Genomic DNA, 107,464 nt, shown 5'->3' on the forward strand with positions numbered 1-107,464 from the left:
CGAGAAGAGGGAAACCGGCAGAAGTTTACTCGGATCAGGGGACAAACTTCAAAGGAGGGGAAAAGGAGCTCCAGCAGGCGTTCTCCATCAGAATCAGAATCAGAATCAGAATACTTTATTGATCCCTGGGGGAAATTATTTTTTGTTACAGTGCTCCATTTTAAACCAACATTAAGACAAGACAGACAATACACTAACTAAGAATAGTACAATATATACATATATATATACATACATACATACATAAGTCACTCATAAATAAATAGTTGGAAAAGAAACATGTGTAGTTGTAGCAGCAAACAGTGTGTTAAGTGGATGCGTTGTACAGGGAGATGGCCACAGGCAGGAATGATTTCCTGTGTCGTTCAGTGGTGCTTTTCGGTAATCTCAGTCTCTCACTGAACGTGCTCCTGTGACTGACCAGCATGTCATGGAGTGGGTGGGAGGTGTTATCCAACATTGTCTTTATCTTGGACAGCATCCGCCTCTCCGACACCACCTTGAGGGAGTCCAGCTCCATCCCCACAACATTGCTGGCCTTACGGATTAGTTTATTAAGTCTGTTGGTGTAGCGGCGGATGTGTAAAGCTGGCCCACATTCACGTAATGTAACGTTTGTGCTTTTGTTTTGGTAACTTCCTGTGGGACCGGAAGTGAATGTTTTAACGGTAAACGGCTTGATGTGCAGAAAGACGGAAGAAGGTGAAAAATTAATGCTAACGGAGAAAAGGGAGAGAGGGATATAGTTAAATTGTACGAAGACAAATGGTTCTAGCTACAGTCGACAGGGGAACAAGGTTTGTAATGTATAAGATTTAATTTGAGCAATCTGAAATGCATAATATGTATTATATAGTTTAATAGAAAACGGTTAGACCAGCGTAATGAGCGGTTAAGATGCTGTTACATGAATAATATGGTAATTGTTTTATTTGTTTGTCTAGCTCTTACGTTGGTTCGTTGTCTGATACACGGCAAGGAATAATAAAGGTAATTCAACAACCATCAGTTCTGGCCTTCTCAGTTCGACTGGATGCTACAGTAAGAGCTTGACCGCCGCCATTTTGCTACACCACGAGGGCTCAAGGTTTAACGGCAATTCCCACAACGTCCAGCAGATGGCAGAAGCAGGTCAGAGAACAAAACGGCGAAAGGCATAAGGAAAATAAAGTTAAAATGGAGGATTCAGAAGAAGACATTAATGATCAGTTTGCAAACAAAGAACAAATATTAAATGAGCCACAAGATAAAGCTCAAAGTAACTCTGCGATTCCAAGGCGTTCAGAAAGAGCCAAGGTGCCAACCGAAAAAATGCTAACTTATCAGAAAGAAGAGATAAGTAAAAAAGAAAAAAGACTATTAACTCTTTATGAACAATGGAAAATACGAGTGCGAGAAACAAGAGAAAGATTAAAGTTGGACATTTCAGAGAAAGAAATGGCAGATCTTGCAGATGATGTAGAGCAAAGAAAAGATGAACTGCTAAAGTTGTACACTGAAATGAGAAGTCACATTGCACCTTCATCAGACATACGAAGAAAAACCGATGCATGTGAAGCAGTTACTCATGACATCGTGAAAGTCATCCTGGAAAGAATAAGCGGTGTAGATGGAGATTTTGATGGAGAATATGAAAGAAAACGTCTACGCAGACTATTAGAACATGATTATGCCCAATCCATCTATGGTTCAACTGCAGCATCGAAACGTAGCCAACTGTCTTCAGCCTCACATCTTGCTTCAAAACGAGCAGAGGCAGCAGCAGAACTAGCAGCAAAGGAGGCAGAGTACAAGATTGTACAAGAGGAACAAAGACAGAAGGAAAAGATAAAGGCTCTAGAAGAGGAGCATAAGAAACAAATGGCAGTTCAAACATCAGAGTTGGAACGCCTGAAAGCCGAAAGGGAGGTGGAAGCCGCTCGCGCCAGGTTGGACGCCTACAACAGAGAGTTGTCGCAACTTGATGATGCATATTCAGTTAAGATGGAAAAGGTGAACCCAGAGCACACACCCAAACACACTGTACCATCATACTCCATACCGGCGCCAACAACCCCTCCTAGTGTCAGCCAGCTTGCACAGGCGGTACAAGACAGCATAAGAATAAATAGACTCCCCACGCCAGAACCAACGATGTTTAGTGGTGAGCCAATAAAATTTATTGAATGGAAATCCACTTTCATGTCACTTATTGAACAAACTGGCATGTCAGCAGCAGATAAACTGTACTATCTGAAAAGGTATGTAACTGGCTCAGCTCGCAAGTGCCTTGAAGGGACTTTCTTCAGAAATGATGAAGAAGCGTATAACGATGCTTGGGCAAAGTTAAACCAAAGGTATGGCCAGCCTTTCGTGCTACAAAGGGCATTTAGAGAGAAGTTATCTAGTTGGCCTAAAATACAGTCGAGAGATGCTGATGGGCTAAGGAACTTTGCTGATTTTGTGAATGCATGCACACTTGCTATGCCTCACGTGAAAGGACTGCAAATACTCAATGACTGTGAAGAAAATCAGAAACTGTTGCATAAATTGCCAGACTGGATAAACACAAGATGGAACAGGCATGTAACAAAGATACTCATGGGCGGTGGTGAATTCCCCAGCTTTAGTGAATTTGCCTCCTTTCTCTCGCTTGAAGCAGAAGTAGCATGTAACCCAGTCACTTCCATACATGCACTTCGCTCCCCGGAAACAAATGATGACAAAAGAAACACAAAAGAAGTCAAAAGAAACAAGGCAAGTGTATTTAACATTAACACAACTGAAAGAGATGCAAAGACTAAAATATACAACAGTTCTTCATGCACACTGTGCCAAGAGTTGCATCCACTTATAAAGTGCCCAAACTTTCTGCAAATGACCCTGGAAATGAAAAAGAAACATGTAAAGGACAATAAACATTGTTATGGTTGTTTAAAGCAAGGTCATAGTGCTAAGGACTGCAAACGGCGCCTCACTTGTGAAACCTGCTCTAAGAGACACCCGACCTGTCTTCACGATGAGAACTACAGCATTAGTCTGCAAAGAGAAAAGCAAGCTCAAGTGAGTATAGACAACGCAACACAAGGGAACTCACCTGAAAGTGCAACAGCCATAGCGTTAAATGTCGCTAGAGCAGAACACACAGTCAGCACCTCCATGATAGTCCCAGTATGGGTCTCAACGGCTGCTAATCCACAAAGGGAAAAACTAGTCTATGCGCTACTAGACACGCAGAGCGACACTGTTTTTATAGATCAGGATGTAACACAGAAACTGCAAGCAAATGTGTGCCCTGTGAAACTCAGACTTACCACAATGATGGGTAAAAATGCAGTAGTAAGCAGCGGAAAGGTGTGTGATCTTCTAGTGAGAGGTTACAATTCAGCAACTGTGCTAAGGCTCCCAACTGCTTACACAAAGGACTACATACCTGCAAATAGAGAACACATACCAACATGTGACACGGCAAAACTGTGGAGTCATTTGTCGTCCATTGCAGATGAGATCCCACCGCTCCTCAGTTGTGAGGTGAGTCTCCTGATAGGTTATACTTGTCCCCAAGCTCTGGCGCCTAGACAAGTACTCTTAGGTAAAGACAATGAGCCATATGCCATCCAAACTGATTTAGGATGGAGCATAGTTGGCAACTCAGTGCCATGCAGTGCATCAGAGACAACAAGGAGTCTCTGTCACAGAATAACTGTTAAAGAAATGCCTCCATGTACTCCCGCAGATGCAATACGTGCACTAGAAAGGGACTTTAAAGAAAACGAAATAAACGAAAAGACGGTGTCTCAAGACGACCTTAGGTTTCTTGAGAAACTTGAACAAGGCATAACACAAGCAGAAAAGGGACATTATGAAATGCCATTGCCATTTAAAGAAAGGCTACAAATGCCAGATAACAGACAACTTGCCGAGAGCAGACTCAATCAGCTCAAATGTAAACCAATGCGTGATGAAAAATACAAAAGAGACTATGTCACATACATGAATGACATTATACAAAGGGGTGATGCCAAAGAGATTGATGATAATGGACCTGAAGGCGAGACACAAAACAATACTACACCACAGCAATGGTTCTATGTACCGACGAGTGAAAACCCCGCTGACATAACATCAAGGAGCACATCAGTAGCAGAACTGCTATCATCAAACTGGCTCACAGGCCCTCAGTTCTTATGGGAAAAGAAGTTAAACCTTCCAACTAAAGAGTCTATTGAACTTTTGGTGGGAGATCCAGAGGTGAGAAACGTGCAAACACTCAACAGCCAAACTACAGAACACAGAAGTCTCTGTGACCGTCTCACAAGGTTCTCATCCTGGTCACACGCTGTCAGTGCCATAGCACGTCTCAAACGTTTCCTACTCAGAGACAAATCAAAGTCACTCAGCACTGTAACTGAAAGACATAACGCTGAAATAGTGATTATCAAAAACTTACAAGGGCTAACATTTTCAGATGAGATAAAGACATTAAGCAAAGGAAAGGCACTACATGAGAGCAACAAAATGTACAACTTGGATCCTTTCTTGGACGAAGACAATGTGCTCAAGGTGGGAGGAAGGCTACAACACTCATCGCTTCCTAACACATTCAAACATCTAACTGTCATTCCAAGAGACCATCATATTACTAAACTCATAATCGCTCACTGTCATGAAAGAATAAATCATCAAGGAAAGAGCTTCACAATGAACGAAATACGGTCCAGCGGTTATTGGATTCCCAAGCTAAGTCAAACAGTATCAGACTACATCCGTCAGTGTGTGACATGTCGGAGACTAAGGAGAGCTGTGGAAGGACAAAAAATGAAAGATCTCCCCACAGAAAGAGTCGAACACTCTCCGCCTTTCACATATTGTGGTATGGATGTTTTCGGCCCGTTCCTAACCAAACAAGCAAGAAAAGAAAACAAAAGGTACGCTCTCCTTTTCACTTGTTTCTATTTACGAGCAGTACACGTAGAAATGTTAGAAGACCTGACTACGGACGCTTTCATTAATGGACTAAGGTGCTTTATAGCTCTGAGAGGCTCTGTCAGACAAATAAAATGTGATCGAGGTACTAACTTTGTAGGTGCCAAAAATGAACTGTGTGCAGCACTGAATGAAATAGACACTGAAAAACTGACAATCTTTCTATCTGAGAAACAATGTGAATTCGTGTTTAACACACCCCATGCTAGCCACGCAGGTGGAGTATGGGAACGACAAATTCGGACTGTGAGAAACGTCCTCAACGCCACACTCGCTCTCGCAAAGAGACGACTCACCGATTCATCGCTCAGAACCTTTCTCTATGAAGCAGCTGCAATAGTAAACAGCCGCCCATTGACGACAGACAATCTCAATGATCCAAACAGTTTGAAACCAATAACTCCAAATCATCTCCTAACTATGAAGACCACAACAGCCTTGCCTCCTCCAGGACAGTTTGTTAAAGAGGATCTGTACGCCCGGAAGCAATGGCGTCAGGTGCAATACCTAACGGAGCAATTTTGGAGCAGATGGAAGGGAGAATATCTGCACAACATCAGGGTCCGGCAGAGATGGCATGTTGTTAAAAGGAATATGCAAGTAGGTGACATAGTGATGGACAAGGAAGAAATACTGCCACGATCCCAATGGAGACTTGGTAGGGTTGTGGACACCATAACAGACGAAGATGGACTTGTGAGAAAGGTCAAAGTAACCTTTGCAGACAGAAACCTTAGTAAAAAGGGTGAACGTTTGCATAAGATGTCTACAGTGGAACGCCCAGTTCATAAGTTGGTTCTACTGCTGGAAAGTTGTGAAAAACAAGATGCACTAAGCAGTTAAAATGCGATGAGAATTTGTTGTTGCATATACAAAGGTATTATCATTGTTAAGTTACCTGTTTAGAAATTATTTGTGTTTTATTTGTTTGTATCAGCAAATAATTTGGTGGGAGTGTAGCGGCGGATGTGTAAAGCTGGCCCACATTCACGTAATGTAACGTTTGTGCTTTTGTTTTGGTAACTTCCTGTGGGACCGGAAGTGAATGTTTTAACGGTAAACGGCTTGATGTGCAGAAAGACGGAAGAAGGTGAAAAATTAATGCTAACGGAGAAAAGGGAGAGAGGGATATAGTTAAATTGTACGAAGACAAATGGTTCTAGCTACAGTCGACAGGGGAACAAGGTTTGTAATGTATAAGATTTAATTTGAGCAATCTGAAATGCATAATATGTATTATATAGTTTAATAGAAAACGGTTAGACCAGCGTAATGAGCGGTTAAGATGCTGTTACATGAATAATATGGTAATTGTTTTATTTGTTTGTTTAGCTCTTACGTTGGTTCGTTGTCTGATACACGGCAAGGAATAATAAAGGTCATTCAACAACCATCAGTTCTGGCCTTCTCAGTTCGACTGGATGCTACAGTTGGCATCTGCGACCCTCAGCCTGCTCCCCCAGCATGCAACAGCATAGAGGATCGCACTGGCCACAACAGACTCATAGAAAATCCTCAGCATTTTCTGGCAGATGTTGAAGGACCTCAGTCGCCTCAAAAAATAGAGACGACTCTGGCCCTTCCTGTAAAGTGCTGTGGTGTTTTTAGCCCAGTCCAGTTTATTGTCAATGTGTACTCCAAGGTATTTATAGTCCTCCACAATGTCAACACTGACCCCCTGAATTGAAACAAGGGTTAAGTGTTTCCTGGTCTTCCTGAAGTCCACGATCAGTTCCTTGGTCTTTGCCACGTTGAGCTGCAGATGATTCTGCTCACACCACGTGACAAAGGAGTCGACCACAGCCCGGTACTCTGTCTCATCATCCCTGCTGATGCATCCAACCACCGCAGAGTCATCAGAAAACTTCTGAAGATGGCATGTCTCTGTGCAGTGGCTGAAGTCTGTGGTGTAGAGTCCGGACCTCCAGCAGAAACTGGCTAAGCAGCAGGTTCGTTTCCGCTTCAATCCACCTGCAGCACCCCACTTTGGAGGCACTTGGGAAAGAGAAATCCGCTCTATCAAAAACGCCTTATACACCTCTGTTGGCTCTCAAACAGTGAGTGAGGAAGTACTCAGGACCCTTCTTACAGAAATCGAGGGTATCCTGAATGCCAAACCCCTAGGTTATGTTTCTGCTGATGTGGCTGACATCGATCCAGTGACCCCTAACTACTTGCTCATCGGGCGGCCTGACAGCTCCCTACCTCAGGTAGTGTATCCCGAAGAAGAAGCGCTAGGGAGGCGAAGATGGAGACATTCGCAAATCCTGGTGGACAGATTCTGGTCATTTTTCATCAGACACTATTTGCCTAATCTCCAAACTCGCATGAAGTGGCAGAGACCCATGGAGGACATAACAGAGGGAGCGGTTGTTCTGCTGGTGGATCCACAGCTACCCAGAGCATCATGGCAGATTGGGAGAGTGACGAAGATTCTTACTGGTTCTGATGGCCACACCAGAACAGCAGAGGTGAAGATACGTGACAAAACATACACCCGGCCTATAGTACGTCTGATTGTGCTTCCGGCGATCAAGGATGAGGATGACCAGGTGGGGGAGCCCTCATCTGTATAAACAGCCTTTCCATGGGGCCAATTTGCACCGCAAATTGGGGGGCGGCTATGTTGGAAAGGCTGTCAGCTGTGTGGGGGGGGCCCTTGTGGCGAGAGAGCACAGTTGGACTATTGAGCACATGTTCCAGTGATCAGAGTTGGAGCTAACACATAGCAAGAGCCGCCTGGCAGACTGACTCTGCAGGGGATGTCTACACACGGTGTGAGTTGTGTGCGTCGCTAAAGAACTGTGAGTAGACGTGGAGCCATGCCTGAAAAGGACAGTTTTAGTCTTTTATGCCAATTAGACATTTAGTGGATGTAGAAGTGCAATGTGTATCGACCTGTTCGCTATGTGGCTAGTTCATGCTACTAATGCTACCTGTTATGCTACATACCTGCTGGCTGTAAGCTAAACGATTTGGTGTTTGTGATATATTGTTGTTGGGTGTATTGGCAATCAATGTCATGTACTGTAAGGGTTTGGGAGTAGTGTGTGAAACTCGTGCATGTAGATGTTCATATAGGAATTCCCATTTGTAGTTCTGGTTAGATTCGAAGAACGCTAATGCATCATAATTCATGACTTAGATGTTTATTACATTCAGTATTCTGTATATGTTCTGTTCACAGACCACACACACCCACACCCCTCACCACTCTGTAAGCCTGCGGTTGCATTACTGTGTTGCTGTACTGTGCTGTTAAGCTGAGGAATCACAGTAAAGACGGTATAACCTTTATCTGTGCGTCCTGTGTGTTCTGACCGACACCCCAAGGTGAACACCACTGCTATTCAGCCAACGCCTATACAGCCCTGGGTTCAACCCAAATTAACAAACAAAGTTCACCAAACTCACACAGTTTACATTCTGTATGTTTCCATCTTTACCAGCCACACTCTAACTGCATTTAAGAAAATAATCCTTAGAAATCGTTGTTTTTCTCTTTTGTAATTGATGATAATTCAGTGAATATACTGCGCTGCTTCCTTTTATTGCGTCACACATTGCTTTAAGTTTTTCAGTGTCCAGTTATTTTTTACTGCTGTTTGAATTCTCTGTATGTTTGACCCTGTAGACTGTTTGATGGACTGCTTGTCTTCCTGTTTGTTACCACCGCCTGTTTTTTAATAAAGATTTGGATTTCTGACTTTAACACAGCCTCTGCGTGTCCTCCCTTTGTGTCCTCTTCCTCTGTGAATGTGTTGCATGTGTCACAGAGTCATTTTGTTAACAGTTTTCCCACAGTGAGTTGCATCAGCATTCATTCACAGCACATTTCAGAAGGATTCAGATTAATACAGTGATCTTACAGTCAGAATGATCCTGACAGAGTGCCACTGTAAATGATCTTTCGTCAGGTAAATTTTAAAGTTCAGTATTTCAAAGCAGGAGTTATGAAGAATCATACTGGAAGACAATCAACTTTTAGTGTTTTCCGCATATTAATTATTCTGAAATAGAGACGGTGACCCTAACTGTACAGAAGCACTAAACAACTGACAATCTAACAGACATCATTGGCCCGAGCTGTCATGCACAGTGAGTCTGATCCTTTGCTGTGAGAGTATGAAAAGCATGTTTCTGGTCAGTTTGGAAGAAATAATATCACAATGTTGATCTTTCTTTCCAATATTCCTTGTCTTTTACAACATAAACTGTGATCAAAGGTACTTATGTTCACAGCATGTAATAATACTGACAGTCCAGGGCATTGTGGTCTGTTGAGCTAGGGTTAGGGTTAGCAATTCAGACATATGTAATCAATATTAAACGTCTCTGACGTGGGCCACTGTCCGCAGTGTTGGGAAATCCATACCAGGCTGGAACGAGTCAAGGTAGGTGAGCATCCACGAGAAGACACAGCAGATGCATCCTACTAATACTGACAGGACCAGGAGACTCCAGAAACCAAGCATCTTCTCTTCAGTGCCATCCTCTCCTGTCACCCTCTCTGCTCGCAGCTCTTTGAGTATGGGGTGGAGAAGGGCGCAGAGAAACCCTTATTACTAATTTGTATTATAATTCAATTTTCATGAAATATTCATATTCAGTATTGGTCCTTTTATATTATAACCACGTATCCACCCAGGCTCATGGTGGGGCAGGGCTCTGTCCTGGGATGCTTGAGTACAAGGTAATGTACACCCTGACCAGGTATCCAGTCTGTCAGAATTGTTTTCAATATTTGGTTCAAAAACATGAGTGACAACAAAAATCCAACTAGGATTCTTGCATATGATGAATGAAGTCTGTCTTTGACTGTATTGTCCAGCTGATCCATCAAACCCCCAGCAGGTGAATCTTATTCATGACATAACACGGCAACAATGTAAAAAATGAAACAGCAACAGTCTAAATGTAAAGTGCATTCTAAACTCCTCTTCAATAAATCATATGCAAAGAGTCATTCAGGACTGTAAAACGTGAACTACAGAACCCAGAGTCTTCATCATTAAATCTCTGGTTGCTTCATTTTTCTATCCTATATCAGACACTATAAGGTTAGGTTAGGTAAACTTGCATTCTCATGGTGAGGCAAAGTGCTTTATGTGTGTGTGTGCGTGTCATGAACGGCTATAAAAGGCCTATAATTAAAGAACAAAGCGGGGTTTGAGTTCGAGTTGCGGCAGACTGTCACTACTTGTAAATGGAACGCAGCCTTCCTATGGCGGACAGCTAATAACAGGAATCGGACGCGGTCCAGCCAAGTCCACAGCAACCACCATAGCAACCACCTAGCATGACCTTAAAAACATATTCTGTCTTCATAACTATCAAAAACATGAAACGATTTGAAAAGTGTTTAAGTGTTACAGCTGCAGAGAGCTATGGCGGTATCTTTGGAAGCTGTTTACATAGCTAATAATATACGATGTAACCATGGAGACAGTCAGTCTGAGCTAGCGGTGCATGTTTACTACAGTGAATAAGGTGATTGCGTGCACAGCGTCCACATGCTGCAGAGGGTAAAGACATTACTTCAATATTGTTTTATATTGATATATATTTGCCTTCTGTTGACCATCACCTCAGGTTCACCATTACAGTTTCAGCAGACAGATGCACACTGTCTAAATATCAACACATTCAAAACTCATGTCTCAGAAATAAGCACAGCTGTTCATGTTTGTCATTAGAGTTTTATTTGTAAGAAAATTATGAACTTCATATTGTGCATCAAATAAAAGAACATTTCACAACTCTGAGTCAACAGAAACAGGTAACAAAATGTCTCTAATGTAGACATGTACAGTGTAGTGTAAGCATTAAAAGATCATAAAGGAAACACTAACATTTATGTCAAACTAATTGTAATAAAAAAATGAACAGGTGCTTTATAGATTTAAAAGAAAGAATCTGAAAACAACAATTTTTTGGTCTAAGTGATCAAAGTAGAAAACAGAACTGATGTTCAAAAACAAACCGTAGCTGCACTAATATTACACATCTCCATTGTTGTGGTGAACAGACATGTTGCTTTTAAAACCACATGCAGTGTGTGACCGTGACTGTTCACTGAGACCATGAACGCCACTTCGCTGAAGCCTTCGCCTTCTTCTTCTAAATTGGAAGCAGAAGGAGCACGAGCTGCTTTGATCTACTGAAAGGAAAAAGCAGAACATCTGAGCTGAAACCAGTCAGCTGAAATCATTAAGACAGGAACAATCATTCAATGCAGTGTCTCAGGTGGCTTAGCCTGTTACAACTGTTGATACAAGCTAAATACGGTTAACACACAGTGTCAGGGAGCTCCAGTGTGGGAACTAGTGGCTTTACGTTTGTAGTCATTTAACTTTCATCCATTCATTCATTTAATTCAGGAGGAAGAAATGTCAGGTTGATGCAGGCTGGTTACATGCATTTGGTCCCATGCTGTCTTTAACTAAATGACTTGGTTCATTTTATGGCTGGGCTGTATGTGGGGTTATATCATGTTATTTGGGCAGGAGTACCTGTCCTCTGTTAGACTTAGAAAGTTTCTCCATAAGTAGAGTTTCTAACTCTTCTAGCACATCTGTGGCTGACAGCTTTTTGGTGGCTCTTTTTACCCCACACTGGTTGTGAGTGTGTAAATAGCCCCACTAGTTCTTTTGGGTTGCAGTTAACTTGGGAGGAAGAGGTAGGTCTGCCATGACTAGATGAATAACAATTATCTGGGATACATAAATTTCATAATGCATGCATATATCTCTATAAACCTGGCCTGAGGGCTGCCATTTTTTACATTCAGTTATTTCTTTGTTGAATCTAAATAATGAATGTGTTACAGTTAAACTGATACTGGTCAGTGTAAATGGCTCATTGGGACACAGAAACCTTTAAATTAAACCCTATCACCTGATATCGAGTGTCAAACAATATCAAAGCTGTAAAAGCTGTTTACAGTCAGAATTTATAAAAACTATGATTGTAAATTAATTCAAACAAGTGAGCTTTTCTCTTTGGGCTGAATATCAACACTGTGATTTCTTAGACTGTAAGCTTTACTTTAGCACAACCAGTTGTAGAAGCTGCCACTCCAAATGTCTTTTGATAACAAGAAAAAAATACCTTTTCAGTACACGGCCTGAAGTTCTTCTCTGACATCTTCTGCAATCGGCTTTGTCTGCTGGTTTGAAGACAATAAACCACAAAAAAGATGATTTAGTCACTTTGTCTGCATCATGCAGCTTGAATGTGTCGTGTAACGATGTTGAATAGCCGTCGTTATCCCTCTGCTGCGTCAGTAGGATTGTACTGTACAGCATCTCATTGATATGTGAGGAATGCTAATGTAACACGATAACAGACTTACATCATTAAAACATAAAGGACAGGAGATATTTAGATATTTTTATATTTATATTACATTTTATAGCTGACGGATATTACTAAATAGATAGAATTTACTAAATAGCTGGATGAACATGAAAAATATGTCTATAATAACAAATGACCATGAGAGCCAGTAGAATTAATTCAACTGGACACTCGAAAGACGTCCTTAAATGCTCTTTAAGTGGCAGAACAAACAGTTAATCGCTTACTTGAGATTAAATCTGCTCAGCTACTTTGAAAACAGTTTATAAGTGGTTCCTCCTTTAACAGGATGACGGCTCAGGGGTAAGGCCATCATGCAGTCCAGCAACCTTTATGGTTCTGCTTTGATTCACCAGGAACTATTAGGGAAACCTTCCAGCGCCTCCTGTGAAAGACACAGGCATAAACACACAAACATTTATTAACATGTTCCACAGTCTTCCAGTTTGATTTTCTCATCCTGTGGACAACAACATACATGGATGCAGGTTTATTGTTAACTTTTGTAAGGTTTATTTAGTGAACATATCCAGCTGCAGCTCCACTGTGATCCTGAACTGGATAAGCACTTAAGAAAATGTGTCAATAAATGCACATACATCAACTTACTATATTTATCCAAACAGACGGGACCAATAATGCTTCACTGAGTTAGAGACTTTAACAGTCTCTTCTATGTAAGAATGTCTCGTGCTGATAGACCTGCAAACTTGACAACAAAGGTTTTTCAGACTACATGTAGCTGTCCTCTATGTCAGCTCACACATTTACATTCATGTCACACTTATTTCTGCTTTCCCATTTTATAATTATTACTTACATTTTGATTAGATACCTTGAGTTTGTAAATGATCAGATTAGATAATTGGAATACAATGTATCCAATTCAGGGTTGCAGGAGGATGAAGCCTATCCCAGCTGATACAGGACAAAGACAGGCTGCCAGTTTATTGCAGGGCTAACACAATATGTGTAACAGAAAATCCACTTAAATGTTTGATATTTCTTATAATAATCATAATTATGACTATTATTTAAAGGTTTCTTTATAAATACATTTTGATTTTTTATAACCTCTAAAATATAAACCTGAGCTGTTTCAGATTCTGACCTCTGACCTCACTGCAGCTCCCTCTTGGAAGTACGTCTGCTTCTTGTCTACCCCCAGTGTTGACCGCCTGCCCTTGATATCACGTACTGTACCTGAGGAACAAAAAAGGACAAACACTTGCCTTCATTTAAGAAGTACATTCATACAGAGGTAATCTATGGAAACGCACTAGTTCACCCTTTGGGAGAAATCAGTTCCTGTGAAACATTTCTGTAAATGAACATCATGTGGAAAATGAATGAAATGAGTTCTTCAGGTGACTCAGCAGTCCCACACTGACAAATGAAATCTAGTTAAACTATTAAGCATATTTGCTCTTCTGAAATCTGTGTTAAACAACAACAAACATAAATTAGTAACAAAAATACAGCTGAGTAGAGGCTTTACAAACCACCAGAAGCCATAATGCTAAATTTTAATCTTCAAATGTTTCTGAGCCGTCTTCAACCTGCTTTTAACACATTAAAGTCCCACAGTCAATGCAGCCTGACTCAATCCTAGATGTTCAGCACACAGAGAGTCACTGATCCTTTGCAGTATTACAGAGTCTGGCAGTCTTTGCATGATGTCCACGTCACTGTAAGTTTCTAGCTGACTCTCAGGTGTGACAGGTGTGCCAGCAGGAAAGAGTAATAATAACCTGCATCCTGAGGTTTGTCATGCAGGATTAAATTTACAGTGGCTTTGTTCACACAGCTAGGATTGTATTTTACACTGACCCTGGGTCAGTATAAGTATCTTACAGTTTAAACGAAGCACTGAAACTTGCACATATTTATTATAGATGCACTGAAGCTAATCGAGATATTTGCTGTCAATCTGTGGCTGCGATTAATCACTTTACTGAAAACTTTATTAACTAGTAACTTCATCAGTCATGACAGAAGCTAATATTTCTGTGCTAACATCGTTTAAACAGTAACAGCTTTACTCCAATATAAGCTAACGTTTAAGCTAGCACCATAAAGACGGTAAAACACGTAATAATATCTACAAATGCATCTTAAAGCTGTTATATTAGCACTCTGTGTATTACTAAGATAACCACGTTAACATTACTGACACTCGCTGACTTTTAACAGTCATTCTATAAATGCTGTCCATTTAAATGGTCTTACCTGTACACACTGCATATCCACCGGATTCCAGCCAGAGTGGATTCTGGAGTCTTCCCACGCTCCTGTTAGTGATCCTCCATCTGGATGGATGAGAACAACCTTCTGAAAAATCCAGCAGGAGATGGCCCATATCTATGGGACTGATTTGTGCTAATAACGCCCATTGTATGGACTGATAACAGCCGAAGCGGGTGAATAAAGTCACCCAGTAGCTAGCTGTGCCATTACCCAGCATACATCACTCCCTCCATAAATGCAATAAACGATACAAAAGTATCGTTCTACCTGTTTTTCAGGTAGTTGTTTACATTATATAATTTATTGTGTTCTGTATACGTCACTACACTGTGATTTGGAAAATGTCTAAATATGCCGACAACAGGCACTTCCGCGGCAATCTCTTCAATCGGAGGACCCTTCACGTCAATTCTCGACGCGAGGGGGGTACCCTGCGCGTCCATAAGTGAAGCAGAGGGAGCCTGACCATGCGTCACACGTTTGAGGAGTTGGGAGTGAGAACGTGTTGACCTGTGCAACCTGATTGGGTTATAGGTAATATCTCTTGATATCAGCAGTGAGAAGGACAGCAGCAAAAAGCAAAACTAAAGAAAAATCAGCCCAGATCAATAACGGGCTAATTTCTTTGAAAAGTATGTATGTCTTGGTGTGAACATTTGTAATAAACACTGATCAGCAGTGAGTCTGCGGTGGCGCAGAAACCGATGGTTATAGATTGCTTCTCTTTCTTTGATCTGCCCACATAGGCTAACCATGCCAGCAATCGATGCATATTGAATCAGTTACCCAGGTGACACACAACAAACAATGCCAGCAAATGCGCGGGTCACACTTTGCTACGGACCTTATAAATCCAGCGGAGTAATACAACACAGGACCTTCCGCCTCCAGGGTCTCCAGGGTCTGTCTCATATCCAGCTTTATTGAGATTCATGCATGTCATGCTTGTCATCTGCCTTCGTCCATGTTATAAAACTTTTGTTTTGTTTTAATGACCGATCCAATATGTCTGCAGCCGCTCTGAGAGCGCGCGGGCACCTGTGCGTTTTGGAAGAAACACGCGAGTGGAATATTGTGGAGCTCGTGGTCAGCGGGGAGGTCGTTTTCACCTGTAACATAAAGGATCTGGAGTTTGGTAAGTTTGGTTGACTGGGATACATGTAAGGTTTGTGGGATTAACGTGGAGCTACAAATCAACTTAAAGTGATAGGTCGTGATGACGTCACTCAGTCTGAAAACCTTTTGGTTTTTGTTTTTCCCCAAAGGCGGAGATGGAAAACTGGACCCTGTTTGCAGAGAGGCTGTTGCTGCAGTGGAGAGTGCTTACTGAAAATAAACCCATATTTAAAAAATGCAATTAAAAACTGTACATATTATGCAATTACACCACTGTATGGATTCATTTATAAACACCAGTCAATTTATTAGGTTCACATGTTTAACTTCTTGTTATGTGAGATTTTCCTGCACAACTATCTTTACATTTACAGAGAATGCTCTGGAAAAGACATAATATTCAGTGACTAATATTTATCTGGGTGAAAATATTTTGTCAATTCTAGAGGTCTGAGGAGAACGGCCAGCCTGCTTCGATTTGATAGGAAGATTACTCTAACTCGAATAACCAGCCATTACAACTGAGGTATGCAGAAAAGGGCCTCTGAATGCACAACATTTAAAGCATTAAAGCTGTAGATGGGCTACAGCTGCATAAGAACGTACCAGGTGCCACTTTTTTCAGCTAGGAACAGGAAAATGAGGCTACAGTTCAAACGGGCTCACCAACATTGATAAACAGAAGATTGGAAAAAGTTGCCTGGTCTTATGAGTCTCAATTTCTAATGGTAAGGTCAGAATATGAAAGCATGAGTCTGTGCATTTTGGGCTTATGGCCATAATCCATTAGAATTTTGTGGCTTCGATCGAAATTCCATTGTAATTTCTTTAATTACAGATTTGCATAAGAATTTCAATCACTAAGATAGGCAGAGTTTCAGTGAGATAAAGCCTACATTTTAATTAAAACCTCCATGCCACTGCTTGATATTGCGTTCATCTATATTTGGTTCACATGACAGGACAGCCCACATATTTTTAAAGACACATTTATGGAATTAATAGAAAATTAAGGACACACAAAATCTGAAAACAATTACAAAATAGCTCCAGGATCATTAAATCATTTGTGTCAGTGAGCAAAATCCTATTTCAACCTATCATAGATTAACAGATGACCTGTAACTTTACTCATCAGTTCAAACTGTTGTATGTATGCCAGGTCATTCATTTATTAAAACATATTTATTGCATATTCAAATTATTCCCTGTAGGTGCAGTTATATCATGTTGAGCACATATTTCAGCTCCCACATGAATATGTGGCTCTTTCCCTATTTACTAAACAGTCATGTATAAACCTCTTTTAAATCACTAAATATGCAAAACTATGTTTCTGCATTACTGGTTAAATCTCCCAGCTCTACGTTGGAAAGGTAAACTACAGCGCAGCTAGACAAGAAGTATAATTTTAAGGAGCTTTTCTAATATCATTTGTGTTTGATATCTGGGGATTTTAATGTGACAACCATGCATCAATATTGCTCTCTGAGCATCCAAGGCTGTTCTTTGTTTATGTGTGTGCGTGTCCCAGCGCTTCAGAAGAAAAAGCTGAGCCTTATGTCCTAAGTAGAAAACATGGCTGCAAGTCTCTGTGCCAGCTGGCTCATGTCTCCTGGTGAAGTGATGTGTGACAATAAATACACACTCCTTCACAAACAGCTAAGGTAGCCAAACAATAACAGGCTATAAAATCTACTGATGTGTTAAGTTTCAGCACAGTTTTCATACCTGTGACATGCGATTCATAGTTATTGTTAAAGTGTACCTCTGGGGTGTTTTGGGTGTGTTTCATAGCTACAATCAAAATAAATATCAAAATAGTTATTTAGCAGTATTCAGCATAACAGCAAAAGAATATTTGAAGTAGTGAAACCACTCCAATAATGATTGTCACAGTTCTGCGTGGCTGTGTGAACAATACTGGTGTACTACACTCTACCACACAACAGAAGATGCAGGATTGACCATTCTGTGGCTTAGTGCTTATGCTTAATGTTCATAAGGAACTTTTTATTCTTAAACAATTGTGTAGAGATAGGTTTTTAATGACCCTCAACCTAAGACTAAGCCACATCAAAACAATGAAATGACCTTCTCCTTTACAAGTTTCAGTCTTGGAAGGAGCTCATGTTGAAAGCAGTGTCCATAAACTTCCTCAGCTCATTGAGGTGAGTAGATTTGTTTCCTGTCGCCGGTGCAGCCGCAGGATCTCGTCCCACATACCTGAAACAAACACGTAAGGTTTATCACCTGCAACAAGAGCTCAAATGCTTTGGCTAGTTCTCTAACTAGAAGTGAGATGATAAATAAACATTCTTACCAAATGGGTTTCTTGTTGGCAACCACTGTGAGGAAGCGTGGTCGGACATAATCATAGTAACCCATGTTCTTGTGCTCCTCCTGACACCAGATGAGCTCAGCGTTGCCGTATTTCTCCACCTCTTCACTGACCAGGTCAAACGGGAAAGGAGAGATCTGAGAGTTGGAGACCAAAAAATGACCGATGAAGAAATGACCACACAGTGTCAGTCTCATTTTAAAATCAGAGAAGAAGAACTAAAAACCTGTTCAAGCCTGATTATGGCAACATCTCTGTCCAAATTTTGCTGCTTCCTCTCCTTAGCTAGTTCATAGTAGACTTTGCCTGCACAGAAGATAACCCTCTTTACTTGGCCTGGGCTTTGACTTGCAGGGCCCTCATCAGGAATCAGTCTCTTAAATTTAGTGCCTGCAAACATAATGCACATTGAACATTAGTAATAAATGCAAATAAATACACACATAAAACATTAAAAGTTATGTCACGCTTAAAGGTAAAGCTCTACCTTTGGCAAGGTCATCAAAACCTGACCTTGCGTCCGGATGCCTGAGCAGAGATTTAGGAGTGAAAATGATCAGCTGTTTGAAGGGGAGAAGAAAAGGGAAAAAGTTTCCGTCACTGACAAACAACAGATTTATCCTGTCAGCCGTATCTTCATTGTGTGCGCTGAAAAAACTCCAGAGGAAAAAAGTTTTTATCTCTTTTTTCACGCTAATTTATTACCAACATATAGCACGCAACATCAGCACTGGGAAAACAAAACAATTCTTTAACAATCAAATAAATAAAACCCTTTGTGCTCGGTCGACCAAGTCCAGAACTTCGAAGTTTTTCCATAAAAAACCAACAATATTATCCCCTGTAGGCTTCCTCCCTAATTTGCTCTGGAACTAATTTTCTCACGCTTCGCAAAGCATCGCATTTATGTACAACAGGGGATCAGTTAAGACATTCACTGTGCCTGAAAACTGTGAGACAAAAAAGAGCATATAGAAAAAAGAAAAGACAAATGCTTTACACTTTGAAACTTTAGAGCTGAGCTAATTCTACTTTCTTTTTTTTTAAGTGCAGGAACATATAGACCGAATTATGAATATCGTCAAACTGAGCCTCTTATAATAGAAACATCACATCTCACACTTTCCCAACTACGATTTTGATTTCAGTCGTGTAACAAAAATGACCCAAAGAAAACAAAATATTCTGCAGGAAATATCAGGTGTGCTCTCGATTTATCGTCAGAGAAAAAAGTGGTTTATACGTGATGTGTGATTTGAAAGCTCTGATCTGATCTTTTTTTTTTTTATTTAAAGTACTATATGACAAGCACAAAAGCAACCTAAGTGAGACATAAAGAAACCATACTGTAGTAATGGTGATGTCACACTTTACCGGTTTTCTGAATGGCAGCAAAATCTGTCGCCTGAGCACGTGACAGTAGTTAGCAGGAGTGGAGCAGTTGACCACAATCCAGTTACATTCATACAGCTGCTGGACATCAAAGTCTCCGGTGAATTCCTTCATGGAAGTTAAATAAATGATATTAACTCTAAAGGTAATGACTTTGAAAAAAGAAATTGTAGTTCTATCTTCTGGCGACAATGCCACTTCTCATAAGTGGGCAGAAGATAGAGCACATAATTGCGTGAGTGCACTGTATCTCTCCCCTGCATACACACACACACACACACACAAGTACAGTACACAGAGGACAGTGAATGTTAATCCTCACTAATAGTTCAATCAATAACCCCATCTGAAGATGAATCTGGTAAGCTTCTGCTGATACAGCCTCCGCTATGTTCCCTCTTTTATGTTCCCTCGCAGCAACTGGTCACTGGGGACCTGAACTGCTGCTGAATACCAACACTTAGAGGCCATGATGAAGAGACTTTTCAACTCTACAGAAATGGGCAATCATCACTTAAGCAATCACCTAAGTAGCTATGATGTCAGCACAGCCAGTAAAGCAGGAAGGTAAAGAATGCTAATCGCAGTGCAATGTTCAGAGAAATAAATGATAGACTAGAAATGATCTGAAATAAATCATGGCATTAAGAAGAGGAAACCACTCCTACTGCATGTGAACATACAGGGATGTGATCTGGATCATCTTTGGTCATTTGCAGGAAGCGTTCAGGCCGAGCTGATGAATGCTCTGGACCCTAAGGACAAATCAAGACAAACAATAAATACGCACAAAATACATGATGAATTGTGACAAATAACCCAGCAGTGTCCAAATTCTAACATGATCTCACCATTCCTTCCATTCCATGTGGCAGCAGTAGGACAATGCCATTATTGCGAACCCACTTGGCCTGTCCTGAGCTAATAAACTGGTCAATGATACACTGGGCTGTATTGTGAAAGTCTCCAAACTGGGCCTCCCAGAGGATCAAAGCATTTGGGTTAGCCATGGCAAAGCCAAGTTCAAAACCTGAAGTCATAGACATGATTATTCAGAACAACCAAATATCCTCAGCATGATATTCAGCTGCTTAGTCTAGTCTTACCTACAACTCCATACTCTGATAAGGAGCTGTTGCAGACAGTGTAAGATGCCTGGTTCTCCCACAGGTGGTTCATGGGAACACAGATACGTTTGTCAACCTCTTGGTCATGTAGAACATGATGACGGTGACTACAAAACAGAAGATGTGAAACTGAGCCAGGACGGTAAGGACTCAAACAGAAAACAAGATTAGAAGACACCCTCTGAAGCAGTCCATTCACCAGCTGTGCTTTCAGTTAAAGACTGAAATCAACATGCTAACAAGCTGGGCTAGTTTTTAGAATGATAGCATTACAGTGTTCACCTTGTTTCCCTTAGTTTAGCATGCTAACATTATTAATTATAAGGAAAAGTCACCCATTTAGCAGTTATGGGGATTTTTACTCAGGACCAAAGGGAGTGAGAGACTAACAAAAAAGTAAATAAATACAGAAAACAGATCCATGCCGCCAGCTTGACTAAAAACACCACTGCTGTACCGAGTTAGGCACTTCTGTGTGAAACATAAAAACATTTACATTTAAATAATAAATTAATGAAACAATGTTTTTTCTAACTGAGTATCTCACACTGCTAAAATTAATGCATCAATTTAAGAGGCCCATATATTTTTTTTAAAAAGTAATAGTAACATACATTTTTAATTGGTGATTAATATTGCTTTTATCTGTAAAGCAAAATTATTAACTTGTTTAGTATCTACAAAAGGAAGAATGAAAATTAAATGACAATTTGCAAGAACATATAGAAATGTGATTTAAATGACCTTGAACAGGGTTTTTGGTGCCAGATAGGTTAATCTGAGTATTTCAAATCGACGCTGATCTGCTGGGATTTTCCCACAAATCACCCCTTGGTTTTACAGAAAATGATAGAAAAGAGAGAAAGTATCCAGTGAGAGGAAAAGACGTTCTAAGGGTGAAAACGTCTTGTTGATGCCAGAGGTCAGAGGAGGATGGCCAGGCTCCTTCAAGCTGATAGGGAGATAAGGGCAACTTATCAAATAACCACTTGGTACAATCTATGGTATGCAGAAGAGCATCTCTGAATTCAAAACACATACAGCAGCAGAAGAACACACCAAGTGGCACTCCCGCCAGCTAAGAACAGGAAACTGAGGTTCTCTCCTACACGGACTCACCAACACTGGACAATAGAAGACTGGAAAAATGTTGCTGGGTCTGATGAGTTATAATTTCTACTGTAACATTTGGATGGCAGGGTCAGAAACTGGCATAAAGAAGCATGGTTCCACCCTGCCTTGTATCAACAGTTCAGGCTGTTGCTGATGGTGGTGTAATGGTGTGGGGGATATTTTTGGGGGGTACACTTTAAGGGTCCTTAGAACCAACTGAGAATTACTCCACGGTGACCAGATCTGCAGTAAATGTGTGACTCCATCATGTCAATATGGCTCAAAATCTGCAAGGAATATTTCCAGCACTCTGTTGAACCTATAACATGAAGAATTAAGGCTGTTCTGAAGACCAAAAGAGGTTCAAGGGAGCCCAACTGCTAATAGCAGGTAGTGCCAGTAAGTTTATGCTGTCTTTAGTGATTGTGGTGAAAACAGCACTCTTCCAAGGAAATGTTCAAAGGTCTTTAATCCAGGAGATGCACTGCAAGCATTGAAGCCTGTGTTCCTAGCTCATAAAGGCACTTTCCTCTCTAGCGATCTTCTGTCAGTATGAAGCTCAACAAGAGTGGATGTGAGCAAAGACCCAAATCTTAACAAGTTTTGCCAGTCCGCTCAGTCCCACTAAGGAATCATCCTTCAAATCCAGCACGCTCAGACAGTCACTTAGACCCCTTTAAGATCACTTTCATGACATCTACACACACACACACACACACACACACACACAGTGATGGATGTTATGTAATATTAAGGCAGAATAACTGCAGGAAATAACCCAAATCATTGTGCCGAATGCAATATAGTTCCTCCATGAAGACTAGATTATCATGATAGTAATCTTTTACATAGTATTGTCCATAATTATGGGCTAATGAGGGCTCCAAATGTACTGCATAATTGTCTTGCTTGATCCTTAATCTACATTTGGAGAAGATACATTTTCTCTTCAAGAAATATGCTTATGAAATAACAACAGCATCTATTGTATTAATTAAGGTAGCACACATAATTTCACATTTCATTTTTCACAATTTGTTTGCACCCAATCCACAAAGGGAAAAAAAACTTTTAAGAGAGCTCTCTCTTAATTGCCTCATAAACAGCATGCCTACATTTATTCACTTTATTTTCACACACACTCACAAAAACACACACAGTTCCTCTGCCAGGGGGCCCCATTAGTCAGGGAAAGGGGCGCACGCTGAAGCGCATGCAACCTATCCAAACACAACGACTGAATCTATTAGTCCACGCTGTTACGTACATCACAGAAACGCAAGCAGGCCCACTCAACTGTAACATGCCAATATGCTCAGCTCCTAAACACTATGAAAGGAACCAGACTAGTGGGGGATAAAAAAAAAACAAAAAACAGTGTAGGTAAGAGGAAGAAAAAAGCTGTGAGGTAAATTACAGGTAGGAGAGCAAATACAAAAAACTGATCGGGGATTAACAGGTGATACATAGCTAAGAGTGGATCCAACATTTGACTGGGGTAATTTTTTCCCAACTAGGTGAATTGCATTGCTGAAGGGGACATCGGGGTGGGAGACATAGATGTCATTGGTAAATGCGAAGCAAAAAGAAAAAGCCCTGTAGCCTCTGGTTAGTTAGCGTGATGTATGTCACTGTAAACTGAGATGGGGAGTGTCAGTGAAGATGAGCTGGTAGAGAAATGATAGGGGACAGACGAGACAGGCACAGAGCAAGGGAGGCTGGTTTTGTTCATGTGTCACTCGTTCCCTCTATACCATGACAACACCATGTGGGCTTCAGCGTTCCCAGGAGACTGCACTGACGTCTTTTGTCTGGCAAACTCGCTATGCCACTCTTCCCACACCCCTGCTTACTTAATTTACTATCTGTCAGAGAGTGCCATTTACCCTTTAACACTACTTAGAAATGTTGACAATGAAATATGATGGATCTTTAAAGATATGTAGTACACTTTAACAATTCAAGAACTATATCTAAAAAATGAAGACGTTCAAAATAATGAACGGTGCTCCTTATTCTTCTTAATTAAGCATGCAAGCTAATTTAGTTAGAGGACAGTTGTGTTTATGAGGACTACCCATCTACAAAAATCTATATAGCAAAAGTTAATATACCTAAACGTCTTTTGCACAATTGCGCAGAGCTCTGTAACAGACCTTTGCAGCATGGTGAGCTCCTCCCAAGACAAATGTGACAATTTAAAAAATTCAGACAGTGACTTTTTACATCTTGATAATGCATGCTCAATCAACCAGGTAAGGAAATCCCAGAAAGTTCATTCTGTTCATCCTGATGTAGCATTTTCAGTCACTCCCTCAGCAGTGAGTTTTTCAAAGTACTTTTTCAGCACGTGTTTTTCCTCCCACTGAAAATGCTACATTCAGATAAATAGAATCAACTTTCTGGGAGTGACTCCTCACAGGCTCACCTAAAGGTTCCTCGTTCAACATCTTGCCCGCTCAGTCGTACATGTATGCCATCTTTCAGGAGGGAGCCAAAGGCTATGTACTCTCCTAGAGCCCAGTCCATCTGACGACTCTTCACTAGGTCAGCTCGACCACGCAGGATACGGGACACACCTGTAGAACCGAACACACAAACACACAGGCAAAAGACACATATGACTAAAAATATTGTGTTGTGTGGATGGAAGAGCGGTGTGATGGTTAACACTGTCACCTCGCAGCAGAAAGGTCCAGAATTTGAGGCTAACTGGGGCTTTTTTGTGTGGGGTTTACATGTTAATCGCACAATCCATTGGAGATTCTTAAGTTGGCCACAGGTGTAAATGTTTCTTTTTTGTGTTAGCCCTACAACAGACTGGCGACGTGTCTATAGCATATGTCGGCTCTCACCTTATGGCAGGTAAAAGAGGCTCCGGCCTGCCAGCCACTAACTTGGATAAAACAAATATGAATGGTATTAAATGGATGGACTGTGCTGTAAATAGAATTTTTTTAAAAATGTTACAGTCTCAATAATTCTTTAGCTTTTTTGTTACATGAGCTTTCCAGTTCTGAATTTTGGAAAGGATGTGTTATGTAGATTTGTGTAATTTAAAAACATTACACTCACAAGTGTTTATGACCACCTTTCCAAAATCTCCAATACTTTGTAAAATGTAAATAACAACAAGGTGTAAGGCTTTACAAATTATTTAAATCCCTTTATTAATTTAAATAAACAGTACAAAAACAAGCTGATTTTTTTTACCATTAAACTGTATCACTGGTTCTTTGTTTTGTCTATTAACAACAATTTGAAAAGCAATTGCTTTACTAGGTTTACCTCAACCATGCAGGACATGGCACAGTGGCTTACAGAGGTTTCAAAACTTGGCCCTGTCACTGTGCATATATATTCCACAGTATATCAATGTTACTGCTACCACCACTACTATGACTGATCCTCTGTCTCACTGCTTTGTTCTCTGGCATAAAGCAACCAGACTCACCAGGGTGGATGTTAAAACCTTCCAGAGGCACTGAGCTGGCTATCTGCCCAATGTGCTGCAGAACCTCCTCGTCCAGTCCTGTAGGGAGGCAGCTCATGCTCTTGGGCTCTCCCTGCGCTGTGAAAAAATCTGCAGAAAGCAACACAATCACTCCATCGGGGAAACAGAAATTACTCACAAAAACAGTAAATAAAACATTAACTTAAAAACTAACTATAATTTTCATGGTTAACTCACTTTTTGTTTCTAAGTGGATAATTTACCTGGCCAAGGGGAGTCGAGCCAGTGCCGAATGTGTAAGATCTTTTCATCTTTAGAGCTGGTGTATGCCTCCTCACATATTTTGTCATATTTTGCAACTTCTTCCTGCAAATACATTTTGTAATAATAAATGCTACAATTTCCCTAATGCTAACTAAAGTGTGCTTTAATCACAGACCTTCAGCTGACTAGCCTAAACAGTGTGCAGCAGTAATATAGAGAGATAAAGGGGAAAAGTCTCCAGAAGCATTCGTGCCTTTGCTATATATTATAAATGGAGTGTGAGTCCAAATAGCAGGCCTCACAACAGAAAGCAGTGTCCATCAAAAGCCAGAAGGAAGGAGCTGTAGTATTACTCTGCCATGTGATATAAAAAAAAAAAAATCAGAATGGATGTTATGGTCAAAGTTTCTGTTGTGGATGAAAAACCTCTGCAATTGCACTGAATGGCGACAGAACCGCATACTTTAACTTCACTGGGCAATATATACTCTATGTGAGGGATTGTGAGGCTAGATGACTGAAGTGAGGCAGTAAATTGAAACTCAAATACAGCTGTGCTAGCATAACATATTTAGTTGAAGGCTAGGGTAATATCTAAGTGTGATTTAATGCACATAGCCCAGCAGATGGTGATATACCAAATAAAACTGCATACAGTAGCAGCAGCAATATACAGTATATTTAACAAGAGAAAACACTACTAGATCACAAACCTCAAATTCCTGCAGTGTCACCACTCCCTCAGCAATGAGTTTTTCAGAGTACTTTTTCAGCACATGCTCCTGCCGATGGATCTGTTTGTACATCAGCGGCTGGGTGAACATGGGCTCATCCATTTCATTATGGCCAAAACGTCTGTAACAAACCTGCAAAAACAGACACTTTAAAAATAAAACTGCTACACATACGTAAGAAGCTGTTAATCTATTTAGACTCGGCTGCGGCTGACCAGGTCAATGACGACATCCTTGTTGAATGTGGCCCTCCACTCTGCAGCTACGCGGCACACATACATGACAGCCTCGGGATCGTCCGCATTCACATGGAAGATGGGCGCATTGACAACCCGAGCCACGTCAGTGGGGTAAGGAGATGAGCGGGCCACTCGAGGATCTGTAGTGAAGCCAATCTGACAACAACCACATGCCAAAATTGGTACACTAATTTTGCTTCATTTTATGTAATACAATTTAACACACAGACAACAGGAGACAGACAAATTATTTTCCAGATATTTTTTAATAAGTGGGATTGTACTTAAGTGATGCCAAAGTTCCAATACCTGGTTGTTGACCACCACATGGATTGTACCATTTGTGGTATAAGAGGGGAGTTCACTCAAATGGAACGTCTCATAAACAACTCCTTGTCCCGCAAAAGCAGCATCGCCGTGCATCAAAATAGACATCACCTTAAAAATCACATTATAGGCTTAAAGGAAGCATTTTGCTATCATTTTTTTAGACAGTAAAAGTATTGTGCAAAAGTCTTGAGCTACGCGTCATTTCTTTATACTAATAAACCTCTGTGCTATGTGGGGGTATTGAATGTTTAAATATACAAATATAATTGAGACTGTGGGATTTGTATAAAATATTTGTATATACTGTAGAGATGTCACTCACGGGCTCTATGTCTCAAATGAAGACCCACACATAGCACAGGGGTTTACTAGTATGAAGAAATAAAGGGTGGCTGAACACTGTCGCACAATGCTGTATCCGGTACAATAAGGGTTACCTTCTTTCCTTGAGTGTCTCCTCTGTAGAACTGCTCTGCTTTGGTCTTTCCCTGAACCACTGGATCCACTGCCTCGAGGTGCGAGGGGTTTGCCACGAGTGACAGCGTGATGTTCTTGTCAGTCTCACGGTTAATCCTCTCGTGGTACATCCCCAGGTGGTATTTGACATCACCCGAACCCTACATGCATAAAAAATGGAGACTGAATAAAGCATCAGCTGTAAGTCCAGACTTATTTTCTCTGAGAGTTTTCCACATATCACCTCATCAGCAGCCTCTAATTTGGGGTCAAACTGACAAAAGATCTGATCCAGGTCCTTACGGATCACATTAGCCAAGACGTTCAGTCGACCCCTGAAAGTACAGTTTATAAATATATATAAACAGAAGGAAAAGACTTTAAAAAAGACTGATGTAAGAAATAGGAAATGCACATTACCGATGTGGCATCCCCATGATTACGCTGTCGATCCCTGCTGCGCTTGACTTGTCAATGATGGTTTTAAGAGCAGGAATGAGAACTTCGCAGCCTTCCAAACCAAAACGTTTCTCCGATGACCACTTTCTCGCCAGGAAGTCCTCAAACCTAGACACAATAACAGATCTTAACAGATCCCATATATGGACCACAGATGCTTGTGCTACTAACAGGTAGCTGTGAACAGCTGGTTATACAAAATATACTGGTTCTGACTGATGATAGCATATGCTCCATTACAGTAATTTATTTTTAGAATAATACTATGATGCCTTAAACACCTTGTACTCAAGCATTTAGAAAATGCATCTCACTACGTGTGTGTGTGTGTGTGTGTGTGTGTGTGTGTGTGTGTGTGTGTGTGTGTGTGTGTGTGTGTGTTTGTCATCAGAACAGGACAGTGACAACAGAATAAAACAAGCAAGGATACAATAAGACATATATTCACCCTAGCGAGATCATTTTAAGGACCCTGCAGTGACTTATGAGCTAATTTATTAAGGATAAAAATGAGCTCACATGAAGAATAGGGTGTGTTAACTTCCTATTTTGTTTATGTTATGTGAGTCAGTGTTGCGAGCTATAACTAAAGGTGAGGTATTGCGCTGTCACCACAGTGTGAATTTGTTTATTCACTGCTGACCGTGTGGATCTGATCAGGCGCGCTAGCAGGGTTCTCTTCTCAGCACTAGTGAACTGCATGATTCCCGGAGTCTCGAACTTCTGACGAATCCACTGACACTGGTTCACATTATTAATGAACATAAATTCAACCCCTATGTGACTGCAGTAGGATGCCTGAAAGCAAAAAGTTGCAAAGTAAAAGAAATGCACAGAAAGGAAACAGCACGACAGCTTCTCCTGTTCATCGGAGACACGTATGTACAAATACCTCTAGTCTGCGTATGATTTCTCTAAGTGGAAGGGTAGTCTCTTGTCCACCGATGAAGGTGGTGTGGGGCAGCTGGAAACTTCTATCCAAGTCAGACTCATCAAGACCATATAAACCTAAAACAAAACCACATGAAACAAATATCTAATTAAGACTCTTAAGAAAGGCACAAGATATAATTTACTGACTCACTTTGAGCGCATACTCCAAGCTTAAACAAAATACTTTCCACCCAAAATTAAGATTTAAGTTGGTTTCATTTAATCAAATGAATCTATTACAATTTGTGTCCCACGTCACTGCAGACAAAGGCCTATACCCTATAATGGTTTTCAACAGGGATTAAGAAAGGAATAATCAATGACCTGGCAATTGAGTATTGATCAATTTTCAGATCAATTTTCAGTTTATTGGAAGAATTAAAGTCCTCCCAATTTTTTAATATTATGTAAGAAGAAATCGTAGTAAAGCGACCCAAAAAAACTATACAAATACATATTTAAAGTGTCTGATTCCATAAATTTATCTTGTTGCTGTGGTGAGACTAGTTGAATTAAAAAAAAAAAACAGTCTTTTTTTCTTTGTTTTTAAATGTGAAAAAAAATGACAATATTTAAGTTTTAATATTTACGAGGTACTCTTATACTAAAGTTAAAGATTGAATGTATATGTGTGTGTGAAGTTGCATGTACATATGTGAAAGCTGTAAATACATAAACAACTCAGAAGACAAAGAAAGAAACAGAAAAGATGATCTTGTGTGAGCAATGTGAGCTACTTTCAGCTATCACTTATTCACAAGGGGTTGCCACAGCAGGTAGCTCTGCATGTATTATTTGGCAGATTTTTATGCTGGATGTGCAACACCCAAAGGTTTTGTGTCTCACGGTGTGAGTAAGGTAAAGACCAAAAAACCATCCATCCATCTGTTTTCCGCCTATCCAATTCAGGGTGGGGGGCTTTGGGGGTACTGAAGCCTATTATCCCAATCGTTACATGGCAAAACTCTGGGTACACCCTGGACAGATTTATAATCTGTTGCAGGGCTAACACATAGAGACAGAAAAACATTCATGCAGGAGTGCCCAGAGAAAACCCACACATACATGGGGAGAAGATGCAAACTTCACACAGAAAGGCTTACCCTATTCCTGTGTATTTTTTTCACCTCCTTTTATAATCTCTGTCTTTTCAGGTGAATGTTTATCTTACATCTCAATGTATCACTACTCAGCTGGTGTAGTCATTAAAAGAAGCAAGACAGGCACTGGTTTCAGTTCAGGGCAGAAGTTTCAACGGGTTAAGGTGAAGGGGAACAGGATCTCCACCGTGATTGAAAAAAGTAATTGCAACAATGGTTGATACATTAAAGGAAGAAACTACTACTCCTCTAAAATATTGTAACTGTGATTGAAAAGAGGCAAACAAAGGATGTTAGATGGAACGACTGAGCAAGAAGGTATGTGGCGCATATCTCAGTTAGGTGTATATATTACAGCTTATGACGTAGTCATGGTAATGAATTATTCAACAATTAAAACAAACTGAAAAACTATACAATCATTTATTGTTAAATCCAATTATCAACCATTCAAGCACATTAATGCATTAGTAATGATTTTCTAATTGTATCTAAGTCATGCTAATGCTAATTAAATATGCTTGGGTTTAGGACTGCTAGTCAGTCAAAACAAGCAATCTAAAGACATCCTATCAGCCTATGGGGAATTGTAGTGCCCATTTTTCACATTTTATAAATGAAATGATTAATTGATCTATCAAAATATAATAAGCAAATGATTAATTACTAATGAAAATAATGATTAGCTGGTCTAAATGAGATTGCAGAGCCCCCTCCAGCATGGCTTGCTAAGAATTAACTGACAAACTTCAGAAGTTTCATCTGAGATGATTGGTTTGATGGCAAAGACTTCCAAAAAAATTGATTAGAAAATAAACAATAATACACTATTAATTTATAGATAGTAATGTAGAAGGGCCCATGGATGTAGTGCCCCCACATACAGGTACAATAAGGTTCTGTGGTAACAAAACCCACCTGAGAGGGCTGGTCAAGCTCAAGATTACTGGCAAACATAAGAGGAGACAGGTGCAAATCATATTAGGAACACAGCAAAGACAAAGGGGGCCAAGAATAGACTTGTGTACAATCAGCTGACCAAATAAGGGGCCATGGAGGCTGTCATTAGCTTTCATTAGGGAACTATAGCCCTGGTGATCATACATAATGCGATGCTATGTCATGACTCTCACTGATCACTGATAACACCAGCCAACAGAAACAACGTCTCTCTTTTCCTCCCTCTCACTCGCTCTCTCTCCTCCTTACTATCTATTCCTGTAGACTTCGATCGCTTTCTGTGGCCATCCCACATCCTCCGACCCTCAGTTCGCTAAATGAAATGGAGAATGACAAGAGCTCAGCCTGAGATTAATGACAGCATCAGGCTGACCAACCAGTATACAGACTTGATAGGTGCTTTGTACTGAAAAACCACATCCACTCATCAGTGTGATCAGTTATATAACCCTTGATCTTTAATGTAAGTGAAGCTGTACATGTATCTACTGTAAAAAATACAAAAATGTTGAAATACGGTCCAAGAAACAGACAAATACAATCTTGTCACCATAAGCAAGGCAAGATTAAGCTTTTGAGACTGAAATCCTAAAACATGGGAAGCATCTTTAGAGTTAAATACAAGGGAAGATTTCTATAGTAGGATACTCATCAGCATATATACAGCCTCAGGGTTAAATCCATATATATTCCATCAGACGGGGTCTAAAACAAGGAGTCCCATACAACTTCCTCTTCAAAGCCTAAATCAGACATGACTCAAATGACTAAAAGAAAGCATCTCACCTAATTTATCAATAGTGGTGATCAGGTCGGACGGAACGAAAGAGTCGAGGTCAGCATCCAGGATTCCTAAAGGGTCTAACTGAGCAACATGGTGACCACGGATCTAAACAGAGAGACAGATGGAAATGTGCAGTGGGGGTGAAGAAAAGATAGAGAATTAGATTTAAAAAAAACTAAATGAGAGAATCTGACAGGCAGAAAAAAATAATAAGCAATTTGGTTTCCATCATCAAACTGAGTATGAACAGCTGGAGAATAAGCTAACACTCAGTTATAGGTCAACCTTTCAGAGAAAAGATACTCCTGGGAGAGCTTTTATGTCTGTGTACACACGCAGACATAAACATTTCCACCAGGACTGCAACAAGCTGGGAATAAAAATGACGCCTTTGCCAAAAGACTGAATTTAATAAATCCCTTGGATAGTTCCTTGAATTAATTAGAGGGCGAGTGGAAATGTTACCACCTGCTTTGTTTAAGTAGTCTCTTTGATTTTTCCATTTTCAAAAAGCAGTCAGGGTAAGTAGGTTGGAGTTAATCTTGCAATTTGCATAACCTCGTGCAGTGACAAACAAGTTGTATATTCCTTTTAATACAAGGACACGCACAAACAGCTTTCTTTGCCAATTGCATCTGCTTCTCCAAGTCCAAGCGGAGTCTGTTTGATGTATTTTTCACATACTCGTCAGAGATGCAAATAGTCAGTTGCAGCTCGAGATGGATGACATCTTAATTCCATACACAGACACTGCCTTAAGATTTAAATGGATAGCTATGAGATGTGACTTAATTATATCATAAATCAGCATCACATTAAAATTAAATGTCTGTATATCTATCTGTGTGTGTGTGTGTGTGTGTGTGTGTGTGTGTGTGTGTGTGTGTGTGTGTGTGTTATCCTCACAGCTGTGCCAGGTGAGTGTGGCCTACCTGGTAAGCTCTAATGAGGGTGTGCACAGCCAGGTGGTCCTCCACCACTTTCTCTGCCACGTCTAGTGAGTGGGACAACACTCGGCCCTGCAGCAGAGCAGAGGGCCGTCTCTCATCCGCCTCGCCAGATGGACCGGAGGCCTGGATGTTACGGAAGAAACTGTCCCAAGACTACAGCAGAGAGACAGACAGATCCATCAAAGGAACGCTGGTATATGTAACATGATTATTCAGTGACTAGTGAATGCTTGGACACGGGTGACAGAATAGGGAAAAGCTGGATGAGAATCCAGGACAACGCAACTACATCAGATGCCCCAGGCAGCTGAACTAAGAATAACATAATTTAACAAGAAAAACCTTAGTAAGGTCAGGGATATTCAGCTGTATTTCAGGACCAGCACTGGCACCAGCTTGCAATTTGAGTAACTTCTGCAGAAATTCTCTAGGTGTCATAGTTTTCTCTTTAAATTTTCATTTATGGAAAGGTATATTCAACCGACCTTTTTCTGTGTAACTTAAGATGCAGTTTATGCTACACATTGTTACCTCGTGGACGTTTTTATGGTCATCCAGCCATGCCAAATACATCTCCTCCACATAGCTGGAGTTGCTGACCACTGCTGGAAGAGGATCAGTCCTAGAGGAGCAGCCTCTCTTTGGATGAGCCCAGCAGCGCCAGGTCAGCCCTCCTGCACGCCATCGAAGGAAGGGGCTCCCTCCACCTTTCAGCACACCAGCTAATACCCGAAACTGACTCATCTAAAAAAAAAAAAACCCAAAAAAAACAAACCCTAAGGTTAACACTAAAGGTTAAGACAGACATACCACGCAGGAATGTGAACAGAGATGATTTTTTTTTTACCGCAAACGGAATGGGACATTTTTGTAAAAATCCCAGCTAGAGTGATACTCATCTGTGTTTGGGAAAAGCGCAAATCACACCTAAAGGGACTGTGTTTGCAACACAGGGTGGCTTTAACAGTTTGCACTGAGTTTCACTAAGATCAGCCTGAAGGAACAGTCCGTTTCTGCGTAGAACGTGTGCAGCTGCAAAACGCTAACAGCCCGTATGACGCTCAACTAAGTGCGGCAGTATGTGACCGACTGCTACATTCTTCCTCACCTTTTTCCTGCATGATCTTTTTTGTTTCCTTCACTCAACATCGCAGGCATCAGTATCAAAACATTTTATATTTCATTCTGCGACTGTTCCACTTTCGGACCTCTAATCCCTCACCAAAATAAATCCTCATAATCTCCGCTCGTCCCTGATACTGCTCAAGCGCAACACGGAACAAAAATATACAGGGTTAAAATGTCACCTGCCTTTTATTTCTATAAAGTGCCTTTACCTTAGACTGCACTGTTCTTTGGCTTTACTGTCATCGCCGAGAGGTGCAAGTGGGACAGGTATCAATGAAGGTGACACAGATCCGAGGACAAGAGCAGCTGCTCGGCACGCCCCCTCGGTGTCAGGTGACGCTTCTCCGCAGAGGCAACTTGCTGCACCCAAAGGTACCTAGGTAGCGACCTAAAATATCTGTTCATACAGAGGATTTAAAAAAGATCATTAAAAACAAATAGATGTAATCAAATAAACATATATAGCACATATATAGCAACCCTATTAGTTCTTGTGTTTGTGCTGTGAACTCAATTTTATAATCAGAGAACTTTCCTCAATCCTGTCACTTCAGGCACACGGTTAACATCCACCCAAGTAATTTTTCTTTCTAAGATGCATCACACATATGTCAGTGTTAATTACATAAACCAATTAAACTTTTATAGAGGCTGAACACGAGTCATTTGATCAAGGGCTTTCAGATTGATGGGCTTCTACCTTGAGTGGGTTAAACAATAAAATAATTGGCCCTCCCTCCACCCTCTTTCCTTCCCCATTTCTAACCCCGCTCTCGTCCTCATCTGGATTTTCATCTTTCATACTTGCTGCCACAGAAGGAACAGTATTATCAATCATGACAAACACACCACTGAAAGGGGGATAATGGAGTGAGCACTAGTCGCAAGAGGATCAAGCAGACAGAACAGGGTAGGTCTAAATATCAGAGCATCGCTAATCACAGCATCCCCGTTTTCTTGTTTTAAGCTCCTTTTAATGACACGAAAATGTCTGTTTCTTAACACACTTCATATAACAATGTATCAATAATTCTCAGCCAGCAATAAGGCTCAGTGTCTCCTGAGAGTTTTTTCCTTTTTTCTATTATTTGCATTTGCTTAACATTTGAGTTTGCTGCTGCTCTGCAGGTGACCCGGACTTTGCAGGGTCAGGCAATTATGAACTGAAATGCCATTTTGTTGCAGTGACTTTGCCGCCTGACGGAGATGGAGTGAAGACCAGTTGCTTTTTGGCACGTTATTATTAATGTTCATTGATGAAACGACCTGTGCCGCTGGGTAACATTACAAGCTCGATGTTAAATAACTTCCCGTTTAGAATGATTACATCACTACACTGGGCAAAACCGGAGCGGCTGTCTGTGTCTGCAGTGGTGAAAATCAGAAAGGAGTGAATATTCCATAAACACCCATTTCTAGTGATATATAAAGATGAATTAAAAAAGGGAAAAGAGAAGAAAACAAAACAGTCTTACTATATCATCATTTCTGTTGACTAAGGTTATTCATTTGCAGGATCAGCCTGCCAAATTCAGTCAATGTTTAGTGTTGTTTGATTAAATCCAGCAGGCACCAGCAACCTGAATAATGTTCACATCCAGGTAACCCACGCTCACATCGACAGTTAGATCTGCTTAACCAAATTAACTTTATGCGTGAGTCCGCAGCTTGTTTGGTCAATGCAGGCCTCAGTACAAAGAGCAGAAGAAGCAGATAATGTGTAATCCACTTACCCCAGCCAAGCCTACACACCATTTATGGAAGTCCACGTCATGAGGTTATTTAGGAGCCCTAATTCATCTAATACAGCATGTTTGAAGGCGGAATTTAATTTTTCTGAAAGCCCTAGGTACACGTGCTATCACAAAAATCAATCAGATGATTAAATAATGTATGATTTCATGAAATTAAGTGACAGTGAAGTGCAGTGCCAAGACACTGTTCCAAACTGGACGAAGCCCCGAGATTGCAGCAAAATCTGTTATTTTTGATGGATAATTACATTACCCTGATGTATAGAAACTACATAATGTTACACTACAGAACGACCTCTTTAAAGAATTTTCGGTTCAATCATTGCGCCTAAATTTCACATTGTGGCGATCACTTTATTCAGTGAACCGTGTTTATTTGAGCAGGGAAACGCAACGCAGAGCACAGAAATACATGTCATACTTTTATTAAGAAATTATAATAAAACGTACAACCTAAAAGCCTAAATTACAGTTCTATGCAATACTCACAGGCTTTAATGTAACCAAACCCATTAAATAGAATCCACACTGCCAATCAGAAAACACAGTAAATAATAGAAAACGTGATCCCCAAAATAAATGTTGTGTAAAAACATAACAAAAATATTGTTCGTGCCATTTTAACTTTATTCAATCCCCCTGTATGTAGCAAATGAAGTTGTTCAGAGTAAAATGAAACGTCTAGACTGTGAGCTTAAATTTCCTGTATGTTTAATTTGAGATGATTTACATTACTAGTGATCATTTTGATTGTTGTGATCCATAGTAAAATATGCCTTAAGGACAATATGTATGTTACACTTCGGTATCAGACAGGATATAAAAGAGCAGCATATATTTGTAGAATATTTGATAAATAAATGTTACCCATGCATAGACTACAGAATGGCATCTCATTCAGGCACCTCACCATAGCCCGGGTACAGTAAGTAGAGAACACAACTCATCCAGAAAGTGTAGCAAACACAATACAAGACACGATAACCACGGAGGATTATCATGTCCTGGATTATCAATGGTGAAATTTGTTCACAACCATGCATATGATGAATATTTGGGCATATTTGTATTTAGTGTGTAAAATAAAAACAAAAAAACCAAACCCTCCACATTACATCTGGACTAAAGAAAGAACAGCAACCAGGATTTACTATTGCTATAAGTCTCTGAAAAAAGTCACCACATTTGGTGCCGCACTATGAGATTCCTATAATACCACCAGTGAGAAAGGCAGAAATGTGTTTTGATAGCTTGCATGTTGGGATCACAAACTTAAAGTGTGTGTGTGTGTGTGTGTGTGTGTGTGTGTGTGTGTGTGTGTGTGTGTGTGTGTGTGTGTGTGTGAGAGAGAGAGGGAGGGAAAACAAGTGACCGTAACCACAATACTAAGGGCACACTGCCTCTTTTACAAAGTGTGAAAGGAGAAGGGAGGTAAGATTAGGTTACAGTTGTTTTCCTGTTAATGAGAGTCTGAAGTCACAGGAGACATCCCAGAATCCTTAGCAGTGTTCAAGGTGTCGGAGGCTGCTGGGGAAGAGACTGTCTCATAGATGAATCTGTAGAGGCTGACGTCAGGTCGTGTCGTGTGACAATTCTTGCACACCTCGTTGAAGTACTGGTTTAAAAGGTCGTACAGCTGCCCTGTGAGGGTAAAAAAAGGGTGGTGGAGAGAGGGGAAGAGAGGTGGAGGAGAGACAAAAGGGACGCGGTCAAGAAACATGTAAGGAAGACGGGATTTAAGAGAATAGGACCAAAAGCACAAACGAATCGTGAACGAGAGAAACAGACACTCAAGCAGGTAAGAAAAAAAAATGAAGGTGTACTCGGGCTCATTTATAAATCAAGCGCACATACGCACTCGCATACTGCAACCCCCCCGTAGCTCCACTTTAGGAAATGGATGGCTAGAGGGGAATTTCTCTGAAAGGCTTCAATAAATGTCAACAGAAGAAAAATGAAGAGAGGGAGAGGGAAGAGGCCGGGGCCAGTTTAGGCAGTAATCCACTCTGCGGCTCAGGCTGAATGGATGGGCTGAGGAGCGGGGATATGGCCCATATGGTAGAGTACCTTAACATACCCATGGAGTGTGTGCTGTTATTTATACACACAGTACTGTAATGACACCAAGAAGGAAAACCTCCCTTGAGGTACAAAAGCAAAAAGTTCCTGTTTCTAATAATTCTACTGAGTGACCACAGCTTTGCCACAAACGTCTTTTGTGTGAATCTTACCAACGGTGACCCGACTCTCGGTGAGGAAAGCGTGCATTTCATGAACATCTTTCATCAGCTGAGCATCTCCAAATGTGAAATACGCCACATCTCGCCCAGCCTCTGCTGCTGCCATGAATTGAATCAGCGCTGAAAAAGAGAGAAGGCGAATTTCAAGACGAAAATTCAGGCGACAACATTCCAGAATATAAAACTATAAAGGTGTAATTGAGCGCTGAAAAGCATGACAGACTAAATAATTGGTCAATAAGCCAGATAACGTACAGCCTGTGGCATAAAAGAACATGAGTGGCAATTTGTATTAGTGGAGTAAATAATCCAGTGTTGGTAGAATAGCCTCGTAAACAGCATTCAGTCTCTGAGCTCCTGCAAATTAGGTTTCATGATTTTTAAATATTTAACAGAATGGTTATACAGTTCAGATTAATGACATCATTTGCAAAAGCTCTGTAATCTTTACTTCAAAATACCCGACTAGTGTTATGTAAATACCACATCTCAAGTCAGCTCCTGGACTTTCATGTAAAATACAGTTATTAGCTTCCAAAAATACCAACTATGCTAACACTGGAGCTAATGGGCGGGGCCCCCCGGAAGCTAATATCATCCTCGGGGACTATGTGAAGTCCAGGGGATCTATTCATAGTATGCTGCAGAGGAAATTAGCAGCTTCAGTTTTAAATCCAACAGTCCAGAAGCACAGCCTTAAAGCACTGATGTGCACAGCAAAAACAGGGTACATGCGCCATGAATTTAGGCATACAGAAAACTCTGCACATCCAACACACAATTGGCCAAAAAACAACAGTAAGGGTCTCCCTGCTTATGAAGACTGATGTTGTGTAAGCAAACTGAGACCAGCATCAGCTGGATTTATGGTCGTCTTTCTCTGTAATCAATCGCCCATTTAATGGAAAACATAAATGTGTCAGATGATCTATAAAAGACTGAAAAGGGACAGGAGAGTGACACCCTGGGAGAGCTTCTAATTGACTAGAGAGGCTTGAGAGAAACAGCATCTTGGAAATTGTCGTACACCATTAGCTACATAAATGCTGAAAGTCCTTCAGCAGGGGCTCTACTGACTGGGAGATGCCGTGATCAAGTTTGAGCTACTGATATTCACTGCAGTCTTGGGAATCCAGCCTTAAATTTTTAACGTAAGAAATGTGACACAGATGCTAGCCTAGTTTATAGATTTTGTTGCCATAAATCATCCAATTATACCTTTGAGCCGTGTGTCTCCGCCAAAAGCTCCGCAGCCCCAGTTGCCTGTGGCCACTGCAGAGAGGTGCTTCCTGTTGGCATTATTTCGATGGAATCCGCAGTATGCCTGGAACGAAAACAAAAGAGGGAGAAGGATGTAAGAGTGGGGAAGACAAACAAACAGTACAGTCTTTTCTATGATCTCTCAGAGTCTATTAAAATTAATTAAAATCACATTAATGTATAATGTGGGGGCAAGTGTTAACCCTCAGGCTGAACCATAAGCAAATATAAAAATATGCAATAAAGCATTTACTCGACTGAGAAGAGAAAAAAGTCCGTTAAAAAAGTGCATAATATATATTTTTCTTAGTCATGTGAAGAAAAAAACTGCAGTAAATTGGGAGTAATACTATTGAGAGATATGTAGTATTTAGCAGTTAAGCGGTTTTACATATCACTTAGATTTTAGCAGCTGTACCAGACAAAATGTCAAAGCTCATGGTAGTGAACATTTTATCAAAAACAATATAACATCGGCCGTGTTCGGCACCATCGCACTGACACCTTTAAAAAGGTACTACAAATTAGAGCAGCACTTTATAGGTTTCTTGCCACCTTTCACAAACATGTTTGGAAAAAGAACCGCTGAACTAAATCTTCCCTCACCTTGTTGAGTTCTCTGGTCATCTTCTCGGGCAGAAACTGTTCCAGGAAGTGCCTGTATTTAAGAGCATCAATGGCCACAATCTCTGTACATCTTCTCTGCCAGTCATCCCTGGGAATGAAAGAAAGATTTTACATTTAAAATATCAGCACAAGTACCAACAAACACAAAAATAATCCTATGGAGGGGAGAGAAAAAATTACCTGGGTGTCTCGTCTTTGTGGATACCCACCCATTTGTAACTCTCAGCATAGCCAGAGTATTTACTGTATTGTTCAGCTCCTGCAGTATAAGACAAGGGAAATACAATATTACTCATTGCTCAGCAGTCAAAGCACACAGCAGGTTCTAAAATCAAATTTAGCGCTTTCTATGCTCCACATGAGCATACAGAGTATCAGCTTATATTGAATTGTCACGAATAAAGCCCACTGATTTAATAAGTAATCTGCTATGGGGTTTTAAATGAAAAGCTTTGAGCTACAACTGGGAGAAAATGTAAGAACAGAACAAGCAAAAATTAATTACTGACACACCCGTGTTTTTAAGAGATTGAGTCCTTTGTAACACCTAGGGTTATGTCCTAAGGGTTAGAATAATACACCTATGCTTCTTTCTGAAAAGGCTGCCCCTTAAAGGCTCCATACATTAGGAATGATGTGGTTATATTACACTTTGTTGAAGAGTAGAAGTTAAACATGTGAACTAAAGTTGTATGAGCAGAGTATGAGAAAGTGTTTCTTAAGTTAATGGGCAGAAGCCACTAGAACAAAAACCAGCAATTATGGATAATTTTGCAAATATTTAATAAAAATTTTTTAATGTACATTTTTTTCTGCATTACATATAAAACTTTTTTGGTTTCCACAGAAATTGCGTTTTCTAGTAAGGCACTGGCTGTGCAAACAAAAGGAGCAGTTGCTTTAAAGGATACTGTGCCACTGCAGGTCCAGCACTGCAATTAAAGTGCTTTCCACAACACCAGCGACTCCTAACGTCAAAGAACAGGCTGCCCATATCACTGTGTCCACCAAAATTCTTCCTCCTCTCTATTCACCTTGAGCCACTTCAGTCTGGCAACCGCCCATAATGGCATCCCGCTATGCTGACGTCCATCAGGAGATTGCATCGCAGACCTTGTCTTCCGGTGTAAAACGCCAGTGGGCATTCAAACTTAGACTTGAGTTTTGTTTTACAAGTACTCTGACATTAAAGTTCCAGATGCACTTGAAGACTTGTGCTAGGGCATCGCTAAAGATGAAGAAATATGATCAACTCGACAAAAGAGAAAAGAGTCTAGCAAGAGAAATGGGACTTTAAGAGGAAACACAGCATTCGTGCAAGGAATACTGAAGATTTTAATGAATCTATGGCATAACTGGCCCATTCCATTAGTGCAGCAATGACCTTAGTTGGGCTATAAATTCTTTTCTGTCCAAATGTAATAAAGTTAAGTGGAGAGGAGGAGGATGGAAGAGGGAGAGAAGCACTATGAGGGGAGGGAAAGAGGGGGACAGTGACTAACCACCTGAAGGTCACTGGGGAGAGATAGGAATTTCAAGGAAGACAACATGGCGCCACATAAAAACAGACAACGATTGGCTTGCTGACAGAGTTCGTTTTTTTTTTTCCATTGTGTGTGTTTCTTTGGTAAAGTGGTCCAGCAGCATGAACGTCATCCTATTTGTTTTTTCTACTTTTCAACCGACCAAAATAACAAGCATATAAAGTATGCCGAGGGACATCCGACAATGCAAATGTATTTTAATTTTTTTCAGATTTGTGTCACGTTACAAAAAAACAGAATCAATCAATAGCAGGCATTTTTGAGCGATTTAAGTCAAAAAGATATATTCTCATGCCAAAAAGATGAATTTATCAAACAGCATAATGTCTCAAAATGATCATTTTATGAAATAAAAGCATCAAAACAGTAAAACAAAGTAAGTGTTTATATTTTTTCCACACGTCTGCATATCTTAATCTGCACAAACTTCTTTCTGTTGACACTGTCGAGATGTGAGGCATGGAAAAGAAAAAAAGAAAAGGTAGGATGACCAGAATTGCAAGAGGGAGGCAAATGAGAGGAAAGAATAACCGAAACACTGAGTTGGAGGTTGAAAAATAGAGCAATTCTGCTTGGGAGAAATGAAGGATAACCAAGCAGTCCCATCTGAATCAATGCAATGGATTTACCTTCGGACTGGAAGGAAGTATGAGGGCAAAAATAAATGGAGCCCAATAAACACAAAGAGCTCAATGAACAGGAGAAAATAACTCAGTGATGGACGAAACACCGGTTTGAACCAAAATGTAATACTAGAAAGGCATGGGAGATACATAGATGTGTCTAGTTTCTATTGGAGAAAGAGGAAAGCCAACACAATACCAAGGAATAATTGCCAAATAATAGCCTATATACCCCATGGCATGAAGATAAATTAAATGTAGAGTATTTATAGTCTGGTTACACCATATATCAGTGTCTAGTGGTTCTATATGTTTTGTAATAGTGTTTACTTTCTACTTGAAATAATCCAGTACATGTACATTACATAAGGGGACAGCTTGCATTGATACTCAAGTATTATTACACAATCAATAAATCTATCTATCCATCTATCCATCCATTTTATGACAATATTTCTATGTTGCAGGATCAGTACTCTAGATTTTCCTCTCCCTAACCACCTCCTCAAGCTCTGAAAGGCGGTATAGAAGGGGGACACCAACAGCCAACCAACAGATGTAAGTTCTCAAGCACGTCCTGACTCCGCCACATCCTCTCCTGGTAGGCGATACCTGTAGAAGGTGCCTGTAAGTATCTTAGTCAGATGTCTAAACCACCTCGACCATGTCCTTTGATATGTAAAGGTACTATAGCAGCTCAATACTGAGCCCCTCCTAAATGACTCCTCATCCTATCTTTATAGGAGAGCCCTTTCGGAAGAAGCTCACTTCCCCCACTTATGTCCACAAAATTACTCTTTCAGTCACTAGCTAAAGCTACTGACTTATTAGAGTAGGGATGTAGATCAACCAGTAAATTGATAGCTTTGCCGTCTCTTCACCACCACCACAGATCACACTGTACCGAACGCTGCACAGCTCCTCTACTCGAGACAGCAAGTGGAGTGAGCACTGAGTGAGCCCTCCACCCATTTCCAGCCAACAACTACTATCTCAAAATTGACTTGCCAATTTCATTCCCACCATATCACATTCAGTTGCAAACCAGTCCAGTATGACCAGGAGGCCATTAGTCATTGAATTTAAAAAAAACACCTCATTCACAAAAAGCAAAGAGGTGATTCTGAGGCCCTCAAGCTAGAGACAAGCCGCTATTTGGCTATGCCTCAAAATTCTACCCATGAAAGTTATGAAGACAACCAGTGACAAAGGGCAGACCTGGCAGAGCCCAAACCCCACCACAAACAAGCCCAACTAAGTGGCAGCAATGCATAGCATGCTTTCACTTAGCTATAGCCCAAAACAAGAGGCCAAATACACAATACTCCTGAAAAACATCCCACAGGACATCCCAGGGAAAACCGTTAGTCAAACTCCCTTGAGATGATCAAGACCTTTTCCAGTGTTTGACAACCAGGTTGAAACCACACTGTTCCTTCTGAATCAGAGGTTCTAACTAATAAATGGACTCTCCGGAGGATCATGCTCATCAGGCTCTCATTGTTGTTGCCCAGGTGAGCATGGAGATCCCCTGGAGGACAACAAAGTCCCCACATGGTGACTCTTACAGCGTCCTGCTCAGTGACTCCAAGAAAACTTTTCAGCACATACTGTAAGCACAAACAAAAGTCAGGACCCATTCCCCAGGCAGAAAGAGCAGGGAGACAACCTTCTTATCCATCTGAAAACAACCCCAAAACATGAAATCACTTTTTCTTTAACTAAAAAAAAAAAAAAAAAAATAGATTGCAGTGATCAAGTTCCCAGTAAAAATGTCATACAAATCAAAGCCTCAAGACTTAAAAATACATATGTTTGTGTGAGAAAAAGAAAGAAACTACACACCTGTGATGATGAGGCATTCATTGTATTCAAGAGCTTCAGTAAAGAGGCGAGAGATAATGAGTTCAGGGTTGATAAGGAACCTGATTTCTTCTTGGACCAGTCCATGTCCTGTGACTCCACCACCTACAAACCTGTTGGCAAAGTCCACCTAGTGAAATACAAAAAAAAAAAAAAAAAGAAAAAGAAAAGAAAAAAAGAAGGACATTTGTTTGGCCTCAAACTTGAAATTAACATTTATTTTAAAAAATACAGATTTCTATTTGGTTTGTTGCATGACATGACATGTACGGTATGACATACTGCCCTTTGACCTATCAGTATAAATGAGAGAATTTGTGAAATTCTGTCACTGTCACTCCTGTTATTTAAACAAATACTTCAATTAGTGTCTCATTATCTATCCTTTTGTCCACTGTGGCCATTTATATCAGATAAATCTATAAAGATCATTGCAATGATCCTTCCTGCATGGAAATAATCCAATCAGGAAATTGTAACAGAACACAACCCATGAAGTCTAAAGATGTACTTCAAATCTACAGTGCATGAATGTGTGCAGATTTCCCACATGTCTGAGTTTTGCATTTTCTAAGAGGCCTCACTATTCATTATCTATTCAGTGTTTATTCAACAAAGAGAAAAAGGAACCGGCCAATAAAAGGTCATTGCTGTTCAGCAGTCTGCCAACTTTATCTGCGTTTTATCCAGTTGCATCTTTTATAACTTACTAAAAGTAAAGGACTTGTCCATCTGAAATTTTTAAGACTGAACAACATATTTGAGTTATGTCAAAAACTACAACCAAACCAATTTGACACCAACTCCTAGTGTCACAATCTAAAGTCACAAACCCTGAGAATCAATATACAGTCAGGTAAAGAAAAGAAAAGTGCTACAGCTCTGATTCTACAGGCCTCAGCTACCATGTTAAAAATGAAAGTTCATGACAATACAATTAGAAAAAGACAATAGTATGGAAGGGTTGCCAAGGGAAACCCTCTTCTCTCTCTCTGCAAAGAACATGGCAGCACAGTGTAGGTTTGCCAAGTTGGATCTGAACAAACACCAAGACTTCTTGAACAATGTCCTTTGGAGATGTTTGATGAAACCAACACAGCTTCTCAGCAGAAACACCTCAAACCATGTCAAGCACGGTGGTGGAGTGGTGATGAGTCAGGCTTCTTTTGCAGTCACATGACCATGTTTTTCAGTCTTAAAAAACTTCAACCCAATCCAGCTAAAAAAAATACATATATAATGATATGAAATGACCAAAATAACAGTCTGGACTAGGGATGGGTACCGGTTCTGACATAAACGGTAGTAACCAGACCGAAAAGCAGCGCACATTTTGGTGCTTTATTTCGGTGCTTTTTTTTCCTGAGCTGTGATACACTTTAGATTCTAGCCAATCATTTTACGTTTCCGAGGATAGTAGGCGGGCCCAGGTACGTACGTTCTGTTAGAGCAGAGCTACAGATTAAAAATGTCCAAGGCGAAGCGGTCAAAAGTCTGGCTGTACTTCACAGCAAAATATGCAAACTCAGCAGCAACAAGTGCTTTAAGCTGATACTGTGATACTGTCAAAGGAGGTAACACCTGAAATCCGATGAAACACCTGGTGACGCATAGCGTTTTTTTTAAAAGCCCAGAAATGCGCCGTATTTGATAGCTTGCTGCGAGACCTCACACCGAGCACATCTACTGCGGGTGGGTTACCTGTTATGCAACATCCCCCAAAAACACGAAGAGGAGAGTCCTGGCCCCTAGCCCTGCCAGTGTAGCAGAAATGATGACGGATGATGGTGGCAGCAGCAGCCGTTCTTCTCTGCGTGAGTAGCTAATTTACATTGAGTAGGCTAACCACGTTATTACATTAATGCACGTAAGGTGAACTAGCAAACATCATCATAGCTACATGCGGCTGTCCTCTTGTTTGATGGCAGATACTCCCTTCACCCTGGCTAAAAAGGCTAAAATGACCAAAGAAAAAGTGGAAAACAGTTAAACATGAGAGGTTTAGGACAAAGTTTGTGTTTTTTCCATTCTTTAAGCACCGGTTTGAGCACCGTTTGAGCACCGGCACCGTTTCAAAAGTACCGATTTGGCACCGGTATCGGATAAAACCTAAACGATACCCATCCCTAGTCTGGACTGATATTAATGACATTTTCCACATTTCAAAATCCTCTCTGTTACCCACAAAGTTCAAGATCTACACTGAATAGAGTCCAAGAAATAAAATTTTAAAAAACAGCCCAGGGATTTGTTGAAATAAGATAAATCCATACCAATAACCGATATGTTTGTGCTTATTTCTAGGACTCATGCTTCTTTGGGGAAGTATTTTCAGTGTGGTGCTTGAGCTTCATGCCTTGAAAGACCAGATCTTGTTTTTGTGGCACGCATAAGAGAACATCCCATTCAAATCACAATGCGGATATTTAAACAGCTTGTCAGGGGTGAAGGTTCTGCTCAGTGGCCCACAGCTACGTCAATCTGTGTGACAGTGGGTTTGTGTATGTTTTCTAACCAGCCACTCAACTCCTCACCTTCACTGGTTTACCCCTAACCTCACCCCCCACCCTTCAATCTCACCTCCCGACAGGATGACAGCTCGCTCTGCCCTATCAAAACTCAACACACAACCAATATCCAGCCTGCTGAGGTAGCCATCAATCCGCCTACAGGACTCCAAGCTCACTGGGTCACCCCAGTGAGATGGATCCCCGACGTCATCTTTGTCTCTGTGTGCCTCCTTCTCCCTCATCCCCCACTCCAGGGTCCTCTCCTCCACCCTTGCCACTCGGAGCTACTCATGTGTATACATCAGCTGTCAACTAGAGTAAAATAAATGCGGCAGCTACACAGAAACAACAAGGGGGGTAAGAAGATGGGGTGAGTCACTGCAGACAGAGATTCAATAACTTGCATTGATATGCACAAAAATCATACAACTGGTTTAAAGCTGAAGGTCATATTTTTACTTTTTAAGCAAGAAAAATAGACTGATTTTTCAGTCTAGACTGAATCATACTCATTAGGTGTAACCACAGTAAAAAACTGCAGAATACCATTTGTATTTAAAATTAAAATTCTCACATTAAAAGAGAAAAGATGCTGTTAAGAAGTGCTTTGGATATTTTTAACAAGACATGGATGACATGAAAGTATTTAATTACTGAAGTCAGAGGTAAAACTGTGTGCTTAGTGTGTGGTAAAACATTCCTACCTGGAGCATTCCATATCCATGTTCCTCAATTGTCCCTTCACAAGTGATATGCAGGCGTGTCAGCTGAGTCTGAGAGCTGGACAAAAAAAAGGGGAGAAAAAAAACCAACGATTACAAACACTTCAACATTCATGTGGACTTCTCATCCACATTGGGGCCCTTTACTCTTTCAAATCCACCCTTTAAAAACACTGTCCTACTACTACTTTCATTGTAGGAATTTATATAATGGCAATTATCTGTGCACATGAGCACCAAAGAAGCTATGAGGAGTTGATGGTCACTATCCCACTCAGACAAAATCAACACACTTCAGAGTTATTCAGGAAAGATTTAGTGAAACTTTGATAGAATTTCAGGGTTTTACTTCCTGTTAAAATAACAATTACTCCCCTACAACAATTATATGCCTTCACAGAATGCAGAATATACTATTTGTTTTGGACAGAGTATGCCATGAATCGCAAGATAATTTATTTTAAATGCACTTCATTAGTTTATTATGTTCATAAGGAACCAGAGAAGTAATTATTACCTTTCCCAGTCTGGTGGATTGTTTAGTGTTTGTCTTGTAAATGTAACAAGACCCTTGGGTGCTTAAAAATAAAGCAGACAAAAGGTTATTCAACTGAAAGACACAGGGAAGCGCAACAACTTCTACAACATTATGTTAGTTATTTTCATTGCTTACTAGTCTGTGTAACTCTCCTGAAGTAACACAGCAGAGTTTTCAATTTCTCAATTTTTCTTGGTGAAGGACCTTCAAACAACCTGAAACCAAAAGAAAATGCATGTCTGAGTTAAAAAACACTTAATTTAAAACACTACATGAAAAGGTTTATACAACTTCTGAAAAAAAGAGTAAAATGTACAGTATCTCCCCTTCAAAGTAGTGTCTGTATGCCGTTCAGGCATATAAACAGTCAAACAAATTGAATGGTGACACTTGGCATTGTGCTATCCATCCAACTATCCAGTAGACCAACGGGAGGGGATGTAGAAGTGCAAGTCATCACAGCAACACTTCCACAGCAATGCTGAAAGCATAACCTTTCCAGAATATCTACGATGGAACATGAAGCCAAATCTAATTCAGGTCTAATTTTAGATTTTTATGGGGCAAGTTCCAAAACTTTATAATAGCACCTGTATTTTTGACATTAAATAATGTGTTACATTTTAGAAGATGAGAGGCATTAATGTTTCACTCATTTATTATCTAAAGCTCACTGCACAACAGGAACATGAGTGAAGTCACGCTTTCAAACTGGCATGATGTCTCTCCCATCTACCCTCATCCTTCATACAACGGCACTGCCTGAGGCCCCGTTTCAGTTTTTCAGTTACTATTAAACTAGGGTGGAGGGATGGAGAGAGCATTGGATGGAAAGCTTAAATCACCCCCATTCTAGTACACTCCCTCCATTAAAAGCGACCTAAGCTGATGACTAACCATAGTTCAGCATCTCTCCCTCCCACCACTTTCTGCTCAGACCGGTAAAGAAATAAAAACAGAGGGAACAAATTAAATGAAAAGGTAATTTGCTAAAAGCCTTACTGTGAGTAAAGAAAAAAAAGCTATTTATTTAAGATAATTTTTTCATGTCAGTTTTGGTTTTCTCTACACTATTTTCTTACACAGCACCTTACTCATCCTCTGTGAACCCCTTCACCCCATCAGTTCCTTTAGTCAGTGTTAATTTGGCATAATGTATCCTGGAGGACAACATTACTATGAGAAAGTGTAAGTGAAACAAGTAAATTACAGTGGGATTTACAGTATAGCCACAAATTATACCGCACTTGAGAAAGAAGGACTACTAATTATGAAGGATTTTGTTACAAAATATACTGCAGCAATTTTCATTTAAGGACAGTAATTAGTTGGTTCTTGTCGTCTATAACCGTACCTACTGCATAAAGTGCATATGGAGACAATATTTCTGACAGTTTTGCCATAACCTGTTCAGCTATTTTCTTGCAAACAAGGTAGACCATCTCACAATGACTTAAAAACAAAAACGGGTATTTATTTCTTACTAATGAGCCTTCATTGTTGACCAAACTTTTATTGGAATTCCCTATGTCATTTTCTTCTCAAACCCAGGAAAAGAAAAGCCATAAAATGACAAGTCTTCTGCTTTCTATCCTCTTCCTTGAATCTATCCATCACTTAACAGAGGACAAATCTCGACAGTTCTGCCAAAACAGCAATCAGCAGATTGCTTGCTGCTCTGTTTGCCCAAGACAGAGCGTTAGTGTAACCGATAAGCAAAGTGACGGACACTCCCTCAATTACTGCGAGAAGGGGAGGGCGTGTAACGATCCAGGACCCATTTTAGACTGCAGCGGTTGTCTCGTCTCGTTTCCTCAGAAACACAAAGACTTTTTTCCCCCTCTCTTGGCCTTTCCTGTATTTTGCTCTAGGCAGAAATACTGACAGTGAAGGCAGACCCAAGTGGTCTGAAACAGCCAACGCTGCAACTGAAATCAATACTTACATCATTACAGACACAGATATCGTGCCCTCAAACAGATGACACACAGATGACACTGAAAGTGCAATTATGGAGTTATTTGCTGTATAATACTATAACAACAAGAAATATTTAGGAATTCATGCAGATAGCAGGAGACTATGTAAAGCTACAGAGTGGGATCACCAAGTGCTGGGGCGCAAAGTGGTTCCCAACACTCTGCTGACTCAGTAACTACAGTGCAAACCTCCGCTGGCACTGACATTAGTACAAAAACTGTGCGGCAGAAGCTTCATGGCATAAGTTTCCACTGTCAAGCAGCTCCTGTAGATGTGATGTGTAGGTGACCAGTACTTTGTCTATATAGTCTAAGATGCATAAATCAAGTTATATTGATATGAATGAGATGTTATTGCCTGAATTCAAATCATATTGTGCTTTTATAAGATGATAAAGGGAATAAATATATAGACAGTATAAAAGGTGGATTCAGCCCATGGTTGCTGAAGTCCTGTTTTGAAGATCTCTGGCTCTCTTCCACATTTTCTCTTCATTCACCCTCAACTGGTCGAACCAGATGGCTGTTTTTCTCCCCCCACTGTCGCCAAGTGCTTGCTCATAGGGAATGGTCTGACTGTTTGCAGTTTTCCCTGTATTATTATGGGGGTTTACCTGGCAATATAAAGCACCTTCAGGTGACTGTTGTGGTAATTTAGCCTTATATAAAAAAAACCAAATGGAATTCGACTGAAAGATGAAATTGAGTGTTTCTGCTATTGCCTTGCGTCTGACTGTGAAAACGCACACTCATTGGATAATGACTGGTGATTAACAGTCTATTAGCCAGTAAACATGTGTTTTCATAGCACAGATAAGCCTCCAGTTTTAAAACATAATATAATGAAGATTTACAAATTCAAATGAATTTTTATTCAATATGATCAAAAAATGAGTGACTGAGGCCATAAACTCAGATCAACAGTGTTTACAAAGGTCAGATCAGAAAGCCGCTCTTTCGTAGACTTCTACAGGACCAGAAGTCTTTTTTTTTCAACTACAGCTATCGCCATCTGGTGGCTTTCAGATAGAATGGAGGCTTTAAGGCACTTCTACATTGTTTCACAGTCTACACATAAATGTTACCAATGGGTCATTTTAACCTGTTAGCAGCTAGTTGCTAGGCAATGTCATGGCATCATGGTATCAGATACAGATAAGAACCATCAGGGGTCAAAGATGTACCTGTGTGCCCATTTTGATTGTTCAACTCCTGAACATGAAAGAGTTGTTTGTGGGCAGATTTTGTGTGTTATGCTAAGATTATTCCATTTTAATAATATCCATTTTCCACCTTTGAATTTCTTTTTCTCCACAGCAAGTTCATTTATTTTCCAATTTATTTTGACAAACACCACCATGACGAGCGATGAACTAGTCACTCTGGTGAGTCAAACTGGAGCGGGAATCCATTAAACGCCTAAAATGAATACAAATGTTGATATTTGGCAGCAGTATATCAATAAAGCAAGAGGCAGCATATACAATAAACTGAAAAATTTATTTGTTCCATCTGAAAATGACCAGCAATTAGAGCCCATGTAGATAGCAGAGAATGTCAAAATTCATAGCACTAAATGTTCATGTTCTGCAAAGAATATGGGAACTCATTATAAGGTATTACCGAACCAACGCCTTCAGTGTGTCAGGCAACAACCCTAAGGTATTGCAAATGTCACTAATGAGGAGAAGGGCCTCATGGAAATAGGGGAAAATTGAGTTGAGGTATTGTCTGGACAGTGTTCAGGATATACAGAGGCACTTACTGTCCAAACATGAAGTTGCAAAGCATGTAATAAAATCTAATTATAACTCTGTTACCAGCCATTCTCACCTATAAACAATATGTCAACTTTCTAGCCACTATCAAATGGGGGAAAAATACTTGGAAAAAATGCCTATCCGATTCAATTAGCTACCTGTTCATAGTCATCATGTCATAACTTTTCACACTCAGACAAGTTTTGCTTTTTGTAATAGTTTCTTATGTTCTGTTATACACAAAACTTTGCTTTGTGTCATAATTCATATGTCATCCACAGTTCTTGTCCTGTTTCACATAAATTCTTCTTTCTTGTTACCAATACTCAAAACAAAACATTGGGCAGGAAAACACAACAGTAAAAATCATTTTCAATTCAGATAAACTTCTAAATACACTTCCGGAAAAACAACAGCCACTATAAACAGAAGACGTGACTTAGATAAATGTAACCACATCTGTAATAGGATAAACCAGATCAATGGCGTAGTAGCTCATCCAGGTAGAGATCCATCACAATTCACAGGTTACTGCTCATAAAATGAGAAACAAAATTTGGTTGAAAGCCTATTAGGCGATCATTGAGTGCAATAGGAAGGAATAGAGAATCATGTGAATTATGGATGAGGGATGCTTCACTGTGACATAAAATCATCGGTCATTAAGCCGAATTCGTTTTAAAAAATAGTTTTTATTCTTTTAAGGTGGAAAATTACGTTCTCTCCATTTAGGTAGATCTTAAAAAGAAAGTAAGTAAGAAAGTAAGATATTTAGACTGGCAGTTTACTTTAACCTGCTATATCTTTACAATGTCAGCTGTCACCTACACTTCACACCTGTTATGTTCGGAGCAAAAGCACAACAGCACATCATTGTTATACGTTTAGGCTATAAAGTTGCATGACTTCCTTTTTTTTTTTAGAACAAATAAAGTGACACTTCAAGTTATGAGAAGCCAGTGACACACAGACAAGCAGACAAGTGTTCACTTTAAAACAGTCTATTATAACAATTTGTTTCCATTAGCTAACCCATGCTTTCTTAACACACCACTGGTTTTGAGTAGGTTGTAAGAAAGAACTCCAATTTAACACTCCTACTGGGATCTCCCTCCCACGCATGGGGTATAACATGGAGAAAGATCCTCAGCCCACAGCCCCATCCTCAAATCGATAACATGATATTTGCAGTTACACCACAAACTGCAATATAACAACTAAAAACAAATGACAAACCGTGGCTCCATTCATACAGAAATCAGTTCATTGTTTTTCCAACCACTGCAGCCAAGGTAAATTTCGACACTGAATGTGCAAGAAACAATATGAACAGAAAGTAAGTAAAAACAAAACAATTCATCTATTAAGGGTTTTCAAGGCAGTAGTGCCCCCTGATGGATGTTAGTTTAATTTGAATGGTAGGATCATTAAAAACAGAGTCGCTCAAAACAATCACACTGAGGCAGATAGCTGAAATTTATAAGAAAAAACCTATTACTGATATGTATTATAGATACTGAGGGACGGATTTGATCCTCAGTTATAGGGTAGAACAGCAACAGGGTTCAATCACCTTAGACGTCCTCTGTCCTGCTCTAAATAAAGGCTTACAAAGCAACATTGTGGGCACTAAAGGGGAAAACCTTTTTTTGTATAAAATACTAATAACAGCAGGCTGCTGGTGATTTCTTTTGTTTTGTGTGCTTTCACCTGTAGAAGTTGATCTCAGGATAATTGCCATACTCGGACTTGCGGGAGTTGCGTCGAGGGAATGTGCAGAAGAAGGCGTTGGCCAAAAGACAGGCTATTTGCTCCTGAGAAAGGGTCAGAGACTGATTCATCCTTGACTTAAGTAAAGGAATTGGCTGTAAATAGAGAAAAAAACAGAAAAATCAAAAAATCCAATCAGTGATTTGATGATACAATGCCAATGCTACAGTGACAAAGCAAAAAGTAAGAGAAGGGATTACAGTAACAAAGACAGATGCAGAAAAAAACAGACAAAGTAATATGGGTTTAGTGGTGTAGGCTAAAGAGCTAATGAGGATAGACAATTAGTTTAGCAATCTAGCAAACACTGAGAGTTCCATTAGCTAAATGGGTGGTAGCAATTAAGGTCCCAGTTCTCTTGCTCTCCCCCAGGTTTGTTCAGTCAGGCACACAGGGCCCATCCATCTTCACTGATTAAGGCTAAAGAGCCTCCCAAGGCTGCCCAGTTAGCAGATCAATACCAGCTCTAATAACGCACATATAAATATTAGGCTTGACGCTTAATACTGCCAAACACAGCTGAGAGAGTCAGAAAGCTTCATTATTCAATATCTGCAAATAATGCCCTTTAAAATGGAATTTGTAACAGAAACTCCATCCTCTAGTTAAAGTGGATAATACTTAAACCTCTGCCCCTGGCTCTCAACGTAAACAGGAACTAGAGGGATTCCCCTATCCCGCAGTGGGAGCTGAATTCTCTTTATTAAATTATACTGAAGACTGAAATAGATAACGTGATTACAAAAATACCAATCCTGTAATTCTCAGATAGCTAAAATTGATGACAGAAGAGGGAAACAAGGACAAATGGACATGACATTTAAAAGAACTCTGACATGGATCTCCATGTAATGTGAACTGCAAAAAGGCCTTCTGGGGTTCAAAGCGGCCGATTTCAAACCCACACTACCAATGTGTCTTGCTTGGAACAGGAATACTTGTGGAAATCTAAAGCGATAGACTGCATTTTAAAATTCAGAAGTCCCAACTTAGTGCACCGAATTCACAAAAAGTAAGTGGAGTTTCCTAAGTGCAAAAGCATAGCACATGAAATGGATGGCAGAACATGGACCTCTCCTCTCCCAGTCCTCTTTTCTAATGAAGCAGTTCCTGATATGGACCAAAGAGTTGGATTCATTAGCTGCGAGTTGTAACTCATAAGTTGATGCACCATCTAACCCGTCCTGCTAACTTACCACACTTTTATTCGTCTTCCTGCATACCTTAAACACTGCTACTTTCATTAGTAATGCCTGACCTTTACACATTTCCAAAGCCCTTAAAATAAATAATTTGGTATAAATACAGACAACAATCAAAACCTACCATTGTGCACAGCCGAGGAGCTTTAAGTGCAAGATCAACCATAGCAGGTAGTACGGTATCAAACAGTTGCTGTACCTCACAATGTTCAAGACACTGAAAAGACAAAAAAAAATACATGTAAGCTTAAGTATTGTTAAATGAGATATGTGTCGAGCTGACTGCCTACTTAGGCAGTCAGTTACTCGGAGCCAGCAGTCAGAGTGACTGATTATATGTAAGTTGACATATTGTTTTGTCACACCACAGATTTCTCTTAACAAATGGAGAAAAAAAACCTAACTTTTTGTTATTTATTTAAGAATCAAACCAGTGCTTGTTTTTGTGCTTTACATTTTCTGCTCATTGACTTGAACATGATTTTGACTTGTTTTTGTCCAAACAAAAAACAAAATCTGTCTTTTTTATGTATAAGTACAAGCTAAGAAGCTACGTCTTCATTTGTTGCACTTTCAACAAATATACTGGAACAACTCATTCATGTAATAAATATGAGTTTTAACATCAATCCATCCATTTTCTTCCCCTTATCTAGTTCAGTGTCCAAGGGGCTGGAGCTTATCACAACTGCCCAAGTGTGAGACACAGGATACATCGTAGCCCGGTCGCCAGTCTGTCACAGAGCTAACAAGGACAGACAACCATACACATGCGAATTCATGCATAGGGCTAATTAAGGCTCAAATTAACCTAAACCCACATATGTCACACATTGTTGATGTGTGTTAAATTTTATAAATAAAATAAAATAAATTTTCCACGCATTGCTTTCCTCATTGAATATTAACAAAAGAAATGATGCACGGGTTTCATGCAATTAAAAAAGAGCCATAAATTATTCCTTGTTTTGTGCATTTGTTGTTCATTTTCCCTCAATTTTAAACGTGCCATTTTTTAAGGTTTAGTATTGTTTTCTTAAGCCCAGGACCCAGGATGTAACTGAAAATCTGAGGATGAGCCAACTGTTTGATTAACTTGACATGGTCTAAAAACAGCTTTACAGCAAGTCAGAGGTCATAAACGTACAACAGTAAGCAATATCTACGCAATTTTCTCTCATATCCAACAATAAAAACTCAAGTTTCAGTTTATTGTTGTTATAGGATGAACTCCCACTACTCAGATATCAATAATACTTAAACTTCAACAGTGAAAAAAAACCACAGAAACAGAAATGCTGCAGAGGCGTTCACTACACAGAACCCTTTTCCAAAGAAACTACCATCAATCTAGGAATGAGCTCGCCACAGCTGAGGCATCCATACTTCAGCTTGAAGCTTACCTCAGCATCCATCTGCAATTCCCCCTAAAATAAACACCCAGTTATTCCATCATACGCCCCAGATTTACAACGCAATCATTTATGAGTGTATTGGCTTCGAATGTCACTGTCATCAATCACATGCCTTATTCTATCAAGGTAAGCAGGGGAGCTTGTGCTGATTAAATGGATCTTCTGGGAGCAAATGCAAATGACCAATTGTGGAGAGAGTGGCAGGGTGGCTTGATTTTCCACAGGAAGTCTTTGGTGGTTGATTTGGCCAGGGGCATTTATATGGCTGCAGAGCAGGTCTGACTAAATGCTGTCAGGAGTAATGAGCTGGCAGACATCATAAAGCGCTCCTGTGGGACTAATAGATGGTAGCTGGTGATGCGGCAGGATGAGGGCAGAAAGACAACCCCCCCTTTTCCACAGCTAGAGCAGCTCACCACAAGGTTAGGGTGGACACACAAACTATACATTTCACATCCATAAATATGACAGACCAAGTTTCATCAGGGCAGTCAGGATTTAGTGCTTCATAGCATAGTGATCGATTAGACATTGATCTTCCATACATTCTAGTCTTTACAAGTCATTTTAATTTTCTGGCAGCTCAACCTTCACAACTCTTGATTTGACTATTTAATTTACAGTTCTTCTAAGGGTGTTTCCCCAATACATTTAGTGTCAAACCCTACATTTCAAGACATTGTTAACAGTGAGAGAGACGGAAGCAAACAAGCAAGCAACAGCGCACAAAAATGAGAGGAACAGCCTTGTTGTCTTGCTGCTATATATATGTTTGTGTACTGAAACATCAGCTGTACTGTACTCCCGGACTGGGTTTGTGCTTAGCCCTCAGACATTCGTCAGAAAATGACACAGTGACAGTTTCATTCGGCAGAGGAGAAACACTAAGACAATTTACAGACAAGCCCTAATTTGGAAACCTCTTTTTTTTTTTTTTTTACCTAATGGCTATTACATGCTGAGCGGACTGTCAGTCACAGGCCCAGGAGCCACGTATCCCTTCACTATTTTACCTCAGTGATACAAGATGTTGCACCACATTTAATTAGGTTGTATTGGCTTAGAAGTTCAGTGGTTAGCATTCGTAATGACCACAAAAAACAAATATGACACTGAAAACTGTTATATCAATCAGCTGGTTTGGCCACTGTTATAGAATGGCTGACCGTTTGTTTCTTCACGACATTAGAGTGTGCATAACAAATAAATCGCTTTGCATGAAACAGGTCTGCCGTAGAAAGACAGCTGTTAATCATTTCTGCTTAAGTGTTGTCATGAAGGTCTGAATGCTTGATACCAGTCACAGCCAGCAGGTGTGCTGTGCCTACGTCTTTCTATTCAAGAATATTTAGTGGGTGGATTCATCACTTGGCTAACTGTTGCTTATGTCAGCGGTCCCCAACAACCAGGCCACGTACCCGAGTCGTTTGGTATCGGGCTGGAACCAGTCCGTGAGTCATTTGGTACGAGAGTTGAGGCTCGGGTGTGAAATTTATGGTTTTCAGGGTTTTTATTATTCTTTAAACGTTTTTATCGTTAACTCTGTTTCCCTGGGTCTTTTCCCGTGTCTTATGAATAAATCCTCCTTGTTTTGGGTACCAGCACTGGTTTTATTTTGTTGTATTTATCCACGACACCTTAAAGGCCGGTCTGTGAAAATATTGTCAGAGATAAACCGGTCCGTGGCGCAAAAAGGGTTGGGGACCTCTGGCTTATGTAATCAAATTCTGGTTTCTACTGTGTCATTTAAACACTGGTTTGTCCTTCTCTAGTGAGCGCCGCTTGCCTTTATAAAATGTCTTTGGAACATAAAAATGACAAAAGTGGGGGAATTGCTGTGGTCACGACAGCGAGCAGGCAGTTGGAGTTGCTGATGAAATTGCTTCCGGGAAGACCAACTTACTGCCTGGCCTTACTTAGCATCCTTACAGACTTAATGGGGGCTTTTAATTAAATTGGATTAAGCTATAAAAAGGCTTAGACAGCTATTGATCTGCCAAGCTTTCTGACTTACTAAGAAAATATCTCAGAGAGAAGGAAAAAAACAATTCTGAATGGGCTAAATTTAGCTGAGTAATCCACGATGAGAGGGAACAAGCATTAGGTTTAAATAACAATTTGGCTGGACTGTGCCGGATATCACAAGCACTCACTTAATTCTGAACACTGCATTGTTATAACGATTCTGTTCCTAATTGATATACCCAGGAAGAATTTAGGAATAAAACAAATGCTTCTAAATGCTAAAAGTAGCTATAAAATTAGGCTTCAAATTGAATTTGCTTTGCCATCTATCTTTAGGCTCTTTTGGGTGCTGGTGTAGTTAAAATATAAAGTTTCAGCCTGTGCAGTAGACATAATAAGTAATAAAGATCATACTTTATCTACAATCTCTAAGGAGAGAAACTCTGTAAAAGGGCTGACACTTTAAAAAGTTATCTTGTAAAATTGAATGACAAGAAATCATTGTCCCATATCTAAAAATGTTATCCTCATAACACGAGTGCAATTATAGCCCCTAACTGTCTGGAAAGAGGATAAGAAGTGTTTAAAAGGATAAAGAGGAAGACAATAAAAAAGAAGACATTCCCCTGGTTCACCTGAAACAGCTGGTGCTGCTATGCTCTGTGCTCATCTGTCCTAAATGTGCTCCCGGGAGACTCACAGGTACCGTGAGGGGATGACACACACTAATGGGCTTACAGTCAAACAAAGACAAGCAGATTCCCTTTGCGATAACAACTTTACTTTACTATCAGCTTTAGATTCATTCTTCATTAGACTAACATTTAACCAGATAATCATGGTGACTTAAATTTTGCTGGGACTTACAAGTCAACAAGGCTCAATCAGATTCAAATAAATCTTTATGAGTTTTTTTTCATGGTAAAGATCTTATAAAAGGATTCTTATTTCTGCTATATTCAGCAAACATGTCTGTACAGGACAAGTTGTTGGAATTAAAACATTTTCAGTAGTCCATTAGGAAGTTGTGCTAATATTATGCCTTTTCTTTTGTACAAGACAGGCCCATAAACATCAGGTAACAGTCGTATACTGAACATCGTACCTCTGTACAAAGAAGGTTCAGGGCAGTGAAGTCCCATTTCTTTGCATGGGCTGTGTTATACCTAAGGATTGCATCCTGAAGAGAAGAATGAGAAGTTAGAAGTCAGACTGAAAATGTAACATTTGCGCACAAAAGTACAAATCTGGTTTTATAAATGGTGTAAAATACAACTGATGCAAACTCTGCCACCATGTGGTTGCTTATGGAATACGATTTGTATCTTTGCCATTGCTTTCACAATATAATTGGAAACAAATATGCTCAGAAATTCTTCAATATTATGTAAAACACTTAAAAGCCTACTGTGGTCATTTGTTTGGCAACTCTGGCAACACAAATTTTTTCTGCTTTTTGAAACAGTTTACAGGAGTGTAAGTGTTTCAGGGTTTCAACTGCTTGGTTTCCATATTTTAGGTTTGACTAACCAGTGTCTCTGATCTCTTACCCTCACATCCAGACAACTTTTGAACCCCCTCTGCAAAGCAGTGCGGATCAGGTCCCATCGACTTTGGACGCCATTTCCATCCTACACAACATAAAAAATAAATAAATAAATACAAACTTTTCTTACATCAATGTTCTTGCAGTAACTAACTTTATTGTACTGAAATGGCATGTCTGGATGGAGGGATGCTATACAACTATTATACCTCGGTCTCCATAGGAAACAGATTCTTCTCAGAGCAGGGCATCTTCACTGACAAATCATCCCATGCATCCTTGAACTTGGTAGGGTATGGGACAGGGACTTCTCCCTCCCTGAGGAGATCTGTCTGTAACAGGGAAATAAAAATGCAAGAGGAAAACATGTTCTTTACAGGTTACTGTTGTTTTTAGAGAAATTATGATGAAATTAACCGTTTTCCCTTTGCTCATTAAAAGAATGCCTTTTGGTTTATTTTAAAAGCCCCTGAAAGTTAGAGCACGGCTTGGTAGATAGTGTAAAAAATTAAAGAATAAACTAAAATTTCTATAAAAGCTTATCTTGTATAAGGCATTTTAATTGCCTCACACTAAAGGTAAACGCATAGAAAATAATAATACAAGCATTACATATTTTCAAGTCATACATTTCTTTGATGCGTAATGAACTAAAAGACAACCAGTTTTCAGTGTACACATTAGATCTAATTAAAAAATTAATTACAAATACATTTTCATTCTTGGAATTTAGTGATTGGCAGCATCTAGTTTTTGTGGCAGTGTTTGGTGATGGTAAGAGCAAGTTGTAGCAGTAAAGCAGCACTGACTATGTCCCTGTGGGACGAGCAGTGGAGGATAGTCTGATAGGACTGCTACTGACAAGTGCCCCTCAGGGGATCATGGAGGACGGCTTCACTCGGCCCAGCACTGTCTCTCTCATTCTCATTCACCCTGTCTGCATCTCAAGAGCCATTCTTTACATCATCTTTGCCAATCCTCCCAGTCTTCTTTTCTCTTATATAAACACATTTCATCAAGCGATGATACACACTCACCAGACACTTTATTAGGTACACCTTGCTAGTACTGAGTTGGACCTCCTTTTGCCTTCTGAGTTGCTTTAATTACTGTAGCATTGATTCAACAAGGTGCTGGAAATATTCCTCAAACATTGTGGTCCATGTTGATATAATAGCATCACACAGTTGCTGCGGATTTGTCGGCTGTACAGCCACGATCCAAATCTCCTGTTCCACCACGTCCCAAAGGTGCTCTGTTGAACTGAGATCTGGTGACTGTGGAGGTCATTTGAGTACAATGAACTCATTGTGATGTTCAAGAAATCAGTTTGAGATTATCTGAGCTTTATGACACATTGATGCATGATGCATTATCCTGCTGGAAACAGAAAGATGATAGCCTGTGCACTGGGATCATTCAGAGATAGATAAACTCAGTCAGCAACAACACTCAGGTAGGCTGTCATGTTGAAACAATCCTCAGTTGGTACCAAAGTGTGCCTAGAAAATATCCCATAGACTATTACAACCACCACCAGCCTGGACAGTTAATGCAAGGAAGGATGGAGCCAGGTTTTTATGCAGTTTAATTCAACTTCTGAATCTACCATCAGAATGTCACAGTACAAATCAACACTCGTCAGACCAGGCAAAGTCTTTCCAATCTTCTATTGGATCATTTTAGTGAGCCCATGTTAACTGTAGCCTCAGTTTCTTGTTCTTAGCTGACAGGAGTTGCACTTAGTGTGGTCTGTTGCTGCCATAACCCGTCTGCTTCATGGTTCAACATGTTGTGCATTCAGAGCTGCTCTTCTGCATACTTTGCCTGTAACAACCGGTTATGTGAGTTACTGTTGGCTTCCTATGAGACTGAAGATCTCTGGGCATTTAACTCTGACATGCCCTTATTAGCCAGAGAACCGCCATTCACTGAATATTTTCTCTTTTTCACATTATTCTCTGTAAAACCCAGAGATGCCTGTGTAGGAAAATCCCAATAGATAAGCATAAGTATTAAAAGACTGAAAGAGTGAGACAGTAACAAAGGAAGACATTCCCCTGGTTCACCTGAAACAGCTGGTGCTGCTATGCTCTGTGCACATCTGTCCTAAACCTGCTCTCGAGAGACTCCCAGGTATCGGTGAGGGGATGACACACACTAATAGGCTTACAGCCAAACAAAGAAATGCAGATTCCTTTTGCAATAACAACCTTAGTTTACTATCAGCTTCTGCATCATCCTTTATTAGAATAACATTTGAACAGATAATTATGGTGAGTTAAACAAAATCTGCCTCATAGGTTAACAAGGCTCGGTAGTCAGCAATGTGATTTAAATAAATTGCTTTATTTCTTTAGGAGTCTTTTTTTTCCAAAGTAATACTTTTGAATTACAAATATTCAAGCATGTTGGATGGAAAACATTTTTTTTAATTCCCCATAGCCTGAAATACACAGAGCAGCCATCAACATTCATGACACGTTCAAATTCACTTAAATAACCTTTCTTCCCATTCTGATGCTTAGTTTGAACTTCAGCAGGTCATCATGAACATATCTGTATTAGCAAATACAAAGATCCACAAAAGAAGAAGTGGCTGTTGACTCACCCTGACTGTGACAGTGTGATGAGGTGCTGATTTCAGGTGGGACAGAGGAGGGGCACACTGGGGTAGTCTGTTCAGCTCATCTATGGGCGTCCCCTGCCATTTTGTCTCAATGTTATGTGATGGCCATGAAACACTATACAGAAAAAAGGCAGAACAGGTAAGCAGACAGCAGATTAACTAAAGGACATTATGAATATAATGGCATTAGGGCACAAAAAAAAAAAGTTGTAGTGAAAATCTTTCCAAGGACCTTTGCAAAATTGCATCTGGCTGGCTTTCAATTAAGTCCTGGCTCATATTAGATGACCCACTGTGGTCTGCTATTTCAGCATCCTCGGATCCGATTGCAGGAAGATGTTCTCTTTCTTTGGTTGAACTTCCTGGATCAGAGTCTTTGATAGTCTGCTGAGATTCCATTACCTGAGCCTTTGCAAAGGCAGAGCGCTCTGCACAAAAACCTCCATCACAATCCTGGTCTGCAGAGTTGTTGAACATGGTTTTACAGACTGGACTATCAGGACTGAGCATCTCCACATCAATGGGGGTACACACTGGGTTTTTGGAACTAAAACTAAGACAGGGATGGAGTTTTGTATTGGTAGTGTGTGCAGCAACACAGGTTGTCTTAGAGGGGTGAGGACCTGGTGAACTGGGCCTCTTAGATTTCTGCCCATTAGAACACTGTGTTGGAGCTGTGTTACTTTTGCTGCACGTGAGCACAGCTTCATCCGTGTCACCTGCAGACCTACAGTCCATCAAATTCTGGGAAGACACATCATCATGCGTGTTCTCTGTTTGTGCACTGTATCCTGTAGCGTCAGACGTTTGTGGTTCAAAACAGAATTCATCACTTTCATCTGTGAGGTTAGTTTTTGGAGCATCATTCTTTACATCTTCTTGATTAACCTCAGCATTTAAACTGCTGCAAAAAAGAAAGAAAATAAAACATAAAATATACTTTTATCATAATCACACATTTTCCATCAATATCTTCTTTAATTAGCAGTACATTGGAAATTAATCATGCAAGACCAAGCAAACTGTTAACTTGGATACTTTACCTCATTTGAGAATCCATAACTTCATCCACGTTTAACACGTCATACAAGACTAATCAGAACCAGCTGTATTAGAGAGAAAGAAAGTAAATATGCTGGCACAGTAAGAAAAGGCAGTTTATATACACTCATCATTGGCATGTCAGGGTAATTTGAGGCTTTTAATGGTTTCTTTGAAGTTTTCCAGGGTGGCATGATTGTGCAGCAAGATAATTACTTCAAACAACTGTACATAAGTACAAGTTATGCGGCTGTGTGTTTTCCAGCGTCTGGAAATATACCCAAAGTTTTAGAGAGGAATTGGTAAGGATGTTGTTCAGTGATAACCCTGGAACTACAAAGGCTAAGCCTCCCGTGAAGTGTCGACTACTCGAACGCCAGCATCAACGTCCACATTGACAACGTCCACATTGACAACGTCCACATTGACAACGTCCACATTGACAACGTCCACATTGACAACGTCCACATTGACAACGTCCACATTGACAACGTCCACATTGACAACGTCATGGACTGGAGGAGTATCTCCATATACTTCAACTTCATCTCAAATCAATAGCTAACCAAAAAATAATAAGGGTGTTTATATATTTGAGTTTGTATATATACTTTTGATCAGGTGTGGATTAGAAAAAAACCAAATTCACTTCATTTTTTGCACCCAATTCTTGTATTTTAAAGCGATTACAGATTTATGTTGTACAGTAGTTAAAAGAACTGTTCAAAGAAATCCTTACAAACCAGAAATAAACATGACATTCAGCCTTCGTAAGCAACAACATAGAAACAATAGAAATACACGGGTCTTGGTATGTATAACTGGACTTCTAATACAGTGAAATACAAACTTTGTTTATTCCTAGTGCCGTTTGGAAGCTACAGTAAGACCTAAATAGGTGTTTTGGTCCACTTATTACATTCTGAGACTTCAGCGAAGATGGTCGTAGGTAGATGTTCACAGTAAGTTACAGATTCAGTTCATTTTACCTGTATATATGTGCATTAATTACAGACAAAGACGGCACACCGCGAAAAAAACGCACAGCTGACAGCTCCAACAAAGCTACGACGAGCTGGCCAAGCATATTTTCTTCATTTGACACGTCACTTTCACGCTAAAACGACAGATTTTTCTTTATCTTACTACCCTGAGCGCACTGCAAAAACACAGCATCTTTAGCTAACTTAGCTTTGATTGGCTATAAATGCTGAAGGTTAGCCTCGATTACTGTAGCTCGGATTAACCTATATAAGCTAACAGTGCGGTCGTCATTCAAATAAAGAAGCGTAACTTACAAGCTTGTTCCTTGTTCGAGGCTTTTAAATATAAACTATTTTTCTCCACATTATTCACTTTCACTTCGAGATGCTTCTTCTTCTTCTTGTGGCTTTTAAGGGCGGATAGCACACCAACTTACAAGTGCATTGCCGCCACCTGCTGGACCGGTGTAAATACACGTAATGCTAAGATGGTAAATGAAAGAAATATGTCAATGTGACAATGTGAGGATTTAACTATAAGAAATAAATGTGTAAAATTACATTGCACAGGCCTTCCTGTATTATAAAACAATTAAACGTACAATTAAACAATATAAAATAATATTTGTTAATTTGCAGATTTTTTTCATCTTTATTTCTATAGTAGATATAGCAGAAAAAAAAGATGTTGCATGAATGGCCACAGACGAAGTCTTTATCAGTTGGAAAAGCTGAAACATATACAAAAAATATAATAAAATATGTGCCAACTATGCTCAAATTTATGCCCTGCTTCACATTTTCCAAAGTCTAATGGGTCCAAATGGAGTCTTTACTGGGGTGATTCTTGACCCTGGACCCTAAGGGTTTTAAACCCTTACTTCAGATTAGTATTGAAGTAGTAGTAACTCTGTTTTGACCAAGAATAAAAAGTTGGCTGTTTATCCATTTGTCAGTTTGTGATTTCAAAGAACATGATTTGTGCTGTCATTGTGATATTTGAACCCAAACATGAGTAAAAAGTCAGAGAGCAATGCAGAAGCTGCAGACCTTTTCCTAACTGAAAAGAAGCATGCACAATGCTGTTTCTTCAAGCTAAAACTTAAAGTTTTGGAGCTGGAAGTTTGATGAAGTACATTTTTTCATCATTTTACCAGAGCAAATGTTATTAAGGCTGTCAAATGGTTCTCTGTCACACAAATTTTGTGTGCACAAGCTGGTTATAACTGCCACAGTGATGAGGAAATAAAAATTTGTGCAACGGCTGAAGACCAGGAAAACTGAGACTCTATCAGCAGGGAGGCCTAGCACGAACATCCAGTCTACAACTCCACCTGAGAGGAGAGACAGAAAAAAAGGAAAATTCCCCATTGCTTGGACCATTACACTCAGAGCCAGCCTCTCTGATCAGATTATTCGGACGGCTGGTGCCAACAGCTCTCTTGCTCAACCAACAGACCACAGCAAAGTACTCTCAGGGTGATTCCAGCTTTTTGTTTGTTTGTTTTTTATAGCTCCAACAACCAGCCTGTGGGGGCTCATGGGAAATTATAAAATCAAAAATATAAAAAACCTTGAAAACCTACATACTGTATTTATGAATTTTACTGCTGCAAACAAAATATTATTTTATTAATAGAAAAAAATTATATATTTATTTAGGCATCTCACTTAAAATTTAAACACTCAGGTGTTGTGTGAAAATTATGAACCAAAATTGAATTCATAATGACATTTTACTGACTGACGTTCAAACATGTTTACACAGAATACTTGATGTTATCATGATTTTCATACAAACTATGTATGAAGATATGGATATCTGGCTATGTATCTATCTATCTATCGATCTATCTATAGATCGATAGATAGATAGATAGATAGATAGATAGATAGATAGATAGATAGATAGATAGATAGATAGATAGATAGATCCCTATGATTTATTGAAATGTCATTTCTGTTGCTTTTTTTCATTTAACAGTCAGTGAAACAAATTTGATTTAATATACATGAGGTACAAAATAATACTGAGAGTGAAAAAATACAAAATTAATAGCAGTCACTGTGACAGGGAAATGCTTAGTGTCAGATTTCTAAGGCATCAGCAGAGACAGTTATTGCTTATTTCCATGGGATGGTAACAGCAAGCAGGTCTGTAGGTTGTGCTGCAGGTAGGTACAGAGCTTCTCTACAGTGCTTCTTAAGAGAAAGGCTTGACAATCTTCATGGAGATATAATTCTGCAGAGAGAAAAAATGGTCTTTTTAAATGCTGAATAAAATTCAGTATCCAAATATCCAAAGTGTTTTAGACAAAATACTTTAAGGGTTCTGATGGACACAACAAACTTGACTTCATTATCAACAAAATGAGTGAACTTACGGGGAGGGAGTAGAAAAGGATCCCAAGGAACAAGAGTACAAGCAGGAGAAGAACTCCTAAAATGAAAATCCACTTGAATCTGCGCCACACTATGAACTTCATGGTCTTGCAAGGATTTGTAAACCAGAAGAACGAAGTGTCAGGGCGGCTGTTAGAGAATAGAGATACACAATTATTTTTAAATGAAGTATATTAATGTAAAACAGTTATTAATTTTTCTTTGGAGAGACATATTTTTACTTGGGTGGTTCCAGTCTGGGATTTATGTTGGGCTCTTCTCTGCCTTTCCCGGCTGGCCTTTCCTCCATCTCCTTCTCGTCCACTATTTCCAGTGTCATCTCAACTTTTCCCTGCAAATTTTTTAAAAACAAGGCCTTAAACAGGATCCCACAAAAAAACACACATTTAAAAAATATGACAAATAAGTGTGCTGGAGACATGAACATACACCAAGTACAGGTTTTCCACCCTGCTCAATTGCACATGGCCACCAGCCTCGCACAGACTTCTGGGAGAAGAGTGAGGTGGGCTGTGATGCCATCATTCCTTGCAGCATCTTCAGGCTGCACTTTTCTGGGGTCTTTGCAGGAGGGATGAGATTCAGTAAGTCCAGCTCAATTGACCCTGCAACATAAAATATGTACACGTCTTTCTGTGACAAAGCTGCAGAGCATATGTTATAGCATTTGGCTCTTTTTAAGGCATTTCCTTCAAAATTTGGAATACTGTTTCACCTAAGTAGTCATCCAGGGAGAATTTGTCATTATCCCATATCTGGATGATCAATTTAGGAGGAATCCTAAATTCAGTTTTGTCCAAATTCCAAAAATGCTCCTGTATAAAGATAAAAAATTATTTCATTTATTCAAATTATAACTGGTTACATTATTAGCAAGAAATAAATTGGGGTTTTGTTGCTCATCCATGACTTTGCACACCTTTCTAGAGACAACACACAGCTGCTCTGCAGGTAGGTAGTCAAAGCCAAAGATGAACCTCCAGTTGAAATTTCCATCTCCATCCAGAGATCTGTAGTGGACATCAGTCTTCTGCTTGTTGTCCTCCATTCCTGGCATCCATCTAAAGAACAAAAAAAGCAATATGTCGCCTTCTTGTTGATCACAGTACAAGTGCAGAGTACAAATAAAGGATTAAAGTGAGAGACGGGACATTTAATATACCCTTTAACGTAGATGTCGCTCATGTTTTCTCCAGTGATGCTTCGTTCATCCAGAGTGACATCACTTGTGTTCCAAATGACAGCTCGCAAGAAGTACCTGTTTCAAGTATGCAATTATATTTCACCCCTTGGTGCATTACGTTAAGATATATGATTATTTTGTAAAGAGTTTCTTACTTCTTAGCTTTGCGTGGAGTGATTTCACACGGAGGCCCGGGCAAACCGAGCCTCTTGGGGAAAATGTCTACCCACATCTGAATTCGTCCCTAGATTTTTGAGAAAAGGGTTAAACAAAGCACAGCACATAACTAAGTTGCTCAAATCACAATGCATTGAGTGCATGAGTGTTAACCTGTGATAGATTTGGTTGGTGGGAGCTGAATAGGGTCCTGGTCTCTACATGCTCTTGTACCAATCCCTGGTCTCTGAGGACATGCAGCGCCAGCCTTTCTCTGGCCGGGCCCAAGTGCTGGTGTTGTTGTACAGTGTTGCCCTCTGCAAAGAATGCAGTCAGTGTTAATATCACTGAGAAAGCCTCCAAAGTAGCAAGGCAAAAAACAAACAGGACACAATTAAAACAACAATAGAGACAGCACACTCAATATGTGCTATGATAACAGGACTTTCAAGAATGGCTATACCAAATTCCTGCAGGTGGTATTCTCTTCCTGCGAAAGACAATGAGCTTCCATCACCCTCAAAGCGTGGATTAGGGACGCCCCGCACTTTAGCCAGATTTTGGAGTATCTGAGAAGGCTTCAGCTGATCTCTCCACTGATTGATCCCAGATCTGCAAGACATTCGAATCGATGTTGATGTGTAACATCTCTTTTGATCAAAATGACTAGATACAAACAAAGCAGAGCTACAAAATTGTAGACTTAAGAAAATAAACAACTGAAGTGCACTTAAAGTACATACTTACACACAGTAAGTCTGTGGCAGGCCACAGCTAGGCCTGAAACGAGAGAGAAGCCTGTTTTCCAAATCGATGACTGTCTCACCCACTTTTTCATCTCTGCTCAGGAGGTCATAGTCATACACAGAAATCTTCAGATCCTTGTCTTGAGGCAGGAAGCAGGATAGCTCAAACATCCTGGAGAAAAGTATTTGAAATGCTTGAGTTTTCACTGTAAAATAATTAAATATCAAAAAAAATTTTTTTTAAAAACAACACATCTCAACAGCATCTCACCTTCCAAACACAGGATTGAGGGTGTTAGGTTTGTAGTTATCTCTATCATCCACTGTTTTCCTCCCCAGCATAATCTTAATGTACGGGTCGCACTGAACGGAGAATGGATAAATAAATAATGTTGAAAGTATTCATCTTTTTCACAATTGTGATAAGCTGTGCACAGGATTAAAGCAACATGACTTATCAGCTGCAGCTTCATGTATGAGACGCACCATGCCGTTTGTATCCTTAGGCTGCAGGTCAGTACAGGACACCACATATATTCTGATCAGGCACTCCTGTGGTCCACTCTCAGGAAGCTCTCTGAACTGGCGAGGTGGCGCTGGCACGCCTGGGTCATCAGGCAGTGGGTAAATCTTGAATGAGCCCTGTACACCACCAAAGAGAAAAGCATTGTTAGTTAAATTAAAATTGCAGGTTTCTCCAATGGCATCACAAAGATATCAGGGTTGTTGAAGAAATGATTTAGGGAAGCTCAATTCACACATTTTTAGCAGGTCAAAAGCATTTAAAAAAAAAAAATTTCTGTTTAATTTTTACTTTTCTACAGCTTTAAAGGATAAACCCTTCCAATTCTATCTTAGCTACCGAGGCACCACTGAAGAAGAATCAGGCTGGGACTTATGGACTTACTTATTTCCTCACTAGTATAGTTATAGCCTCTTTAGGCTTCTTTGGCCAGGGATCACTTATTGTTTCAGGCAAACCTGTTGATCTTAGTGGAGCCACCATCGGTTCCACCTTAAATTATTGGTTTAGTTTAACTGCAATTCCTAAATTGTCCACTAGATGTTACAAAAGGAGTATTGAAAATGGCTGTGTACTAGGGCTGGGTATCGTCACTGATTTCTAGAATCAGTTTGATTCTGATTCACAAGGTCCCATACTGATTCGATCCACGATTCGATTAGTTTTGAATCGGGGAAATTTTGCCTCAGACAGTCAGAAATATTATAATTCTGACCACTTATCAGTACATATCTATATTTTTATACCTATAAAAAGAAAGCTGACACTTGTGAGTCTTTTTAAAGGTGTAAGCATCACAGCAGATGCCTTTGTGTCAAAGTAACTAAGGATAAAACACAGAAAAACATGAAGATTTTCCTAGCCTGGGATTTTATAGCAGATGACCTTAAAAATATTGTGCAGTCAAAAACGAAGTGAAGCAGAGCAAAGTTACAGAGGTTTGATTAGAGACACAGCTAAGCATTTTGCAATTTTGAATAATTTTAAAAAGTTTCAATTTGTTCAGTATTGAACAGCAGAAATGAGAGAGAGAGAGAGAGAGAGCTGTACATGAAGTGTGATTTTATCGTGGTGGAAGCAAAACAGCAAAAGTCAGAGGAAATTCCTGACGATGTTTATGTGAAGCGAAATGTGAAGCGTAGTTTGGATCGTCTTTGGCTGCTGGTTCAGTCAATATTGTTTGGAGAGAGATAAAACCTGCAGCTTCAGAATCTAGCACAAAGAGGACGTAAACACAAAGCGCCCGCCGACGCTTCAAAATCAGCGAGCTGTCGGCTTTAAGCCCCGACGGCGTGTCCACGAACGTGCAGTCGGGTGAGAAAGGCGACATTTCACTGATTCGGATGCGTTGGGTCCGCGTTTTGTGTTTACATCTTTGTGCAGAATCCGTGTACCTGCTCTCATTTACTGTTTTAGCTGTTTGGTGGTTGTAGAAATTCTGGCGTTTCGGGCAAAATAAATTTCTATTTAAAAATCAATTCAGGATTTTAATGAATCGATATCACGTTATCCAAGCCAGAATCGATTTTAATCGATAAAGCGATAATCAAAACCCACCCCTACTGTGTACTAATTTTACAAAATTTCACACTTCTTTACCTTGAACTCTCCCACCACTGAGGGATCATCTTCTTCATCTTCACTCTTTCCTCTCTGAAGTTTGAAAGTGCTGCAGAAATCAGTCAGCCTGTGGAACTCTTTAACCTCTTCTAATTCACAATTGTATACCTACAAAAACACAAAAAGCATTACAATTCACTGTTTGTTACAGCGAGTGGATTAAAAACTGGTCTATCACTTAGCTGTGGGGCTTCACAGAACACTCATGCTGGTTTTATTTAACAGAAAATGACTGCAAAATCTTAAGTGCTTTCAGATCACAAGCCTGTCTGTCACAGTAATTTAGATGCAGGTTGTAAACCCATCACAAATTAGATCAGATTAGATCTTTTCTTTTTTCCACCGAGTGTAAAACACATCACCTGCAATTTGTCATATCCCTTTTTCAGGTAAGGTCCACACTTTTCCTGCTCCCCAGTGGAGGCATAAAACTTACTCCACCAGTCTACTGCCTCCTCCTCCTACACAACGCAAAAACAAATATCAATACATTTGGCATTTTTAAAATAGATGATGATATCCATTGGTCAACAACGTGTGACAAGAGAATTCTGACCTTTTCTTCTTGAAGCTATAAAGATGGGAGCAAAGAATACTTTTCATTAAAAAAATATTATTTTTTAGATTTTTCTGTTGTTTTGTTTATGTGACATTTTATTTACCTCTGTTTTTATGATGGGTCTCCCCTCCACGTCTATGACAACATCTCCTTGGGCAGCAGCTATCATTGCCACTGCAAAGGTAATGAAAAAAAAAAAAAAAAAAAAAAAAAAAAAAAAAAAAAAAAAAAAAATATATATATATATATATATATATATATATATATATATATATATATATATATATATATATATATATATATATATATATATATATATATATAACAGACACTTATCTTATGAAGCTAAATATGCATGTGAGACTTCTGTGTCTGTGGATACCTCTAGCAGACATGCAGGTTTCATTGTTAAGACGATACGGGTCACAGCGGAACTCCTCCAGACAGTCAATTGTGCACTGTCCCACGACAGGCTTCCTACCAAAAGGTCTGTGGTCGATCACCTTGAGCACGATGGGAGGGGCGTACATCTCATCTTTGGGAAGAAGCTAAGTGAACAGTGAGAAGACAGGCCAAATAAGGAAATATCTAAAGTTTATATATCTGAAGGTGTGTTATTCCTTCAAGGAAGACTTGGGGTTATTACCACTTTGAGTAGCAGCACTGATCCAGGAAAGTTGGGGTTCTTTTTGAAGTTCTTAATCACAGCAGTTTGAACGGTCTCACCACCACATTCAACTATCAAACTTGGGGAGGATACTGTGGCCAACTGATATGTCTTCATGTTCCTCAACCCCCAAGTCAAGACCTACAAGCAAAAACAAATATTCATATTGCAAAACCTAGCAGGGCAGATAAGGAGAGCATCACACAAGAGGGCTTGAACAATTTAAAGATATACCTCAATCGCAGTGAGCTGCACAACTGGCCTGATTCCCTGAGGAACCATGTAGAGATTCTCCCCCCGCCGAGGAGGCACCAATGGAAAATCTCCATCATTAACCTGGAAGACAAGAACAGAGGGACCTCATTTATAAAACTTCCTAATGTTAAATTACAATTGAATCACTTAATTTTGGTGCTTTCTGTACCTTGTCCTTCAATATGAGCTCAGCAGCTAGCAATGCCTCTCCAGCACTGCGACCTTTTTTGGTGACTGGGAACCACAGCAGTTTAGGACTGACAGCCCCACTGGGGTTCAGTTTAACCACAGGGGGGCATGTGCAGCGGCCCATGGCCTCATCTTTACCCTAATGAATATAGTACAGACTTAATAAACCCATATTATGTCGATTAGAGCCCAAAATGTGCTTTTCTAGGACACAGTTGTGTGTGTACGATTATGTAGTTTGATCAGAAGTTAAGCAGATTAAACACTGAACCTACCACTTGATCTTTGTCATACAGCTCCAAGACTACATCGGGAGGGTTGCAGGCGATGGTCTGTGGGTCTCCGTAGATTTCAATGTCATCAAAAATGAGAGTCTGATCCCATGTGGGATTCAGCGTGGTCTTTATGACTTCTGTGGTCTTGCTCACATGCAGAAATGACACATGAGCATAGGGATCTAGAGAATCCAGAATACTCTTATTACCATACTTTCCAAAATTGTACCTCAGGAGTTGATTTTATTTATTGCTCCTTAATGGATTTACACTTTGTGTGCCTATCACAAGATTTTGCTCTTACCCGAGAAGCTGTCTTTGTCCATGGCACAGAGATTTCTTGCCTGATAGACATAGACTCTCAGGTGGTAGATGTAAGATCCTGGGGGGGGGGAATTATTTTTAGTAAAACTGGATAACTCCAGTTTATCCAGGCAGTTATATGTATTTGGATTTGGGATATCAGTGTAGTGTCACACTAAGAGCAGTCAGTCGGGATGTAGTTCAAAGAAAACCTCTGCCTTTAATCAGCAACAAACAGGAATTTATTTTATCTGATTCAGCTACTTACGGTTAAAGTGGCAGGAAACAGTGGGTGTGTTGGCACCAAAAACTTTGGCTGCACCCGTTTTACCGGCCTTCTCATCAACATCGACCCCCTGTTAACAAAACAAAGGAGCTTAACAGGAGACTTTTCTAAATATTGGAGCAAACTTTAAGAAAATTTAAAGCAACACAGCACAACAACCCAAATAAAATCGATTTTACATCTGACAGAAATGGGTATAGAATAGAGATTTATATTAAGCAGTTTTACTCATGGTGCTTAAACTAGACCTACTAAAGCTCCTTCCAGTCTGAAGATGGCAGAGGCCCCAATGCAGTCTGATGGGACCATCTTTCTCCTCCAACGTCGGCGGCGGAACGTGTCAGAGGAGCGCTCTTTCCTGTGGAACTTCCAGCCAATCAGGGAAGAGTATTCCCAACCTTCCCCCGATCCTCGTCTCTAAAGAAGGAACAAAAGCCAAAAAATCCCGCAATGAGATTATACCTGTGTGCTGAATCTAGTCTTTTCCTAATCTGTGTCTTCCTCACCTCAGCAATAGCAGTTTTCTCAGATATCTTCCTTCTTTTTCTCATGAGTCTCTTCCTGCGGTGGACATGGTACATCTTCTCTGCTGGAGCCCAGGACTTTGGTTTATCATCAGGGGGAATGGTGACCCCATATTCCCAACCTGTTGTCAAAAAATACATATATAGTTAGACTCTTCCTTATTTGCAAGATGACAGTAGTAGGAAGAGAGGATGTACATTGTTAGGCCCATAACTTGTTAAACAAAGACAAATTATGACATTTTGCCCATATATACCACAGAAGAGTTTAGAAAAACAGTCAATATGTAATTAAAGTGCAGGCTTTAAGAGATTAAATAAAGTAGTATTAACGTTTTAGGAATTATAGACATTTTCAAACAGTCCCCCGTATTTACAGGCTGAAAGTGATTGCACAAACTAACATCATTTTAAATATAAGGATTGCTTCTGATTGATTGTCTGAAATCTAGAATCCATAAACATCACCAAATGACGTTTCCTCTTTGAGATGCTTTGTCAGGCCTTTACTGCAGCTACCAGCAGCTGCTGCTTGTTTGTGGGTCTCTCTCTGCCTTCAGTTTTGTGTTTAATACCTGAAAGGAGTGCTCTGCTGGGATGAGATCAGGTGATTGACTTGGTCATTGAAGAATATCACATTTCTTTGCCTTGCGAAACTCTTGGCACATCATCAATAAACACCAGGGACCCAGTTCCACCAGGCGGCCATACATACCCATGTCATAACATGGCTCCACCATGGTTAAAAGAAAAGGTGAAACGCTTAGGACTTAGAGATTATTGCTTTTCTTAACCATGGAAAGAGTTCCAACACTTCATTTGTCTTCGGTGGTCTGTGCTGGCCGGTGCGTTTCTGTCCACTCCTATTGTTTTTGATGTCTCTTCTATAGGTTTATTTTATTTATATACTTATTTATTTATTTTCTGTTTACTGATGGGTTGTGTTTCAGTTTTAATGTTCATGTTACCTCTCTCATCGACAGCTCTGTTGCTATCGAAGCTCCAGTCATCCTCCCAGGTCCATCCAGGTGGACACTCAAAGTCCCCTGGGCTCTGAACCTTTTCACCATTCTACACAAAATAAAAAGTTTTTATTAAATGATACAGAAACTTAAAAAGCCCAATTGATTTTATTAATGCTTCATATTCTATACCAGTCGGTCTCTAATTCTGTAAAGTTTTTAACAGCTATGTGTTCGGATACTCATGGGAACTACTCAAAAACTCAGACTTGGGTGATAGACGTCTGCAGCAGCTTTGAGGTTTTTGGGCTCTTATGCAGCCCAAATACTCAATGTGGTGTCATTATCATTACTAGCAGGCCTACTAAAAACTACAAATGGTGCCAGAAAGACAGCAAAAATCACGCCAATGCAACCACAAAGAAATCAACCTGTCACAAGTACACAGTAGTAAAGTAGAAACTGATAACATTGGAAACAAGTATGCATAAACAGGCTTTGTCGTGCTATCTTCACCCACATATTTCAGATAGGGCTTTAAAAGCTAAACGTGTGTTTTATATGTCTGTGGGTAAGACCAGTATAGCATACCACGTCTGTGTAGGGCTCTGCAGCAGGTTTCCACTCACCACCAGGAAACCGTGTTTCATTCTCAAAAACCTCATCTGTGAACTCTGTGTGGCCTGCATCTGCTTCTGTCAACAGACTTTAGAAAACACCACCATAGCACTAAGGTTAATAAGAGGCTGTCTGACTCAGGCAAAAGTTATGTAGGTCCACAATAAACAGATCAGAAGAGATCAGGAAAGCAGGCTTCAGATAGCTAAGGCTATTTACTCAAACTTCAGTATGAGGCTGTAAGCACTTTAGAGTCAGAAGGCACAAAGGGAGGGAAGGAGAAGAAACCAAAATGTTGGCTGATGCCAAATTCCTGTTCATTTCCTGTAATTGTGATGATAATTTGGTTCCTAGCGTTGGCTGGTACCCTCAGTCATTTGAGCGCACACAAGGGATTGTACCTGACAATTTGACCCACCGACAACAACAATCAAAAGCAGGAATAAACAGCTTCTCAGAGGAAACTGTGCAAAAATAACATTAGCCATGCAAAAAACCTGGTAATCGGATTCTGAGGAAAAGCAGGAGAGAAGGCCAGATGGAAAACAAAGAATTATATATAAAAAAAATAGTTAATAAAGAAACAGAGAGAAAGAGAGAGTTTGTATATGTAAGTGAAAATGTGGTATTTAACCTATTAAAAAAAACACTGGGCAGAGATTGTTTCTAATAATTTGTCTCATATCACTATTTTCTGCTGTGCAAAGACTGAGAGCAATTCTTGGAAATTCTTTCTCTGTTAATTAAGTAAGTAAGTAAAATTTTATTTATATAGCACCTCTTAAGATCGATATCACAAAGAGCTTCACAACAAAAAGTGCAAGAACATTAAAGTTTAATAGATGATGTTTTTTTTCTTCGTTTTAAAGAGACCACTGAGTCCACAGAGCTCAGGTACAAAAGCTCTGTAGCTTGTATGACAGACAGTCATCAGGCCCTGATCACATGACCTCAGGAACCTGCTGGGGACATTTGAATGCAGAGGTCTAAAAGCGGACCGAAACTACCAGCGGTATGACACGTGAGTACTTAGAAGACTTTGTTAGAAAGTGCTTTGGGGTTTTGGTTAAGACAACTGAACAGCAAGTTAAAAGTAGACAGACATATCTGTAGACAGAAAAACATAAATCTGAAGTTCACATCTGGGCGTGACTGCAAGTGTTGATTTATAACATCAAGTGGAGCGTGACATTTTGAGCACCATGCGACCCACTTTTAGCCACAACTGCCAAAATGAGTCCAGTCCAGGCCCCAAACTTATCTGCTTTCTGATTGAAACAGGAAATTAAGATCAAACAAACAAGTGATGTTTTCACTTTGATTACATGCAGTTTTAGCTCCATAGTGTACTGGCTCAACCATTCAACTATCAAGTGAAAGCTCCCTAGTTTTGATCCTAGGAGGTGAAACTAATCCCTTTTGGGGTTGCTTCAGAAACGGCAACTAGTGTAAAAAATAAGGGAGTAGCTGGAAATTCCTTTTTTTTTTTACTTATATGCATTTTGTTTTTGTTATAGACAGGATAATAGTGTGTGGTTCTTAGCCTCGATGACATTCTTACATCCCTTACAGAACACACACAAGAACACACAGCTTGCTGAGTTTTAACCTTTCCATAAAAGATACTGAAGTATAAACAGGATAGTAGGATAGTATGTCCAAGTGCACTGCAACAGGATGTACGCAGTTGATTGAAAGGGATGCGAGTGTGCGTGTACTTGTATGATTACTCACCATCGCTCAGGATCAACAAACCAGTCTCCCTCCCATTCCCATCCACGTGGCGGCAGAAAGCGTTCCTGCTTGAGCTTCACCTTTCCAGTTACATCGGAGAACTTATGACGTCCAACCAAGCCAGTGGTACCCCATTTGCCAAACACCTGAGCCTGGTTCTCATACTACAGAGGGGGAAAAAAGCAACAGTGTATTCAAGCCATAGTTTATACAATGCCCTCTAAAGTAAGCAGTCACAAATGTTTGTATTTATTTCTTCAGAAACAAATGTTTTGCATAGATACTGTACCATTTCAGCGTACACACTGAAGTTTCCCTCTGAGAAAGTATTGAATTTTTTCTCTTGTGCAGAGAGACCGAGCCACATGTTGATCCTCAGCTGAACTGGGATCTTCAGACCTTTTTCTTTGTCCATGGGATACTGAATACAAGAATTAAATGGCATACAAAATATACTGTAAAACCTGAATTATTGCAAGTTGTTAAAGAAACATTTATGACTTTTGCATTACCTGCATGAAGACGGTCCGAGTCTTTCCACAATGTTTGCCACAGGCCTCGTCACTGAAGTTAGAGTACAGGATCTGGTTGGCTGGGACTCGGGCATAAGCCACACGCTTCTCTCCTCTCAACATCCATATGATCACATCTGGCATGCTGTTCTGAGGCTGAAGGAGACATGAAACATTTCAATTACACAAAGTTTCGATCCTGTTTTAGAGCTGCACTACATTGTACTTTTGATAACAATGACGCCCTGGACATTCTTTAGCAGAGGAAACATTTTCTCACCTCCTCTGCCAGCTGCTTGAGTCTGTCCAACCAGTTTTCAATTTCACCAACAGTCGCCTTGACGTCTGTGGCTTCTTCTCTCACCCGAGTGGCCATCTGCCTGATACTTTCCACAGCGGCATCACGCAGGCTTTTTATTTGGAGATCCAGTTCTGTAATGTTTTGCTGTTCCTCCAGAACTGGAAGCTGCAAACTGTCACACGCACATCAGATTATTTAGCTTTAACAGCCACCTACAAATGTATCTGTCCTAACAGAAAAAAACACAGCTGTCTAACAATAATCTACATCAAACCACTACTTCATGCAACTGAAAGGACTAGTGTAGGATCTGCCTGGTCTCGTCTTACTTGCTAAGGTCCTCAATCAGGCAGTTGATGAGTTTAAGCCAAATTTCAGCAAGGTGTGTCTCAGGAATTTTGGTTAAGATGGCTGTTTTAAAAGAAATAAGGTGAGACTCCTAAAACAAATCACAAAGCGTAAAGGGGAGAGATTAATGAGCAGCAGAAATATTATGAAACATTATGTCTGTGTGCTATTCTCACCAGCCTCTCAGCAATGAAGAGGAGAATATTAACAGAGTACAGGCGGTAGCTGATGTCCTCCCAGTACGAAGTGAGAATCACAACAGGCTTAGTGTCAGCCCAGGGTAGGTAATAGTAGTGATTACCTGCACCATACACAGTAAATGTGCTGTTTTATTATTTATTTTACACACACATTAGGAGTTTATGACTCAGTATTCCAAACACTTACAGTGAGGTTGACAGTTTAAGTAATTTAGTCATATATATTTGACTTAAATAACAATTAAAAAAAAAACACATGCCTACCTAAATTCCCTTAATGTCACGAAAATATCAAAACTACGTCATAGTCCATAAACAAGCTTAAAAAACAACTAAGTACCATCAAAAACAGCAAAGCTGTACTGGGTGGTGGACGCCAGCGGCTTGCAGGTGGAATCCAGCTTGTTCCCATAATTACCGATGCTGACCTCAAACTGGATTGGTTCACCAGGCTCTTGGAGCATGCATGCACTGTGGAAAACTGCGCACAGGGAATACTTCCTCCTCCGCTGGTATTTCTGCAACCAATTAAAAAGATGTGGGAGTGTTATAATTTAATTCCACACTGTTGGTTAGAGGTATTCTATCCCTGTTCAGGACCACATTCAGATTACGTAAATGAAAACAAACTGCTGGTTTTTGTTTCTGCTTAGGGATGTTCACACCATCAGTTTAAAGGCACCTTGCAGTTTACTGGAGTAAATACAGCATGACAGGGTTACGGTGAGCGGCGTGAGTACCTGTGCGACCAAGATGTCATCACTTGAGATGTCATCCACATTTTTATCAGTCTTTCCATCCAGCTGAGTGGACAGTTGAACAAGGACCCTCCCCCTGTATGCGACCCCTTCTCCCTGAAAGAGTTGAAAATGCAAAAACATGAATATGAAATAAAATGAATACCAATGAGAGTGAAATATCATGCAGAAGTTCTGGTTGGTGCTACCTTTCCATGGTTGAGTTCATCGTATGGGTCAGGCAGACCTGAGTACTCTCTCGGGCTGCCATACAGGTTGACGTAGCAAGGCCCAAAGGCTGGGAGAAAACCAACTTCTGATGCAGCTGTGCTCACGGTAACACACAGAAAAAACAAAAATCCACCAGGATTTACAGGTAAGGTTAGATACATAAAGAGAAGGAGTGAGTTAAGCTCTTAGAAACTTAGAGTCTTTTTTTACATAAAGGAAGATAAATCATTTAGTACATACATTCGGTGACTGTGTTGGAATTTTCAGCCTGTGTTTCTGTTTTGAATGAATAAAAAAAAAAGCGGTATTACATTTCATATCACAACATGGACATAAACCAGTGAGTGACAAAATATAAACAATACTGTATGATTACCTTCAATCTCTCCGCCAGAGGAAGATATCTTGCTTAGATTCAAAAATGCTGTTCCTATGGCATCATCCTTGGTTAGACGATCCCTGCAAAGAATATATATACATGTCAGATAGTGGTCGTGTTATTGTTACCCATGTCTGTGAATGAATGTCAGTGCTTACCAGTCATACATAGTCAACTTGATGCATTCGCACATGGAGGGAAACTACAGAGGCAGAGGTTATTTATGATGGAGATTAAAGTCTCATTCAATTTTGAATCAAAGCTTCTTTTTAATATGCATCTTTATTACCTTTACTTGAAGACTGATGAATTGGTTAAACTCTGGATTCGCATTTTTCTCAATTATTTTGGTAGAAGCCTAAAAAGACAAAATAATAATGTTAAATGAACTATAATTACATTGAGGGAAATTTTTAAAAACTTTAATCTAACATGAAATACCTTCTTCCCAGCAAAGCTGACTTCCAAATATGGATCCACCAAGTTTTTCCTGTCTCCATCCCCTCCAAATACCTGTTTTACTGTCTGAACAAAGGCATCATCCACTGCAACATAAAACAGAAGCTTCTTAAACGGATTTCAATGCATCAGCCCATGAGAGCTGCAGAAATTTAATACCCGGTACACCACTTACTCTGTGGCATATCCTCAGCACGATAGACTTTAAGGTTCAGCGTGGCTGATCGCATCGTGACTCCAGCTGGCACCAAAAGATTGTTCTCTATGTCATCTTGCTCCTCATTTGACTCTCTCTTCTCAGTCTGTACGCAAGAAGCAAGAGCAGAGCAGAAGAGATCTTTATGTTATTAACACTGCATTAAGAGAAAGGTGTTTTGATTTTGAGGAAGAAGCTACTCTTACCGATGGTTCATCTCCAGTAGCCACAACAATTATGCTGACTTTCAGGTAGCCTCTAGGCCCCAAGCTCGAATCATCAAGATCACTGAGGAGGAGCCATTTCCTCATTATGGCGTGACCTGGATATGGTGTCATATTCAACATGTTCAAACATCTACCTGCAGTGTATAGAAAGGGAACTTTCCCAAGACGTGCATACAATACCAAAATACTCACTAGGTTCGTCGTAGATGTAGCCAACATCAAGCTGGATAGGAAAGAAAAATGTCAGACTACTAATTCATCCTTGAACTGTGAAACGATGAATGCAAAGTTTAGTATTTAAAAGCATTTTTGACACACCTTGAACTCTCCAATTAGACTGTCAGATCTGAGGGAGAAGGAGTCATAGACCTATGGAGAAAAGATATGAGATGGAGAAATGATTTGATTGTAAAATCGCATAACAGATGGTACAATATACTAATTTTCTGTAAAAACAAAACAACAAACAAAAAACAGTATTACATTTTAATATAACTTATCTGCATACCCGAATGTTGATGCTCTCATCAAACAGTTCTGACGGTAGCATGTTAAGATTGTAGAAAAACATCTGGAGAAGAGAGAGAGACAACTGTGTGTGCACAGTATATTTCTATGCCAGAAGCACGCTAATATAACTTTTTGTGGCAAATCACACAACTTACATTTGCTTTTAGCTGAGATTCTAACTGTACATTCTGGCAAAAGCTGAGATGAGGTAAATGCAAATGCAAATGAGAGGGATTAGTTATACTGCAAGAGAAAGCTGAAAGGACTCCTTCAGTATCTACAGAAGGCGACTCTAAAGCTGCTGATAAAGAGAGAAATATCACAGGAGGTTATTAAAGCTCACAGAAGTGGCAAGGAAAGTAGACAAAGGGAGGTTAAAAATAGACAAGCAAGGTCAAAAGCAAAAGTATGCAATCAGTAACAAACTTCTCAAGAGTCATTTCTGGACGAGTTGAGTATCTTTGCGTGGCCATAGATTCATTACCTCATCAAAGAACGGGCTGTTCCCTCTCCTAATTCTCGTCCTGTGGGTCTGTCCACATACACTCACTTTAACCACAGGCTTGATGTTGTTGCCAGGCAGCTGTCTACCCTCGACAACCCGAACACGGATCTGTTTGAAAAGGTAACATTTTTTTATTTATTTGGGCTACTTTACTTTTTCTGCCAACTTTTAAAGTACAATCCAGCTCAATTAAATATTGGAAAACTGTGGATCAACAATATTGTCCCAGAGAAACTGAAGCAGAACCAGAAAAGTTGTTGGCATGTCTGTTTCCTGTTTGTCTATTCCCTGGCACTGGCTTACGTGTTAAGCAGTACTGGTGAAACTTTCTGTCATTTATGTGATTAACAATAACATTTCCTTCTTAGAGTGATATTTGTCATTATCTAGGCGTAGATTAAAAATAATTGCAAGTCAAACAATACCTGGAAGTCCTGAGGCTTATTGGCCAGGGCTCTGTGCCTCTTACGCCTCAGACGGATAGATTGTCTGGATTTCCCAGGGTGGCCTGGTAAAGTGGGAGCTCCTGAGCCTCCACCCTGACCTCCCCCATCTGTGTCTGCTTCTCCCTCATCACCCTCATCACTCCCTTTTTGGTGCAAAATCAGAAAGAAAAACATGAAATTCATAGTCATTCATATTCATTATTATTCTACTCATGCTAAGCTTCAGTCCTGTGGTGACTAATATGTCTCGGCGTGCAACTGGTTATTTAACCCGATGCAGTGAACAGCTCCTTTTTTTCTTAAACAACCATGTTTTAAGACATATCCCATAACTGTGGAAAAGATGTTGCTCATTTTCAGATAGGTCATTTGACCTAATGGCATCAAGTAGATAAAAGAACTAAGGAGATTGCTGAAACAACTAAAACTGTGTTACACACTGTCCAACATGTCATTAAAACCTACAAGGATCATGGTGAATTATCATTTTTGAGGAAGAAATGTGGTCAGAAATAAATCTTGAATGATTGTGACCATAGATCACTTAAATGTTTAGTGATATCAGAGTGTGAAAAATCATCAGTAGAACGCACGGTTGTTTTTAACAGTGATTTCTGGAGCATTTTCACGCATTCAATGCAACGAGAACACAAGGGATTGGGACTAAACTTCTGTGCAGCTTTAAGAAAACCATGCATCAGTGAGGTCTAAGGAGCCTGAAAAGAAGGCGACTGGATTTTTAAAAAGTTTTTAAAGACGTTTCACCTCTTATCTGAGAAGTTTCTTCAGTTCTAAAACCACACGGTGGAGAGTTCAGGTTATTTAAACCCTAGTGGGAGTTGTCCCTTAAGAGGGTTGCTGACCCACTATTAATCATCTCATGAGCCAAGGTATGAAGAAAAATGTTGCGTCATTATCACCAGCGGTTTTGGGTGACGCCATTGCGTACCCTTGCCTCACCGTATTATGTGACCTACTGATGTCATCGAATGCAAGATGTCAGTGGGAGTTGAGGCACCAGGAAAGGGATCTCAAGACTACATTGTTGGTGGGTAATCTTCGGTGTCATAAGCCACCCTCTCTGTGTGTTAGTTGACCTGGTCAACCATGGCCTAAAACTTTTCAAGCTCCTTTGACTACCATAACCTTGATGACTGAGAACCTACACAGACATGCATCATCAAGGATAGTCGGAGTGGGATGTTCTTCAGTTTCCTAGTGAACATGAACTTTGTTGCAATGATAAACAGTCATGTGGTATGATGAATCCAGATTTAGCATTTTCCAAAGTGATGGGTAGTGAAGGTGAAGCCATTCACGCACCATACCTAGGAAGCACGAGACATTATTTTCACACTTGGTTTTAGCTACCACAGAGTCCAGACCTTAGCCCCATTTAGAATCTCTGGGATTGTCTGGAGAAGACTCAAGGATCCAGCTTTCCCATCCTCAGTATAACATCTTGGTGTACAATGAATGCAACTATTCATGGAATGTAACTTTGCATAGATAGATAGATAGATAGATAGATAGATAGATAGATAGATAGATAGATAGATAGATAGATAGATAGATAGATAGATAGATAGATAGATAGATAGATAGATAGATAGATAGATAGATAGATAGATAGATAGATAGATAGATAGATAGATAGATAGATAGATAGATAGATAGATAGATAGATAGATAGATAGATAGATAGATAGATAGATAGATAGATAGATAGATAGATAGATAGATAGATAGATAGATAGATTTTAGTCTTCTTACCAGCATCCAAATGAGATATGTCTCCATCAGTTTGATCATTTAGGTTTGAAGTGGCATTGATAGGTGACTCATACCCAATGAGCAAATTAATGACTGCCTAAAAAAAGAATACATTCTTAATTACCACCCATCACGATGTAAATCTGTCCAGCTGTATTGCATTTCACAAAAACAACTGCACAATAAGTAGGATCACGCTATTAATTAAAGGTATTCACCCCAAAAGACTGCTGCTTCTCATTGACAAGTGGTATGTTCTTGGATGGGAGGGATTTCGCATGACCACTGGCCAAGTCTTTCAGTGAGATTCTTGCAGAACCAATAAATCTGAAAAGCAATCACATTCATTTCCATTCACATTCACTCAAGTCATACGGCAATCAAGGAAACCATCAACCTCTTTCCAATCGATAAAACTAAGGATGCTAGGGATGCTTTGCTTCCACAATTTGTGCTGAAGAATTACCACAGGCAGGAACTGGACTCACTGTTTGTGACTGTAATTGCTCGTTGCTGTGGATACCTAAAAGTTTCCACTTCTCAGTTTCACTTCTTCATATAAATATAACAAATCAAGCAACAACACCGACATTGTTACTTTATTAAAAGGAAATTATGTAATATATGTACTAATGACAATAGCTTGCAACACACCGGGCATTTTTATAAATCATAGCATGGGCGCATGGGCGCAGCTGTGGCTCAGAAGGTTGAGCGGTTTGTCTACCAGTGGAAAGGTTTGTAGTTCAATCCCTGTAGTTTGCATGTCAAAGCAATCTTGGGCAAGACTGAGATGCCCTCAGCTGGTCCATTGGAGAGTGAGCATATCTGCGCTTGTGACATCAGGGTGTTGTGTTTATCTTGTCAACCCCATTAACCTGTTCTCTCACTTATCTGATCTATTCCTAATGCTGATTGGTTGTTGACGGCTTCCTGCACAAATATAAACCCAGAGAAGGTGGGATTAGGATTGAACTTTGTTATCATTACACGTGTATAAATACAGGGTAACAAAATACAGTACCATAAGTACAGCATGATGGTTGGCAACTGGTGTCTTTGACCTTTTCACTAGCTTTATCTTTCTATTGTTTTCTTAGCTTTGATTATTAAGTATAGTTAAAGTTGGGAGTTCTCAGTGTTTTTAGCTTTGGTTTATGTTAGTCTAGTTTTCCAGACCTAGTTTAGGGGAGAAGCCTGAATCCAATGCCCCGCTGTGTGGCTGATGTGGTTGGCTCATGGTCTTCTTCCTCTTTTGTTTGTTTCTAGTTGGGAATTCTGTGTCTTTTTGTTTCTGTTTGTCCTTTGGGAGTAACTATATTTCCGTTATTAGTAGCTTGTTGAATGGCAGCAGTGTTGTTGCATCTGATATGCTGGGTTCCTTTGAGCCATAAATTTAAGGACTATAACAGGGCGAATGTGGCTTTATAGTACAAAGAGCTGAATGCTAAGTTAGAGTAGAAACCACTATTTAGGTTCATTTACCAAATGACTGTAACTCAAGTTGAACTCAAAGATTAATTCCAGAGCAAGTTTTCCTCTGATGTCACTTTACTCATTTTGTTAAAAGGGAGATTTGCATACAGCAGTGGAACTAGTTTATGAGGAAAACCCATAAAGATGGAAACCATTAACATGTACCACAGGCATGTGCTCTATGCCCAGTTTAACAATGAACAAATGCAGAGCCAAAGAGGTGGGAGAACAGTCTTATAGTAAGTAAAGAACATGAGAATGGTCGCTTTCATGAGTTGCTTTCACAATTTTCTCTGTGGTTCTCAACAGATGTGGGATTAGTTGAGACTCCACAGAGCTTAGAAAACTTGTTCTTGGCAGAAAGTGTCATCTGTGGAAAGAATCTGGGATGGTAAATTACTGCCCCTGGCACACTGTGCAAGGAAAACACAGTATAAGGATAATGAGTATACATAACTTCTACTGCGAAAGAAAACTTTAAATTCTAGTGTCAAATATTTGTAGCTGCTCTACTAAAGAGAGGATTTTTACTTTAAAATGTCTAACCATTTTTTGGTATACACAGGTATTTTCCACTACTAATGTATGGCTTTTAAAGACAGCTGAGGAAATACCAAAATAAAATGTCCCAAAGGAAACTAGGTCTCAAAACTGCAAGTTGAGCAGCTGGATTTGCCTTCTTTTAACTGCAGTACAGATTAGACATCCCTCTTCGGTTCCCTGAATCACACTCCTTCTCTTTCCTATTATGGATTTTAGATGGGGGTAACGGTTGGTTAAAAAAAAAAAAAAAAAACAAGTTTCCTGATTTTTGGCTTTACTGTCTGTTAATAATGACAAACGTGCCGATGACAAGCCAGCACAAGCTTCCCCTCTCATGCAGCTTTGGAAAAGCATAAAGTGCTTGTGTAGCTAAGGCAGACAGTCTTCACCCACTACCCCCACCCACCCCCACACCCCTTTTGCCTGCCTCAGGGGAATTTATACTGTGTACAATCAGTCACTGCAGTGACTCAATGGAAATGTTATTACTTGGTCTCCTTTCTTGTCTCCACTTTTTAAAAACAAAAGAACCCAGACTCTCTGTGTTTTGTGCATATCTGTCAAACACATTAATGAGGATTATTAAAGTGACTAATAAGCAACAGTTTGAGTTTCAAGAAAGAATAGTGAAAAGGAACAATTTTTTTCCCTTTTAAGGTAATATTTTTTTAAATGCTGGATCACCATTGTTCACCATAGCAAGTCTTAACATGGACGAGTCAGTCCTGGAGTTAAACATACCAGTGAAGTTTCAACATGCTGCTTTGCTCCTCGGGAAAAGATCATAATAACTGTTTTCAGCCACACGCTGGGAGTTATAATGTTGGTCATCGGTGCACAGCTACCATGAAACTCTGCTACACTGATTATAATTACATGTCAAAAGGAAAAACCACTGAGTTGGGATGAGGTTTTCCCTTTAAGTTATTACCAGAGCCATAAAACACATGTATATCTGTAATGACTAGCTGCACTCAAATGAACTTGCTGACTCAGAGACTTTGTTATGATGGGTTAAGTACTGATTCAGTGCCACACACCAGTCTGGTTTAAGACAACTAAGGCTGCCATCACTTTAAAACAGACACACATTCATGACTAAATCAACATGCAAATGTGATCATTTTTCCACCCATTGCCCTCCGTGCACATACTTGTCTTTTCCGATTGTTTCGTAGTCTTTTACAACCACGTTGATGAATGAAGATGCATCCAGAGGGCTGCCTTTCAAATTAAATTCAAACACCTGTAATTACAAATAAGGGGCATTTGGAATCAACCACCAGCAGGGAGTCATGTTGACAACATACACATCAACATCACACCCAAACATTAAAGTTAACTTTCAGTTTACACTTACTTCATTCCAAACTGGATTGAGCTCATTATCAACTGCTTTGGTTTTCTTCTTTTCACCTGTAAGAAAAAATGACAAAGCAATGATTTATATTCCTTTTTTAAAATATCTTCCTCCCAAGCATTTTGAAGTTTAACAGTGAATAGGAGCGACACATAAAAGTCTCAAACCAACGCCAAACTTATTTTTCAACTAAAAATAATTGCTGCACAAACAATTTTACAATCCTGAGGGAGTTTTTATTACAATAACAATGCAAGCCTTCTCCTTTGGGAGCCGTGGGTTATTCTGACCTTATAAGGATGCATCTTTGTTTTTTTGAGTCACAGCCAAAATATTCAGCTGCAATAAACGTTTAAGTGATTACAACCAAAAGATGTTAACCTGACAGAAAGTGAAACACTGTATGGATGCTCAGTTTCTCCTAGAAAAGAAGTGGCACAGCATACAGCAGGAAGAGTTAAGGTAATAGTTATCCTGAAGAATTTTCTCACCTCTAAAGATCACCGAAGCTATTGGATCTGGGTTGCCAAGTTTCTTTTTGGGTATCCCGCTGGCGGATTCAACTATGACCCGCAGCATGTTGATAGAAGTCCAAAAAAAAAAACACTCAAAGAAAAGCTTTATATTCCTCTGAGAGAGAAGGTGCCATCATAGGAGGAACTGAGACAAAGTTTAAAGCAGAGGAGGAGAGGGGCGGATACCAATCACCTTATGAGTCACAGCAGCCACCAGCAGCCTGAAGCGGCTTTACTGTACGGAGCACCAAAAAGAGACCCTCATCCTGTGCTGCAGCGCCACTCTGTGGTGATGCCTAAGTACTGCCATCTTCCCCTGCAGTCAATTTTTTTAAAATACTTGCTTAAAGTAACGTTTCTTCTATTAAGTAAAGCCACACACTTTTATGTTAAATCTAAAAGTTAATAAGCTGCAAAAACATTCATATAGAAAGGCAATATTGTTATTATTTAACACCAGTTTTATCCGCTGAGCTCCTCCTCTTCTCCGTTTTCACGCTAGTGGGCGATGAAGAAAGGTTGCCATAATCATCCAACTTCACAATTTGACAGTCAACACCATCTTTAGGTAACAAAATATAAACCCAGTAGGTGTTGCAGCAGATTTGGTAAAACAATACCTTAAGAAAGTAAGATTTATTTTAAAATGAGCAGTCATATTTCAATACTGTTATAATAACGTTAGCTAAATGGTAACACTAGCTATTTAACGTTGGCTAGCTAGCTAAAGTAGCTTTAATTCTGTCTAGCAAAAACCTTATAGATTATGGCGGTTATAAGCGGTTTTTTACATCATTAATGTTATTTTATAGATATGAGAGACCAATATTCGGTATCCAGTTTAACTCTTAAGTATGAGCGATTTTGTTAGCATGTTAACTGTTAGCTTGTTAACTAGCGATAGACACAAAAATATATTTTAACGTGTGTGTGGGGGGGGGGTAGCACTTTGCTGATGCCAGATTTATTTAATTCAATTTGTCTTACATGTAGTGGGATGTAGGTGCGTTGCTAATAAATTTAGAGACACCTTTAAATAAAATAAAGAATAAGAAAAAAAATATATGTATATATATTTAAAAATACACTAGGTTTCAAAGTCAAAAGCAACTAGCTGCAATGCAATACATTACAAACTAATTATAAAATTACTGCTCAGAAATCAAACTTTGGTGAAGTTGTCTTTGCTCGTGAATATTAGGTAATGTAATCCTGCTCGTATTGTTGATGTTTCATACGTTATGTTCTAAGATGCATTGCTCCTGTGATACTTGTGAGCAGGTAACAGGGATGGCAGCATCTAAATACAAGCGCTCTCTCAAGAAAAAGCTCAACTCAGAGCTTGCCATGGTTGTCAGCAGCCTCAGGAAAGAGAATGCCTACCTGAACAGGACCCTGGCTGAACTGACCCATCAGCAGTCGCAGCATAATAAGCTTGTAGAGGTAATCATGCTCACACTGCTAAGTCTAATTATTTTTACAATTTTTTTGTATCAATACATCCTGCCAATATTTAAAAGATGTTTTGTTGTGTCTCCATGCAGAGATTCCTCTCTCTTGAAGCCATCAGGCTCGAGTGTACCCGGGAATTTAGGACGAAACATGAGAAAACTGCTTCACCCTCTGAGCAGCTGTGTGAAAAAGAAAAGAGACCAGTGGATGCAGTGAGTAGCATATCCCGTTACTCCAGAGAGATTGAGGATATCGAGGAGAAGCTTGAGGTCATCTCAACAAGGTGTCAGTATGTCGAGAAAAAAGTTACAGGGAAGCAGGTATAGCAGATTTTCAAATTAGAGATTATAATGTCGGAAGCAGTAAAAACAAACAGTTCTGTTTAACCCAGTACATCTTTCTCTTCAAATCTATAGACCATATAGCATTGTCTGGTTAAAGCACAGAAAAAGGTCTGGAGCATGTTAGGCATGCTTAATTGCTTGCCAGGTTTTTTGCCCTGCTACTACAGGGGACAGCCAGTGATGTCAATGCAAATAATTCCTTTCCCACAAGGGGTCACTGCTGGGTTTTCCAACACAGCTCCCCTTAAATGTCAGTCATGACTTTTGTATTCATTTGGAAAGGCAGGCATCAGTGTCTGTCTCTTCCTCTGAAGCTTTGTATTTGGGGAGTTGTATTAGCTGAGTAAGTTTTATCTCAGACCTTTAGTTTAGCAGTCTGGATGCTCAACAGCTTCTCCTACCTCTATGAATGCTTTACTACCATTAATAAATAAATCTTCAAATGTCCTCCTCCTTTATCCTGACAAAACTGAGTATCTTGTGTTTGGATGTCTGTCACTAAATTGTCCCTCTCGCCAACAACATCAAATCATCTTCTAAGCACCTTGGTATCATCCAGGGGGCCTAAAACAGTTTTGCCCAATTTTTGCCCAACTGGTCAACAGGATGAAGCTTAGTGGGTCATACTGGCCAGCTTCCTATAGAGAGTCCTTCGAGTAGGAATTCTGGCTCAGTGGAATGTTGTTTATAGACCAGTGTGTCATTGAGATAGTTCCACTGCATGCCACTAGCTGGTGACTGTTGTGGACAGACGTGTCCACTGTAGGTGCAATGGGAGCAACATTTTTCTGCACTGGTTTACTGGTGGAAGAAAGCTGTCTGAAAATAGTGGAAGCAGAATGGTTAGTACCATCACCTTAGACTAAGAAGGTCCTGGATTTGAATCCAGTAGCTGGGCCTTGATTGGCGATTCTAGCATGAATGTTTGTCAGTCTCTCTGTTATAATCTAGCAAACAAGAAAAGGTCTCGATGTTGTGTGGAGCATTTTTAATTGCTTGTTAAATTTGCAGCTGTCCTGCTTCAGATGCAGTCATGTGAATGTGATTATTTCCTTCACACTGCTCACATTACTCTTAGACTTTCCAGCATCTGTTTAGCTAATTAAGCCCCTCTTGCCCCAGTTATACCACTAGATAGCAGCAGGTATTTTTCAGTCTCACTACCATTAGGATACTGAGAGCCATGATAGTCATCATAGAGATGTTATGGATCTTTTTTGAACTGTTCTGCCTGCCAGCTAGCTTTTGTTTTTTATCGTAGCAACTAAGAGACTGTTAATATGAATTGCTCATTTTCAAATGTGCAGTATTGTTTTGTGTCTTTCTGGTCTCTCTGGTAGGACTCCACAGCTGATGAACAGGTTTCCACGAGTAATGAAGCTGTGGCAGAGGTCCAAATTCATCTCAGAGATGTAAGTGTTTTCTTGGCACAGCTGGGAAATGCCCCCTGTGTTTTTCTATCCACTCCTATCCTTCCCCTTAATCTTCTTTTAGTCCGTTTTTACTTACAAGTCAGGCTACAGTATACATGTCGTACTAAGTGTTTGTGGTTTGGAGACATCTTTCTGGCAAAGATCTGTTTCTGTCTTTTCTTTTATGTGCTTCTCATTATTTCATTCAATGCCCTGAGGCCTTGGAAAAAAACAAGCAGTGGCTGGAGTATGACCAGCAGAGAGAGGCCTATGTGAGGGCGATTCTGGCCAGAATGTTATGGCTGGAGAAGCAGCTGAATGAAGCCAATCAGGCCCGTTCACAGCAGCACAATGAGGACCATTCAGACGGTGAGCCAAGAGGATAGTGGGCAGTGGACACTCACCACTGGGGCGACAAGGGGCAGCAGTCTGTCACAACAAGTTTTTAAAATATCAAGATTGTCCAATAGTAGCCCACTGTAACAGAATGTGTCCTCATGTGCTTCATTTATCTTTTTTTAATGCCACATGGCACACATCTGAGTAGACATGCTTTTGTTTCCCACTTCTGCTTTTAATTTTTGATTTCTTTTTCTTATTGTAGAGAAAGAGAAAATAAGCCAGATGCAGGAGCATTATGAAAGACTCCTCCAGAAAGCCAAGGATGAACTGGAGGTACTGAGGGAACGAGTTGAAGTGACCCACCAAAATCTGATGATCACCCAAAATTGGTATGTTTGAAAAATCAAGGCATAAAAAATAGATCAGTAATAGACAAAGTGTGGACTGCAGCCCTCTGGTGGACTGTACCTGTATTGCAGGTGGGCTACCAGGAGTTACTTTTTACATTGAAATATATTTGAAAATATATTTTATAATTGCCAGTAGTTTTGCTTATTTTATAATTCCAATTAAATAATCCATTAAAAATGGATTAACTTTAAGAACTACGTGATTTAAAACGGAATTCTTAATTTTCTTTTCTGCCTTTTTTTGATACCAAAAACAAAAGCAGACAGGTTATCTTTATACTTTAAAATGGTTAGCAGTCTGAAGTTTGAGAATGGCTGTAATGATTATATGTTTCCATTTAAGTTGGTGGTTAGCTATTTGACAGGCAAAAATGATCTGTAGGTGCAAGGAAAGAGAAAGGGAAGTGGAGGAGCTCAAACAGCAGCTGCAAGCTGAAAGGTTGAGCAGAAGCACACAGGAAGTGCAGAATTGCCCTGAGGATGAAGAGCAACAACAGAGAGATGTGAGAGAAGTCCTCCAGGGCGTGCTGGATGATGAGAGAAGAAGGTCGGGAAACTCTGAGCTGCAGGTAAAAAGTAAAAATCTTAATGTGCTCACATGAGGGAAGAAAGAGCCAATGAAATCACAGAAAAATTACTCTCCAATCAGGCGAATCTCTTTCAGAGGTTTATGTTAAATCGTCACCATGCAGACCAGGAAAAGATTGCAGACCTAGAGCGACAGGTATGACAGGCACATTTACTTTCTGTTAGTTTTCGCAGTTTCGTGTTGCTGATTTACCCATTGTTAATGATGGCGCAGATTAATGACAATGCACAGAGGATGGCCAGTTTGTGTTTTTTAATAAGTCTTTTGGAGATAAAAAGGTTGCAGTATGCAAACACAGTGTGCTCTGTTTTGTCTGTGCCTGCCTTCTACAGCCACACATTATCTCTTTTATTATAGTGTTATTCATTCAGTTCATCGCAGTGACAATTTTTTACATTTTAGATCCAGATTTCTTCACAAGACCTTGAGGATGAGAGGCAGAATTGCTCTTATTTAAAGAAGCAAATGGTCAAAGTTCTGAAGGCATTGCAAAAAGGAAAAGGCCATGTGGCAAAGCAGTTAAAGGTTGGCGTCAGTATCTAATCAGAGGATGATAAGATTGATCTGTGATCAAACTTAAAGCTGCATTAATAGAGTTTTTACCCCTCAGCCTTTAAAGGATAAAGAGTGCCCACCCCATCATGGTGTGGACGTCAACGTTTCTGAACATGATAACTCATGAACAAGGCAACACAGGATTTTGTAATCTCGACCTCAAGATCAGAGGTCAAGTTTTCTTAAAATCTTGTAATAACTTAAGAAGGAAATGACCTAGGAGTTTCAAATTGATACCATAGGTTTGTCTACTAGGAGGCTGAGGGGTAGCTCTAGCAGCTGCCAGTATTTTGTTTTCCTTTTTTAACAAATTCAGTGTTGCAGGCAACATTAATTTTCATTTGGAGCTGTGTTTTTATTTGCCTGGTCACTGAATATTCAGTACTTACTGCCTTTTGTTCACCTGAGCACACCAGATGTTTCCTCACTTTGCGTGTCTGCTGCTGTAATTTCTTCCATTGATAATTTTCTGCACGAACCACAGTTAAAGCAAACATTCAAAACGAATTCAAGTTGTAAAATCAAGTAAAAAGCAGCACCTTTCATACTCAGCCTACTCTGTTATTGTAAAAAATAGTGTAGCTTTAAGATTTACTTTGGAATAAATTTAGCAGTTTTCTTTTTTTTTTGTTAGTTTTTTTTAATCCCAGGACTAAAGTGTAACTGATGGATGTTGTTGTTTATGTTAGAGAGAGAAGCCGGATCAGAGCTCAGGGGAAACGAACCCTCCCCTGTCCCAGTTCTCCAGACCCAGCCTGACGTCCTCGCCTCACAGCAACTTGATGAATGAAAGCTTCCTGGAGTGTCCCGTCTGCCAGGCCGAGTATCCAGTCAGTCACCACCGAGAACTGATGAACCATCTAGAAATCTGTCTAAACTGAGCTGAGCCTGGAAGCTCTTTAATGATGGATCTTCTTTAAGATGGATTGGTTGTTAAATTAAAGTTATTTTGATAAATTAATGTGACAAGTTGCTTAAGCTGTGTTTGAAACGAATCCTCAAAGCTTTGATTAAACATAACAGCAAAGATTTCCCCAGAAATGTAACTGAGTTTGGAGCAATCTCTGCTTCATCCAGCACAGCCAGGCAGCTGCAGCTGCTTACAGCTCTTGGCAGCATACTGTTGCAGCTGCTTGAAATCTGTAATTAGCAATAAATGCACTATGTAAAGGGCTACATCTTGTCTTCATTCTATAGTATTTACAGATTGTCTCTCTAAACTGGCCTTGTATTATCTGGACTGGACTAGCACACCAGCTGTGGTGGATGCGGAGGGATTGCAGAGGAATAACACCTTGCATGTTTGTGTACAAAATAAACACTATTAGTTGGAAAATTGTTTGAAGTTTGGTTTAAATACTCTGTCGAGACTGTGCTCCATGTAATAAATCTACTGATATTGATCTTTTTTTGATGCACTCAAATTATTTTTGGTTTCAACTGATATATACAAATATACAAGCAACTATTTGATGTTTTGAGTGTTGTTGCTTTTTAGCAGGAAGTGTTTTAGCAAACGGCAGTGGTAGGTTTATTTCTATAGCACATTTTATTACATGTAAACTATGTGCTTAAAACAGAAGGCAGTGAAAAGAGCAAAATAAAATCAATTTAGAAATATTTCCAAAGTGCAGCACTTAACAAATTTCTCAGACTACTTGTCATTAAAAACAAGAAAACACATATTTTAGAAATTTATCAAAAAATAGTTTAAAGCTAAAAACGATATGTTATTTATTAGGTAAACAACAAACCAAATTCATGTTTTTATGTCCAAATGTGAGTAAGCACATCATCACGTCATCACTTAAAGTGAAAATGCAAAGACTTCCTTTTAAGCATTGCAGAGCAAACAGCATCAGAAAGTCTAGTCTCCACCCTTTCTCCTCCCTTTTACTTCTTATCAGCATCTGTCAACATTCATTTTTCTGTTTGTCTGCAGGAGTGAGCAGTGTGTGCATTTCACATTTAGTACCTTTTCAGCCTGCATGGATACAGACCTTCACATTCATTCCCTTCACTTGAGAAACTTGACTTTTTTTTCTTTCTTCTCTGAGCTGCACCACTCAAATCAGGTTGCTACCACTATAATGGAAACCGCAGCTATCAGTGCAGTCTTTCTGGTCTCTGTAGCTGCAAATGAGCTGCAGTCCTGGTAACCTGTGGACGCAGGCTGCTTGCCAATAAGACCATCCTGACGCTCAACTTGTTCGTGGCTGATCTGCTGTTCGTCAGCATGATCCCGCTGATTGTGACAGTGCGTTGGACCGTGTCCTGGGAGCTGGGGTATGCAGCCTGCCACACATTGCTCTATGTCATCTGTATGAGTGGCTGTGTCACCATCACAACCTTGGCCACGATCAGTGTGGAGAGAGTCCAGGCAATTCTCTGGCTGCAGACTGTGCCAAGTCTGGCTCCCAGGATGGTGACTGTGACCCTCGTCTTCATCTGGGCTTTCTCTGCACTCACCTCCCTCCCCCTCAGTCTGTTCTTCACTGTGATGGAAGTGGATTTCCCAAAGCTGGTATGGATGAATTTAAAAAAGAGGAAATATTTCTACAATAGAGCTATGCCTATGTTTGTTATTATCTCCGCAGGAACACGGTCACATCTGTACTCTCAAGTGGCCTGACCCAGCAGGGGAGATTGTGTGGAACGTAGTCTTCACTGCCCTGAGCTTCCTTCTCCCAGGACTCATCATTCTGGTTAGTTACAGCAAAATATTGCAGGTGGGTTAATGCTGTCTTTGCTAAAGATGGCAGGCAGCGAGGAGAAGGACAGATCAGCTGTTGTCTGTTTTTATGCTTCTAACGCAAATTGTAAAAATCCAGCTCTGAATTTACCGTTTTCTCAATTTACAAGTTTCTTACATGAAGACAGAAATATACATGAGTTAACTTAATTTTTAAACGAAAAATGTTTTTGGCCACTTCAGTTTCTTTTTCCAGCTGTCATTATACTTATATTATTAATTAAATAAGCATTCTTCCTTGAATTAATGCATGGATATCCTGATTTCTTAGACATTTCTCTGTCCCCGTGGGGGGAAAAATGTGCGCTTACTAATTATTACCTTTGTGTGTACGTTCAGTGCTCTCCGCTATCAACTGTTAACACTAAACTGGGCAACCAGTTATGCCAATGTATCCATGAGTGTGACACAGAGAACAGAAGAACATGGTGACCAGCTGCAAATCGATTTTAGCGCTCAGTAGACTTTATGGATGAGACAAATAAAACTGTTTCCATGCTTCATGTGTAAATCCATATACAGCTCAATCAGGGTGTGTAAATGGTTTCATCATGTCTCTGTAACCACAGGTGTTTGCATTGTATCAAATATTGTATTTCTGTTCCAGATTGCTAAAAATTGCAGGTTAAGGCTCCGACCCAGAGACCGTCAGCAACCCAATGGAGACTCTCCTCACTACTACATCTCCTGCCAGGATATGAAGCTGTTCCGTACTATGCTGGTCTTGATGCTTTCCTTCTTAGTCATGTGGAGCCCTATTTTCATTATCTTCTTCGTCATACTGGCCCACAACATACATAATATACATTTTTCTTCATACCTTGGCTCATGAGATGATTAATAGTGGGTCAGCAACCCTCTTAAGGGACAACTCCCACTAGGGTTTAAATAACCTGAACTCTCCACCGTGTGGTTTTAGAACTGAAGAAACTTCTCAGATAAGAGGTGAAACGTCTTTAAAAACTTTTTAAAAATCCAGTCGCCTTCTTTTCAGGCTCCTTAGACCTCACTGATGCATGGTTTTCTTAAAGCTGCACAGAAGTTTAGTCCCAATCCCTTGTGTTCTCGTTGCATTGAATGCGTGAAAATGCTCCAGAAATCACTGTTAAAAACAACCGTGCGTTCTACTGATGATTTTTCACACTCTGATATCACTAAACATTTAAGTGATCTATGGTCACAATCATTCAAGATTTATTTCTGACCACATTTCTTCCTCAAAAATGATAATTCACCATGATCCTTGTAGGTTTTAATGACATGTTGGACAGTGTGTAACACAGTTTTAGTTGTTTCAGCAATCTCCTTAGTTCTTTTATCTACTTGATGCCATTAGGTCAAATGACCTATCTGAAAATGAGCAACATCTTTTCCACAGTTATGGGATATGTCTTAAAACATGGTTGTTTAAGAAAAAAAGGAGCTGTTCACTGCATCGGGTTAAATAACCAGTTGCACGCCGAGACATATTAGTCACCACAGGACTGAAGCTTAGCATGAGTAGAATAATAATGAATATGAATGACTATGAATTTCATGTTTTTCTTTCTGATTTTGCACCAAAAAGGGAGTGATGAGGGTGATGAGGGAGAAGCAGACACAGATGGGGGAGGTCAGGGTGGAGGCTCAGGAGCTCCCACTTTACCAGGCCACCCTGGGAAATCCAGACAATCTATCCGTCTGAGGCGTAAGAGGCACAGAGCCCTGGCCAATAAGCCTCAGGACTTCCAGGTATTGTTTGACTTGCAATTATTTTTAATCTACGCCTAGATAATGACAAATATCACTCTAAGTATGAGTGGGTATGAGTCACCTATCAATGCCACTTCAAACCTAAATGATCAAACTGATGGAGACATATCTCATTTGGATGCTGGTAAGAAGACTAAAATCTATCTATCTATCTATCTATCTATCTATCTATCTATCTATCTATCTATCTATCTATCTATCTATCTATCTATCTATCTATCTATCTATCTATCTATCTATCTATCTATCTATCTATCTATCTATCTATCTATCTATCTATCTATCTGTCTGTCTGTCTGTCTGTTGTGCTTTTGGCTCAAATACTGCCAAAAGGTTTTGCATATTGTTTGACCAACTTATTTCTTATCCTCCTGAGTTGTCCACCTGGTGTTTCACTGCATTTCTGACTTTTTTATGCTGTTGTCTCAAAGGTTGTAACAGCATCATAACCCTTTAGCTGTTTCCCAAATGACTGATTCACTTGTTCTATATGAAAGACTGGAACCTTTCTTTGAACTGCACAGTATGAAATCAATTCTTGTAAACTCTAATGGCCATCTTTTACACCACATGCCCATCCTGATGCAACCACAAAAGAATTTGTGCCTCCTTCCCAGGATTAAACTGAGGAATCTTTCTTTTAAACCATTACACACATATTTCAAGTAGTGGAATTTTTATTAACTGCACAAATTTATAATTCAAAAAATACATAATTAATATACTGTATTTGTCATTTTACACAATATCTTATGGAGAAACTTAATGGATGGAAGAGATTGTTTTTGTCTTTCTCTCTTACAACAGGCTCTGACACCATTCTTTATCTATTCACTCTAAATAGTAAAAAAAACCCAAACTGAATAGTATAGGGTGGAGGAAAGATGTTTGTTAAGGAAATGCTCATGTGCCAGACAGAGTCCAAATCAAATGACATGCAAACTGTTCTGGTAAGCTGATGCACCACATAGATGATGTTGTTAAAGCCAGACTGAAACAGATCAGGATGTCAAGCTTCATGTCAGCTGTGATTTGTCCACAAAACATTTGTTTGGTTTCTGCATCCAAGGCTGAGCAAACTGCTGCAGACAGCTATGGTCTGACTGTTCTGTCTAAAAGAAATAAACAGTTATATTTATCTAGCTTTTTTCTAGGGAATCAAATGTTATTTATTCCTCTGCTTTTGTTTACTGAATATAAATATTTTTGCAGATCTCGTAAATCGTGATTTTAATTGTCTTTTCGCGCTCTTATGGTGGCAGCGTAAGTTTAACAGCAGGGAGGCCTTGGATGGGCAGTTCTTGAGCAGCAGCTGCTTGTAAAAGCTTTACGGGGTGTTTTTGGCACAGTGTACACTTTCATAATCATATCATCATAACAATAATTAGCATCTTCTACTTCTTCATCATTTAATCACTGATGGACAGGAAAGGATCCTAAGATGTAATTTCATCGTTCATCAAAACATAATTTTGAGCTTTATTTGTTTACATTTTTCATATAATTGAGGTTTTATGCTATATTTTCATATAGTAGGTATGCCTACTCTGTGGGCTGACAAGATGGCAGACCTGCAAAACAAGCGCATTCACTCAGTTTGCTCAAGATCAGAGCGGGAGAGCCTCTAGCAATTTAAAATCTTGATAGTCATGTAGAAAAGCTCCCTGTGGATGATGCTCTCTTCCCCTTAAGGTGTAAATCTTAGAGAAAGAATTTTATGAAGCTAGTGAGTCCACCTGACAACTAAACATATCTACCTTGCTCAGCATTTCCCTCTAGTGGGGAGTTCAGCTCATTTGTGTAGACTGCCAGACAGAATGGCTCTATTTTACCCACAGCCATTGGGTGAAGATTGAACATATCCACAAATAATATAATTTTATTCATGCATCTTTAGGTAAAGGGGCAGATAAGTCAGGTCACAAGCTAATACAGGCCCAAACAATGATCAATAACAATATTTTAAAAAGCACTGAAAGGTGAAGTTAGTAACACTGAATAATTTGTTACACGGGCATTATTCTGCTTGAGTCCTTGGATTCATCATGCTACAGTGACACTTACCACCCATGTAAACATTGTTCCAGCCCTTCATACCAGTGCACAAAAAAACAGCATCTCCCATCAGGATGATGTCACACTGCTATAACTGTTATGGCATGGCTCAAATAACACAACAAAAGCCACCCCAGCTTCCAAACTCCTCAGATCTCAATGCAAGAGCATCTGGGGGATGTGCCAGAACAGGGCTGATCCACTGAGACTCCACCCCTAAACCACACAACACCCACAGAGGTCCTGTGTCAACGCCCTGACTTAGGAGAGGGGCTATTTGGGTGAAAAAGGGGAAATCTACAAAATATTACACAGTAGTCTAATGTAGTCAGTGATCAGTGTTTATTACAGGAAACTCCAAATACATATTAAAAAGTGAGAAACACTTGACTGACTGTGGTCATATTGTTACTGGAAAGTCTGTGTCCTACTCTGGTGATGAATGGTGACATTTATGAAGTACAGACACTACACAACATCTTGCAGCACACACAATAATATCCACTGTTCTCTCCCTGGTCCAGCAGCTGCTGATACTTCTTAGAAGCAGCCTAATAGCTTCATTCTTCCCAGCTTCATTTTTCAAACCTCCCAGAGGAGGATCACGCTCCTCTAATTCTCTTGCATTAGTAATATCACTGTAAACATGCGCAGGATATCAAGTATTGTAATCATGTGAGTATTTGTGCACTTTTCAAAAGGCCTGTGCATATTTGTACCAAGATGGGTCAGAAGCATGCAGGCCTGACAGCCACAGTGAGTAAACATATTAATCAGAAGTAAGAAATGAGATGATGACAGCCTTATAGGGCTCCAAGAGCACCCTCCTGAACAAGCAAGTGTCTGGCATAGAAGATTAAGAAAAAACTGCAATAAAACTGTGAAGGTGGTGGCTTGCAGCAGTATTAAAGCATGAAAAGAGACGAGTGTATTTTAGAGACCGTTTAACCTGCCCTTTGTTTAAGAGGATGAGGGGGATGGTACTGAGGCAGAACAGATGTCAGAGTGACAGGAGGGTTTCCCCACACCCCTCCACCACAGGTCAGAAATACTTTGCATCCTCCAGTCGTCATGGAAACCGAGTGCAAACCAGGAAATATACCCACAACATTTTACAAATATGGGAATATTTAAGAAAGCACAAAGTTTCGGTGACTTTATCGGCACCAAAGAACCCGTGATTTGTAACGGCAGCGTTTTGACAGTCAACATCTGGTTTTGAGCCAAATGTTGCAGCTACATTTCCATAATCACAATTAATTGTCAGCGGGTTTCCCATCCGCTTCCCGCATAGAACGCTCGTGTGCGTCTGCGCCACAGACGACAGTCCGCTGGCTCATGTCAGAGCTTCTTCTTCTCCCGCTGATTCACGAAAAAAATTGCACAATTCAGTTGCCCATAGGGCGGAATCCTCCAAGACCCTGACACGAAGAGAGTGGCGTTTGCTGAAATCATAGGCGTGGTTTTGGATGAAGATGCTCCGTCTGCTCCCGTTGGGATCCCCACCTGCCCTCACACCGCGTTTGTCACCGAGCCAGCTGGAATATTCCTGAGCTTCAAGACTCCACAGCAAGCGTCACATTATATATTTATTATTATTGCTTTTGTCTCGGAGGGTTTAGATTTCTTTTCGTCTGGAGGTTCGGTGTAATTACGGCGCTGTGGGCGCACGGGTCGCCCGGTTTTATCACCTCCAGAGCGGCGGTGGCGCACGGAGATAAACAAGAGCGGACATTCGCGTGGCCTCCAGGCAGAAGCGGCTGCAGCAGCGGTGGGAGAGGAACCACAGCGGAGACCCTGGTTCATGTGTAGGGCTGTTCGACGCGCAAGTTGTGCCCGCTGCGGATCTCAAGGATGGAACATACACACAAGATACCCAGCAGATCGCTCTGGCTCGGCTTACTTGTGGTGGCGTCAGTTATACTTCTAGTGGACAGCAGGAGACCCAAGCCGCCTCGCTGTCCCTTAGTGTGTACATGTTCCAAAGATAACGCGCTGTGCGAAAGCGCAGGACTCATCCCTCGCAGCTTTCCCCGAGAAATCACATCTTTGTAAGTTCTATTTAATATCGTTTTGAAATAAAAACCCACTGCAGCGATGAACGCAACATGCTTAGCTCTACCTGCTGGTTAAGACGTGGATTTTTCCGCCAATGCTGCATAATAATTGCATATCCAAGGAACAGACTGCAATAAGTGATCGTCAGTCTGTGCTGTAAGCCTAAACAGTATGCGTGTGTGTGTCGTGTTTTCCCCCCCACAGATCATTTGTCAAGTCTGAATTCACTGAAATTCCGAAAGAGAGCTTCATCCTCACGCCTGCTCTGCATCTCCTGTGAGAAATCTCTTAGGAGTTTTTACTTTTTTCTTGCTTTTCTTGCACTCTGTGAGCTGATCAACGCCATGTTTAATGTTCAAGACATTTCCCCCTTCAATGATGCTACACATTATGATAGAACGGGTGTTGCTGTGGCTATTGATTAGGTTGGAGAAGCCTTAAACCCAAAAAATCATTTGCTGAAAACGTGGTTTTCCTGCATCCCTTTTCATGGCATGGTGATTTTAAATCTCTCTGCTAGGCTTTCTTCCAAGCCTTGCATTAAAATGTCTCTGTGTATAATAATGTGAATCCAGTAATTTACGGGTAATTCCTTCTTTTGATGAGGGAATTCATTTCCTCATTGGGTGGAGTACTGACAGAGACACTGTGTGTCTAAAAACAGACATGCAGGCCTGCAGGAATCCTCAGAGAGCACAGATCCGTGTCTTAAAAGTATGTATTTTTATTATCCACTCGCTGACCCTGAATAGTAAAAATATTAACTTGAGATTTCTCCATGCAGCCTCTTCACAGCCAACAACCTGGAATCTATAAATGAGGATGCATTCATTGGTCTTCCTCACCTAGAATATCTGTGAGTAGTTGGTACAAAATTATCCTTCAAGTTGGTTTTTTGTTTTTTTGTTTTTGATTTTGTGATTGTTTTGTTGCATTTGCCTGACATTATCTCCCGTCTCCTGCATTTTATCCAACAACTTTTCAGATTCATTGAAAACAACCAAATCAATTCGATATCAGCGCATGCTTTTCGTGGACTGAAAACCTTAGTACACCTGTAAGTACTTTTTCTTTTTTTTACTAGAGGTATTAAAGAAGCAAACACTACAGTTGCACGGGGATTTAATTTTGTGACCTATTTAATTTAAAAATCTAATCACTGGTGACCTGCTTTAAGAGGGAGAACAAGAGAAGCTTTCTCTCATTTGCATCAGACATTGTAATCTATGTGCAGGTGCAGACAAGCACTGTTCCAGTAAAACGCTGACAGTTTTTATTGCGCAACTTGTATTGCCACATAGACACTTCTCCCAACATTGTGCAGCTGTTATGAATATGATTACGAAGCAAATCCCGCCACCGTCAATGTCCACTGTAAATGAAAGTATAATATTCTTTCATTACAGATTTGTGAAAGTACATTATAAGTTAAAAACGCTCTGAGATTTTCTTTTATTGATGCAATAATATTTAAGATAAGGCTCTAAAGAAACTTATAAAATACTACCCAAGTCTTCTCAACAGGAAAAAGCCTTTTTTCCACCGTCTTCATTGTAGCAGAGAAAGCCATAAAATGGCTGAGGAGGCAGTGCTAAAAATAGCTTAATGTTTCCTCAAACCCACAATAAGCAATGTTCCTGCTGTACTCTCCAGGGTGGCAATATGTGCCCCAAGCTTCTTAACAGATATCTGTGTACATACAGAAATACTGCATAAACAGATTATTATTTAATAGTTTGAGATGGTGTGGCTATGGGGAGGGCGGGGGGGGGAATGCATGCACATATAATCAATGTGGAAACCAGAAACTAAGCACAATTTTTTTAATCTATTTTCAGGAGTCTGGCCTACAATAATCTTGAGACGCTGCCCAAAGATTTGTTCAAGGGTCTCGAGGCCTTGACAAAAGTGTAAGTATGAATTTTACCTTTGCCTAACAAAGAGATTCATTGCGTTTCAATTTACATGCGTGCCACTGAGATAAATGAGTTTTCTGTGCAGCCTTCTATATATAGAACACTGTATCATTATTCCACTTCAGCCGAGGCTCGAAAAATGTGTGGGCAGCTGGTGCTTTTAACACTATTAAAATTGCATGCAGCAGTGAGGAAAGAGATAAGTTTGCAATCTATCACCCACTGAAGATGTCCGGTTCTCCTTTATAGTCCCCCTTGATGATAATGAGGGCAAAGATTGAAGCTGTGAGGGCCACAGAGCAAAGCTAACAGTAGTCACACTTCAGTAACTCCAGCTTTTGGGAATTAAATGCATTCATAAAGCAGAGGCCTTTCTGAATGCATTTAATACAGCATGCGGAGTTTAGTTTGGTGGTGTTTTCCCTTTAGAGACTTGAGGGGGAACCAGTTCACCTGTGACTGCAAGCTCAAATGGCTGGTGGAGTGGATATACAGCACCAATGCCACCGTGGATCAGATTTACTGTAAAGGCCCGGCCTCGCAGCTCGACAAAAAGATCAACGACCTCCTGCCACAGTCATTCGACTGCATCACCACAGGTGGAGTACAATAAATACAGTTGTTTTCTCTCAAAGTTTCACTGGATTAAAAAAAAAGTTATTTCAAGTGGGTGTTTTTTGTTTCACTTGCAGAGTTTGAATCCTACCAGTCCATGGATTTTAACTCCATATCAGTGGAAGCATTTTCTTTTGGGAATGACCAGTACGTTGTGTTCGCTCAGCCCTTCAGTGGGAAGTGCAGCTTTCTAGAGTGGGATCACGTGGAGATGGTCTTCAGAAACTTTGATTTTATTGAGAGTAAGTGAAAGACGCATTTTTTTGGGAAAGGGCTGTGCAAGTTTGAAAGGAGGGGTGATTCAAACCTCTCAATGGCGATAATTATTGGAGGTGAAGATATTTACTTTTTATCCTGTCTTCTGCTTCACCAGGTACATCCACGGTGGTCTGCAAACCCCTGGTCATTGACAACCAGCTTTTTATCATTGTGGCTCAGCTGTTTGGTGGCTCGCACATCTACAAGCGTGACACGTCCGCTAACAAATTCATCAAGCTCCAAGGCATCGACATCCTGCGAATCCGCAAACCAAACGACGTTGAGACGTTCCGCATCGATGGCGAATTCTTCTTCGTCATAGCGGACAGCTCCAAGGCCGGGTCCACCACCATTTACAAGTGGAACGGCAATGGCTTCTACTGGCATCAGTCCCTCCACCAGTGGTATCGGGACACCGATGTGGAGTACATGGAGATCTCCTCCAAGCCTCACCTGATCCTGTCCAGCAGCTCCCAGAGGCCCGTCATCTACCAGTGGAACAAAGGCACCAAGATGTTTGACAGGCGCACCGACATCCCAGAGATGGAGGATGTTTACGCTGTGAAACATTTCCAGGTCAAAAACGACCTGTATATCTGCCTGACGCGCTTCATTGGTGACTCCAAAGTGATGCGCTGGGACGGGGCCCTCTTTAGGGAATTGCAGACCATGCCTTCTCGTGGCTCCATGGTATTCCAGCCCTTCGCTGTGGGAAACTGGCAATACGCCATCCTTGGCAGCGATTACTCTTTCACCCAGGTTTACCGCTGGGATGCCAAGAAGGGCGAATTTGTTCGATTTCAGGAGCTGAACATACAGGCACCGAGGGCCTTCTCTCCAGTTTCCATAGACAACCGTCAATTCCTGCTGGCCTCCAGTTTCAAAGGGAAAACTCAGATCTATGAGCACCGGATCATCGATCTGAGCAACTGAGCTAATTTTTCTTCTGTTGCAGATTGGTTGGTGGGTGAATTTTGTGATTTTTTTTTGTCTAGACAGCAGGCTGTTGCAGCAGATGCAGTGCTGAACAACTCAGAAAGCGTTGATCCTAACTTGAGAACAGCAGCCATTACTCCTACTGATTTTCAAACTCTTCTAGTTAAATTAGTGCACAGTAGATTAAAGGATAAATGTATGCATCTCAACCAAGCATATGACCGAGATGCATTTTGAGTCCAGTGCATGCACCTCAAGTTAGGATTAGATCGCATATGTTGTCAAGTCATTAATGCATGACCAGGGCCTTACACGGGCCGTCCCATCCCAATAAATGCAGATCTATGTTCACTAATACATCTAACACTGGCCAGTAACTTTTTAATTTTTAATGTGTGTTCAGCCTTTTGTGTCACTCAATGTTTATACATTTCTAATGTCATATATTTATCTACAGAAACAAATGAAATTGTACTTTTTAACCTATTAACATGTTTAACTGAAGAAATCTGCCAAAATGAAATGTTTACATTTTTCCTGTCTTTCCATTTGTAAATGAAGCTTTTAAGAGTTTTTAAGAGTTTACCAACGACCGCGACAGATTATTATTAGATAATTGTTGGAGAATGATTTGAAATGATGCCTTTGATTTGGAAAATATCAAAGGTTAGAGTCTACTTGTATATCCTTGCAGCTTATGCTTTTATTGTAATAGTTTGCATAATGTTTAAAGTATTGAAAATACAGCTGTTCACAACTGGGAACTATTGAAGGTATTTTCAACCATTTTTGGGCACTGAAATGAAGGAGGACATTTGTCATAATGCTTTACCTTTGACTAATGTGACTGACTGTGTCATAATTAGGATTGATATCATGCAATTTAGAGTCAATAAAGCTTAACATTTCATCGGAGTTCCCTGCTAGTGCTGTGTAGCATGATATGTCTTCAGTGTGACATACTTAAAGCCAAAAACACAACAGCATATCTAAAGTACTGTGCAAAAGTCTTGAGCCAATCCTCATTTCTTTATATTTTGATAGGAAAGGGCAATTTATTCAAACATACATGGAACTGATTATACATCAAAAGTGGTTCAGATTTTCAGTCCAGTTCTTCTGTAATTTGGCACACTTCACCCTTCCCTAAGAATGGCTTTCTCACAGCCATCCTTCCACTGAGACCTCTGATCAAGCTTCAGTTAAGAGCAAATGGATCAACTGAAGGGCCATTTGAATCTCTTTGGTCCTGTGTCGGGTCTTTGCTGGATTTCTTTTTCTGTTGCTTAATGACATCACACTCAGATACTGTTAATTGGTTAAAAAAATGTATGCCTTCCATTTCTTTTGTCCTCCACATGTCTTAGAATTTTTCAAGGCCTTTTGAAAGTCATTTTTCAAGCAATAACTGTTTGGGAAACATCTTATTTGTACACAAATACTATTTTATGCCTGTCAAACTGTGATCTTTGACATCGTTCATAGGCTCTGTGGTTTCAGTGTCCAAATAAGGATGGCGAGGGACCTTCAGAAAGCCAGGAGAACTACTGCTCAAGACTACTTAAAAAAAATTTGAAGAACATCTGGCTCCTTGGATGTAAAGAAATCAGTGGTGACTCGAGACTGTTGCACAGCACTGTACTTCCTTAAGCTAAATGAGGCAAACTGTCCTGAACCCTGGGTGTGTAATTATGTCAGATATGAAAAAAATAGGAGTAAAATAAATACAAACAAATAAAATCCTTTTTATTTTCTCCAACAAAGTGCACGCCTCAAATCTACAAAGCAGCACATTACAATGTAATGGAATAAATACAATAAAATCCGCTGAAATTAAAAAAAAAAAAAAAAAATGAAAGAAAGAAAATTAACACACAAGCAAGGAGATACACAAGTACCTGCACAATCACACTGGTGGCAGGACTAAATCAGGCTCTTTAGAAAGGCTCCATCAAAGAAAAAATAAAATGCCTCGTCGTGGCGATCAACACGTCATGTATCATCCTGTCAGGCGCTTTCTAAAGTAAACCAATTTAAACCCTGCTGGTTTTTTTTCTTCGCAATTGAGGACTACCAAACTAACATCAAAGAAATACAGGTGCATACTCTCATGTTCATACACATCACCCTGGAAAAGTTGTGCAATTGCAGCAGGACCCCCAAATCACCAACCTACTGCCGAGAGAAAATAAAGTGAACACAATTTCAGTTTTAACTGAACTTACTACTCAAGTCTATGTGGTGCAACTTAGTGTTTTTTTCCATAGGCAAAAAAATATAACATAAAAGGCAAGGGAACAAATCCCTCAATTTTCCACAAAATAATTTAGTGCTTTTTAAATAAAATTGAAAACACTATTTCCATATGGTGGCTCTTAAAAAAAAAGAAAAAAAAGAGAAGAGAAAAAAAAACAGAGTGAAAGATTAATGCTCCAAGAGACATCAATTATATTAGGAAAGAACTCAAATCCCATGAAAAAAAAAAGACAGTATTAACAATAAAAGTCTGTACAGAACGCTAAATTAATATACAGTACAATACAGTACCTGCAGATGTTATGCATACAGTACAATTCTCTTTTTACATATGGGCTCCAGCCTGATCTATATACTGACTTAACACAGGTGGAAAAGCGGCTAGTTTAGCATACGGTAGGTTTAATGGTTATTCAGCGAGGAGAGTAGATCTTGTAGTAGGCGTTTAGAAAAAGAAGACTGAAAACATTATTGCAGGATGGTCATCTTCAGTTGCATACTGCATGTGTTACATAAATGCGTCTTCTGACGTGGAGCAGCGGGCCGATGAGAGCGAGAAAGAGAGAGACAGAGGGCCGGACGGAAGGAGAAAAAAAAAAGCTGGGTTAGCTGTTTTTTT

The 107,464-nt window shown here is 40.0% G+C and overlaps 7 protein-coding genes across 7 annotated transcripts; 4 read left to right on the forward strand and 3 right to left on the reverse strand.

The window, feature by feature from the left end:
• The first annotated feature begins 15,378 nt into the window (after positions 1–15,378).
• On the forward strand, positions 15,379–15,901 carry lg13h10orf53 (linkage group 13 C10orf53 homolog). Its single transcript, XM_085369679.1, has 3 exons — positions 15,379–15,472; positions 15,587–15,706; positions 15,837–15,901. The coding sequence occupies exons 1-3, from the start codon at positions 15,379–15,381 to the stop codon at positions 15,899–15,901; spliced, it is 279 nt and encodes a 92-aa protein (XP_085225805.1).
• A 1,849-nt stretch (positions 15,902–17,750) lies between these two features.
• ogdhl (oxoglutarate dehydrogenase L) lies at positions 17,751–33,067 on the reverse strand. Its single transcript, XM_085369229.1, has 22 exons — positions 32,855–33,067; positions 32,306–32,476; positions 31,376–31,478; positions 28,489–28,604; positions 28,240–28,394; positions 27,558–27,704; positions 27,382–27,472; positions 27,119–27,298; positions 26,661–26,789; positions 26,328–26,507; positions 26,092–26,244; positions 25,378–25,480; positions 25,115–25,243; positions 24,089–24,239; positions 20,527–20,654; positions 20,272–20,450; positions 20,104–20,175; positions 19,403–19,528; positions 18,516–18,588; positions 18,255–18,418; positions 18,011–18,165; positions 17,751–17,913 (listed from the first exon to the last, which is right to left on the reverse strand). The coding sequence occupies exons 1-22, from the start codon at positions 33,065–33,067 to the stop codon at positions 17,799–17,801; spliced, it is 3,033 nt and encodes a 1,010-aa protein (XP_085225355.1). The 3' UTR covers positions 17,751–17,798.
• Positions 33,068–35,963: 2,896 nt separating this feature from the next.
• Positions 35,964–63,814, reverse strand: parga (poly (ADP-ribose) glycohydrolase a). Its single transcript, XM_085369230.1, has 18 exons — positions 63,738–63,814; positions 62,442–62,504; positions 61,631–62,302; positions 61,381–61,513; positions 58,979–59,101; positions 58,774–58,854; positions 58,329–58,403; positions 53,968–54,060; positions 52,582–52,736; positions 47,268–47,347; positions 47,112–47,172; positions 46,577–46,652; positions 43,345–43,492; positions 39,513–39,591; positions 39,312–39,420; positions 38,664–38,769; positions 37,437–37,565; positions 35,964–36,846 (listed from the first exon to the last, which is right to left on the reverse strand). Exons 2-18 carry the CDS (start codon positions 62,456–62,458, stop codon positions 36,665–36,667), a joined length of 2,319 nt encoding a protein of 772 aa, XP_085225356.1. The 5' UTR covers positions 62,459–62,504; positions 63,738–63,814; the 3' UTR covers positions 35,964–36,664.
• A 1,651-nt stretch (positions 63,815–65,465) lies between these two features.
• Positions 65,466–87,287, reverse strand: myofl (myoferlin like). The gene is made up of 54 exons (XM_085369839.1): positions 87,120–87,287; positions 86,629–86,684; positions 86,423–86,514; positions 83,468–83,576; positions 83,250–83,346; positions 81,456–81,619; positions 81,010–81,138; positions 80,524–80,586; positions 80,334–80,384; positions 80,208–80,238; positions 79,995–80,110; positions 79,768–79,894; positions 79,575–79,678; positions 79,423–79,491; positions 79,292–79,335; positions 79,131–79,213; positions 78,995–79,030; positions 78,733–78,848; positions 78,527–78,640; positions 78,127–78,304; positions 77,763–77,887; positions 77,568–77,677; positions 77,218–77,410; positions 76,938–77,093; positions 76,715–76,846; positions 76,426–76,589; positions 74,665–74,779; positions 74,080–74,182; positions 73,094–73,233; positions 72,840–73,004; positions 72,570–72,657; positions 72,303–72,380; positions 71,999–72,180; positions 71,704–71,862; positions 71,514–71,615; positions 71,259–71,420; positions 70,995–71,160; positions 70,716–70,786; positions 70,610–70,624; positions 70,416–70,514; positions 70,033–70,161; positions 68,397–68,552; positions 68,182–68,273; positions 67,912–68,082; positions 67,628–67,776; positions 67,339–67,481; positions 67,164–67,252; positions 66,988–67,083; positions 66,745–66,886; positions 66,541–66,640; positions 66,255–66,430; positions 66,047–66,156; positions 65,807–65,954; positions 65,466–65,664 (listed from the first exon to the last, which is right to left on the reverse strand). The coding sequence occupies exons 1-54, from the start codon at positions 87,205–87,207 to the stop codon at positions 65,626–65,628; spliced, it is 6,132 nt and encodes a 2,043-aa protein (XP_085225965.1). The 5' UTR covers positions 87,208–87,287; the 3' UTR covers positions 65,466–65,625.
• A 1,146-nt stretch (positions 87,288–88,433) lies between these two features.
• Positions 88,434–93,128, forward strand: LOC146619938 (centrosomal protein of 55 kDa-like). The gene is made up of 9 exons (XM_085369712.1): positions 88,434–88,586; positions 88,688–88,915; positions 90,280–90,351; positions 90,570–90,720; positions 90,956–91,082; positions 91,486–91,672; positions 91,753–91,827; positions 92,095–92,217; positions 92,937–93,128. The coding sequence occupies exons 1-9, from the start codon at positions 88,434–88,436 to the stop codon at positions 93,126–93,128; spliced, it is 1,308 nt and encodes a 435-aa protein (XP_085225838.1).
• Positions 93,129–94,235: 1,107 nt separating this feature from the next.
• On the forward strand, positions 94,236–96,683 carry LOC146619939 (free fatty acid receptor 4-like). The gene is given in 5 exon segments (XM_085369852.1): positions 94,236–94,386; positions 94,389–94,771; positions 94,845–94,976; positions 95,607–95,783; positions 96,567–96,683. Coding segments are annotated over 5 exon segments (960 nt in total).
• Positions 96,684–100,285: 3,602 nt separating this feature from the next.
• LOC146619940 (leucine-rich glioma-inactivated protein 1-like) lies at positions 100,286–104,981 on the forward strand. The gene is made up of 8 exons (XM_085369231.1): positions 100,286–100,857; positions 101,069–101,140; positions 101,649–101,720; positions 101,850–101,921; positions 102,703–102,774; positions 103,210–103,379; positions 103,473–103,637; positions 103,769–104,981. The coding sequence occupies exons 1-8, from the start codon at positions 100,661–100,663 to the stop codon at positions 104,584–104,586; spliced, it is 1,638 nt and encodes a 545-aa protein (XP_085225357.1). The 5' UTR covers positions 100,286–100,660; the 3' UTR covers positions 104,587–104,981.
• The last annotated feature ends 2,483 nt before the right edge of the window (positions 104,982–107,464 follow it).

The sequence above is a fragment of the Diplotaxodon limnothrissa genome, linkage group LG13 (genome assembly GCF_057381915.1).
Source record: "Diplotaxodon limnothrissa isolate DT_005_m linkage group LG13, D_limnothrissa_male_GT1.1, whole genome shotgun sequence".
NCBI classification, from domain to species: Eukaryota; Metazoa; Chordata; class Actinopteri; order Cichliformes; family Cichlidae; genus Diplotaxodon; species Diplotaxodon limnothrissa.

Bases quoted from the DNA above. Each gene is read 5' to 3' on its own strand.
- LOC146619940 (XM_085369231.1), top strand. From the start codon at position 100,661: ATGGAACATACACACAAGATACCCAGCAGATCGCTCTGGCTCGGCTTA. The intron at 100,858-101,068 runs GTAAGTTCTATT...TCCCCCCCACAG, and splicing joins CCCCGAGAAATCACATCTTT to ATCATTTGTCAAGTCTGAAT. The intron at 101,141-101,648 runs GTGAGAAATCTC...TTCTCCATGCAG, and splicing joins ACGCCTGCTCTGCATCTCCT to CCTCTTCACAGCCAACAACC.
- LOC146619938 (XM_085369712.1), top strand. From the start codon at position 88,434: ATGGCAGCATCTAAATACAAGCGCTCTCTCAAGAAAAAGCTCAACTCA. The intron at 88,916-90,279 runs GTATAGCAGATT...TCTCTCTGGTAG, and splicing joins AAAAAGTTACAGGGAAGCAG to GACTCCACAGCTGATGAACA. The intron at 91,673-91,752 runs GTAAAAAGTAAA...CTCTCCAATCAG, and splicing joins CGGGAAACTCTGAGCTGCAG to GCGAATCTCTTTCAGAGGTT.
- parga (XM_085369230.1), bottom strand. The intron at 61,514-61,630 runs GTCCTTGGAAAG...TTTTCTGTATAG, and splicing joins CCAGATGCAATTTTGCAAAG to TGTTTCATGGCCATCACATA. The intron at 47,173-47,267 runs GTAAGCAATGAA...TTTATTTTTAAG, and splicing joins CAGGAGAGTTACACAGACTA to CACCCAAGGGTCTTGTTACA.
- ogdhl (XM_085369229.1), bottom strand. From the start codon at position 33,067: ATGAGTCAGTTTCGGGTATTAGCTGGTGTGCTGAAAGGTGGAGGGAGC. The intron at 25,481-26,091 runs GTTTGTGATCTA...ATGTATTTGCAG, and splicing joins TGACACTGCAGGAATTTGAG to GAAGAAGTTGCAAAATATGA. The intron at 25,244-25,377 runs GTAAATTATCCA...TGCTTTCTGCAG, and splicing joins GCTCGACTCCCCTTGGCCAG to ATTTTTTCACAGCGCAGGGA.
- lg13h10orf53 (XM_085369679.1), top strand. From the start codon at position 15,379: ATGCCAGCAAATGCGCGGGTCACACTTTGCTACGGACCTTATAAATCC. The intron at 15,473-15,586 runs GTCTGTCTCATA...ATATGTCTGCAG, and splicing joins CCGCCTCCAGGGTCTCCAGG to CCGCTCTGAGAGCGCGCGGG. The intron at 15,707-15,836 runs GTAAGTTTGGTT...TTTTCCCCAAAG, and splicing joins CATAAAGGATCTGGAGTTTG to GCGGAGATGGAAAACTGGAC.
- myofl (XM_085369839.1), bottom strand. From the start codon at position 87,207: ATGCTGCGGGTCATAGTTGAATCCGCCAGCGGGATACCCAAAAAGAAA. The intron at 79,895-79,994 runs GTAAGAGTAGCT...TCTTGCGTACAG, and splicing joins CTACTGGAGATGAACCATCG to ACTGAGAAGAGAGAGTCAAA. The intron at 78,641-78,732 runs GTAGCACCAACC...CAACTCTTTCAG, and splicing joins ATGAACTCAACCATGGAAAG to GGAGAAGGGGTCGCATACAG.